At 45.6% G+C, this 144,179-nt stretch overlaps 2 protein-coding genes and 1 long non-coding RNA gene across 6 annotated transcripts; 1 reads left to right on the top strand and 2 right to left on the bottom strand.

Annotated features, from left to right (window-relative positions):
- The first annotated feature begins 53,891 nt into the window (after window positions 1-53,891).
- Window positions 53,892-84,395, top strand: B3GAT1 (beta-1,3-glucuronyltransferase 1). Of its 2 annotated transcripts, none has more exons than XM_043579874.1 (7): window positions 53,892-54,039; window positions 74,960-75,072; window positions 75,221-75,367; window positions 78,732-79,240; window positions 79,882-80,178; window positions 80,918-81,018; window positions 82,210-84,395. In XM_043579874.1, the coding sequence occupies exons 3-6, from the start codon at window positions 75,256-75,258 to the stop codon at window positions 81,002-81,004; spliced, it is 1,005 nt and encodes a 334-aa protein (XP_043435809.1). In that variant the 5' UTR covers window positions 53,892-54,039; window positions 74,960-75,072; window positions 75,221-75,255; the 3' UTR covers window positions 81,005-81,018; window positions 82,210-84,395. The 2 variants fall into 2 exon arrangements, with proteins under 2 accessions (XP_043435809.1, XP_043435808.1); XM_043579873.1 differs by having other exon boundaries at window positions 54,025-54,039; window positions 74,960-75,055.
- LOC122483173 lies at window positions 72,631-73,322 on the bottom strand. Its single transcript, XR_006297321.1, has 2 exons — window positions 72,763-73,322; window positions 72,631-72,729 (listed from the first exon to the last, which is right to left on the bottom strand). It is a non-coding gene; the product is annotated as an uncharacterized LOC122483173 (long non-coding RNA).
- Window positions 84,396-86,433: 2,038 nt separating the features above from the next.
- LOC122483171 (beta-galactosidase-1-like protein 2) lies at window positions 86,434-143,673 on the bottom strand. 3 transcript variants are annotated; one of them, XM_043579872.1, is made up of 21 exons: window positions 143,521-143,625; window positions 136,914-137,100; window positions 124,226-124,273; window positions 123,615-123,812; window positions 121,614-121,682; window positions 120,932-121,027; window positions 119,038-119,146; window positions 108,063-108,155; window positions 105,138-105,219; window positions 98,733-98,803; window positions 95,557-95,641; window positions 93,588-93,725; window positions 92,946-93,026; window positions 92,443-92,549; window positions 91,650-91,790; window positions 91,283-91,354; window positions 90,940-91,018; window positions 88,682-88,769; window positions 88,290-88,401; window positions 87,735-87,851; window positions 86,434-87,459 (listed from the first exon to the last, which is right to left on the bottom strand). In XM_043579872.1, exons 4-21 carry the CDS (start codon window positions 123,734-123,736, stop codon window positions 87,373-87,375), a joined length of 1,749 nt encoding a protein of 582 aa, XP_043435807.1. In that variant the 5' UTR covers window positions 123,737-123,812; window positions 124,226-124,273; window positions 136,914-137,100; window positions 143,521-143,625; the 3' UTR covers window positions 86,434-87,372. The 3 variants fall into 3 exon arrangements, with proteins under 3 accessions (XP_043435807.1, XP_043435804.1, XP_043435805.1); XM_043579869.1 differs by lacking the exon at window positions 136,914-137,100 and having other exon boundaries at window positions 143,521-143,673; XM_043579870.1 differs by lacking the exons at window positions 124,226-124,273; window positions 136,914-137,100 and having other exon boundaries at window positions 143,521-143,672.
- Between the last annotated feature and the right edge of the window lie 506 nt (window positions 143,674-144,179).

Raw genomic sequence — 144,179 nt, 5'->3', positions numbered from 1 at the left:
TTAGGGCCCCAGCTGTAGGGAGATGGCTCTCCTGCAAGATTTTGGCATCTACAGCCTCCGCTCCCATCCCATCACCCATGCCTCAATCCACACTAGCAATAGTTATTGAATGTGTAAATTTCCATCAATGGAGTGACAAAGACTAAATTAAAGAAGGAGATCTGAAGTCAAAGCTGTCACCTCTGAGAATTCAGATTTGACAGAGATGACAAAAGAAGCTCCCTGCAGGGCAACTGCTCCACAGCTAAGCACCTACTGAGAACCCCTCACTCCACAGACTACTATCTGCTTTCTCCCTGCTCAAGGGACCTGGGCTGACCCTGTTGGACTTTGGGTGCTTAGTGCCCTGGACCAGGCTGTGAGGAGGAGCCAGGAGAAGAAGAAAAGTCCTTTGCTTTAGCTGCCATGCTCCAGACTCTCCATGAAAGTGTGTTCTAAGGGGGAGAGGGGGAGAACACTTGGCTGAACTGTCACATCCCTAGCAAAGCAGCCTCCTGAGGAAGGAGGCCCCAGGGACGACCCCTGCTCCTCTCTTCTGCATATTTTGCTGCTTGTCAGCACTGGGCTGGGCACTCAGAACAAAATAGTGAACAAGTCGTGGGCCCAACAGCAGGCTGGCCACCCCTCACTGGTGTTGACCCCAAGATGACTGGCATGGAGTCCCCTGCTTCTCCATGCTTCCATTCTCCACTCATAATATGGGGCATTTCCAAGAAGAAGGCAGCTCATTGTCAGTGAAGAACCAAGGATTTGGGGGTTCAATGCGGACCACATCACCTGCTGACCCCTGAGGGGAGTCACACAATACTCACCTCACACATGGGCCCTACTATCAATTCCCTGTTTCTCCCATTCCAGCCAGAGAGGGTCATGACTCAAATGTCTTCAAACGATCCCCATTGCTATCAAAGTATAATTTCCCTAGCCTGGCATTTCAAAACCTTTTCCCTCTCTCCATTCCCAAAAGAACATTTAGCCTCATTGCCCCATCCATCCCTCTATGCCTCCTGTGTGCCAACCACAGCCAACCACTTGCTGTTCCTGGTAAATAATACTTGCAGTTCCTGTCAGATTGTATTGCCACTCTCACATGTGATCCCACAGCAATTTTACCTCTATGCTTCTTATGTTATTTTTACATTTCACAGTTTCATATTTTATATTTTTATATCACTGTATTATACTTTACCCATTGCATTAGGTACTCTCAGAGGTCATTGCTTATACAATGTAGCTCAGAGATATCTCTGAGCATACGTATCTCTGAGCTTCTTGAATACCTCTGACTGCTTCTTGAATGGATGAATAAATACATAAATAGATGAATGAATGAATTTACCTACTTTGCCCATGTCTGTGAAAAGGGGATTACAGTGAATGCCAGAGTGTTAATGTGAGCATCAATTGTGATCTGACTAACAATGGAAATAATTATTCAAAGTGGATGATCACTGAAGTCATTATACTTTACCTCCCTCTCTGTGTTTTCTGGCAGTGAGGATGGTATGAAGGCACAGTTACAGAGGTCTTAAGGGGAAAACAGCCATAGAAAACCCAGGTTTTCAGTCTTACCGAAGCAGCAGTTTGGGTTTTGGTTTCTCAGGCCTGAAAAATTGTTGATTGTTATTCCCTGAAGTCACAGTCTTTTCCTGGATCTTACCGTTCACTGAGGCCACCTCCATGTCCAGGGACACCTGGAAAATCGGCTAGAAACCTAAAGAAGAGAAACAAGAGGAGGAATTACTAAAACCACCCATGATCCTGCTGGGGGGATAAAAGGTTTATAGGAGATGATTCAGGAACTTCACAGTCTCAAGGAAGACTACCCTTCCCCAAACATACTGCCATAAGGGTCCTGGATCCCCCACCCTTCCTTTCTGCTAGTGTTATCTTCTAAAGCCCCTCTAGCCTGTATACATGGCTACTGAAAAAATGAGGGGACATATAAATAAATGGGATAGACAGGATGAGTAGAGCTTTAACTCATCAAAGACATAAAGAAAATTCCTGGTATGAGGCAAAAGGATTAAGCTGAAGGCTTGGAGCTATTTCTTCACCTGTGGAAACTGATGCAGCATCAGGCTAGGAAACCCAGACCCTGCAGTGCCTATCTTCATAATAAAGACAGCAGAAGCCTTTCCTTAGGTGTTCATCCTCTGAGTCTGGGGTAAGGATACCTGCTCTTCTCAGAAACCTCTGTGAACACAGCTAAGATCTAGAGTGTAGGGGGAAGTCACCACCCCAACCCTGGGGAGTCTCCTGTTTATTCGGGGATGTGGACATAAGAGGAAGCACAACACTCCTAGAAACAATTAAATAACCATGTGTCTTGTAGACACTGCCAAACTTTAGTAAAAAGAGGCAGGGTCATTTCAGCTTCATTTACCATGACCCTCCCCTCTCAGGTTATATCAGATTGAGTTTCAGTAATAAATTTATGAAATCAAATGTGTCTTCCAATAATCAAGATCCAGAGAAACTTGCCAGAGGATAAGCAGAGAAGTAAGTCTGAACAAAGGAGGTTTTGCCTGTGTGTGGGAAGTGTAAGAAGAATACAAAGTATCCATCCATCCAATAGAAGTTGCAATTGGTTATTTCCTTTGGTAGTATCACATAAGTAGAGTTTTCTCTTTTATGCGAATCATTAATTTTCACCAAAAATGTCTTCAGAAAGACAACCTCCATGACAGAACATTGGAGGGAAAAATAATTGTGCATCCTGGAGATATCCATTCATTTACCTGCAATGCAATGATAGGCACCTGAAGTGCCTAGCATCCAGGCATAGACTGCAGCATTCTCAAATCTGGGAGGGGATGGGACCACAGAACATGTCTTGAGGGACTATCACTCAGGAGCAGAACAGCATCTATCAAAAGTGTTAGACTCATTTTTGAGACAGACTGTCTCACTTCCAGCAATACATAAGTCAATATAGAAGAAAAAGAAAAGAAAAGAAAAACTGAGTTCAATCAAATAGCAAATGCAGAAGAAATCATGGTATTTTTCAATATTCTTGACATTACATTGGCAATCTTAAAGTGCTCCAGAGGTCTGCATCAAGCACACCCAGAGTAACACAGTGGCCATCATTAGGCTCTGAAGAACTGTCAATGCAGTTCTTGTGGTGAAGAATATTCCCATTTCGAATGTAATGAAAGCAGACACAAACATAAATCCCAGTCCTTCCTGAAGAAGAAATGTGGCTTTGATAAATGCATACTATTTCATTAGTCAAAAATAATTGGGCATATGTTTAATGTGGTACCTCCATGTCCTCCTACCATGCAATCAGATGGCATGTCTTACACTAAAGAATTTCCTTAGATTCAAGAAAATACAGTATAGTATTTGAGGATCGACTCTGGGCCAGGCTCTGTGTAGGACACCAGGACCAACCATGTTTCTGACCTCAAGAGGCTCCCAGGCCTCTGAAGAGATAGGTGCATTAGCAGGCCATCTGAGAACTGTGTAGCAGGGGCTTGAATGCAGATATTTAGACGGTCTTTGGGAGCACCCAGCTGGGACACTGGTGGAGGTATCTGTGGAAGCTCATGTCTAAGCCAAGCTTGGAGGCAAGGAGTTGGCCCAAGGTAGGAGATAAAAGGATTACAGAGGGACAGGAGATGCAAATGTCTAAGGAAGAGAGAGTGCAGTGCTTTAGAGGAAGTACCAGGAGTTTCATTTGTCTGGAGGCCTGGGCAGCAGGAGACAAGGGAATGACAGAGCAGTAAGTGGAGTTCAGATCATGAAGGCCTAGAAGGTTGTGTGGGACTTTATCCTGCAGGCAGTGAGTGGGAGGCCACTGAAGGATTACAGCAGAGGGATGATGGGCATAGATTCACAAATTTAACAAGGGCTCAAGGTGTCAGTGAGGAGGCTACTGCAACAGACAAATGGGAAATGATGGTGGAACCAGTGTGGTGATACCACGGCTGGAGAAAACAGTGTGGGCTCACAGGAACATTGAGGAGGTAAAATCCATCAGCACTGGAGCTTGACAGGATATGGGTGGCACAGTGGTATAATGAGCCCTTGAGGAATGGGGATCAAGAAGGGCCTTGCAACCAAGATAAAGAGGAACATGTCTGGGGGGACTGTTTGGGTTTCAACTTGTCTGACCTGTGGCTTGATCTCTATGCACTCAGCCGGCTTGTACTGAGCAACACCTGGCGGGGGTGGGGGGTGCTATGTGCTTGTCACATGAAGGGAAGATATAGCTCCTCACAGAGTCCTCAGGCTTGCAAAAAGCACAGTCCAGGGACTCAACTTTCTCCTGCCAAGCTGACCTCAACTGGTCATCTCTGCTGTGTATCCATCTCTCTGAGGTCATTCCCTCGCACTTCTTCATTCTGGCTTGCTCTTGCTATGAGCTTCCATGTCTTGTTAGTGAGTCCTGAGAGTAGGCAGTTTGAAAGAAAGGAAGATTCTGCTGCTTCATAATTAATATGCTCAGTATTTTTCCCAAGACCTTCCCTTCAGTCCTGGACTGTAGGTACCAATTCTAGAATGAGGACCTCCAGATTTCCTAGTCCTGGCAACCAGACTCTCCCCTGCTCTGTTCATCCCAACAATTAGAAAGCTTACACCATCTGTGTGTGTGCACCCACGTGCATACACACACACACACACATACACACACACACCACAGCGAGGATACAGCTTTTCCTCTGAAATTGATGACAACTTCGACTGATGTAGTTCCTGTTTACTCAGCACCCTCTTTCCTTGCTCCCTATTTTGGAATCTCCAAGGATCACAGATTTGTAAGGACCTTATATAACCTAAAGCAAACTCTTTCATCTGAAAGCGAACAACAGAAACTGATAAGAAGCCCACCCCTATCTCTGTCCCAACCCCCTTTGTCTCCCAGGCCAATGTATTTTCCCCAACCTATAGATCATCTCCATGTTTCTTTCTCCTCCCAGGGCCAAAATGATGGAGAGGTGTTCCTGGGTGTTCTCCACTGATTATGTTGGCTCAGCCTTATATACCTGGTAATAGGGCCCCTTCCCAATTCCATTGCAGGCACAGTGCTGGCCAGAGAGCCACCCTGCAGATGGGCTTTCAAGCCTTTGGACAAACTGCTACAGGGAAAGCAGATGACTCATGCTGCTTGGCTGCCACAGCAGCTACAGCAAGCTCACAGGGGCCAGCCCCATGAATTTGGCTGGACTAGATCCCTGGTTCCCCCTTGGTCTCTCTTTTGTCCTCTTCGCATGCCTTGCCTTCTTTGTCTCTCCCACATCATGCCCCACAACACTGCTGCTAACACAAGGCTTCCTGCCTTTCTCCCTCTGGCCTAGGTAAGGTCTGTGGTGCTGAGGGGAGCTCTGCAGACAGGACAGCTGCCCCTCCAGTGAAAGCCATCTTCATAAGAGCAGCCATCAAGGGCAAAGCACATTGCCCCTCACAGGTGTGTGGAACTTTTCTGAAATAGTTCTTTTCCAAGCATTAATTAAGGGGATCTGGCAAGGGGCTCCTCCTCTCTAAGATGCAATCTGAGCTTCTTCATCAGTAGATGGGATGATTGAAGAAGGTTCCGAAGTGTAGAACAAGAACTGTCTCTGCAGAGAGAGGCAAAGACGAGGAGGCAGGGGTGTCAATGCACACAGGCACCCTACATGGCCAAATCTGAGCTCGTTCTCCAGCAGAAGCCTGAGTTTTCAGAACAGAGTCCCTCACAATGGGATCTGGGCTTCAGGGAGTATTTCCTGTATCAAGATGTCTTTACACAACACAATTTGGAAATGGCCTAGAATGAAATTAAATGGTAGTTTGGTTACATTTTAATTACCAGAGGAAGATCAAGATGTTGCTATGATTATAACAAAGGAATCTATATTTATCATCTTGTGGGGTTTTGCATCAGAGATACAGTGATCTTTCTGCAAGGCACCCAATTTATTCATAAAGCCATAGCAAGGCATGGTAACTGTGAGTCATTCATGTGTGTCTCCCTCCTGCCTCTGAGTCAGGAGACAGGCCTAGTGGACAGAATTCTCTGGGTCAAGCCTTCGTCTAGAAGATTTGGAAGGAGCCCTGAATCTACCTCCTAGCAGTGGAGGATGAGGTGGGGCAGAATCACTTTATACCCAGCTTTCCATGAGGACAGAGGGACTGGGTTGTCCATCACTGCTAAATAAGGAAGAGGAACAAGCAAGCCCCTGAGAGAGAGCCCACAATGCTGACAGGAAAGACAAAGGCCCATACAGGCTTTTCCAGGGCTGGGCAAAGGGAAGCTTCAAAGTTCTTTAATTTTCCTTGCCTGTGCCCACGTGTGACTCGTGATTGAAAACGCCTGTCATTGAATAGGCATTCATAAAACGCCTACAGCCTGCCTGGCTATAGACCAGAAAAGGGTGGGAGGGTGGGGAATGCACTTACAAAGGTGGTAAATGCCACCCAGCAGGGCATACCAGGAAAGCTAAGCTGAGCAAAATCTCAGAGATCCTGGGGCTGTGCCATCGGCCCAGTGAACCAACCAGTGCTACTGCCGGTTCCAGCCCTGGAGCAAGGTACTTAGGAAATAGCTGAGAGAACATGTATCCTCACTTTCAGCATAGCTGCACAGCTTGCAGTGGGATGACAGTTGGCTAATAAGAGGGGACTCAGCCACCAAGGAGCCTAACCCCCACTTATAATGTATGTTATATTCCCTAGCAGTGCTGGAGCCCACCCAGACCAATTGTGCTCATCTCTTCCAATGCCAAGACAAGTGACCTCACTGCAAGCTCAAAATCAGTCATGGCAGGAGTATTTACTCCACTGAAACCAGCACACACTAGGCTCCAAGGCTTTTTTTTTTCTTGAGGTGATAAACACTTACCAGCACACTATCATACCCCCAAGTCTGAATGGCTAGAATAAAGTGAATTCTGGTTGTCTCTAACCTATTCTTAAACTGATTCTAACACTTCATGCCTTTAGGCCAGCAAAGTACTCTGTTAAGTCAGAAGTGATCTAAAAATATGTCCACCTGCGCCCCAAGACATGAAGGAAACATGCCACCTCTCCTAAGGATGTGGCTTCCTGCCCATGTTGGGGGGACCAAGAATAAATGTGAGTGATCACAAAAGTGAACTGTCTCTCTCTCTCTCTCTCTCTCTCTCTCTCACACACACACACACACACACACATACCACATATTTATTGAGTACTTTACCTTATTACATTGTTGAGCTTTTTTAGAATTTAAGAAATAAATACTTGGTTTTTGCTCATTGTATAGATGAGGAAGCTGAATCTCAGAGAGCTCTAAGTGTACAGTCCTAGTTCCATACCTAGAGCCAGAATCATCCAACACTGTGGGGTTCTAACCTCAGGAGCTCCCTGGGAATCACTGTGGGGACCTCAGGATACCCCCAAAAAAGATTATGGCAGAACACTTCTTTTAGAGGCCACTGACACCATGTTATTGAATGACAATGACTCTCCCAGGGCTGGGCCTTCAGGGCTGCTGCCCCACAAGCAGACTCCTCTTGGTCTCTGGGGTGGGAGGAGTCACCCATAAGGTGACAACAGAACAAAGGTCAAATGTCATCAGGCTGAGCTAAGTACACTTCTCAAGGGGTAGCTGCCTCTTTGTGGGGCCAGAGACTGTGGGGGCAACTGGACTGGAAGACTCAATTTGCCAAACAGCTGGCTGCACTAATGAGGATACAAGCATCCCCCCTTAGCCAGCCAAGAAATTGATGAGAGCTGACTGAGTCCCCAAAGCAGCAACCTCTTTGATCTGGGTCAGAGAGCAAAAGAAAGCATAGCAGGTTGGAGTTAGGAGGCCATATCTGCATCCCTTGGAAGCCTCTGAATAAGGAAAGGATTGAACTGTATGTCCCTGAGTCCCCTTCTAACTCACACTTTGTTGCTCAGATTCCTCCTACTTCCTGTACCCCTATCATCAGGCTTAGGAGACAAGGCCCAAGAGAATGAATCCTTTGCTGCCTTAGGCACTGGCAGCTTTCCTTCTCTCCCTCCTTGGACTCCTGCCCATGGACAGGTACAGGTCCCACCCCCTAGATGTGATTAAGCCATCTGAAACCATTCACCAGAATTATTGGCTAAAGCATGCCAAGCAGGCATAGGAAACTGAACACTTAAGACATCCAGGGTGACAGGAGACAACAGGCTGTCTGATCTGTTGTTTAGCAATAGATTGTAATTCTAAACACGATGTTCGTTATTCCACTGTGTGGATTCTAATTAACTGTCAGGAATGCATTGTTGAGGGGATGATGGATTATGCTAGGGAAAGTATTAATACAGCTCATTCACTTCTGCCCATGTGCATCCTGAGCCCAGAGCAACTGACTTTGGAGACACTGAGCTGAAGTGAGATGGCCACTCCATGCCTAATGGTGAGAAGGTCATCAGCACCACCACAGCTGCACTGACAGAAGTCACAGCCTCCAGTCCTTTTAGGTCCTACAATCACAGCAGATGTAAGGGTAGCATCACATGATGGCCCACTGAGTCATAAAGGATGCCTATGGCCTGAAGCAATGGGCCAGGCAGTGAAATGGAAATTATGTGGGATAGATATAAGGGTCTGTACATGGTGGTGAGAAGGTGTGGGGTTTACAATGAGAGTCACTAAGTAGAGTCAATCTGCCACCCAGTAAGCAGATGCAAAAATAGTCTGCATTAAGAAAGTTTCTCTCTATGTATAACTCCAAAAGGCTGCCTGCCTCCTCTGTTTCACATTGGTCATACTGTTCAACTCTACCTAAAATACGTTCAAAGATTATATTAGTCTGGATTCTCCATAGAAAGAGAACCAATAGGGGAGAGTAAGGTTTTCTTTTAAGGAATTGGCTCATATGAATTTAGGGCACAGCAAGTCCAAAATCAATAGGGCAGGCCAGCAGGTTGGAAATTCAGGTGAGATTGATATGACAGTCTGGAAGCAAAATTACTTCTTCCTCAGGAAAACTCAGTTTTTGGTCTTCAGGCCTTCAACTGATTTCATCAGGCCTCCCCAACTCCCACATTATGGAAGATAATCTATTTTACTTTTTTATGGTAAACTATTGTCTACAAAATACTTCCACAGCAACATCTATACTAACATTTAAACAACTGAACACCACATCCTAACCAAGTAGACACAAAAAATTAACCATTACAAAGAATCATTGTCAAATCAAACCAACTCATCCAAAGGAAAGGAAACACAATTACATCACCATGCCATATGAGAATTACTTAAAGGAACCACAAATATTTGTGATTTACATACTGCTATATTTCACTAAATGTAACACATTAACAATTGTATTTTTATGTACTATTTATTTTTCTAATTTTAATGTTTATTTATTTTTGAGAGGCAGAGAGAGACAGAGCGTGGGCAGGGGAGGGGCAGAGAGAGAAAGGGAGACACACAATCTGAAGCAGGCTCCAGGCTCTGAGCTGTCAGCACAGAGCCCAACACAGGGCTCAAACTCACAAGCCATGAGGTCATGACCCAAACTGAAGTCGGATGCTTAACTGAGCCATGTAGGTGCGCTTTATTAAGAAAGAAGGGACTACCAATTAAATCTGGACACAATGCATTCTTACAACATAATTTTTACTTTATATTTGTTCAAAAAGTTGTTTGGGCTTATTTTGGCTATGTCTTTTATTATGTATTGCTCTTTTACATTTGTAGAAAGAAAAACAGCAAATATATTGAGTAAAATATTCTTAAAACTGTTTCCCATTCAGAATCTAACTCTTCTGAATCAGTTTTGATTCAAAGCTGGTAATGTTCAGGTTTTTCCACATGATACCATCTGTGCCATCACAAGCTTAGCTGATGCAACATTTTTAAAGGAAACTATATAAGAACTAAAAAAGCTTTGGGAGCTCTTAAGCAGGTTTTGAAATTATGTAGACTAACCAACTTTGACTCTTATTTTAGGAAGATTGCTAAACATTCCTGATTCACTATGCCCTACAACAATTTTGTCCCTGTGCATTAGAAAAGTCCACCTATATTGTCCCCTGGGTGGTTTTCTAGGCCAGTGACAGTAGTCTGCAGGTTTGGAGGCTGGAGCTTCAGACTTTTGTACATATGCAGGCAACAAACACAGTGTCATAATTCACCTAGCTGAAGCCACCATGAGAAGTTGTGATGTATTCCTATGGCAGAGGTGTTGAAAACTGGGGGCAAATGTGCCTTTAAAATCAATGAACACATTCGCATCAAGTAATTACAGTGCTCTTGCAATGTGGCAGAGTCACTGGCCCATAAGCCCACACCTTGCTCTATCTAGTCCGCACAACAACTGTATCAAGTTGGCATTGCCACCATCCCTGTCTTATGACATAACCAAGGATTAGGGAAATTAAGCAATTTGCCCCAGTTTACAGTGCATTGGTGAAGAAAGCAAGCAATAGCTCAGGTCTGTCTAACAAAAGGAACAGCACTTGCTCTCACAAAGCCTCTTGGAAGAGATGGTAGTGTTCTGCCAGCACTTTGAGGGCCCTCCTTGTAGAGACTTCTGATGATCCCACTGAATTGATGGAGGAAACAGAACTCAAGAAGAGTGGGATCTTACAAGAGAAGGGCCGAGTCTGAGGATAAAAACACCCCCAACACTACACTGGTATTTCCACTTGTGTGATTTGGGCCAGGCCTGCACATTATTGCTCCCCCAGAGTTATTACAGGGTGAAATGAGGCACATGGGAAAGAATACCATCTGCCACACCTGGCCTGAAAACAAGCGAAGTTAATATCACATTCATAAAGCTCTGGGGACTGCTTCTCTGATTTTCCCTCTCTGAGCTAGGAGTTTTTGATGAGGAGATCAGCCCCCACCTCCAATAAGAGAGTACTTCAGGTCAGTAGTAGAGAAAGGAAATCAATGTTCAAAGAACAAAAGGATCATTAATGTTTTATTCCCCTGGATAAACAGTATGAAATCCTTATTGATCTTAAATATGTTACTGGACAAATGTACCTTTCAAAAAATGGCCTCTTAGAACTTTGTTCACTGATGATACAGTTTATCTTCCTCTCACCTGCTGGATATCACAAGGTCATCGCTCTCCAATCTGAATGACCCCAGGGGAATTCTTAGAGAGGTTTCAGATTAAACTTTTATCTGAACAAAAGCCTGTAATGGCCATGTGTGTGTGATGGTCCCCAGCATCAGGTTGCTGAGCATACTCCTTTCCCCTTCTTCAAATGCAGTTCTGACAAAGACAAAGCCTTACTTTAATCCTGATTATGTTTTTCCCCTGGCCATAACACATTATCCGATAAAGTCTATCTATGTAAAAATAATTTCTAGAGGGCTTATTTACTCAGGACCTAAGGAAGACAGCAAAAACACCTGTTGAGAATGCTCAAGCCCATCACCCCATAATAATAAATACATGAGTTGATTCTACAAGGTCACATGCAGCAGCTAGCAAGACACACTGTGGGTTTGGTGTTGGCCATCAGCCTTCCCTCTAAGTAAAATACTTATTATATTTATCAGAAGCTCCCATATGGCCCTGTGTTGGGCAGGATACTCTGCACAGTCTGCACTGTGCTGGCACGGCCTCTCCTTTCCTCTGTTTCTACCAACGCACATACCCAAAGCTTACCTGTTAGTGCCACAGTTTGACCAGCTGGTTATCAAAGGCTTCTTCTCTGTAAATGTCACAGCTTCTGTCTTTCCATAATGAGCACCCTAAATTTGTGCCCGTGGTCTCATCCCACTTGGGTTTTCTACTGGCCCTTAGTGAGAACGACCTCCCCCTCCCACCTTTCCTCCTCCTGCTTACTCCTAGATGATCCAGAGTAAGAGAGAGAAGAAGTCAAATCTAGATATGGATTTACTACTGGAAATAAGACCTGGGGCAGGTCGCTTTAGTTTCTCAGAGCTTCAACTTCTTCATCTTTAAAATCAGGATAATTACATGTACCCTCTGCCTTATCCCCATGATGATTTGGAGAACTAAAGAACATTGTCTATATTAACAACTATTGTAAAGACATTAATTACCATCACCATGGGTATTGTCATTGAAAGATGTGAATTACCATAATTTTTTTCCTGTGGAAGTCATATCTGATGACTGAGATAAGGCCTTCGAGGACCTTAACCTATGGATCAGGGCTTGGGAAATTTTACTATCATTGTCAGCCTCATTCAACAGCATGTATTAGGTTCCCAGGTATTTTGGACAAAGCTAGGCAGAGATCGAGTGAAGAACTTCCATCCTCGAGGAGATTATTATTTGGCCCTGTGGTTGTACAGGAGCTACTCTTTCTGATGAGATTAATCATCATATAATTCAGGTGTGCTGGAAAAATCTGAACCTCAGAATAACAGAACTCCAGTCTCCACTTTCCATCAAGAGATCTAGAACAACCCAGCATGACAATGATGCTGGTCCAGCTGCTGGCACAGAAGTGATGGCCAGCTCAGCAATGAGTCCTTGGAAAAGCTCTCCTCCTTGCCTGTTTCACCTACCGCAGCCTCTAACTCTGGTATCTTACTATCGCTGTCTCAACAAACGGTCTGCATTTAGACCCTTTTCTCAGGCCTTGATTTGGGGGAAAACTTAGACAAGACAATGACTAGAGTGTTATCAATTTGGACTCCAGCTGCAGAAAAGAGAAGGCTCAAGCCATTAGAATAGGTGAGTTGTCAGATACAAAAGAGAGATCAGGAGACAGACTCTGAATAGACTTTTGGGAGAAATCTTCATATATAGGGCAGGAGAGGAAAGGATTGTGCTGGTCCTGACAATGTAGTAAATAGACCTTACAAGAGAGATGCTGGGGCCTTTGGGTGCCTGACAGATTGGTGTGGCTTCTCTGTCTAGGAGGCTGGAGGGACAGCCCAGGCAGTCTGGCTCCTCTGGAATTTTGCATTTCATTCAAATAACTGATCTGGAAAACAGGGTCTGGTCACTAACTAGTTCCCTAGTGTTTCTTTAAAAAATACAAAGCACTTTCTTCTACTAAGGATGTTCCTTACCCATAATATCAAGAGATAATAACCAAAAGGGAAAATCCAAAGATTTAACAGTAATGAAATAGAAGTCTTTGAATCTAAATACATAGAAGACTTGGTTCTCTGGCGTTTCTACTCATGCCTCAATCCCATACTCCTACCACTTTTCATTCTCCAGACAGGTCTCTCCAGTAGTGGTGAAAAGGAACCCCTGGGAAGTGGAAGGTGGCAGAAAGATGTGATATCACAGAGACAGGGAGAAGGGCTGCCAGAATAAAAGGCAACCATCATCGTCTGATCATGCAGAGAGGCTGAAGGAGGAGAAGGTGGAGGAAATGCCACTGATCCAGCGTTTCAGTCCTTGGTGACCTTTAAAAAAACAGACACCAGAGGGTGCAAAGTTGAATACTGGAGAGATGGGAGGGCCAGAGAGAGCACCAAAATCAGATAAACTGGGAAGTGAGTGAGAGGGAATAGCAACCAGGTGTAAGGGTGTGTAGCAGAGATTTTGTAGAGAAGAGGGGCATGGGAGTGTGGACGCTAACTCTTGTTTAAACTGAATATATCATATTTTGTTAGGACAGAAAAGTAATTTCTTGTTAATTTAAGTGTTTTAAATATAGTTATATATTTTTCTTCTTCTTAGAAAAAAAGATTAGAGTAGAAATCAATGCTATCAAAAGCAAAAAAAAAAAAAAAAGTAGAATGATCAATGAAACCAGAAGCTGGTTCTTTGAAATAATTAACAAAATTGATAAATCACTAGCCAGTTTGATCAAAAACAAAAAGGAAAGGACCCAAATAAATAAAATCAAGAATGAAAGAGGAGAGATCACAACCAACACAGAAGAAATAAAAACAATAATAAGAGAATATCACAAGCCAATACACCAATAAAATGGGAAATCTGGAAGAAATGGACAAATTCTTAGAAACATAAACTACCAAAACTGAAACAGGAAGAAATAGAAAATGTGAACAGATCATAACCAGTAAAAAAAATTGAATTAGCAATCAAAAATCTGCCAAAAAAACAAAAGTCCAGGGCCAGATGGCATTCCAGGGGAATTCAACCAAACATTTAAGGAAGAGTTAACACCTATTCTGCTGAAGCTGTTCCAAAAAAAAAAAAAAAAAAAAGAAATGGAAGGAAAAACTTCCACACTGCTTCTATGAAGCCAGCATTACCTTGATTCCAAAACCAGACAGAAACTCCACTAAAAAGGAGGACTATAGAACAATATCCCTGATGAACATGGATGCAAAAATCCTCAAGATATTAGCCAACTGGATCCAACAATACATGAAAAAAAATTACTCATCACAACGAAGTGGAATTTATACCTGGGATGCAGGACTTGTTCAATATCCACAAAACAATCAGTGTGATTCATCACTTCAATAAAAGAAAGGAAAAGAACCACATGATCCTCTCAATAGATGCAGAGAAAGCATTTCACAAAATATATCATCCTTTCTTGATAAAAACCCTCAAGAAAGTATGGATAGAAGGATCATACCTCGAAATCATAAAATCCATGTGTGAAAGACCCAATGCTAATCTCATCCTCAACGGGAAAAACAGAGAGCTTTCCCCCCAAGGTGCAGAACGAGACAAGGATGTCCACTCTAGTCATCGTTATTCAACATAGTATTGGAAGTCTTAGCCTCAGCAATCAGAAAACACAAAGAAATAAAAGGCATCCAAATCAGCCAAGAGGAGGTCAAACTTTCACTCTTTGCAGATGACATGATACTCTATATGGAAAACCCAAATGATTCCACCAAAAAACTTCTAGAACTCATCCATGAATTCAGCAAAGTTGAAGGATATAAAATCAATGCACAGAAATTGGTTGTATTCCTATACACCAACAATGAAGCGGCAGAAAGAGAAATCAAGGAATAGATCCCATTTTCAATTTCACCAAAAACCATAAAATACCTAGGGATAAATCTAACCAAAGAGATGAAAAATCTATACACTGAAAACTATAGAAAGCTTATGAAAGAAATTGAAAAAGACACACAAAAAAAGGAAACATATTCCATGTTTCTGCATAGGAAGAACAATTATTGTTAAAATGTCAATGCTACCCAAAGCAATCTATGTATTCAATGCAATCCCTATCAAAATAACACCAGAATTCTTCACAGAGCTAGAACAAACGATCCTAAAATTTGTATGGAACTATAAAAGACCCCAAATAGCCAAAGCAATATTGAAAAAGAAAACCAAAGCAGGAGGCATCACAATCCCAGACTTCAAGCTGTATTACAAAGCTGTAATCATCAAGACAGTATGGTACTGGCACAAGAACATACACTCAGATCAATGGAACAGAATAGAGAACCCAGAAATGGACCCACAAACATATGGCCAACTAATCTTTGACAGAGCAAGAAAGAATATCCAATGGAATAAAGACAATCTCTTCAGCAAGCGATGCTGGGAAAACTGGACAGTGACATGCAGAAAATGAACCCAGACCACTTTCCTACACCATACACAAAAATAAACTCAAAATGGATGAAAGACCTAAATGTAATACAGGAAGTCATCAAAATCCTTGAGGAGAAAGCAGGCAAAAACCTCTTTGACCTTGGCCACAGAAACTTCTTACTCTGCATGTCTCCAGAGGCAAGGGAAACAAAAGCAAAAAATGAACTATTGGGACCTTATCAAAATAAAAAGCTTCTGCACAGTGAAGGAATCAATCAGCAAAACCAAAAGGCACTGATGGGACGGGAGAAGATATTTGCAAACTGCATATCAAATGGTGAGTATCCAAAATCTATAAAGAACTTACCAAACTCAACACCCAAAAAAACAAATAATCCACTGAAGAAATGGGCAAAAGACACAAACAGACACTTCTCCAAAGAAGACATCCAGATGGCCACCCAACACATGAAAAAATGCTCAGTATCACTCATCATCAGGGAAATACAAATCGAAACCACAATGAGATACCACCTTACACCGGTCAGAATGGCTAACATTAACAACTCAGGCAACAGCAGTTGTTGGTGGGGATGTGGAGAAACGGGATCTCTTTTGCACTGTTGGTGGGAATGCAAACCGGTGCAGCCACTCTGGAAAACAGCATCAAGGTTCCCCAAAAAATTAAAAATAGAACTACCCTATGACCCAGCAATTGAACTATTAGGTATTTATCCAAGGGACACAGGTATGCTGTTTCGAAGGGGCACATCCACCCCCAATGTTTATAGCAGCAATATCACAATAACCAAAGTATGGAAAGAGTCCGAATGTCTATCGATGAATGGATAAAGAAGATGTGGTATATATATATATATATATACACACATATATACAATGGAGTATTACTCAGCAATCAAAAAGAATGAAATCTTGCCATTTGCAACTATGTGGATGGAACTAGAGGGTATTATGCTAAGCGAAATTAGTCAGAGAAAGAGAAATATCATATGATTTCACTCATATGAGGACTTTATGACACCGAACAGATGAACCCAAGGGAAGGGAGGCAAAAATAATATAAAAATAGGGAGGGGAACAAAACATAAGAGACTCTTACATATGGAGAACAAAAAGAGGGTTACTGGAGGGGTTATGTGATGGGGGATGGGCTAAACAGGTAAGGGGCATTAAGGAATCTACTCCTGAAATCATTGTTGCACTATATGCTAACTAACTTGGATGTAAATTTAAAAAAAATAATAATGATGATGAGAAGAAGAAGAAGAAGAAGAAGAAGAAATTTTTAAAAAGCCATTCAGCAAGGAGGAGAAAGATGTGGAAGATGCAGGAGAGAGAGGGTCTATCTGGGGAAGGTCAGCCAAGTCCTTGCTCACCTCCTGCCAGACCCAGCAGTCTCCAAGTGGAAGAGATGTGTCTTGTTCTTCATCCACACTATGCATCCCCATCACCTAACAGTGTGTCCAGCATAAAGTGGGTAGTGTGCAAATATTTGCAAATTAAAATAGGAGGCAAGAAAGAGAAATGAGGAATGGAGAATTTGAAATACAAAAGAAGGGAAATGGGAGTTTCCATGGAGTAAACTCCATGGGAGTTTCCTTTTCAACTTTCTCAGTAGAAAAGGAAAATGTCATCTGCTCAAAATGAGACAGATGGAGGGGCGCCTGGGTGGCTCAGTTGGTTGAGAGACCGACTTCAGCTCAGGTCATGATCTCATGGTTTGTGAGTTCGAGCCCCGCGTCAGGGTCTGTGCTGACAGCTCAGAGCCTGGAGCCTGCTTCTGGCTCTGTGTCTCCCTCTCTCTCTGCCCCTCCCTCACTCATGCTCTGTCTCTCTCTGTCTCAGAAATAAATAAACATTAAAAAAATTTAAAAAATGAGACAGATGGAGAAAGCACTAGAAGGTTAAGTAATGCGGAGAGGATGTAGAAATGCCTCTGAAAGCAATATGCTGAACAGAGCTTCCCAACCAGGGGGACCAAGGCAGATCTATGTGCCATGAGTCTGTGAGCACCAGCCATGAGGGCAGAGTGCCGGATTGGCCCTTGCAGTCCCAGGAAGCCCAGAGGAGATTCTCAAAAGCGGTTCCAGAACTCACAGGACATGGGGCACATGCCATTCAGTGTGATGCTCTGAGTGTGGCTGAGGAGGTTCTAGGTCACACGCACATCTACTCCAGCAGCCCCTGCTTCTGGTTGACAAAAGGGCCCACAGGAGAATCTGTGCTCTTGTCACCCAAGGACACCATCCACAGCCAAGGTATAGCCAATTGTGGTGATGGTTTCTGGCCAGTGCATCTGTAGGCAAAGGGCCCATATGTATATGTCCACCTAACATTTGTGGCCGATATGTCCTTCAGTGGTGTCCAAACTGGCTGCTCTAAAAGTGTATGCACATTCATTATTTTGAAATACTTGATATGAAAAAGGCCAATAAGAAATCCATTTAAATTATTATAATAAATTCCAACATTACTTTTTCAGTGAAAGAAAAGAAGAACTGTTTGAGCCTTTAAATATAATTTTAGATGTTGTAAATTTTTGAGTGGTTGTAAAAAAATGGTTTTAAAACTTTTATTGCCTACTTGTGTGAACAAAGTTTCCAGTAAATGGTGCCTATCAAGAATCTGAACAAATTATCACTAAGTCTGAGACACAAATTGCCTTGTAGCTATTTTAAGCATCAAAACTGATATATAAAAAAAGTTATGTTCATGGAAACCAGTTCAAGTTTTCATTTAAATTTTGTTATGAATTTCTAGAACTCTTATAAAAATTATTAAATATCTTCCTTAGAATTGTATATTTTATCATTTCTCATCAGCTTTAACATAAAAAAAGAATGTAATGGATATTTTCACCATGTGCCATATAGATACCACCAAATGCCCTCCAGGTTGCTCCAGTACACCATTCAAATATTATTTCCTGTGTATACCATGACATGAAAAAGAAGAAAGGTCAGGAAGCATTGTGGAAACAAATCAAGAAGAAATGAATAGAAGATGGCATATAGATATAGATATAGATGATGATACAGATATAGATATAGATATAGATGATATAGATATAGATATAGATATAGATAGATATAGATATATATGCAGTGGTCCAGGCCAGCATGAGCAAAGGTCGTGTCTGAGGAAGAGACCCCCAGGAGGGAACAGCATGGAGGACCCAGAAGGAGGCTGTAAGGGACAAGGTGCAATTCCAGCAGTATGAGTCCCCCCTGGCAAGGTGAAATGCAAGGAGTAGGGGGTTGTTCACCTGACCTGGGAGCCTAAATTTGGGGTCCAAATCCAATCCAGGTGAGCATCTGCAGGGCCAAGTCTTTCTAGGGATGTCCTAGAAGCATCCCTCCCTGAGACATTACCATGCATCACACAGACATGAAGCCTTTCCATTTTTAAAGTGCTCCTTCTTATTTCAATCACCTGAAATGTCACTGTATTCCCTATTCCAACTGTGACTACAATGTGCCACGTCGGCCTTATAAATCATCCACTCACAGACAACAAGTCTAAGCCTGGAAAATCGTAGGGTGGGTTGTACTGCACCATGTAATGGGAAATACTGGCCAGAGACTTGGGTTCAGGTATGTTTGGGCCACTGACCAGCTTAGGGACTTCTGGCCACCTACATTCTCTTTCTGGCCTCAGATTCCTCATTTGTAAAATGATAGGGTTTTACTAGATGCTAGCTATTTATTTATTTATTTATTTATTTATTTATTTTTATATTTTAAAAAGAGAGAGCAAGTAGAGAGAGCAAAGAGAGAAAGAGAGAATTTTAATCAGGCTCCATACTCAGCATGAAGCCCAATTCAGGGCTCGATCCGACAACCTTGGGATCATGACCTGAGCCGAAATCAAGAGTTGGAACACTCAACTGAGCCATCCCAACTAGATGATCTTTAAGGTCCCTTCCAGCCTTGACATTTTCCATTTTTGAAGTAATCTATATCCAAAAGATTTAATTAAATGTTGATTCATAACACTAGGTCAGAATCACTGGGATGCAACCCCTCTGACAGGAGCTATACTTGCATTGTTCATGGATGTATTCCTGGTGCTGAGAACAGATCTAGGCATATGTAGGGACTCAGTAAGTATTGGCTGGCTGGCTGGCTGGCTGGATAACTGGATGGCTGGATGGCTGGATGGACAAATGGATGGATGGGTATGATTTCTAAGAATATGTTCATGACACACTCTCTGTTTAAGACACCTATAAATTTAACTTATTTGAAAAAAATTTAGAAGGGCATAGGGAGTCAGCCCACCATGAACCAAAGTAACTTTATAGTGGCACATTTCATATTAAAACCACATTAGAAAAATGTACTGAAAGGGGAGAGCTATGAATACATACCCATCAGAATTCCCAGACCATGGGGCCGGGGAAGCTATTGATTCTCACTTTACCATTTTTGGAAAGTTTTTATAAGGAGGGAAGATTTAAAACCCTTTTAGGAGGATGAAACTCTGCTGGATGGTGGGAAAGAATATACCGCCTGCATTAAAGAAGTCATTGGAGATAGAGTTGAAGTCCAGGCCTTGTGCATGGGTGGAGGAGGTGATGAGGAGAACCAGTTCTTCAAGTTGATCAATCCAGTCTTTGAATTTGAACAGTGGCCACTACTTTCCAGCTGTTGGCCCTCCTCTGAGCCCTGATAAGAATGGTAATGCCCAAAGGCTAGAGAAAGCCTGGGGAACTGCCTCCCTCCTTCCACTTTCCCCAGGGGAAAAGCCCTCCATCCTCTAAAGTCAGCACAGAATGAATGCCCCATTAGAGGTTTGTCCATCCTGTGTCTTGCCTCCAGCAGTTAATACCTGCCCAGCTCTTGGATTGCCTTCTGTATTGTGACCAGGGCTGGTCCAGGAAGTGCAAAGACCTCAAATGATTGGTCTGGGCAAAATCCTTATGAAGGTGCTGTTCCTGGTGTGGGATTATCCACTATTCCACAGATACTTCTGCTTTCACAGAGGTGAGAGGTGATTCCCACCAGATATTCCAGTCAGGTCTATTTTGTTTACCTGTCCTCTCCCAGGAGACTCCTGGCCCTGGTTTGCTCACCTGAACTCAATGTCTTTTATCATTTGCAGTTCACATGGTGACCTCACTCTCTCCATCATTCACCTCTAAGTGGTGAGGAGGCCAGACTTCCCAACCTCTAGCTCTGTTATTTCCAATGGTATCACACACATAAATCATTCAAAGGATTGCCCACAAGTTATGGAACACCATTCCCGACCTCTGTATTTTCTTCCTGCTGCTGCCATACCAAATCATCCCAAATTTAGTGGCTTAAAGCCACATACATTTATTACTTTATAATAAACATTCAGGAGGTCAGTGGAGCTGTGTTCCCTTCCGGAGGTACTATCAGAGAATATGTTTCCTTGCCTTTTCCAGCTTCTGGAGCCACCTTCATTTCTTGATGTGTGACCCATTCTCCATCTTCAAAGCCAGCAGTATAGCATCTTCAAATCTCTCTGTGACTCTCTGACCCTGCTTTGGTCATCATCTTTCCTCTCTCTCTGACTTGCTTACAAGAATCCCTATGATTATACTAGCACATTCAGGTAATCTGAGATTATCTCCCTATCTCAGGATCCTTAGTTTGGTCATCTGCACACATTCTCAGAGCCCAGGAACCAGAATATGGACATCTTTGGGACACGTGGATGGCTTAGTCAGTTAAGCAGCCGACTCTTGATTTCGGTTCAGGTGATGATCTCACAATTCGTGAGTTCAAGCCTTGCATCAGGCTCTGAGCTGACAGTGGGGAGCCTGCTTAGGATTCTCTCTCTCTCTCTCTCTCTTTCTGCCCCCCCCCATGGATGCTTTCTCTCTCTCTCTCTCTCAAATAAATAAACAAAAAAAAATGTGGGCAACTTTGGGGGTCATTATTGCCTCCCATTACATGGCTCAGGAAGCTCAAAACTATCCAGTGCCCTCCTATTAAAGAAAAGATGTGGCACCCAGTTGGCTCAATAGGTTGAGCATCCTGTTCCTGATTTCAGCTCAAGTCATTATCCTCGGGTGGTCGGACCAAGCTCCATATCTGGCTCCACACTGAACATGGAGTTTGCTTAAGATTCTCTCTCTCTTTCTCTCTCTCTTCCTCTGTCTCTCTCCCCTCTCCCATGCTCTCTCTCTAAAATAAAATTAAAACAAGAGAAAAGTTTTTAAAAAAAGAAAAAAAAAAAAGAAAAGCTAATGCCCTGACAAGGACTGCACACTCAGGTCCCCAGTTACCTCTTTTTTTTTTTAATGTTTAGTTATTTATTTTGAGACAGAGAGGGAATCCCAAGCAAGCTCTGTGCTGACAACCACAAGATCATGACCTGAGCCATAATCAAGGGTGAGACCTTAACTGATTGAACCAGCAGGTGCTGCCCCCCCCCCACCCCAGTTACCTCTTTGATGTCAACATTTATTACTCTCGTTTGAACACTTGGTTCCAGCCACATGAGCCTCCTTGGGATTCCTCAAGAATGCCAGGTCTATGTTCATCTCAGGGCTTCTGCCTGAAACATGCTTCTCTCACACATGCATACCATAGTTCCTTCTCTTTCAAGTCTTCGCCTCAATATCACCTTCTCAGTGAAAATTTTCCTGACCACTCTAACATTGCCACTCCCTCCCCCTCCTTACTAATGCTCTGGCATTTGCTATCTTCCTGTTTATTGCTCTTCTTTACCCTTATCATCTTCCAGGATATTTTTCCCTTTTTTACTTGTGTATAGTCCACCTGCCCTCATTAATAAACTCCATGAGGGAGGTTTTGTCTTTTTTGGTCTAACCATAACCCCAGTGCATTCGATTGTCCCCCAAATTCAATGGACACTCAGTAAACATCTGTGGAATTCTGTTATTCATTCAAAATAATCTGTTAAGCACCTACTATTAGTGCCACTACATCACACAGCTCCAATAGGTATTGTCCACATCATAATCTACCGACCAACCCATCTGGTGGAAGGGGCCCTGGGCTCTGTGCTCCAGGCAGGAAACAGAGATGAAGGAAGGTCTCTGCCCTTATAGAACAGACATCTAGTGGGAGAAGTTGATACAAAACCAAATAATAAAACATGGTGAGACAGGCACTAATTCAGGCAAGTATGAAATATCATGAGATCATTCCTCACCTTATCATCTCATACATGTGGTGACATCACAAGACACCATGCATGTCCTTGGCCTTGGCAGCCACCTGCAGTAAATAGCAGGCCTCATCCACAAGGCCCAGGAGGCAGGTGTGTGATGACTCAGAATTTTTTTCCAATAGAAGTACCATAAATCAACCCATTTAGGGTGCCTGGATGGCTTACTTGGTTGAGGATCTGATTCTTGACTTTGGTTCAGGTCATGATCCCAGGTTCGTGGCATCAAGCTCTGAGTGTGGAGCCTGCTTAAGATTCTCCCTCTCTCTTTATCTTTGTCTCTCAATCCCTCTGCCCCTCTCCCCCATTGCATGTTCTCTCTCTGTAAAATTAAAAAAATAAGGCAATCCAATATTGCTACACCTTGTCACAGAACTGGGTCAGACCATCAGAGGCCATCAGTCACGTGTCACCCATCAGCAAGAAGCTGGATCCCCACATCTGCTGCCCTAGCTCACCAGGAGCTATGGTAGACAGCCAGAGTCTGGGACTAGTGGTGGCTGCCACCCCCTGTACTTGTGTAATTGAGTAGACCCAACTGGATGAGAATGGCATTTGTCACTTTTTATGAGGGCATCTCTCCTCTTGGCTTCAAAACCCACATTACCTCTTTCTTATTTCCTCTTGGATATGTAGTACACAGCTAAAATGAAAGCGATTAATTGAGGCCTTTTACTAATACGAAAGTTTTTCTGTAGTACCAACTTAATTACGTAATGGCATAGAAAGCAAGCTGCATGCATGGGCTGAGAGCACACAGCAGAACTGGCCACCTCTCAATAACCCACACTTCAGATCAGGCTGTCATTGCCTTTGGAAGCCCAGGGACTAAATCCAAACCGGGTTACACATATGCTTCTGCAGTGCCTCACCCCTGTACAGCCAAGGATGGCTGTCAGCCCTGCCTGAATTAACTGTTCATATTTCCCTCATAACATGGACTAGTCATGGAGCTTCTTCCTTGATTCAGGAAGGTGAGGATCAGACAAGCCTGCTGGACTCTGCTCGTTCTGATCCTACCATAAATAGATTGCTTCTGGGGGGCTAGTGAGAGAAAAAGGCAGAGCCAATATCAAGCTTGTGGTCAGTGTCCCACATAGACCAGTGCATTCCTAGTCCATAATCCCCACTGACCACCAGGCAGCAAGCACAAGGCCGTGGGAGTGAATCAGTCCTAGTTAGACAGAATTCCTGGAGTACTTAGCATCACTCACACTGCAGTACTCATGAGTACACAGACAAGTAGTTGGGAAAACAAGTCTCACTCACATGGATACATATCCAACTCTGGGAGCCACACACAAAGTGCCAAGTAGACAGTTCAAAGAGTAGGTCCTTGGGGACCAGAAGACGCAGAGGCCACAGTGAGCTGAAGCAGACAGAGAAAGGCTTCTGGAGGGGAATGAAGATTAAGTTGGACTTGCTGGATAATCAGGACTCATAAAGGCACTCCAGTGTGTGGAAGGAGAGGTATGCCATGAGCACAAGCAAGGCACAGATGTGGTATGGACGTGTCAGGAAGACACCCACAGATCCCTCTGCCTAGGTCACAGACCCATGCCAGCATAGTGCAGGAGGCAAGTTTACAAGGCAAACCAGAGGGTCACTTGGTCATTATTCCAACCCAAACCACCCATTCCAACATCAGTGTGCACACAACACCACCACACCTCTAAACACTAACCACTCTGGAACAGTCACTGTATCCAAATACTATCCAAGCAGTTTTCAGGTCCGAAGTCACTTATTCAAATCAACCATATGTACTAGAAACCATTTTATATCCATTAACAAATGAGAAAACTGAGGCCCAGAGAGGGTAAGTTGCTGGGCCAAACTCACACAGTCAGTGTGGGAGCTAGAGTTTGAACTCAGGGAGTCTGGCTCCAGAACCCATAAAGTTGTTTTTATTCCCAGTGCCTTTATTTCTTCAGAAGTGGTGTCTTTATTTATTATTAATGTACATGGTAGCAATATCAACTTTAATGGAAAACAATCACCCATAGCCCAACCCCACAGGTTAAAACTATGGGTTTTGTTTCCTGTTTTATTCTATTCCCTGTCACCGAGTGGCCGATTTGCTCCCACACCATTTGGTTCATAGCTGCTGCTGAAGACTTTCCACTCTGCCCATGCTAACATGTCCCTAGGACCCCCAGGCCTCCCCCATCCAGCAAATGAAAGATTAATACCTGACACATTTTTAACTGCTGTGATATATTGTCTCTTGCAGACAAGTGCTGATGGTGTCCAAAGGGAGTGATTACTTATCCCTCTTGAGTAAAATAAGCAGGAGGCAACCTCTGGCTCCAGGTGGTACCCAGGAGAAAATGAGTCTAGATGTAAATCAAAGCCAGCAGCAGCCATGTGAGATCAGACCCAAGAGAGAACATCTTCCACAGTGCCAGCTCAGCGCCCTACATCTCCAGGTGCCTGCTATCTCCTGCCATAGGAGGTACTATCATGGACACTGTAAATGTGGGACCTTCAGGACTGGTGACAATTTTGATGGGTTGCACTAAAAAACTCTGTAAAGATGGTTAAGATTTAACATGACTGACTGCCTAAATGTTTCTTTTTATGTGTCTATAAAAGTGATATCATCAAAGCAGAGCCTTGGGACGATTAATCTGCCTGCAGTCTGCAGGGAGCCCAGACAGGGACTATTGCCCAAGGCCTGGAGGTGTGGCCAGAGGGCTTGAGTCAGGGCTGTGGATCTGGCAGAAGGGATGCAGGCAGGAAGCAAGAAGGAAGAGTCAACAGGACACAGAGACTGGATGGACATGGATGAAGGGCACTGGGGGGCACTCGTGACTCTAGGGTTTGACCAGGAGAATGGAGATGCCAAAAACCAATAGGAATGATAGAAGATAATTGGCTTTATTTTTAATATGAGTTGGAGCCTGGAACTTGGGAGAGAAGGAAGAGCTTATGTCTGTCCTCAGTTTGAGGGGACAGTTCACACCTTGTTCACCTTGACATTCTCAATTCCCAAGGCTTCCTGCTAGGAAAGGAGTCTTTGAAATTTCTGGGAAGGAGATGAGCTCTCTGTGGGAATATGCATGGAAAAGACATGGGCAGGAAGGAGAAGTCCTCCAGACTCCGCACCTCAGAAGATAGGAAGAAAAAGGGAGTCAAAGGGAGATCAGTTGGGGGAGTAACAAGTGAACCAAAAATGGGCTTTATTTTTGAATAAAGTGCCTGCTACACTTTCCAGCTGGCACAGGCTCCCTACAAAGGACAAAACCAGCCACTCCACCACTGCTGGGAGATTGCCTACCCATCAACTCTGCACCTGTGATCCATCCAGGTGATTCACTCACACAGAAATGATCATTTTAAGGATTGATTCATTCTCTGTACAGCAGTAGGAAGATCAGCAATGGGCCCATAGGCTGCCCAGAAACTAGAGCAAGCCAGGTACCCGTCCTCCCTCTGGGCAACTTTATCACCTGCCCTCATACCCTGGGTCTTTTTTCTTTTGTAGATTATGACAGAGTCGGCCTGCAGTCTATTTATTTCTGTTTCTTTCTTATTCCTCCCTTAAATTCATCTTTAGGGCAGATGAATCCACCATCACCCCCTCTACTTACCATTTAGAAAGAGAAACAAGAGTAATCCTTGTGGCAAACGACAGAGCTAGGAGGGATGCTGGCAGGCATTAGGGTGGGGGGAGGGGGGCACTCTACCTGAAACTGGCCAGAGTTGAAGCTGGTGGGTAGCCACTCATTTCTGGATCATGAAGGCCAAATATTTCCTAACTGTGGCCAACAAGTTGGATCCAAAGTCCTCCCAGGTTTATGAAGACTTTGGGGATAGAAAGGTCATCACTGTTAGGACCCATCCACAAAACCGTATCATTCAGTTCTCAGGTCATGAATATGAGCTGTCTAATCTGACAATTGGAGAATAGAGACTGGAAGCATATACAGTCACATTAGGAATTTTTCCTAAAACTTCCACTATGTCCCTTCCACTCACAATCCCCCAAATAGATGGCTCCAGCAGAGAGCAGACTCTGAAGCCGCTAACCATTGTAAAGGAGCTTTGATGCTCACTAATGCAGCTTTGGTGCTTCAGCAAAGAGCAGCAAAAGCCTCAGGGAAAATGCAGAGATTAGATGGAAGCTTTCTTATCTCTGGGTGATTTAAGAAGTCACTGTTACCCACAGGTCTAAATCTCACGTGGTCAAAACTTTAAATTCCTGGGACTGCAGAGTATGGACCTCCCAACTCAAATACAACCAGCAAGTCCCCTGACCCTGGCTGGGTTATGACTGTGGAGATACTGCTCCTTATCCAGGCTCACAGCCCAGAACCCACCTGGTCTAAATCACCAAAGGTAGGGTTCTGTGTTCCGTGCTCTCCTAGAATCACAGAGATTGTTCAGAATGTATGAGATGGACATATCATGCCACTCCAAATGCCACACCGGCTTCCCTAGCTGAGCAGCAGGGGAAAGGGCACCCACCCAGTGACCTCAGTGCTCTGGGAGGACACTCTGCACCTCTCTGGGCAGGATGACCATCAGGCACAGAGACTGCAAGGGGATTCACCCAAGTTATCTGACTAAACTCTCAAACCACTCTCATTTTGTGGGTAAGGAAACAGAAGTTCAGTGAGGTTTAAATGAGTGGCCCAGGAATAAGGGGTAAGCCCATGCTCTCACTCAGATCTGTATGACTCTGAAAGTCTGTGGGCAGGGGAGGGGCTTAGGAATAAAGAGAGGGGGGCCCCAGACAAAGGGATCCAAAAGAGTTAGCACTGCCTCAGAAACATGATAAAGCCTGCAAACTTCTAACCCCCTGGGGTGGCCTTTCTAGCCATTTCCCTAGAAAGAGTGATGGAGCATCAATCCCCTTATCATAAACCTGGCTCATGAATCAGCCAAGACACTCAAAAAGGAATGGGGAGATCCATGGACTTCCCAGAATTTTAGCTGACCCCAAATGGACATTTCTTTCTCCACATCCACTTATTTCTCCACAGTGGTATATTTGGAATTGTGTGGGTTGAGAAACAGAATTTCTATTCCCACTCCACCCGGCTTTGCTTCCTCAAGGAGTCTGAAGCATTTACTATCTCTCTTCTGTTTGTTCTCATCAATGGGTGACTGCTGTTGCCTGCTCTCTCCTTATCCCTCCATCCTATCTCTTTCTCTGAGTGGCCCTGGATCTACCCCTGGGTCCTTCTACAACTCAGTCACCTAACAAAGATTTCTGCCAGAACAGCATGACCCAAACCCATGGCATGAGGGCTTTCCCAAGAGCCAGGGCTGGCTGGGGTCTGAACAGTGGCCTGGTTGCTGGGACCACTCCAGGAGCACCTGTACCTGTGACCTGGCACCAGCCAAGGCCCCTCCCACCAAGGATGGAGGGGAAAGCCTGGGAGACTCTCTCCTAGCAGGATCTGATTTTTCAGAGAGGCGGGGCTCTTCATGGCTATGATGCCTCAGCAACTTTAAAAAATAATTATCTCTGTGCCACGCTTTTTCTGAGAGCTGCTGGGACCAAAAGAACAGCTCTACTCAGGGGGGAAAAAACAAGGGACAGAAACTGTCAGGATAAATACAGCCAGCCGGACAGCATGACTCTGCTGAGCTGGAGTTTTGGGGGTTTTGTTTTATTTTTATTTTTATTTTCTCTTTGTTAAGATTCTTCATGGAACTGCTATGAGGCACATCTCACTAAGATGCTCTGCAGGAGAAGAGAGGGAAGAGCTGATGGCTCTGAAAAGTATCCAAATAAACCACCCGGGTTGATAGCATGCCCAGAGCTCAGATCTCTGTCTTCATGGGCAAGTCAGAGTAGTAAATAGGGGTTTCCAGCTGGTGAGCAGTTCTATGGCCCCTAACATTGTTCAGGCATTTTGATCACTGTCAAACCCCTGTCCCTACCACCCAGTTGAATTGTCATATAGGCAAACAAGCAGACAGGAAGCAGACCCTTACATCTGCTCCTGCCACCTGAGGCCCTCCCAGGGTGTGATGGACCTGCGTAGAAGTCTTATTTCCTGTGGGGGAGCTTTGTAAAAACACCTTGCCTGGGGACAGAAGCTGCACCCTCATCAGAGAACCCTCCTCCAGATGCAAACAAGTGTTGGATTTAAATCTGGCTGCCTTATTTGTGGACAAGAAGGATCTTCCTCTAGGAACAGGAAATCTCCAGGAGTAAGTCTTCCTACTCAAGAATGAGAGGGAAAGGGACCAAGCACCTACCTCATTCTGACAGACTTATCTCAGGGATGGCAGGATTGATGTTAATACTGAAGCTACCTATATATATATATCACAGTTAATAAAAATTTCATATTCATTAAATACCTATTATGTACATAGCACTTTCTATGCAGTATAAACAAAAGCATACCACAGCCAACCCATAACCTTTAACACACTGAAACAGTCCTCAAAAAGCCCTCATTCATTTTCCATTCATTCACTCACTGACTCAGTATTTAATTTTATCACCCGTTAGGCCCCAGCACTCAGAATGACACCTCAGGAAATGCTAGGATAAGATACACTTTCTTTTTTTTATGTTTATTTATTTTTGAGAGAGAGATAGAGAGCAAGCAGGGGAGAGGGAGAGAGAGAGGGAGACATAGAATCTGAAGCAGGCTCCAGGCTCTGAGCTGTCAGCACAGAGCCCAATGCAGGGCTCAAACCCACAAACCTTGAGATCATGACCTGAGCCGAAGTTGGAGGCTTAATGGCTTAACCAAATGAGCTACCCAGGCACCCGTGTCATATACACTTCGTAGCCTTACAAGGAATACACTCTTGTGGATAAAAATGAATTCTGGTTCAAATAAAAAAGTGCAGAAGCCCAGGGTGGGGGTGATTTTTGAGCTGGGCCTGGGAGCTGTTCAGTAGGAGTTCAGCAGATGGGAAAGAGAATGGTCACCTTCTAAGTAGAGAATAGCATTACACATTGGAGAGGGGAGTTGCAAACACAGTAACAAATAACTGGCAATAAAAGGCAGAATGTGATAAATGTCAAATGAGTGTTTCTGACAGTAAATGCTAGACAAGTTAAAGAAAAATACCCATTTGAATTGGGCTGGTCAGGAAAGACTACACAGAGTGTGAAGTTTTTAACAGGATCTTACAAAAGGAGCAGCCTTTACTTAAGCAGCTAGAGAGAGAAGAGCACATTCCTGATAGAGGACAAAGTCAACTAGGGCCAGATTTCAGGACATCTGGAACCCATGGCCACCAAGTCAGGAGTTTGTTCATGGAAGTAGCAGGAGTGAAATGTGAAATCCAATGGAGTGGCTTGAGGAGAGGAGGGTTTTCCCCATTCAGAAGCAGAAGATGGTATAGCCATGGTGCTGATGTCTGGCAAGCTTGGACACGCACAAGGAAGGCAGGCCAACCACCGTCTCCAAGGCCTCTTTGAACCGCCCGTGGAGGTGTGCCTCTTGTCCCTCAGCTGCTCAGAAAGCAAGCACCCTTCCTCCAACATCACTCACACCATGTGGGTAGTGTTTGTTGCTCTTTATCAAGAAAGAGCCTTTTCTATCAAAAGCAAAATGAAACATCGAGGTATCCTAAACACAGCTTATATTGAAAATACAACTTTCCACTTTGTCTCTGTGGGTGGCAAGGGCTCTCTTCTTCTTCCCTTATTGCTCTGGACACTTTGTTCACAAGATACACCATTTCTCTTGAAGCCTTGGGAGCCCAGATGGCCACCTCTTGTCCTTTGTGCTACAGTAGCCAACTGCCCAGTGGTCAAACCTGAGGACTCACCAGCAGTAACTGGGGGAAACTTGGAGGAGAAAAACTCTGAAGCCTGACTTCCACAGAAATGAATAAGGCAGGAAATAAAGACCATCTATAATCTCACCAGCTACTTCTAACAGTTTAGTAAATTTTCTCCTAGAATATTTTTACAGATTTTATACTGCTGATGTCATGTTATATGTCCAGTTGTGTATCCATTTTGTTAAGCACTTCCCAACATCTTTTTGTAACACTATTGTGTTCAGATAGTTTGACCTCACTCATTCTTGGAATCCCAGCTTAGATGGCATTTCTTCCAGGAAGACTTCTCTGACCATTCTCACCTCAGGTAAGAGGTCTCTCTTGTGGGCTACCTTAGTCCTGACTTCTACCAGACTCTTTGTCAACAGTATTAGAATTTCCTTGTTATGTGAGGGTCATGAGGGTAGAAACTGTGTTTGTTTTGATAATTATATCCTCCATGCCTAGCATAGTTCCTGATGCATATTAGGAATTCAATATTTATTTGCTGGATGGATGGATGTCATTCTTCATCTTTAATGGTCACATAATATTTTCTTCAAGGATATTCCATAATTATACATTAATTGCTAAGCATTTTTCCTTTTTTGCAGTTTTATTGAGATATAATTGACATATAAATTGTACCAGTTTTAAGTGTACCACCTAGAAATTCGGTGCATGGGTATATTAAGATACGATCGCCCCACAGTAAGTTTAGCCAACATCCATCACCTCACATGTTACAATTTTTTTCTTGTGATGATGAACATTCTTAACTGTCTCATTTCTTTCTTGCCTCCCCCACTAAATGGTAAGTTCCATGAAGTGCAGAAACCATGCCCTTTCTATTCACCAACATGTCCCCAACATCAAATACAGTACTTAGAACATTATCGATCTTGAAATTTATTGAATAAATGACCTAAAGAAGAAATAGACAGTTGGATTGCAATTGTAATAAACAATACTTAGATGAATATCCTTGTACAAGAATCTCAAACACAAAGGAGAATTATTTACTCAGATTGTTTGGATATATATATAGACTTCTAATGCATGTGTCCACACTATGCTAGGTGAGGCAGTACCTCTATGCTTCTATCAGAAGTCAGCGTAAAAGAATGATGTTAGCATGTCCTCAACTCATTGAAGCAATGAGTTTAAAAGTTAACCTTTTAGGGGTGCCTGGGTGGCTCAGTCAGTTAAGCATCCAACTTCAGCTCAGGCCATGATCTCCCAGTCCGTGAATTTGAGCCCTGTGTCAGGATCTGTGCTGACAGCTCAGAGCCTGGAGCCTGCTTCAGATTCTGTGTCTCCCTCTCTCTCTGCCCCTCCCCTGCCCATGCTCTGTCTCTCTCTGTCTCAAAAATAAATAAAAAACATTAAAAAATTTTTTCAAAAAGTCAACCTTTTAAATCTCTGTAAATGTAGTAGGTGAAAACGTTATCTCTTGTATGTCAGTTTGCATTTATTTGATTCCTAAGAAGAGTTAACATTTTTAATATGTTTATTAGGCATTGCTATCTTGACCTGCCCATGTATGATTTTCATCTATCTTCCTACAGGGGTCTTAGTATTTGTCTTACCAATGTAAGCATGAACTCTTCAGATCAGTTATTCTTTGTTTTTGATAGCTTTAACTTTTCCCATTACATTTGCCTTTTCATTGCCAAATACTTTTGATGCATAGAGTTTTTAAAATGTAATCAAATTTATTGTTATCTGTTTCTTCACTTTTATGCCTAAAATACCCTTTTTCATTTAGAGGCAAGTAGAGACTTAAATTTTCTTCTAATTTCAATATGGTTTGATTTTTCCCTATTAACATAGATCTCTTTTTATATACAGTACAAGGTGAGATCCTTAACTACCTATTTTCTCCAAAGAACAAGCCATTTTTCCTAACAATTTGATCACTCACTCTTTTTCACACTGAGATGCCATGCCTCCTATATCATATGAAGGGCCCTTATGTAGGTTATCCTGTGCCGTAAATCTCTCTCCTCTTCCTTAACTACTAAACAGTCTTATTTAGTGATGATTTATGATATGTTCAAATATATGATAAAACAAACCTTCTCATTCAACTTCTCTGTCATAATTCTTAGCTATTTTCACCTGTATATTTTTTAATGAATTTAAAAATTATTTTGTCAAGTCTTCCCCTCCTCATGAAAAAAATCAGAGCTTGAGAAAAAATGAAACTTATGAGTTAACATGGGAAGAATTGATATATTTATGATATTCAGGCTTCCCATTTTCCTTTCTTATTGAGGCTCCTCCTGCATGTGCTACACTCTGTTTGGATAGGGCATGAGGGCAAGCAGTGGGGTGTGCCAGGACTCTGGGGAGCACTTGACCTTTCTGACAGGGTTCTCTCCCCTGGAGGTAGAGGGCACAGGACAGAGCTGGCGTGGAAGGCTATCTGAAGAGCTGTTGGTATGAGATCCATACAGCGATTATTCAGCTAATTTACAGCCCAAATGAACATTTTGATCTGAAATAATTTGGTAATTTGGGCCAAAATGAGGATGAAAAATAGACTGCAGAAAGTAGCAACATCATGGCATATTTACAAATTTTTTTTTAAAAAAGCACTCATAAACATGAATCCTATTCTTAGCTCTGCTGCTTACCAGCTGCATAACCAGACACATCATTTCCCCTCTCTGGGCCTCGGTTTTTGCATCTGTGAAGTGAATAGGTTGGATTAGATAGTGTCAAATTTTTTTCTTCTCTGAGTTTCTACCAGCCAACTTGCAAACTATTGTGGCTACATTTGCTTATTGATTGATTAGCAAAATTTGGAAGATCCCATTCATTGATCTCTAACTCCAATTATACAAAACACAGTTTAACCTCGGCATTATTATCCATGGCCTTTACAGTCAAACCTAAGACACCTACAAGACATTGGACTAGATTCTTAGGGTATGCAGGACATGGGGACAGGAGTCAAAGGATCCTCCCATTACTCACTGCTGTTTAGAATCAAGACTGGAAAACAGTGATCTTATCTGTCAGTTTCCTTTCTTCCATGACCGATGTAATAGGACCAGCATGGAGGCCACAACCAAAGTGGCAGGGTTTGGGAGGTTCTGTCACATGGGACAGCTTACTGCTGTAAAACAGCAATAGGCAGACACTCCTGAGTGCTGTGGACACTGTCAGTGGGCTTGAGGTCCTCAGGGGGTAAGCCTCCATACCCCAACAAAGGCTACAGTCAGATCTCCAGTCACTTCTAGTGGCTTCTAAGGGAAGGACCCATTCTCCAGGTCTTCACTGCTGCAGAAGTGAGTTCTAATTCTGAAACACCCTTTAATCCAAACAGACAAGGCTTTGCAAGCCCTGACTAAAATAAATAAAAGATAAAAGACCTGACTCCCCTGCAAGGCTCTATTGTACAGACCTAAGTGAGCTAACAATGCCTGAACCCACAGTATTCATAGTGCCCAAATCACACACAGGTGCAATGGATAAGGAAGGGCCAGAAGAATCTGGGAACATCATAGGAAGAGGAAAGACACAGTGAAGTTGGATCTGAAGCAACAGTGCAGCACTGGGTACATTGTTTAGTTTCTTTGAGCCTCTGTCTCTTCACCTATAAAATGGGTATTGTTCATTAAATGAGTTAGCATTGGTAAAGTGCCTCACACATGAAAGGTAATCAATAAATGTTACTCTCTTCCTTTCCTCATCCCCAACCCAGAAGCACAGATTAATTAGAAAGAAATATGGTGAAAACTATGTCAATTCACATCTCCCGCTTATTAACAATGTAAATTGGACCCTCCCTTCAACCTTCCCTTCCTCACCAGTTACATGAGAATGACGGTGCACACAGCAGACAGGAAATCAGTAGACAGGTGTGAAAGTTCATTATCCACCAATAAGTGCCACGAAAAGGTAAGGTAAGATTCTGTTTTTTAAAGAATGGAGAAGGGCACCTCTCTGACGACCCCATGGAGTGTGCAGTCACTGTGTGACTGCATGCAGGGTGGCTTCATGGTAATTAGTGCCCAATTCCCATCATTAGATCCAGCAGGCAGCCGGCATCTCAGAAAGGAGCCTTCTAACTGCTGAAGCTAATGATGATGTTGCCGTGTTAACCTTCCCCGGGGGTGTTCTCCATTGCTGGGAAGCCAGAAGATGAGATATTTTCTGGCTTGGCTTTGCTCTCACAGCTGGACAGCTGCCTCTGGGCTGGAACCACAGGACTCTCCTACAGTGGTTTTCCTTCACTGCAATGTTATTTTCCAAGAAAACAGGATAAGAGTATTCAGATACACTCCCTGACTTTCTGAGAAAAATTAATGTAGATGACATGTCCCTCAGGTCTCTGGGCAACAGCAGCTCTCCATGTGTGAGATACCTACTCCTGGTCCCTCTCCCATATGGCCCATTGTCCCCCTTCAAGGCTCAGTGTGAACCTCCCACACCATACTGTTTACCTGTTCTCATTCCCAAGAGTGTAAGCTTCTCCAGGGCAGACTGTATCTCATTCATGTTTGTGTCTCCAGTGCCTGGCTCATAATAGGCACTCAACAAAAGACAAATTTAAATAGTCTTGAACTCCACCAAAGACCCATGTACTGAGGACCTAGAGCTTCAGGGGTACAGGGAGCTGTGGGCAGGAGTGGAGCTCATGGATGCTAAGACGGAGACGGACAGGCAGGAAAGTGGGTGCTTTGGAAGTGAGACATCCCCCTGACCTGGGAATACCATCCTGCAGTGGAAGCAGAGGGCCTGCTTTTTCCAGGAGACTCCTAAACTTTGAGTTCTACCCATAGTGACCATATTTTCTAAACCAAAACCTAGAAAATTAAGATAAAAATTAAATATTATATGGTGACCCATTTAAGTTGTCCATTTAATGAAATGAATACAATCATTAGAAGTCAACAGTTATAAAGCCCAGTACCCAGAACTACCAGGGGAAAACTTCCTAGGGGAGGGGTGAATTAACTTCATTATACTTTAGGTTGTATTGTGAAGAACCAATCCTAAGTAAAGCTGATAAAGTACTTGGCAGGTTAATGCACTGACAGCTGGTTCTGGTTCCCAGGCAACCCTGCCACATGTAACACATGGAGAGTTACAGACTCACCTTCCAAACACCCAAGAAGCAATTTCCCTGCAGAAAGAAGAAATTTCCTCAGATCCCATCTCAGTTGGCCAGACATATTAGTTTGACCCCACTGAAGGACAGATAAACCTGGGTTCTATTCAGAGCTCTCAAGATATTCTGTGATCTTGAACAAATCACCTGGAGCCTCAGTTTCCAAATCTGCAAAAGGGTGCATTGGGCCAATCGATGGTTTCCAACATCTTCTCGAGCTCCCCTGAGGTACTTGGATCACCATGTGGAGGTTGTCCAAGCCCTGCACCCACCCCACCCCACCTCACTGCCCCAGCTCCCATGGCAGCACTCCCAAGAACAGAAACAGCAACTCTTTTACCTGTTTTAAATACTGGATCATATTATACAGTTTTGTTTGGAAAAATCAAGTATGCAAACCACTGGACTGGATGATCTCTAACAATCTTTCTGGCTCTTGTTCCAGGTATGGTCTTCTCAGTGGAACTGCAGAACAGAGCAAAGCCTGACTAAAGTCAATATCCTGGGCACCCCCATGAGGGGACATCTTTGTAGCAGGAGGTGGAATGAAAGGACCAGGATGTGAGGTAATGTTTTCCCCATCAAGCCAGATAGCTTGGGCCAGAAAGACATGGACCCCATCACCCTCCTAATATATCTGTGTGCCCTAGAGCAAATGCTTTAGCTTCTCTGATATTTAGTTTCCTCATCTGTTAAATCATAAGAAAATGTCTCCCTGAACGGTCAACCTGACACATGGAAACACAGGAGAGAGCCTTTCTGGGTGCAGATCTCTTTCCTTTCCTGCTAGAAGGAAAGAACACTGACTTGCTGCTTCTAAAAAATAGCATTCCTTTTTTCAGAATTGTTTTTGGTGTCTTTCTTTATAGAGGCTTAATTGGGAAGAAAAAATATATAATCTTCTCACATTATTATTAAAAGCATCAGTTAATCCTGCTGTGAAGAGCTGCAATTTACTTGGGAGGGGCTGAGGAACAGTGAGTCCTCCAGAACAGAGCCATCACTGGTTTACAAGCCCTCCAGGCAACTGGCTTCTTGCTGGACACTCCACTGTCCCTACTGATATGTGAGATATAGGGGACGGCAGGGAGTAATATGACCCCATCCTGCTTCACCCAGCAGGACTGACAGACATCCAGGGAAGGGAAGGTGAGCTTGGTCTGACCCTCACTTGGAGTGTGTGAGGTCCTCCATCTAAAGACACTTATACCCCATGAGCCAGCTTAGGTGGGGGTATGTTAGTACCTGTGGGCCCTGTGCCTTGTATGCTCAGTTCAAGCCTCAGTCTCCTAAGTGTGTCCCTATCTGTTCCCTGATCAGCACTTGCTTTTCTCTAGAGCTGATACCCCAACCCTTGCACCAACTAGAAACTTCAGTATATCCAGAAAGTCCCCTTCTATAGCCACTAGACTTTTCTGCATCAGCACTTATTAGTCTGACCTTCTCCTGGGCTCCTCCTTGCCAAGCTCCCCTACCTGCCAGACTTTTAGCCTACCTCAACTTTGCATGACCTCTGTGATCCATCTGGCTGGCTTCCCTGCTGCTGAAACCTGTTATATGGGCTGCCCTAGACTGCCTTGTGCTGCACCGTCTCTTGACCTCACCATCCCCAGATGTACTTGCTGCCAAGTAAAAGCCTCAGGTCCAGGACACCTCAGTTCCAGAATCTGTCCCGTTCCTTTTGAACATTGCCAAGCCCATCACCATGCCTAATTTACCTGAGAATCAAGTTTTTTATTACTGTGATGCTAAACTGACTATGCTAGACTAATTTTCTCCAGCATTACTAAGAAGTAACTAAGTTTAGATATAGCCATACATGCAAATCAAAGACATTTAGAATTAACAAGAATCTTACACCCAACTCATCTGGCCCAATCACCTCATTTCAGGGTTAAAAAGACTCAAGCTCCAAAAGGGGAAGTGACTGCAGAAGTCACACAGCAAGCCAATCACTTATAAAGGTAATTCCTCTGGACACAGCAGCCTGATGGAGACAGGTTGGGTGTCTCCTGCTTGGAGACAGGAGCAAGACTAAATGGCAGGGGTGGAAGCCAGGGCTCAACAGCAGGTAAACAGAAGTGACATTTGCCTAATGGTAAGCTTCTCTGACCCCTTCAAGGTCAGTGTTGATAGAACGTGGGTCCCAATTGATAAAAGGAAGGTTTTGAAAAACATTTGGTCCAATGACACTGCCTCCAGCCATCTCTGTGTACTCACAGGCTCTCTTGCAAGCAAATTTGTTTCCATTCTCTTTCCCTTGCACTCAACTCAGCTAACATGGGCCAACTAATTGTACCCAATGGACCCATAAACAAAGGTAAATCAGATCTGGGTTCCTGCATTCCTGAATAGTCACAGAATGTGGGCACCAGGACAAATGTGGGAGAGAGAATATACTCTGGGTGACCTCAGCTTTCTACCTGGTCCTTTCATCTACAGCTGCACTCCCAAGGAGGTAAGATGAGGGAGAACATCTGGCTTGACCAAAGGAACTGCTTGTCCTTCTGTGTGTGTGTGTGCGTGTGTGTGTGTGTGTGTGTGTGTGTGTGAGGGGCCTCAGAGCCTGAGTTCCTGATGGCTGTGTTAGTCTAATTGGGTTGTAGGGCAGACTAGGAATTTGAAGCCCCACACGCAGAAGGATCCAGCTCACTTTGCAGCTTGCACTCAAGAGCTAAATGACACGTAATTCAGTTAAAGGAGAAGGAAGCAAACCTCATCACAACAGTTGAAAACATGAAAACAACAAATAAACAGCTGCTTTGAGCCTGCTACAAGGAGGCCAATTTGATCTTTGCAGAAAGAAAAGTGCCATCTTGCGTGTGCGTGCCTGTGTGTGCTTGTGTGTGTAGGGAGGGGCAGCTCTCTTCAAGAAGCTGCAGCTGTGAGCAGTTCAGAGCACAGCAATAACCAAGTTCCTGGAACAATTTGCTAGATTAGAACTACAGCATTCACAGCACACAGAGTAGGGTCCCAGGTGGCAGTACTAGTGGGGTACACTCACATATGTGCCCCCACCACACATGCACACACATAATCCCCTGCTATAGTTGGGCTAAAAGGGGCAATATCTGGAGTCTGAGAACTGGTAGTCCTGGTCCTGAAAATGCATTCCAACACTCCTATCCCCAGCCACTGGTGAATTCAGACAAATAGCATCACTTTACCCAGTGTGTATGAGACAAACAGCCTGTCACAGAAACACAAGAACCCAACTTAAAAGGCAGATTCCTGGGCCCCCTCCTAAATTAGTAAATCAGAATTTCCTAGTAAATCAGAATCCCCTAGGAGAACCTCAGTGGGGGCACAGGAACCTCAGTGATTCTTTTGTGCACAAAAGTTGAAGCCGTACTAAGTGACATATTGTCTCTAAGAGTATCAGTTAGCTATTGCTATAATAATTCTGCATAGTGAAAACAGGGGCACCTGGGTGGCTCAGTCGGTTAAGCCTCTGACTTCAGCTCAGGTCGTGATCTCATGGTTTGTGGATTCAAGCACTGCATCAGGCCCTGTGCTGACAGCTCAGAGCCTGGAGCCTACTTCAGATTCTGTGTCTCTCTCACTCTGTCCCTCCCCCCCCACTCAAAGCCTGTCTCTCTCTCTCTCTCAAAAATGAATAAACATTAAATAATAATAATAATAATAATAATTCTGCCTAGTCTAAACAAAACCACAAAACCTCAGTGGCTTAAAACAAGAGTCATTTGTCCTCACAGATTAGCAGGCCAACAGAAGCAATTTAGCTTCAAGCTATAGGTTTGCAAGTGCTGGGGTTTAGACATGCAGTCATTCTGGAGTGAGGCTGAGGGGGAAGCAATTCCTCTCATAGCTATGGCAAAGGTGGAAAAAAGGCAAAGATCTGTAAGACCTCTTGAGGCCTGGTCTCAGAATGGCTTGCTGCCACTTCCACCCTGTTCCAATGTCTGGATTTAGTTATATGGACATACCCAGAGTCAAATAGGAAACTACACACTGCCAACAATAAGTCTATAACAATGGTATAGATTCAGGGATGGGTGAAGAATTGGGGCCAACTGATTCTCACAGTTTCTTATTTTCTTCATCTACAAAAGAACTTTAATTCTCAATGATCTTGTCTGTAAAATGTGTACATGATAATCCCTGCTCCTACCCTGTCCCATGGAAGCATCACAAGGATATAACACAATCATGGTAAGGAGGTAACATGTCTGACAATGATTTGTACTGCGTGAGATGATATGTACATTAGCTAACATGACTGTTATGGCTAACCGTGAGTCCAGGAAGGGGGAGGAGAGTGGCACACGAGACAACCTCCATGTCCTCCAGATTCTCCAAATCCATATGCCATGAGACTGGTTGTACAGCACTACCTGTGCTCATTCATCTATTCCCCCCTGCCTGCTGTCATGCTCTCTGCATAGTAAGGAACACAACAAGAAATCATTGTTTGGGAAACTCAGGCCACAAAGCATAGGCTTGAACCCAGACACTAGTTCCTAGCCCACCTTCTTCATTGTGCATCTAGGATTTGGCTCCTTATATGTTTTTCCATGGGTTCATGACTATCACAGCAGGAATGTGACCGAAAGCCACTCCCTTTCCCCTCATCCCTTCAATGGAATGTTGTAATGTGGGACCTGTTGAATCTCTCCCAAAGCTCCTCTCAGGGTAATCGTTAAGGGCATCAACATCCTTAGAGATACTCATCTCCCTAGAACTGAGGGAGATATAGTGAAGATGAAGACACACATTTTACACTTTTCCCAGTAGGTACCCAGGCGGGAGATTTTTGTCAGTCACACCTAGAACTCAGTAAGTTTTCAATCTCCAGACTCAAGTGTTTTGACAAACCAAGAAAAATTTTTTGTATTATTTCTTTATTTATTGCTTCTCCATCTGTTCCTTTTTCTCCTTATGGAACTCCTGCTATTTACATGTGAAGTCTCCAGAATCTGTCCTCCAAATATCTTCTTTATTGTCTCCTCATATTTTCCAACTCTTTATTTTTTGCTTCATATGTGAAATATTTCCTCCACTTGATCTTCTAAACCACTAATTTACCTCTCAGGAGTTTCCATCTTCTTCTTTAATTTAGCTACTGAATTTTTCAACTTGGAAAACCTGAGTTTTAGTTTTGGAAAGTGTCCATTATGCTACGGTTTAATATCACTCATTACTCTGGTTTTATAGTGTTGCTAGATTTCCTCTGTGTTCTCTAGTAGAGCCACTTACTCTGGACATTTCTGATTGTTCTGTCCCAAGCTGAAGGGTCCCAGTCAGTGTGCTTCAATTTTCCATTGCTACCACATATTTATTTACTTTGTGGGCCCTTCCCAGCCAACTGAGCTTCCCTGAGCTGCTGCAAACCAGGATTCCTGTGAGTCCCCATGGCAAGCTGTCAGTCTTCCATCGATGATCCAGAAGGAAAGCTCTCTGCTTCTACCCCCATGGCAGCTGGAGTAGCACTCTCACAGCTTCATGGCTGGGGAGGGACTCAGACCACCCCTAGACCTTCGGCAGTTTCTCTGAATCCAGGGATAACAGCAGTATCTAAAGGACTATTCAGAATCCTCCTTAAAGTATCTAATATTCATCTCATGGGGCACCTGGGTGGCTCAGTTGGTTGAGCATCTGATTTCGGCTCAGGTCATGATTTCGCAGTTCACAAGTTCAAGCCCCGGGTCGGGCTTTGTGCTGACAGCTCAGAGCCTGGAGCCTGCTTCAGATTTGGTGTCTCCCTCTCTCTCTGCCCCTTCCCTGCCCATGCTCTTTCTCTCTCTGTCTCAAAAATAAGTAAACATTAAAAAAAATCTTAAAGTATCTAATATTCATCTCAAACTTAATGGCCAAAACAGAGTTCTTGGTTTTTCCTAAGAAATCTGATTCCTGCTTTTTGATTCACAAACCTAGGAGTTATCTTTAATTTTTCCATTTCCTTCATCGTGCATTTCCAAAACCTATCAAGTCTTATTGGTTATCCTATGTCTAATTACCACACTGACCTATCAAGATATTTTTCATGTGTCTACAGTAATCAGATTTTCTTATTAGGACATACAGTCCTAGATTTTGACCTCCTGCTTCCAGTTTGTTATTCTAGCACTATGCATTCAAAACAAAAATATATTAGGCTCACATGTGCTATCTTGCTATCTCTCAAAATAAATAAATAAACTTTTTAAAAATATATACATATTTAATACATACTGTATGCCAGGCCCTGGGTTAGGTGCTGAAAAGTGATGGTGAACCAATCATGGTTCTCACCTCCAAGATGCTTATTGTATATAGGTAGGGAAATGTATCTGTGAACAGGAAATACTGCACAAAGGGCTAAGTTCCATATAGGGGTAAGGGAGAAGTACTATAGGATGAGAAGAATGAGTACCCATTTTCTGATATATGTTAAGGAATCCAAGCCTTTAATTCTTCCTTTGCCTTCAGTATTTCTTCCTATTCAATAGGAGTCCCTAAGAGCCATGCGTTCTTTCTGTCTCTACTCTCCATGGTGTTTTCCCCCACCTCTCTTGACCATTGCCTTCTTCCTCCCCCATATCTCTCCTGCTACATACTCTTTCCCCTGGAAGGAGCACCTAAGTCCAACTATTCTTACCCCAATAGAACATCACTGAGAAGACCACCTCTTCTGTGCTTTTGCCTCCCACATCAGCTCAGGGAACAAAGTTTATCAACCTCTTTTATCTGTTATTCTTATTTGTACTATCTGAAGGCAGTGCAAATTAAGAGAAAAAGATGTTGGCTCAGAAAAATTTAACTCTAGTACTCTTGGCTCTGCCAAGCCTTATGATTTTAGGCAAATCACTGAACCTTATGGGCCTCAGTTTCCTCATTTATAAAATGCAAAAATTAGATAAGATATTTTATGGAGGACAAGGCCTCTTCTAGACTTGGCATTCTATGAGTTTGTAAAACTTGTTTGCTGTGATTATAATGGAATGTAGGACTTTTATCTTGGTGAAAAGAAATCAAAATATGAACATTATCACTGCCTTCACACTTTTATCCTGTCTTGTATCCATGAGCCTTCAATACTCAAAGTGAGCTTAGTGGAACCATGGTAACAGTATCAGTATCTGAATCAGAATCCATATTCCAATCAGATTCCAATCAGAATCAGGAGATTCCTATGTATTTTAAAGTCTGAGAGACAGTGCCCTAAGGACATGGCCCAAAGAGTAAAAAAAAAAAAAAAAAAGGGAGATTTCAGTTTGAGTAGGAATAATTTTCTAATTTAGGAAGCAGACGAAAGATGGACTGAGATGTCTTAAAAGGCAGTGGGGCCTCTGGCATTGGGTTAAAGCAGAAATAAGAAAGGCACCTATCTGGAGTGTTGTACAGAGGAATGGAGTATCCTATAGAGGTTTGGATGGATGGCCTGTGATTTCTTCTGAGGTATAAGGTTTTTAAATTCGACCTTTGCCCATTGCCTTGATTCTATCCAGAAGGCCAGTTGAGCCTGAATTCAAGCTCACTATTCTACTTAACTGGTTTTGAAATACAATTACTAAATACAGATGTAATGGTAGAAGACAGCAGAATGTGGCATAGGAAAGTGACAAGGGCCCATCATGATTGTACATCATTTCCTTCCCTCCAAGAAACCCTTTCTTGGGATGCTGCTGGGTCTATTGCAGGCCTAAAAACATTATTAGTGCCTGAACTGTGTAAGACCCTTTTCTCCCTTCCTGGTCAAGGGCTTAGATTCCCAATTTAGAAGCTAATTCTTGTTCAAATTCGTCCATCTCATAGATAGAATTAGAAGCTGGGTGATGATTTGGAAAATACAATCAGTTTAGCCCAATTGTTCTTGTATGTCAGCTTCATCCAATAATGAAGAATTTGTTCCTCAGGCTCTAAGGCTGATAGTGAGCCATTATCCATAGAAGTGAAGTTAGTCTGATAGAACACAGGAGACAAATGGGTTAATGGCTGCCTTCTTTCCCCAACATAGGCTCTCAGCCAGGGCCAGAAGGGAAGCTGGCATAGGGAGGCTAGTGATCATATTCTACCCAAGGAAGAAAACTTGAGCAAAGCAGGACAATTACCTCTAAGAGGTCAGATCTCAAGATAGGGCCAGGTCAAGGCAAGGCACCCATCTGTGCCTCAGTTTCCTTATATCTAATTCGAGGGTAATGAGACCTACCCTATCTACCTCATGGTATTATATTTAGGAACAAACAACATAATTTATATGAAACCTCATTTATTCATTCATTTATTTTTAATAAACATTTATAACATCTGATATTTCTTAGGCCTCTAGCATGTACCAAACACTTTTAGGTGAAAGAGATGATTTAATGAATAAGTCACAGTTCCAACTTCTGTGGAACTCATGTGAAATTATACACTTACCTAATAAATAGTAGGGATGGTGGTGATGATAATGGTGGTGGTGATGATGGTGGTGATGATGATGATGATGACAATGATGATTAGGAATTCACTCCAGAAGATACTGCTAACCAGTGCCTGATTTTAATACACAGTGAAAGATTATTCCTTCCATTGCTCATCTTGGCTATGAGCTAAGAGAGATTAAAATGCTTTTATACAAAGCAAACAATATACATATTTTATGAAATACATTTCTCGCCTGTTTAATTGTGGGATCTTCAAGAGAGGCAGAAAGATTCACCATTCACTACTGAGATGAATGGATTGGGTTTTAGCTTTCAGTCTTAGGAGGGCCCCTGGTCCATTGTAATGTCTTAGTTCTGCAGGCCTGCTGGGACTCTGAGAACACAGAAGGATTGGTGGCCATGCAATGTGGCCTGGGCAGCTTTCTTTCATTCCTAGGCCTCAGTGTGCCCAGTTGTAAAGCCACAATGTCCACTTTCCCTTTGCTTATGTTTTCTTAACCCTGATTGATCACAAATAAATATGCTGAAACTCACAAAGACGATAATAGTTTACCAGAGGACAAGGAGAAAGTTCATTACAAATGGCCTGTCTTAACATCTCTGGTAGTCTTCCCAATTCCTTTCAATGACAAGACACTACTATCCTTCCCCTTAATCCTTAATAAATACATTCCAGTATCTCCCTCCTCCCTAAAATTTAGGAGCTTTAAATGTGGTTTCAAATTGGGGATATGCTGAACCTTCTTGTATAGCAACTGTGGAGTTCTACTAGGTAGTCTGTGGCTGAACGTAGCTAGGTTAGGCCTATGAGAGGACTCTCTGATTGCCCTAGCTACATCAATAGGCAAATGTCACTTAACAAGGGTGGGTCTACAGACAAACTGATGACCCAGAGTTTGGGACCTCTTTTCTCAACCTCAGAGCAAAGTAACAGGAAGCCTGCTTTCAAGTTCTGCCAGTTGGGCCACCAATGTGCTGAGAGTTGTAATTTGAATTTGGGGACTCATTGTGCTGGGACTTCATTCTACCTTCACTACACCAAAATCATGTCATCAATTCCATGGAACACTGTCTTTTCCCACTGTGCTGCATCTCCTTGGTTGTCTTTTTTCTCCGTTAGACTACAAGCTCACTGAGGGTAAGTAAAATGTTACAAGCACCTAGCAGGCCCTCAACCAAAGTTAAATGGGTGAATAAATGGGTGGGGTTTTTTTAAGGAAGAACTAAAAGAAGAGAACATATAGAAACTGATTTTTTAAAACATATAATACTATAAGTTAAAAGGATTTTAGACATCACCTAATTAGCAGAAATGGCCATCCCTATCCTACCACCCACTGAATGCAAAATTACTAATAGGTCATGGCACTCTGTCCTGCTTACCACAGATATAGCTTCAGACAACACTTCACACAACACTTCACACATCTACAATGAATTACTGAAATTGGCATGCAAAATAAAATTGATTTGCCATCATGATCTAGGTCAGCCCCCTCATTTGGAAAATGGGCCCTCTTGACCTCTTCCAATCCTTTCCTGAATACGTTGTTTCTATTCTATGTCTTATCTAGTTGTCATTTTAAAGAATAATCTATCTTGGGGTGCCCGGGTGGCTCAGTAGGTCAAATGGCCAACTTCAGCTCAAGTCATGATCTCACAGTTCATGATTTCAAGCCCCACGTTAGGCTCTGTGCTGACGGCTCAGATCCTGGAGCCTGCTTTGGATTCTGTGTCTCCCTCTCTCTCTGACCCTCCCCACTCACACTCTGTCTCTCTCTCTCAAAAATAAATAAACATAAAAAAAATTTTTTTTAAAGATTCTGTCTTTTTCAAAGAAACACAGCTACAGGGCCTATAAACAGGGCTCTATGTGGATGTCAGCCTGGCTTCCACAATGTGATGCCCTCCTGCCAAGCCCAAGTTGGGCTTCCAGAGTCCTAATATTGCTTATGTCCAGATGCAAGAACATATGCTGTTCATGAGTGGTGCTGGCCTTGGTGCTGAAACATAGATATGTATATGAGACAGTAAAACCTACATTATTGAGGATTTAGGGTGTTTGCTTTGCTGAATGAGGGATTAGAGACCAGAAAGCCCAAGATGACCATCTATTTGCAGAAAATGGAGCTGGAGAATTAGAACTATCAGATGTGTGCTCTAACCCAGAGGGCTATTAGAGCTCTCCCTAACTCCTTAGACCCTTTATCCATCAGTAGTCTATCTGAGAACAGATCACCAGCTCCCCTACACAGACCCTGAATGCATGCAGTGAGGAAGTAGCAATCAGGTGAAGGGGAGTTTTCCCAGTTATAGGCCTGGCTGCAGTCATTTGTGTGTGGGCTACCTGGTGAGCAGCCACAGTGGCCTGAGGGCTAATTGTCTGAGCTGGAAGTTCAAGACTTCAATCTTTGGGATCTCACTGAACAGTCGACTGCTGAATAGTTTCCAGGCTTTCATCTGGCCTTGCCTCCATCATTTCTTCCCAGTCTGAGGAAAAGTTTGATTCTCGATATTCAGCACCCTTTCCATTCATATGTCCTCACTGCCCAGAAATCCTGACAGACTCTTGCTTGTTTCACAAAACCAGAAAGAACATGTTCCTCAGTCCCCTCAGCTTCCCATTATCAATGAGGCTGTCAGAGAGCATTTCATGTGAGTTCTCTCTTTTTCTGTCTTCCATAAGACATAGATCAGGCCACATGCAGGTTTGGCAAAGAGCATCAAGGCTCACTGATTCTGAGTATCCCCTCCTCACTTCTGCCATTCTCATGTCTCCAGGAGAAAAAAAAAGGAGAAAAATAGGAAGGAAGGAAGGAAGGAAGGAAGGAAGGAAGGAAGGAAGGAAGGAAGGAAATTCACAGATCTAAGGAATCTTGAGAGGGAGGAGAGAGGTCTGCTTCCGATACACTGAGCACAAAAAAAAAAAAATTCTCAAATTTTTTAATATCAAATTTTCTTCCAGAATATGCTTGATCAAAAATTAATACTTTAAGGGGCATCTAGGTGGCTCAGTAAGTTAAGGATCCAACTTGGGCTCAGGTCATGATCTTGCAGTTCATGAGCTCAAGCCCTGCATCTGACTCTGTGCTGATAGTTTGGAGCCTGATTCAGATTCTCTCTCTCTCTCTCTCTCTCTCTCTCTCTCTCTCTCAAAATGAATAAACATTAAAAATTTTTAAATAAATAAAATTTTTAAAAATCACTAATTTAAGTCTAAAATTTGCCTGCAACTGTTATAGACTCCTTTTCTTCCTTTCCTATCCAAAAGAAGTCATGACACCCAGCATCTTGGGCAATAAGGAAAAGGTTAGAGGTCATTGCCCAGTGCTTCCTCTCTCCTCCCCTCCTACATTTTGCCCTCTACAGAAGCCTCACCCCAGTCTCTACCTGCCTCCCAGATGACTCATCCCTCTTCTTGCCTTCAGAAGAATCCAGTGGTAGGGCACATGGGGAAAAGCAGATGGCAAGTGGAAACACAGAAACCTCAGGCTTGAGAGGACTGCCAGACTGAAAGCAGGAGCCATATCTTTCATTTCTCTATTTTCAGCACCTAGTATAAGTCCTGGCACAGAGCAGGCTCCCAGAAATTGGGTGGAATAAATGAATGCATGAATGAATGAATGAGAGAAATCAAAGCACCCATAAGGAAAGACTCTTAGTCCTTCTTTATGTCTTCCAAATTCAAAAAGGAAGGTGAGAGAGGCTCAGGAGAAAGGAGTCACTTCTGCAGAAGCTCTGCTCACACTGGAGGTCTAAGATGTCTGCCCATCACCCTGGAGTCTAGGCAGGAAATTAAGCAACTACATCCATCATATTTATTGAACAGCTCTTCTCTAGAAGACACTTGTGCAGGAGGTCGGTCATGCACATGAATCCTCAAACTCTGAAAGAGAATGTTCTTCTCACTTCACAGCACTTTGTCCTTGCTCTCCACACTCCAGCCTCACTTGCCTTGTTTTTGTTTCTCAAACACACTGAGCCTTTTCTTGTCTCCCAACTTTGTCTATTGCTGTTCTCTAGGGCTGGGACTCTTTTCTCCAGCTCTTCATGCAACTGGCCCTACCATTCTGCAGGATGAAGCTCAACTGTGAACTCTTGATGGAGACTTTCCCTGATCTTCTCATGTAAAAAGCCCCTCTCAGGATTCTCCCTAGTTCTTGATCCTGTGATTTCCTTCTTATATCTCATTCAATATTTGTATTTATTCAGTGTGTTTGCTTGTCTATTATACCCCTAGCATATATGCTCCTGAGGTATACTGGGATGATGAACAGCATGAGTTCTAGAATTAGACTGCCTGCATGAAATGCCAACTTTCTCACTTACTAAACATGTGACCTTGATTATATTACCTAAATACTATGCCCTGGATTCCTGACCTATAAAATGGAATTTATAATAGAACCTTGTCATAAACAGTGCCTCATAAACAAACATCATGAAATTTGTTAATGCATGTGAAGACTTAGAACATTACCTGGTACATATAAAGGGACTCATGAAAATTAACTTTGCTCATTGTTGTTATTTACTGCTACATCTGTTATTACTGCTCTATCCTGATGCTTAGCACAGAGTCTGGCATAAGAGTATCTTATAATAGGCACAGAATATCAGCTAAACAAATGAAAGCATGCATGCATCAATAAGAGCTTTCAGAAAAGCCCAGAGAAGATGTGATGGCACTAAGAGGAAGGCAGTTTACTTCCTGAGGTGCCTCAGTCAGGAGAGGTTGCAGGGGGAGAGCAGCAGGGCCAGAGAAGGCTCTTGAAGGAACTGAGGGAGTCTCTAGAGCTCACACTGTGACTGACCCAGACCTGGGCCATAAGGAGTTCCAGAGGGACTTGGGAGGAATGGGTTCTGGGGAATAGTTAGGGAGTAGTTGAAGAGGTCAAGGGGCAACCTCGGGTTGTTTTCACCACCCCAAGAGGACAGAGACTGGTCCCAAGTTTGCCTCAGAGGGATGCACCTCCAACTCACAGGGCTCTCCTCCCATAGCCTCTCACGCCTCCCTCAGCCACAGGAAAAAGAAAGCAAAACAAAAATGAGATCATTTTATGTTGGCGAGGATGTAGAGAAAAAGGAACCCTTGTGCACTGTTGTGGGAATGCAAGCTGGTGCAGCCACTCTGGAAAACAGTATGGAGGTTCCTCAAAAAGTTAAAATTTGAAGTACCCTACAATCCAGTAACTGTACTACTGGGTATTTACCCAAAGAACACGAAAACACCAATTCAAAAAGACATATGCACCTCTGTGTTTATTGCAACATTATTTACAATAGTCAAACTCCATAGTTTGGCACACTGAGCAGCCCAAGTGTTCATCTATTGAGGAATGGATAAAGAAGATGTGGTATACATATAGTGGAATATTACTTGCCAATAAAAAGAATGAAATCTTGCCATTTGCAGCAACATGGATGGATCTACAGTCTCTAATGGTAAGTGAAATAAGTCAATCAGAGAGAGATGAATTCCATGATTTAATTCATGTGTGAAAATTAAGAAAACAAACAAAGAAAAAAAGAGACAAACCAAGTAACAGACTCTTAAGTACAGAGAACAAACTGATGCTTACCAGAGGGGAGGTGAGTGGGCAGGTGGCTGAAATAGGTGAAGGGGATTAAGAGTACATTTATCACGATAAACACTGAGTAATGTATAGAATTGTTGAATCACTGTATTGTACACCTGAAACTAATATAACACTGTATGTTAACTATACTGGAATTTTAGAAACTGAGATAATTTGGGGGGTCTAAAGCCATGCAACTGCACCCTCCCATGCAACTGCAGGGATTTGAGAAGGGCAAGTTCAGCCTCCTTGCTGTAGTTCAGGAAGGATCCTGGACCTGCTAAAGAGAGAAAGAGGGAGACAGTGGGAGGTCTGAGAGTCCTGAGAACCCAAGGACCATTTCTAATTTGTTATGGGGAAGCAATAATGTTCAAAATCCAAAGCTCTGACCAGAGAACTGCTGATGAAAGAGAACAGCTAAAAGGTTTCCTCTCCATTCTCTCTCTGGGCCATGAGCTCAACCACCCAAAACAACACATGCACACATATCCAGCGAGAGCCACTGAGGAGCAGGTCATGCATGCCTGCCAGATGCTGTGAGGTGTGTCAGGGTCCTGGGGAACTCACCCTGACTGCCCTGCCCAGCCTGAGTGCAGCTGTCCTTCCTCTCAACTCCCACCACTCTGGTGAGGTAGGGGCTACAATAATGGGTGAGCACATGCAGCATGTGGGGGCCCGGGGGAGTCTTCGTGGACCAGTACATTCACATCAGCAAAATCACTGCTGTAGATTCCAGGGTGGGGGGTGGCTCCCTAGAAATGGGGGCCCCAACAGAGAGCAAAGACTAGCACTGGATCCCAGATAGGCAGAGAGCAGCTCAGCTGTTTTCTGTTATCTCTCTGGTTAGCTGAGGAAGAAGGGTGGTCAGAAAAGGAAGTTTCATTACAAATCAGGAGAAGGCCAAAGCTCCTGCTGAAAGAGAGGCCAGCAGAGTCAGAGGGAACTTACAAGGGGAAAAATTAACTGATAAGAGTAAACTGTTATTCATATTAAATTAGGGGACAGGTGATTTGGAGAAAACATACAGACCCTCCCAGATGGTTTTTGGGGTTTTGCACTGCAGATGATGGTTTTATGGAACCCTTCTGGGAGTCAGATTGTAGGAGCTGTGCCAGGACCTGAGCAGGGACAGGACTCCCTTCCTATTTAACTACACAATAAACACATAATAGCTTGTCCCAGAGGACAGACCCAGGCTTTGCATACTAAACATTTTGGTGGTAGGCTTTGGGGGCCTCTGAGAAGAGGGGCTCACTCTTGGCAGGGAAGAGGGGGAATGAGAAGATCAATCATTCAAGGAGATTCAGGAACTGCTCCAGGTGTTTGGAGCAAGGGCTAAATTATAGGGGAAGTACTAAATCCAGATGTGGAAGAGAAGGGTTTCCAGAGACCTGAAGAGGCAAGCAGGAAAACAGAAAAAGGAGTAGAAGGCAATCATTATGGCCCAACCACCTTGTGGGGACTGGTGTGTATATGTGTGTGCACATATACATCTACATGTGTGGGCGGGTTCAGGTATGCATAGGTGTATGCATGCATGCATGAGCGCACTGGAGGAATACAAGAATTGTGTGTGTTTGTATGTGTATCTGCCTCTGTGTGCACATTTTGTGTCTATATAGCATTTGTGTATTTATATGTGTTCACGCACTTGGGGTGTTGCCAAAACTTCCCACCGAAACTAATGGCAGGCTGTTCTCTCTTCACTGAGGCTTATCATGCTAATTTTAATCCCACATTATTGTTTTAAGTTGGCTCTAAAAATTAATATTAAAAAATTCTATAAACAGAGCCTGGGGCTAAACTGCAAGAAAGGTCCCTAGAAAGGAGTTTTATTATCACTATTGTTCTCATAAGAATGTTGAGGGTAAAGCTTGTCACCCTTCCTGTTCCATCTGGCTAGCCTCCCATTAGTTCAAGGCAGAGCACCAGAGAACACCTGCAGAAGGTATCCAACTGGCCACAGCCTGTCAGGACCAGAGAGGACTGGTGACTGTTTAGTCAGACCCCTGGTTTTCTTACTGAAAACATTGCCTGTGAAAAGACTAACTACCTAGTCACTCAGGTAGTATCTTCAGAATCAGCCTGAAGCTCTCCATTGCCTGAGCTTACCATATGAAGGTTATGTCCTGTCCTGGGAGAATGGATGGAAAATCTCTGGCACACCCTCATGCACATAGTTCACACATTGCTGATGATGACATCCTTTGTGGCTCCAGTTCCCTTGTTCATAAAATCAGGGGTTAGAACTAACAACTCTTGTAAGCCATTTCTATTCTACCATTTGGTGAGTGTGTGAACAGGACCAGCTGGTTTAGTTGGGGAGAGAGGCAGTTTGTATTCCATGCAAACTCATGGCCTGGCCCCTCCACTGTGCTCTCCTGATCTGCCCTCTCTTGTTCCAGCATCTGCCCTTCCCCTGCTCCAGTTGGTGTGGAGCAGGGAGCAGAATGTAGAGACAAGGAAAACATAGTCTCCGGAAAGATTCTCTTAGCAGAGTAAAAGGAACAAGGGTTACCCAATAGGGAAGGAAAAAGCAGAGTATAGGGATTGCTGTAATTCATGCTTCATTAAGAGAATGAGGAAATGATCCTGTGCTGCAGCAGAAGGTACTCAGGTTAGATTTGGAAGAACTTCCTTGCTGGCGAAGAGGGCTGTTAAATACAGGAAAGGAAGAGGGAATGAGAGGGAGGGACAGCTGTCACCAGAAGCAGTGATTAATTATATTTTCAAATATCTGTGAGATGGTATGGACGATGAGGCCCCTTCCACATCTCAAGATCTTGATCAAAGTAGCTGATTCTGAAGCCCCTGCCCCTGCCCCTACCCCATCCTCCACCCACCACACATATTCAGGGAAGGAGCAGGGCAGAGCCTGGCTGGGTACTGACCAGGAGAGGGAAGGTGGTGGGGAAAGAGGTCCCCTGCTTCTCACCATCAGTCCATGGTACATAGAAACACATTGACTGGTGGTACAACTTTAATTCAGCAATGCCTGACAGTGGGTCTAGAGTTGGTGGAGGTAAGAAGGCATCAGACCTTGAGCAAGAATTTGAGCTTCTAAAAAACACTGACATTCTCTGGCCCTGCTATGGCCAGAACCCCAGCAATAGGAGCTGGCCTCTCCTGGGGCTGTGAAGAGGATACAGGGTGGCCTTGACTACAGGTGTCCAGGAGGAAGACCAGCCTGTGGGTACAAACCCTTAAAACAGGTATAAGGATAGCTTCTAAGTCTCTGGCAACCTGACACAAGAGCATTTGGAAGTATCTCCATAGATAGCTACATGCCATGGCTATATCTACACCCCATATATACATGTACACACATGCATACACAAGGACTCCCTGGTCATACACTCCCCTGGCCCTCCTGGCACACACAGGCAGGAAATATACTGGGGCTTCTTTGCCCAAGGAACCCTGGGAAATTACTAGATAGCCTGCTGGCCCCCTTCTCTCCATCTCTGCTCCTCCTTGTTCCTTCCCAGTCCATCTCTAGCCCACGCATTGCCCCCCTGCTTTCTCTTTGGAATGTCCAGGGCACTGTGGGAGAGGGAGCTGAAGATGACACTCGGCAGCTGGACATGCCCTTCGACAAGGCAGCAGTGCCCACAGGTGGGGCCGCTCTGTTGGCCGGCGCCCAGGGACCCCCGTCTTCACCCTACATAGGTAGCTCCTTATCCCAGCAGGTACCCCTGCCCCCACCAGCTATCTCCCACTCCGGGGTGCCTGAAACGGAGGAGGGAGCCGCACCCTCCCCGCTCCCCAGCTCTGCCTCCCAGTCCCAGAGAACCGCCCCCCAACTGCCCAGCCCGGAAACAATCACCCTTTGAGAAAGGCTGCCAAGCTGGGCGCCAGGAACAGCCAGGATGGAGGCGGGGTGGGATGGGGGTGCAGGCAGCGGGTCTGGCGAGCTTTAACTCTAGAGAGCCGAGGTCGGGCTTGTCTCGGCCCCCGCCCGCAGCCCCTGCTCCAGCTCCTCAAGCTGGTGCTGTTCGGGCTGGGAAGGGCGAGTGTGTAGGGGGGCGAGGGGTGATACCAATCCCGGGAGGGGGGGGGGTCGCCTCCTCCTCCTCGCGCCCCCCGCCTCAGCTGGCGAGGTTGGTACCGCCCATTAGCGGCGCGGGTCCCGCCAGCAGCTTGCGCGCTCTCGGGGGCGGGGGCAGGGGGAGTGGGGGTGGGGAACGAAGGGGTGGGGGCGGGGCGGCAGGCGCTGTCAGAGCCGCGGCTGCACCGGCGCATCCGCTGCCGCCGAGGGGACTCCGCGCTGGCCCTATCGGTTCGGCTCCGGCCGCTCCGCGCCTCCCCCTCGCTGTCCCCAGGGCCTGGCTCCCTCGCCTCACCCCCTCTCCGGTACCCCGTGCCTCCCCCTCCCCGGCTCCCCCGCCCCTGTCTCCCTGCCTGCGCCCTCCCGCGCGCTCCCAGGCTTCGGCCGCCGCCTCGTTGAGCCCAGAAGGAGCCGGGCCGGGGCGGCGGGTGGGTGCGCGGACCCCGCGGCTATGAAGTGGCCCCCGGGGGCCCGGAGCCCGAGAGCCCCCGGGGAGGGAGGTGAGCGCGGCCCAGGGCAGCAGCCAAGGGGCGCCGGAGTCGGCGCGTAGGGGCCGCCGCCCGCCATGGACCGCGCCGGGGACGATCCGGACTCGCCGCCGCAGGTCAGTGCCCCCGCGCCCGCGAGAGCCACTGCCGCGCACAGAGGCCCTTTATGCGTCCCCATCAGTACCCATGCCATGTCCTCCTTGGGTGCGAGTGTGTCTGTGGGGTGTGTGTGTGTGTGTGTGTGTGTGTGTGTGTGTGTGTGCGTGCGCGAGCGCGCGCAGCGGGGGCAGCTGGAAAGCGGCCGGGAACGGGCCGGGGCTGGGAGGCACTGCTACCGAGGGGGCTGCGAAACAAAACCCGAGCGATGCCTGCCCTCCTCCGGTCGGCCTTAAGGGGAGAGTTGGTTCTCGGCAGCTTCTCACAACTGGCGCAGGCTTCTAGCTCTTGGGTCCCTTTCCACCTCAGCAGGTGGTTCCTGGTGGCCCGGAGGAGTCAGGGGCCCTCACACCTGCCGCACCCCTGCTCCCCAAAGCCATCCCCAGTCGCTCTGAGGCTGCAGGCGCTGGCAAGTTAACTCTCTTCAGGGGACCCAGGCTCTGCAACTCTGCTGGGGAGACTGAAAGGTTGTGAGGTGGCAAGGATGACAAAGGGTCCTTGGGACCCTCAGCGTAGCCAGGAGGAAGGAGGCATGACCAGCTTCACCACCCAGCCTCCTGCATCTGGGCTTAGGCCTGAGGTCCTGATCCCTCCAAAGGGAGGGATACAACTTCTGAAAAGGAGGCTGAGAGGTGAGGCAGGAAAGAATAGAGGAAGCCACAGGATCTAACAGTGCCAGGGAAAGGAGGTGACAGCCTGGTACCAAGCAACTAAGGTCAAGAGAGACACCCCCTCCCCCCTCACACATATAATACATCAATCAACAAACAGTCCTGACTACCTCCCCTTGCCCTGCCTCCACCCAGCCAGGCCTAGTGTCACCCATGCACTATTTTTAAAAAATTTTTTTAATGTTTATATTTATTTTTGAAACAGAGAGACAGAGCATCAGTCGGGGAGGGGCAGAGAGAGAGGGAAACACAGAATCCCAAGCAGGCTCCAGGCTCTGAGCTGTCAGCACAGAGCCTGATGCTGGGATCTAACTCATCAACCTCAAGATCATGATCTGAGTCGAAGTCGGAAGCTCAACCAGCTGAGCCACCCAGACTCCCCAGCCATGTACTATTTAGATGAATTCTAGTAGAAGCTGGAGCTAAGGGATTCCAGGTATTTCCAATTCACAGGACTCCAAAGGGGACCTCTGCTGACAGTTGCTAGCCCTATGCTGGTGGGGCAGCTCTGCCTGCATAGTTACCAGTCTGGATGGAGGACCCGTTGGGACCTGGTTGGGTTCTGTGGCATGCTCTGTAAAAGGATCAGGTGTGAGTGTCCTGTGCATAGCACTGTGAAGCTATTATGTGTTTGTGTGGAAACAGGGGGCACATAGCTTCTTAAGTTACTGGGGTTATGGGGGCAAGTGGCTTCACAAGACTGATGCTGTAGGGTTTTCTAAGATTTGTCTTTCTGTGCCTCATGTCTCCCTACCTCTGCCAATAGCCACCACAGAGATTGAGACATTTGCTCCCAGAACCTGCTTAACTGGTGACCATTATTGCCCTTACTGGACCAAATGACAAGACCCCCCTTCCTTCATATGGAATGAAGACCCTTCCCATGAGACCCTCAAGGAGACTGTCTACTCTGCCAAGTCCATCCCCAGCACCCCAAAGGTTCTAGAGTTGCACGCCATTTACCGCTTCCCCTTTTGGTGCGAGCAAGATGGCTTGCCAGCATTAATGGAAGAAGGAGGGTTAATGAATGTGTGCCCATTCAGCACAGGAGCCAAGTGGCTTGCTGTGCCCATTTCTCTACCTGTTCCTACATACTTGGAAATTACTCTATTTTTAGGCATGTTGGAAGCTTACATGTGCTGGATTGAATATGTGCATATAGGTTTCTGGACGAGCAGGCACTAACTGGTCCACCTGAAGGATGGGGCAGGTAAATCACTGAGGTGGGACAGCTCCAGTGACAGGATTGGAGCCTGCAGTAGAGACCAGGGGTTGTAGAGGAAGATGCCAGTGGGGCTAGCCTCAGGCCTCTGGATAGACCTGGATTTTCCCATAGTAGTTTTTGAGCGGTGAGGGAAACAAGTCGGCTTTACTTCTTGTTGTGAAGCATAGGGTGAGGAGACAAGGCAGGAGCTTTGCAAGTGTGAGAAATGCAGTAGGGTGAGCTGCCTGGGAGTCAGGCTTAAGGGTAGGGGAACATGCTGGTTAAGTCTGGCTAGAAAAGAGAAATAGAAATGCCTGAGAGCTCCCATCTGCTGACACTGAAGGAGAAGCAAAGGCAGGGCTCAGGAAGAGAAGGAATCTGAGAGTCTGAGGCAGGCAGAGGAGTTAGCCTGAGACAACAGACAAAGACACAGAAGCACGCTCACAGAACAACAGGGCAGGGGGCCCAGAGGCAGAGGTCTGGCTTGCCTGGCAGTGCAGTTGGGTTTTGTCCAGTGCTCTCCCAAGCTCCAAGGTATCAGCACTCATTTGCCTGGGCAGGGGACTCCTCAGGGAATCAGGAGGACAGTCTCCTGAGGAATGCTCTTTCCATGGCTCTGATGAATGCAGGGGTGGTTCAGAGGGAGGCCCAAAAGGCATAAAGGGGACTGGCTATTGGATCAAGAGTCTTCTGGAAGACCTTCTTGCTCAGGCCCATCCCCCAGTGCTGAGGGTTTCTCCCATCTTCTGGACCCTGCCCCTCCACCCCTCCTGGTCCAGGGATGAAGTGGGGTAGGGAAGGGTGTAGACTCTGGGGAGACTGGCTCTGGGGAGAAGGAAAAAGAAAAACCTCTTTCATGACCCCCCAGGCTGCCAGACAAGAACTTTGGAGACCCTGCTGAAGAGCATTATGGGGAAAGGAATTAGTACAATGCAGAGCACAGGCTCTCAGCCAGGCCTGGGGGGCCCAGCTCTGTTCCCTCTATGACTAGTTGAGTGGAGTTTGGGAAAAACTGAGCCCTCTAAGCCCTGGTTTCCTAAAAACCTGTAAATTGAGGAAGCCTCATCTCACCAGGCTGTCTTTAAGTGAAGTGCTAGATGGATATTAATTTATGTACTTATTTTATATAACCTCCTCCCCTATTCTTCCAGGATCTGGATGGCTCTAGGATTTGGAGTAGCAATTCTCTGGCCAGTTCTGAAACCAGTCACATTGGGATGGTTGTAGTCTCTCCACCCCCCATGCTGTTCCACCCCATCTGCTCTGCCACACCTCCAGACTCTGGGCCTTCCCCTGGCCCACCTGGGGCATGCCTGTGTTGCAAGGACACTCTAGGTGTCTCCTTGAAACAGCATCAACAATGTTTCGATGTCTCATTAGTAGTCAGTGTAATTGTTCCAGTTTATCAGCCAATGCTCCCCTAAAACAATTTGTGTAACTTAGAAGAACTCTGGCTCTGTGACCTCCTATTATCCATGATGAAAGATGACAAGGTGGACAGAGATCACTCAAAATTCCGTTCACTTCCACACACATTGACTGAGCACCTACTGTGTTCCAGGCTCTGGGCCAGTGCTGAGAACATAAGGCATCAAATAATCCAAAATCAGGGGTTTTTATTTAGCTTTTGGAAGGGTTATGTGGGTTGCTTTTTTTTTTTTTTTTTTTTTTTTTTGCAGCTACAGCAAATTTACTTTTCTAATGAGGTTCAGCCCCAGCCAATATTAAAATGAGTCTGTGCTCCCTGTGCGTACCAGCTGACAGCAGGGCAGGCAGCCTCCCAGCAAAGTGCCTGGCAGGGATTAGGGCTTTGCCACCGATAAGCCCAAAAGTGGAGAGTCTCAGTCTGGATCACCAAGAGTTGACTGGATTTAGGGATAAGCCTTGCCCACAGGGCTGCGGGTCTCACAGCTAAGTATTAGAGCCATGGGCAGGGCTTCTTTCTTCTTGTATGTGGGAAATGTGAGCTCTTATTATCTCTTTATGAAGGGAAGAAGCATGGAGGGAGCAGAGACAAGAAAGCAATATTGGGTATTAGGAGTGGAACTATAGTACCAGACCTGAGGTTGGGTACCTGGTTCTGCCAGTCCTCTCTGGCTGGGCTCATGCCTTCTCCTCTCTCCTTCACTTCTGTCTTGCTTCCTTCCTTATGAGGCAGGTGGGCAATCTGGCCTCTGAGGCCACACATCTCTTTAGGCTCAAGACTCTGTACTATTCATTTGGCCGTTATTCAGAAACCTGCATATCCCAACACTAGATGTAGGATGGGCTGCTTTCCCTCCCATAGTGGGCAATTCCTCATTCATAGCAGCCACATTTCAAGAGTTCAGTAGCCACATGTGGCTAGTGGCTACCATACTGGACAGCACAGATACAGAACATTCCCAGCATCACAGAAAGTTCTACTGCAAGTGCCATTCTAGACTTGACATAGATGGTTTAGTGAGATGGCTAAGAGCATGGACTCTGGAGCCTGACTGGCTAAATTCAAATATTGCTCTGCTACTTAATAACTGTGTTTCCTTGGGATGTTACTTAACCTCTCTGTGCCTCAGATTTATCATCTCAAAAATGGGAATAATACTAGGAGATTTATGAGGACAGAGCAAGTCATTACAGTTAATCATGGTGATCACCCAGAACATGCAATAGTAAGTGCTTTGCCTAGCAATTTCTCTTCATTTATTTAACAATTCACTTAATAAACACTGAACAGCTTACTTTATGCCTGGCATGATGCCAGGTGCTGGGTCTGTCAGTCGTCAGCATGTGACCTTGCTTCCTAAGCCTCAGGCTCCTCACCTGTGATGGGAGTGTAGCCCAATAATAGCCCCTGCACCACACCCCTGATGAGATACAATGAGATGAGGAATATGTCTTCCTTTGTCCGTGACACTTCCAGATAAACAGGAGCTAACATTTTTGGAAGTGGATGCACCTGAAATTCTCTTTTTATTGGAACCACTCTCACCAAAAAGCATTTCCTAAGCCCCCAGAGGTTCAAAATGAGCAAATGAGGCCCCAGCTTCCTCCAGCATCATGCTGAGTGAGGATGGAGCAGGAGACTTAAGGGGCTCTTACCTGGGCTCAACCCCACCCTCGTCCTGAGGGAAAGAAAGCTAGGAGGCCACTGTCCTGAGCTCAACAGAGGGAAGCAGCAAGGAGGGAGAAGGGCCCTTGGCCTGACAGGATGAGGTGATCAGCTGGATAACCCAGGGACACAGCTATGTCAGCAGCTCACTATGTAATAGAATCTCATGGAACCTCATCTTCCTCATCTAAAATATGAGGAGTGGGAGCCATATGAACATTGCCCTACCTGAATTACACCATTTACCTTGGTAGAGGAAATGGGTCTGAGAATCAAGAATTTGTCATCCATAGCCACAAAGTATCAGATAAACACTGAAAACTATCTAGCCTGCAAGGCTTGGCCCAGAATTTGGATTCTGTGATTCTTGGTTGCTTCCTTCTTTTTATAGATAAGGAAACTAATGCCCAGAGAGGTTCCTGGCTTATCTCAGGTCACACAGCATGGTAGTGCCTTATCCTAGACCATGACCTAAGTCTCCCAGCTCCCTGCTTCTCCCTCTCTGTCAGCCGCCTGCCCTCTTATCAAGACAGAGATGCACATCAGGGCAGCAGGAACAGCCTCACTCAGGCTGGGGCTAAGAGGCCAGCACTTGAGACACCAAGGCCCCTTTCACACAGGCTGGGATGAGTCTTCTCTCTCCTCCTCTGACACATGGCCTGGGAAGGACTAACCAAACTATCTCTGACAGACCCCAGGGAAGGTCAGATCTTTCAGACCACAGGCAACACATTAAAAATACATACAAAACTTTAATTAAATCACTGAACCATTATCCCGGTATTGTGTCCATGCACACTCTAACCGAAGGAATAAGGTCAGCCTGGAAATCATCAGGCTGAGTGAGCCACCAGGGGCCTTGATATCTTGAGACTGAGGTTGTCTCAGCCCAGACCTAAAGCACTCAGGGTCCCCAGTGGTTGATTGAGGGTTTCCTCAGGGATGTCTTCTGAAGCCTGAGGAGATCTGGGCATGCTCCTTAGCCCACCTCCCCCATCACCAGCATCCTGATGCCCTTGGAAATAGGTACGTGCAGACTCCCAGAGATGTTAGTGACCTGTCCCCTGGGAGGCAAAGTTAATGGAATAATGCATCCAGGCCAAATAGGCCACATGATGGACTTCAAGGAGGTGCCTCTTCCCTTTGGCCATCCTAGGCATATATTTCTTTCCCCCACTCAGTACCCTGTGCTCTCTTCTCTACCCTCTTAGTGCATGGAGCACAGACCAAGGACAACCCCTTGTTCCAAAAGAGTGACTGGCCAGAACCCACACCAGGATCCGGGAGCCTCATTTCTGGGCAGCAGGTTGTCCATGCCACCAGCCTGTTTAGGTTGATGTACAGCCTCTGGACATGTTATTTTCTTTTTCTGCCAGCGTTTCTGAACTTAAGCTGAAGTATTACTAGCCTAACTCATCACTTGTTGATACTAACTTCTTCTCCCACTCATAAATCTCTCTCTGGAAACAAATGCCCCAACTGCTCCATCTCTGTCCCTTCCCAAGCCCCATGACTGGGTGACACAGCAAGCTGCCATGAGTGTGCATGTATGAGGATGTGTGTGTGTGTGTGCATGCATGTGTGAGCATGTGTGTGCATTCATGTGTGTCCGTGTATGTGTGCACACACTCTTCCACTACATCTTGCTCACTCCTAGCAGCACATCTGGAACCTCTGGGGGGTGCCCTGTGTATGTGTACACACAGCAGTGCTCCCCAGTGACAGCCAGCAGGAAGGTGTACCCAGCAGCCCCACTTGGTACTACACACAGGTGCCCACTCCAGCCCTGATGCCATGAAAGCCCCCAGCCCCGCCATCCCCTCACCCTGCCTAGTGTGCAGGCCCTAAGGGACGTGTCATTGTTGACAGATCTAACCAGACCTCTGGATAACCAGTTCATTTTTGTGTGTGTACTACACACACACACACACACACACACACACACACACCATCTACCATTTTAACCATTTCTCAGAGTTCAGTGGTATTAAGTACATTCACATTGTCATGCAACCATCTATCTCCAGAACTTTTTCATCTTGAAAATTGGAAACTATACTCATTAAACAACATCTTTCCACTTCTCCTTCCCTTGGCCCAGGTAACCACTGTTCTGCCTTCTGTTTCTGAGTCCGACTACTCTAGATACCTAATGTAAGTGGTGTCATCCAGTATTTGTCCTTCTGTGCCTGGCATCTTTCACTTAGCATAATGTCCTCAAGGTTCATCCATATTGCAGCATGGGTCAGGATTTCCTTCCTTTCTTAGGCTGAATAATATTCCATTGTATATGTCAACTGCATTTTATTCAGTCATCCAGTTGACAGGTTCTTTGATGCCAGGCCATGGAGCAAAAAGTTCTCGGTAATGGTGGTTCTCCCCACTTGACCTTCTCATTTAGGGGGTGTCTCAGTATAAGGGTCCAGCAGAGACCTCTATGCTCTGAGTTAACCTACATGCCAGGTAGCATAGGAGCACAGAAAAGAAGCCCCATTTTATTTGAAGATAATGGTATCTTTTTGGGATCTCCGGTTGCTCCCTTCACTGCCCAGTGACAACTGAGCATCCTTGATGCCTACCCCTGTGTGGCATTCCCCAGGAGAAGTGCACCTGGCCCAGTCCTTGAAGGTTAAACAGGAGCTCAGTGCACTGAGGAATAATGAGGAGAAAAACATTCTAGGCAGAGGCACCTGCCAGTGAAGGGATGCCAAAATCCTGTCCCAAACCCCTCCCTACATGCCACCTTCTCAGGACCCTGAGAGAGAAATCTTCCCTGTACTCCCAGAGCTCTTCCCTGGGGGCAGGAGCCCTTGGTGACCTCAGAGAGCTCCTGTGTATGTGGCAAGCCTACCTTAGCACATGGCTTTGCGCTGTTAAGGCTCCATCTTTATGATCCATAGCCACCCTGCTGCTAGCTATATAATACACAGTCGGTAAAACATATAGATAATGTCAGCATAATCTACCATCTGGGGGACTGAGATTTAGGGATCCTCCATTCATCACATTCACGCCTGCCTGCTCACGGGGGGAACACACACTGTCCACTCTGGACTCCCAGGCCTTCTGAGGCTGGGCTCCCCATACCCAACCACCTTCAACACCTTTCCTTAACTATTCCTCATCCAGTCAACAGGGTTAGCTGATACCAGGAGGGATCTAAAGGATGAGGTACAAGTAAGAGAGAAAGTTGGGCAGCCTCCGAGGTGGAAGATGAAGCTTTCCAGGCACCCGGCCTGCTTCCAGGGGAGAAAAGCCAGGGAATGAGGGGGCCCATAGGTGCATGGCCCTAGACCCCTGCTGATGGCCAACTGTCAGCCCCAATGCTGTGAGAGTCTCCATTCTCTGAGAGCTCTGGAAGCAGGAAAAGAGAAGAGGGGGCACCTGACCTTCCAACATCCCCAGTCCTTGCCTAAGTGTGTGTCTCAGGGGATTGGGCAGAAACATGGAACTGATGTTGGGAGGCAGCACCAGGAGGTGTCCCAACACCAGGACAGGCCCTGGCCATCTACCCATAGCACAGCCTCTCAGTTCTGAGCTTAGCTTCCAAATCTGTGAAAGAGGAACAAGGAAAGAAGTGCCTTCCCAAAGGAGCTGTGCAGAAAGGCAGCCATGGGCAACTGTATGTTAAAGAGCTTATAAACTCTGTAGTGGGCTGGAGGTGACCTGGAGGTCAGCACAGGGCTAGAGGGGCCAGGGCCAGGGCGCCAGGTTTCCAGGACATGGCCTCCCTGTGTGTGTGGCAAGTCTGCCTTCTCCAGGCCACTGCACACTTGCACCTTTGTTTATCACACTGCTGCATGCCAATGTGCCTGCTTATTGTGGAGTCCAGTCTCAGCACAGCCTTGTCCATGGAGGGAGGAATCTGCTAGAAAAGCTGCCCCAGATGCTGGTCAGTGCTCACCTCTCTCTTCCCCTTCTTTTTCAGGCTCTTGAATTCAGCTGAATCTTAAAACAAGGTGGTGGTGGTGGTTATAATTACTCTTTTACTTTACATTATCTGACATTTTTAGTGTTAATTGTATGCAGGCCCCATGCTAGATTTTTCCATGGATTCCTTCATCTGATCCCCAAAATAGCCCAGTACGAGTTACAGATAAGAAAACTGAGTCACAGGGGTATTGGTGCAGCTTCTGCTTTGTGTCAGGGCCTGGATTCTGTGGTGGGATCCAGAGGTACTTAAGTAAGACCTGGTGCCCCCAGGGGAACCCATGCCTAGAAGCTGGAGACAAACATGAAAAACAACAAGTGCACAGAAGGTTACAAGGGTGAACCTTCACTGCATGGACACTGACTGCTCAGGCCTGGAGAAGAGCATGGCTGGGGAAGGCTTCAAAGAAGGAAGGGCAGCCTGAGGGCATAGAGCTCAGGATGGTCTCACCTAGTCAGCACCCTCACCCAGAACTATGTAGACATCAGCTCCAAGAGAAACTGAGACAGACAGCAGCCTGAATGACATGAGGGTGGGAAAGAAGGTGCTATGGGGACAGACTAGCATTGGCTGCTTACACACTCCCTGGAAGGTGTCTGAATGCCAGCATCACCCACAGTCTGAGAGGCTCTGCATGGCTATCCCAGTCCACCCTCACCATCGACCCTCAGGTTACATGGCCTGCTTGGTTCCAGTCCCCAGGCCCTGGTCACATGCCCTGCCTGCTGGTCTGCAGGGATCTAATGGATGCCAAGTCAATCACCATGTCCTGTCCCAGGCTCCATAATGTGGACCCTCATTGCAACAAGTGCTTCATATCCACTGAGGCCAGCACTGGGCTTGTTTCATCCTCCCTGGGCCACCTCTGTAATTGAGGGCCAATGAGATGAGAGCTGTGCCCTCCCAGCTCCCAAAGCCCAGGATGCTAGGGTACCATGGTCTTTCTGGGTTCCAGACTGTTCTCTAACCTCAGCCTCAGCAGGGAGCAGACCATCCCCACTGCTGCTGCTAGGCTGGCAGAAAAGGAGGGTCATACCTGTGTGGTTCTTGACTGCTGTTCCACTAGCAACTGATGATTTGCTTGTCTTGTCCCACTAGCCCCTACTGTTCATCTTGTATTGGAATCTGCTGAGCCCTCCACTCCTATTGCCCTCATCCCCACTCAAGCAGGTACCTGTGGTGGCCTGACCCCATGAGTGTGTGCCACTTGGAGGCAAGGCCCCACCACACGTCCTGAGCTTCTCTGCATCTCTCACAGAGCTCACTAAGTATTGCGGCAAGCTGGGCAGGAAAGGCTCACAAGCATTTTTCTGTAACCATACGTGGAATCCAAGGCCGGACAGTATCCTGGCGCAACCTCGACCTGTGCCAGGGTGATATGCATTGCCAGTTCTGCACCCCTGTCTCCAAGAGGGTGAGGTGAGGCCAGGGCAGGCAGAGGATATGGGGAGGTGTCCTAGCAACCGTGAGTGAGAACTCCAGTGCTCCCACAGCTCATGATGCAGAGGACAGAGGAGCTGTTCTGGATTTGCTCACAGAACAAACCAAGTATGTTGATTTGTGCTTCATGCAGGAGCAAAGATCCAATTCTGGGAGTTGGCAGAATCGGGAGAAGCACTGGGTCCAAACTTGGCACTCATATGCATAGCTGGGCACCACATACTGAGTGTTAGCAGGCTCCAGTTAAGGGGACACTGCCCACTGTACCCAGAACAGTTCCTGAGCATGTCTATTCCTGATGCATTGACTCCTGTTGTTTTATCACTTCAGCATGGTCTGGAGGGCCCTGTTTTTGGTAATAAAATACATGGTCACACCCACTCTGATGGACAGGGTCAAGGGAGGTGACTTAAGCACAGATGCCCAGTATAGTCATGCAGGCCAGGAGGAGGAGCCCTAGTTTCCACTGAGCCCAGTGAAGAGGTGGGAGCATGTCCCTGGAAGGCAGCCAGCAGTGAGCTTGGACCAGGAGAGGTGTCACAGCTGCGCTGCCTGGCCCCTGTGAGGGTCACTTCCACCTAGGGAGCAGGTCTCAGACAGACATGAGGCTGAGCCGCTGTCTCACTGGACCCAGGATGCCTGGACACTCAATGCCCTGTGCCTCAGTTTTCTTCATCTGTAAAACATCAATAAAACTTTGGAATTACAAGGATTTATTGATTAAATGAGATCACCAGTATGAAATCATTTGGGAAGTTACAGATCCCTATCGGGATGAGTCACTTTATCAGTAGTTTTTAGGGGAGGCTGCCCCCTACCCACAGCACCACAGAGAAGGTAAACTGGCCTGTCCACCTCTATGTTCTAGGATCTGGGGCCATTGGATGCCAAGGGCACACAAGGTAATCCTTCCTTTGAACAGAGACCCAATCATGGGATTCTCCAGAAAGACTCAGAAGCAATAACCAAACCCAGCCAAGAGTGTGTGTACATGTGCCCATGAACACATGTGCATTCATTCAGATGGTGTGCTGGCCATGAGCACAGATCTGCATTCAGGTGTGTGTGTGAAATAACTTGCTGCCCTGTTAAATCACTCTGAAGGGGTGCTGTGTAGTTAGCTGACACAGCCTTGGTGACTTGTCAGAATGGAAGACTCAGTCCGGCCATTCTCCTGAGTGAAATTACAAATTCAGGAGGATGGGGAGCAGGGTATCTCAGTCACCTTTACCAGGCTGACATCTTCCCCAGTCAGTTTACAGAGGGTGGCAAGAGGTGAGAGGCCACAAACACCAAATTGATACTCAGACTATCACAGGATAAGGAGCTGTGACAGCCAGCAGGGTCAGGTACACACGTACCATGCTGGGTGATGGCAGAGGTCTGGCAAAGAGGGACAGCAGGGGTCAGAGGCCAAGGTGAAGAAGCAAGGTTGCAGGTGGAAGGAAATAAGGGAGATGCTAGCTTGTGAGAGCCAGGCCTTGCTTGCTCTTTGGGCATCTTGACTCTAAATTGAGACCTCTTCTCTTGGGGCTGGCTTAGACACTGGCCCTAGATGGGAATGGGCAATTACCATCTGAATGAACCAAGTAGGTCTTCTAGCTACCAGAACTTCCCCAAGTAGTGCAGGGAGAGGAGAAGGCTCTGGATGATAGAGGCCAGAGACTGCTGTGGACAGAAAGTGGATAGGAAATAGAAGAGGGTGCAGCTAGAGCAGTGGACTGGGCCACATGGCAAAGAGCCTTGAATGCCAAGCTAAGTAAGTTACAGTGAGCAGGAGATGCAAAAGGTTTTGAGTGTGAGCAAGTCAGTATGGGGGTGAGGGTCAGGCAGTGGGCTGGAATCTGAAGAAAGATCACAATGGGTGGCTGTGGGAGCAAAGATATGACCCAGACCTGTATTGGAGGGATGCAGCTCAAGGCCTAGGGGCAGGCCAGGCCAAAGGAGCTGAGGCCCACCTTACATGAAGAGGGGGAGGGATCCAGGGCATTTCTGGGATTTTTTATATTGGCAGAAGATGGATGACAGAAAGAAGGAAGGGATGGGGAGCTGCTCTAGGAAGAAAGATGATACTTGAATCTTAGTCATGTTGTATTTAAGGTCACAGTGGAATATGCCGCACAATAAAAGAGGCATAACAACTCCACACTGGAGATGGGGAAACTGAGGCTAAGAGAAATCATAGGTAGTTATCAATGTCCTCACACTGTGTAAGGCCAATGTTAGCACTTGAGGAAGGGAGGTGTCCGTTCTGACTATCCCAGCCACCCTTCCTCACTGCCTCCTCCTTCGGGGGTGATATGGGGCTTTCAGGATCTGTGGCTCCCACCCTGCCTTCCAGCAGCCAGTTCAGCTGGAGGGAATTGGAGAGAAGCAAGACCAAGCAGATCCATCTCATGCCCCCTTCTGGGCTGTAAGTAAGTTTGGCAGTTGCAAATAGCTGCTTTTATTGGCACCAATCATGGGTCAGATAGTTTAAACTTATTTTGCCTAATTACCCTAACAACCCTAGTGAGGGATGCACTATTTTTATTCCCATTTTACAGATGGAAAACCAAGGCCCAGAGAGATTACCTTGCCCAAGTCACACAGCAGAGGATGAAAGCCTCTAGTATTGTGCCCAGGGCTGTTGGCTCCAGGGCACAGGCTCTTCACTATTTGTCCAATTGTGTGCCACTCTTCTGGGCAGAAAAGAGCAAAGAAAGATGGGAGGGAGGCAACAGAAGGCTGTGACTATGGTTAGAACCTGCTGTTACCCTCAGGAGCTACAGGGGCCAAACAGGAGCTGAGGGTCCAGAGTGGAGACCAGGCCTCCTTGTTTTGGTGGACAGACTCTAAGGTGTCCTCCCTCCACCACATCTCCTGACTGCTGCTGTTTGTCCTTTGTGTAACTTCTTCCCCTTTGGTGTGGATGGCACCTGTGACCACCCTCTAACCAGTAGGATGTAGCAGAATTGATGGGATGTCACTCCCATATTTTGTTATGTTGGACTCTGTCCCATTGGCAGACTTGCTCTAGATCCCACCCTCCTCCCTTGCTGGCCTGATGGAGTAAGTATTTATATTGGAGAAACCTATATGGCAAGGAACTTCGGGCAGCCTCTAGGCATTGAGGGCAGTCCCAGACAACAGCCAGCAGGGAGAGTGGCCCTGAGTCCTATGCCTGAAAGGCAGAGGACTCTGCCAATAGCTTGAGCCTAGAAGCAGGTTCCTCCCCAGTGAGCCCCCCAAGGAGAGTGCAGCCCAGACAGTACACTGCAACCTTGTGAGCCCCTGAGCCATGTCTGCGCTCCTGAGCCACAGAAACTGAAGAGAGTAGACGTGTGTCATTTTAAGCAGCTAAGTGTATGAAGACTTGCTAGGCAGCAGTTGACCTTCCCTTCAAAATGCTGGCATGGCTGCCAGAACAGGCCTGGGGCGAGGATGGAAAGATGACATGGAAGGGAAGGTAAAGGAGGTGAGGGTGGTGGCACTTTGCAGGCCCAGAGCCCTCCCTGGGCCCCAAGGCCCCAGCCAAATGCAGAATGCTATGCTGGAAGCTGGGCCACAGGACTCTTCAGACTGCTCCCCAAAGTCCCACACTCCAAAGTGTGACCCTTACTGCAGGGCTCTGTGGCCATGTGCAGCAGTTTGCCTGACTTGTACTCTCCATTGTCCTGCCAGTGATTAGCACACACCTGCGGAATGCCTTGCCCACCAGCCCCCTACAGTCAGCCCTCACAACTTGCCACATGCTAGCTCTTCAGGGGGGTGCCCATGGGCCTTGCCGGCCACTACCCAACTCTCCACAACCCTCTGTCAGGCATATGTCCTCCAACTAGCTGTCTCCCTGGCCACTGCGCCCTCCCTGCTGTCCCCACTCTTGAAGGACCAAGCTGGGGTCATCTGTGTGCTTGGGCCCCAGCCTAGGCCAGCACCAACTGACAGTAGCAACTAATGTCCCCACAAAATGAAGCATTTGATTTTTTTCTCTAAAAGCCTCCTGCCTGGAGGTTCTGGGATGAGTGGATGCCTCTCTAACTGAAGCCCACAAGCTACATGATTCAGGGAACTTCAATGAAACTAGCTGGGGCCAATCTCTTGTTCTGTTTAAATTCCTGCAGTGAACCAGAATGGACTTTACCTTGCAGAATACCACACAAAACCAAACCCCAATTTTCATTTCTTACTGATTCGTAATCCAAATTGAGTTGAAAGGCTGTTTCAGAAAAAACAAAAAAAGAAACAAAGGAGCTACCTAAAACAAACAAACCATGAGTTGCATTTTCTGACACTGTTGGGCTGGAAGAAAACCAAAGCATAAAAGTGTGCTTTACGCCAAGCCTGAACTGAACTAATACTTCCTCTGCCCAAGCCCTTGGCTTGGTTTTCCCAGCTAGAAAGGAACAAGATGGTGCAAGATCTGGAATCTATGCCACTCTTCCTATCGGAAGTATCCAGGAGTGAGAGCCAGCAGTGGCCAGGCCCTGAGGCAGGACACAGACCTCCCCAGAGCCTGGGTCTTCCTCTCCTCAGCACCACACCATGAAAGCAGGGTGAGGGAGCCCCTTCCTGGGACACTCAACCTGACCACAAGGAGGGCAGGCCAGGACTGGGCCCCCACAAGCTCAGGAAGCTCTGTCCCTGGGGCAGAAGTGCCAGATGGGTAAGCCAGGAGGCAGCACCAGGCCTGCAGGAAGGGAGGCAGCATGGGCATGCGGGGCACACTGATTGAGAGTCCAAAGGCTTGAGCATGAACTCTGCCAGAGACTGACTTTGGCGGTGACCTTTGGCCAATCACACAGCCTTGGTTTCCTCATATGTAAAGTGAGTTTTCCTGCCTGCTTCATAGGGCTGTTGTGAAGATCAAAGGAAAATGAATCCTGTTGGCCCAGCGTAGGGCTGTTACTGGGAAGGCTTGCAGTTCCAACCAGGTGTCCCACAGTACCTTCACTTCTTCTGAGTGGAATGAGTGGTGGAACTCCCATCCCTCCCTCCAAGTCATGGGGGAAAGGGAGGAGGAAAAGGATCAGGAGGCCTGGGCAAAGACGCTACTTGGATACCTCCACCATGAGTGTTCTTGGGGATGGTGGGTGGAGAGAGGCCAGTGCCTGTGTCCTGTTCCCCAGCAGGAGCTGGTGGCTGGAAGCCAGGGCCAGGTTTGGGGATGGAACTGGGGGTGGCCAGGGGTGTCAGAAGACTGAGGCTGGGTTAATGAAGTATGGACTGGCCCAGGCAATGATTAGCTCTGGCATTGGGCTTTTCCTGAGCAACGGCAGCAGAATCAATACTAATCCCTTGATCCCATTAGGGGCTCTTGCAGGTCTCTGGGACAAAGTCTGTGCCCCTCTGAGAGAGGCACTGTCTGGAGCTAGAGGGTAAAGCTGGAGCCTTGACCAGCATCCTTCCCACTATCTTCTTTTAAAACTTCCCCACTTTCTGCCTCCTATTACCACATCCCTGCTCCCATGCTCAAAGGTCTGGTGCCTTCCCTAACCATCCTAGCTTCCCCATCCCCCTCTGACTACCCCAACCTCCTTCTGGGCCCCCAACCAGTGGAGCTGGTTATGCTTCTGCATGGGGAGGCTTCAGCATCTGTCTCGTCAGCCCCAGGGGGACTCAGGCTTCCAGATAACAGAGGATGGCTTCACACATACAGCAGAAGCTCTCCTAACCAAGCCTTTCCTCAATTGGCTTAGCATACTACTGATGCTCTCCATTCCATTTGTAAAGCACACTAACAGATGCGTGTGCAAGCATAATGCTGGACCTCCCCTCTGGTGTCCCCCCTCCCTGTGCTTATACTAGCCAAGCTGCATACTTGCTGAGAGTCCATAGTGTTTGTTCCCGAACAGTTTACAATGGTCATGCTTGCTGTCACCATCGTGGGATATTATACAAACCATGAAACATGAACTGGAAAGAAATAAATATGCTGTTTCTATGAAAACTTAAGTTGAATGCTCTCAAAGGACTCCATAAGATGCATCTAGGGAAAAATTCTCAAAATTAGGTGAGGATTGGTTGGAAAAGTCATAAAAACTTTAAAGCATACTGCACTTGAATTGTTCACCAAGTGTCCTTCAGGTCTCAGACTACTTCAAAGAAACCCACACTGGAGGTCACAGGCAGGGCACTATGGTGTAGATGATGTCAGAAAGGCAACATGGGACTCACCTCAACTGTCCCTTGGCCCAAGAAAGAGCCTCGGCCCTGTGTCAAAAAAGCAGAAGTGCTGCAAGCTACCCAGTGCTGGGTGGTTTGGGTTTGTGAAAAATGACCACATTATTGTGTAGTAATGGGAAAACATCATTTATTGAGCTCTTAGCTATTTAAAAGTTGCTTAAGTTGAAATGTGTATTCTATGTGTGCATTTTGAAGGACTCTTCACTTTAATGGATTCCTTTGACCAACTGACAAATGATGTCAGTCTTGGATGGTTTCTGAGTTTGTTTGTGACTAGTCTCCATCACACACACACACACACACACACACACACACACACTCTGCAACATTAGAACTCATCACACATCACCCTGAGTGATGTTGTGGGAGCCTCACAGACACCTGTGTAAAGTTCCTCCTTCCCTCTGGGCTGTGAGATGCTGGAAGGAAACCCTTGCCTCCCTCCCCCATGCTGCTGCATTGCCCATAGAACCTAACACAGTACTTACCTACTACAGATGCTGAGTTAATATTTGTTGAATCTGATTAAATAAGCCTCCTCTTCAGCAACTAGGGGCATTGATGAAGTTTTCATCTGAACACCTGTAGGCTCAGAAGGAAACTTTCCTTGCATTTAGAATCATCCAGCCTTGAAGCCAACATGGATCTAGCTCTGCCACCCCAGGCCCAGCATCTCCTGTCCAGCCTGACTGGCTCTGCCCCCAGTCTTGGGAAGTTCCATCTGAGTTCCCATACCCAGGGAACCTAGTTCTCACACACAGCCTATGACACCCTAAAACCCATAGACAAATTCCTATGTCTTTCCAGACATGGCCAATCATCATAGCTAATTGGTCCTTAAATCATGACTACGTTCCATGAAAAGTTGCTCGGTTGACTTCCAGCCTTGAATGCCTACATGACCCCCACTGTTCTCATATAGAACACTTCTTCATCTTCATGGAGGCCTGTTTCAACCTCACATTGCTAAAATGGCAAAACTAAAAATTCATTAGAACTCTCCCAATCCAGCCTCTGTATTTTAAGATGAAGGTGGAGGCCAAGGAGGGCAAGCAATGGAACCCAGTCCCCCAGTGAAGGGGGACACTGTCCACTACCCAGAGCACTGTCCAGGCCATTGCTGCCCCATCTCCCTACCACTGCCTCCAAGTGCTCTGCTTTTGTCGCCAAATGACCATCCCCCACTCGACCTTATATCCTCCACCCACATCACAGCCTTTGTGTCCAGTGAAGGCTTCTGAGGGTGGAAGGGCTTCCACATATCTGCACTTACTGGGGGACAAATGACAATTGAGGTTGCTCACAGATATGAGTGACAAGTATCAGGTAGGGAATCATAGCCCCACCAGGTCCCTGCAGTTTCCTGTCAGCCACCCCTCGCAGCCTCCACCCAACACTTCCTCAAGCATCCCATTCTCCCTGCTCTTGCCACCTCCTCTCTGCTGGCCTCTGGGGTGTGGCCAAGCCCCTGCTCCATCTTCATGTTGATTCTTCTGCCCTAGCCAGCAAGGGCCCAGAGCAATTCTGGGGTCTGAACCTGTGACCACAGTCTAGCTACTGCCTTTCCACCAAGGCACAGGCAGAAGCAGCAGGCTGTGGTGAGGAGGCCACCCTTGCAGTCCCATCTATAGATCTGCCATAGGGGTAAGTGCAGCCCCCAGCTGCCTCCCCTGCCCCCAGCCCCATTTCCCATAAACCTGCCCCCTGCTGGCTAGCTGGCTTTCTCTAAGGCTGGGGGCTCTCTCTGTGCTGCTTAACAACTGCCTGGTAATTAGCTCCACGATTTTGCTACTATGCTTATAATAGCCTCCATTAAAGTTATGGGGTTTTCAAGCCATAATGGCTTCCAGAGTAATTAATGCACAACTGGGTTTATTGGTAAGTTTATTTTTAGAGCTTTTCTCCCTCATCCCATCCTTCCTTTCCTTTCATAGATGTTTTGACCAAAAAGACTGGATGGGATCAGAACGGTCTCTCCAGAGCCCTCATGTACACTTGACTGCATCCTTCCTCACCCCAAACCTGCTGCCTGCTCCCACCTCCAGGGAGCTGCTGGGACCCCACAGAGCAGACAACTTTCATGGAGGAGTGTGGCTGTGAAGCAGTTCTTGGCCAGGGCCTGTGTGTGGACCTGTGGTTACCCTGCACCTGAGCTGGATTCTAGGCTCTTGAGCCTGGAACCTCTCTTCCCACACTCCTGCCAACAGCATAGAGCCAAAGGGCCTGGACTTATGTCTGGGTCAACCATGACCTTATTGATTGCAACTTCAGACAAGTCACTGATCCTCACTGGGCATCAATGATTTCCTTGTGAAATGGGGTTACAACAGCACCTATGGCCAGCGGACCATGAGGATCGAACATGAAGTATTGAGTGTCATTTCTGGACACCACCAAGTGCTACATAACAGCTTGTTATTACTAATGACAGCCCAAGCAGACAAGCAGGAGGTTGAGCAGGTACAAGAGGAAAGAGACTTGAGATAAAGAGGCTGCCCATTAAAAAAAAAGGTACAGATGCAGGCACCTGCACCATGAGCAGGCTGGATATGCACACAACAAATTGGCATGGAGGTTGCCTCTCTGTTACTTTCTCCATCCTGGAATTAGGACCCTCCCAAAGATGAAGGACATTTGGAAAAGCTCCTTTTTGAGTCACTAAGAACCCAAAGTAAATCTCCCAGTTAGACCTCTTAGAAGCTACCTTGTCTTCCATCAAATGTGGCCTAAGATGGCCCAGCCAAACCAAGCCCCTGACTCAGCCCTTTGCAGCCTAGTCAGTGACCTTGGAGTGGGGAAATTGGGCTGGGGCTGAGGGTGGCATGAGGTCACTCCATTTCATCATACTTAGTACATGAGATCCAGACAGGCCTCCTGGGGTGGACACTGGGCTCTGTCACCTGGAGGGGCCATGGAAGCGGAGTTTGTAGGAGACACAGCACATACCCCAGAATTATTCTCCCTGGTCTGTGTCCACATCATTTGTCCCTGCCAGTAACATTTAACCTCAGTGGATCTTCCATTTCCCTGAGAAGTTGGGGTAGCCTGTTTACCTCCTGCCTACGAGGAGACAGTGGAGGCAGAGCAGGCCCCTGGTGGTAAGTGGTTGGCGCAACATGCTGACTGACCCTGGAAACCACAGTGCTCTTTACTGGAAGACATAACTGGTTCCTCCACAAGGTGGCAAAACTATTTGGAGAGAGAACTAGACAAGGACAGAGAAACACACTGTTTCCAAATCTGGGATTGGGAGGTGGGGGGCAAAATTCTCCTTAGCCATGGCTCCTGATGCTGCCAGAGATGGAAAGCATGTGCTACCTGGGGCTGGATTGGGCAGCTGGCCTCTCTAAGGGATGTCATTGCACAGTGCTGGACACTAGAAGTGGTGAGCATGCCAGGACCAGCCTTGGACTTCCCAGGACTGACATTTCCCCACCCCCTTTGCAGATCCCATCTGCATCTTACACAGGGTTCAGCAGAGAAGGGACAAGGAAGGCAGAGAATAGGATCTGACAGTTTCCATGGTGGTTGTGAGGGCTCTGTGTGTGCTCTCTTTGTCACACAAGACAACAAGCCCCAGAGAAGGATACTGCTGACGGACCCTCTGCAGAACTGAGAAGAAATTCAAGCAGGCTCACCCTACTCACCGAAGGGGTGTCCCTCCCAGGGCTCCTGTTGCTGCTATTTTGAGTTCTGTCTCCTCAGGGTATGGCAGCCCCCACAGGGACCATCTCTTCACCTTGCTGATACCCAAGCTATGCAGAATTCATGAGAATTTCCTATTGACATCGACAAAGAGAAGGCAGTTGCTGCATGTACTCCCAGGGCCTGTCCCCAAAATATCTCCTGTTGGCCCTCACCCCAACACCTACCCCTTTATCTAGGCTATGAAGAAACCATCTGGACACAAACGTGGACACCAGAGTAGCCAATGCATCTTGAGCACTCAGTACATATATATACACCAGGCACCATTCTGTGGCTTTTGTGAGGTTAACATTTAATTCTGAGCCTTGTGACATAGGTAGTGATAGTACCCTATTTCATAGATGAGAAAATAGAGTCAGAAACAGTTGCCATAACTTGGTAAAGGGCATATGGCTTGTTGGTGGCAGAGTTGGGGTTTAAACCAAGACTTGTGTGTCTGAAAGCCGTGCCCTTAACCTCTGTGCCCTGCTGACTCATGTAACTGGGCAACACCTTGTCCCCATGCCTGTGGGGGACAGAGGCTGGCTGAAGTAGGCCTCAGGGAGAAGGCAGTGCAGGCTCCACTATGAAAACACCAATGCTGTGAGCCCTGCAGCCAGGCCCTGCCCTTCTGGGCATCTCTCCCCCAACCCCCAGGTCTCTGGCCATCCTGTTCTGCTCTCTCTTGCAGGTGTCCACTTCACAGGGTTCCTGATTGTGCCCCTGGACAGCCACCCCTTTGCAGTCTCTGGTCTGGCTGGACTCTGCAAACCTGCTTCCACAATGGGTGGGTTGTGAGCGCTGGTAAGACCTGCTAGCCAACATTCGGCTTCTCTGCTCTCCCTGTGCCTGGCCTGAGCAGCCCATTCCTGTTCTTTTCTCCCCTGTGCTTGCCACTGTCTGCTGCCGTCACCCCTGGGGCCACCCTTCTCCTGACCTTGCCGCCACTCAGGTAACGAGGAGCTGTGGGCCCAGCCAGCCTTGGAGATGCCGAAAAGACGGGACATCCTTGCGATCGTCCTCATCGTACTGCCCTGGACACTGCTTGTCACCGTGTGGCACCAGAGCACCATCGCGCCTCTGCTCACCGCACACAAGGGTGAGCCCCTCAACCTCTTGCCCTGGCCCCAGCCAGGCTTCTATAATAAGAATGACCACAGCTGACGCTGATGGAGTTCATATTTTCATTTACTAGGCAGTTGGGAAGAGCCATAGGATGATCAAGGCCAATGACCTTACCTTTTGGGGGGTCTTGGTCCGTTTCAGAATCTGATGAGTGCCAACACACGCATGCATGCACAGATGCACATACACGTGCACAGAGACACACATGCAGAGAAACACACAAAGGCACACATGCACAACGCTGCATTCAGTCTCAGGACATGTAAGGACTGGTTGCTTTCAGCTGTGAATGGGGAGGGATGGATGGACAGGGTTTCTGGCCTGTGTTTTAAAACCATTCAGGGAGAGCATATTATTTGCTTCTCTTTTCCTGCTTGGGCAACCCTGATCCTACCTAGTGAAAATAGACCTGGAAAGAGAAAAAGTCCCACAAAGCACTCGTGGATGAACAGACTAGAACCAGTTTCTCCTGGCTCTGAGTCCAAGGCTTTCCCTCCCACCAGGTTGCCTTTCCTTCTCACACTGGGCTCCCTTTACTCTTCTCCCTTCTATCTGCCCCATATCTGGCCTGCCTCCTCATTCCTCAGTCTTTCATCTCATGCTCTTCTTTCCCACCCACTCCATGCATGTACAGACTCAATACTGTAGGGCAGCAATATTGAAATGCACATCATATTACATGGGGGACATGATAACATACACAAGTACCCAGGCCCATCCCAGAGAAAAAGAGTATGGCTCTGTGTTAGGGCCTATAAATCCATGTATGGCTCATAACCCTGAGTGATTTGGATGCAGGCAGTAGCCAAGAATCATAATCTGAAGCCAGGCGGTTTCACAGTTACACAGTGGGGCCTGCTCAGCCCCAGCAGTTCTTGAAGCTTCCATGAGGAATATTTTCCAGGCTGGAGATTGCAGAATTCCCACTGCCCCATGCTGGGCACTTAGAGCCTCTCCGGACATTTATCCTCCAACATCTCTCTTTAATGCTCATCATTTGGAATTGTTATCCTACAACTACATCATTCCAGAAGGTTTAAAGCTACAATACACCAAGTGACATAATATCATGTAAATTCCATTCTTGGCAAAGCTCTAGAGTCAGAGGTGTCAGAATGTTTTGCTAAGCACTGATGCTGCTGCCTGAGGATAGGGAGCTGGCTTTCTGTGTCCTCAGAATATGTCAAGATGGGCTTAAAGAAAGCTGCAATGAAATAATGGCAGGGGCACCAGGAGGCCTTTGTGACTCAAAGGTTGCAGAAGCCCTGAAGCCAGCACTGTGGCCCAGTCAGAATGCATGGAGAACTTTCCCAGGGCCCAGACCAGTCTGTTTGGGATGATTTGAATGGAAGAAAGATGGGGAAAATGGCTCTAAATCTTCCTTCCCAGTATTCAATTTCCAAAACCTCACTGACTGCAGGATGAATTAACCCTTATATCAATTTTGGTCAGAATCCCCATCACCTTGGTCTGTTTTCCAAGTTTGACCTAAAACGCCTCCAAAAAGTCACCTTTGATCAACAGAGGCTGAGCTAGTCTTCTACACCTGCATTCACACACCAGGGGGCATGGTATTCCCCACTGCATGTCTTGTGCCCTTGGCCTGTGTGAACTCCCTAAGAGCCTGGAGCTGGTCATCTTCTGGGTGCATCTGTACCTCCTCCCGGAGCCCAGTGTCAGATCTAATACATGAACTGCACACACTCCATGTGCTAATGTCAGTGATGGGAAGTAGGGGAGGTGACAGAATGGCTGATTCCCAGCATCCTCCCTGGAACCATACTTCAACCCAATCACGAAAATGCTTATTGCATCCTTTCTCTAGGTATAGGAAGCTATGCAGAAGTAGGGCTGGCAACTGTCCTCCTTTTAAACACGAGGAAATGATAACAACTGCCTGGCAGTGTTCTGAGTCCTTTACATATATTGACTCATTAATCCACATAGTAACTCAATAAAATAGATGCTATTATTAGCTCCATATTGCAGTTGCTAAAATTGAGGCACGAGAAGTAACCTGCTCAAGGGCATAGTTAGTGCCAGAACTGGACAGGGTATGAGCCCAGTGTTTGGATTCTTAGGTATGTCCTCTGACCATTCCCATCTCCTAGGTATGTCCTCTGACCATTGCCACCTCCTGCTGAGATCGTGTAAAAGCAGTGAGGGCCACACAGTTTTTCACACAGAAAGACTTGGAGAGCAGGGGCTCAGTAAAATCAATACCAATGACCCTGATTTGTCCTCTTGACAGGACTGCTAGCCTTAGTAATGAGAAAAATGTCCAGGATGTAAGAAAAAGCTTGTAATAAGAGCTGCCCCAACCAAAACAGGTTGCCTTCAGGAAGGAATGGGTTCCCCATGCCTGTGAGTGTTTTACCAGAGGCCAGACCTCTTCAAAATTTCACTGCCCCTGATGGTGTCCTTGGGGAGATATGTATAAACACTAGCTGGATGCTAGCACAGTTAGGGTCAGTGGTACGGTTAGTCTCCCAGATGTTTGAATGAGTGTCTAGAAAGTGCAGGTCAGGAGTTTGACATCAAGCAGCAGAAAAGCTAAAGCAAGTGTCCACTCTGTCTTTTTGTGTAGGTCAAAATTTAAGAACATCTAAAAGCACAAATAACAGGTTCAGGATTCAAAATTATCTTGGCAAATATAGGCATAACCCTGGAAGAAAACGTGGTAGTTAAGCATGAAATTCTGCACCAAGATTCATAAACAGGAAAGGAGAGAGAGGCTCCACTTGAGTAGAGGGTTTGTGAAAAATTGGGCTGAGCTAACCTCACACTTTGTGAGATCCACAGTGGGCTGCAGCTAGGAAAGCACTAACACTGGGGCATTGTGGCATTTACACCACTGCGGGTGGCAGTGCTGCCCTGCTATGCAATCCCAAGGAGGTGGGGGCGGGGGGGGGGGGGGGGGGGGACGGGGGCGGCAAGTGCAGTAAGCTCTGGCCAGATGGGGAGAGCACTAGGGTGGGAAGCGTCAGGACACTTTGTCATATAAAACCCAACACATTTAGGAAATGAGAAAGCAGTCTTGGAATTTGGCCAGCCACACTCAAATAGCCACAGAGCTGTCAAATATGAGAAGGAGGAAGAGGTTATTTCTGTGTCATTTCGGGAGTCAGAACTGGGAAAATGCCTGAGAGAATTCCAGGGATGCAGCTTTCTCGGTTACCTGTAAAAGCTAGAGCCCAGGCAGGTTTCCGATGGCATTCCTGCAGAAGGAGCAGTGGGGAGGTGTGTCTTAGCAGGGTGGGTGACATCCTGCCCGTACCTGAGGCCAGAGCCAGGCCTGCACAGCCCAGCCACACACCGTGTGTCTCCCAACCCTACAGATGACGGTAGTGACCCCCGGCGCGACGTGCCTCAGGGCGCCGACCCCAGGGAATACTGCATGTCCGACCGCGACATCGTGGAGGTGGTGCGCACCGAGTATGTGTACACGCGGCCCCCGCCGTGGTCCGACACGCTGCCCACCATCCACGTGGTGACGCCCACCTACAGCCGCCCGGTGCAGAAGGCCGAGCTGACACGCTTGGCCAACACGCTGCTGCACGTGCCCAACCTGCACTGGCTGGTGGTGGAGGACGCGCCGCGCCGGACACCGCTGACCGCGCGCCTGCTGCGCGACACCGGCCTCAACTACACCCATCTGCACGTGGAGACGCCCCGTAACTACAAGCTGCGCGGCGACGCCCGTGACCCGCGCATCCCGCGGGGCACAATGCAGCGCAACCTGGCCCTGCGCTGGCTGCGGGAGACCTTCCCGCGCAACACCAGCCAACCGGGTGTGGTGTACTTTGCTGACGACGACAACACCTACAGTCTGGAGCTCTTTGAGGAGGTGTGGGACGGGGCAGAAGGCTGGGAAGGGGTGGGAGGATGCCGGTGAGGGGCCTCTGGTGTGGGGGCCCTTTGGTATGGGCACGAAGGGAAACAGTGGGGTGGGGCGAGCAATGCCTGCTGGGGTGTCAGTGTAGACTGCAGGCAACCCGAGAAGGGATGGAAAAAACTCATTGCAGACTTCTGCAGTCACCCCTGCCTCAAGGGAAGAAAGCAGAGGATGTAGCTCATAGAACAAAGTCTTGGCCTTAGAGGCATGCCCTCAAGTGGTATAATTTTATGTGCAATAATTTATCCTTGGGACTTGGGAGTCATGGGAGTCTGGGCAGGGGAAGGAGTCATTTCAGACTCTACACTGGGAAGACAGAGGTTTTTGCAGGAGGAGAGAAAGCTAGACTCCAAGTCTTGTGGAGAAGAAGCATTTTAGCTGGGGTGAGCGTCAGGCCTTGCTTATGGCAAGGCAGGTTCCTCTGTAGATGCCTACCATGGAGGATGCATCTGGAGATGGGGCTGGGCCGGATCCCCTGGTATGGCTTCAGATGGCCTATGTGTGTAGAGTTAATTGATTTCTCCTTCTCTGGGGACGGGCACCACTCCCTATCAGCAGTCCCATGTGTCCTGACTCTGGATTCCCTCTTGTAGATGCGCAGCACCAGGAGGGTGTCTGTGTGGCCCGTTGCCTTCGTTGGTGGCCTTCGGTACGAGGCCCCACGGGTCAACGGGGCTGGGAAGGTGGTCGGCTGGAAGACAGTGTTCGACCCGCACCGACCATTTGCAATAGACATGGCTGGATTTGCAGTCAACCTGAGGCTCATTCTACAGCGTAGCCAGGCCTACTTCAAGCTGCGTGGTGTGAAGGGAGGCTACCAGGAAAGCAGCCTCCTCCGAGAACTTGTTACCCTCAATGACCTGGAGCCCAAGGCAGCCAACTGCACCAAGGTAAACCCTCAGCAGAACTGGCAGGTATAACGCAAGCTTTTCCCAGCCCATCCAAACACTCCCGACAGGTCAGAGGGAAGGAAATAAAGACCTCAAAACTGCACTGCAAGGGACCAGCCTAGAGCCATGCCTTCCTAGAACACCCTCCCAAAAGGTAGCTTATACCCAGTCAGGCCATCATGCTAAAATCAAGCACAGAAATGGAGAGGGTGGCAGTCAGTAAGGAAGACAAAGGGTTGCATCCCCTCCCAAACCTCAAAACAGCTAGGCTCCAGACATGTGTGAACACATATGCATGAACGTGTTCATGCCAAGGTGCATGCACACACATGCCTGCATGCACGTGTGTGCACACGCACACACATACACACTGCTTCTAGTTTGGACTGCTCCAGCGAGGGCCAGGACTATACACTTGGCTGAGCCGAAGTCTCTTGAAGAAATGTCTCCCTCTCTAGAGAGACCCATCCAAAAACACAGGGGAAGATGAGAAGTAAGAGGAAATCTTGGGACTTATTTGTCTATTTTCTGTAGCTGCACACTTTGTATTTCCAACAGATATTTTGAATGCCTTATATGTACAAACAGCAGGAATCAGGAGGCAGGTAGAAATAAAGAACAAGGACAGAATGGAGGGGCAGCAGAAGTACTTGTAGAGTGTGGGAGGGACCTCGGAGGGGGTAAGGTGAGGCTAGGGGGGGGACCTGCTCCATGTTGTTTTGTGTCTCTGGACACACAGATCCTGGTCTGGCACACACGGACAGAGAAGCCGGTGCTGGTGAATGAGGGGAAAAAAGGCTTCACTGACCCCACTGTGGAGATCTGAGCCCCAGGCTACAGGTATGGCAGTGACAAGGGTAGACAACACACTGGGCAGGGGCACCCCAAGTGTGGATGTGGAACAAATCTGCCAAGGCTTTTCCTCTTGGTTTTTAATTGTGGGAGGGCAGGGCAAATACTTCAAGAGTGGAAGAGACATAGCTGAAGTCCCCTTCTCATTGTGCCGCCTAGAAGTTCATGGGAGCCAATTTCCCCTGCACACCTGGGTCCTTTTGCCACCAACTCCTTTGAAGGTCTCACCTTCTAGACACAGCCTCATGACAACCTCCTGTCATTACTGCTGTTATTGTGGCCATGACACCAGTCCCATTGCAAGGCATTACTATGTGGACTCTTTCTCCAGGCTTTGTCTTCCCCTGTGGGTTCCTCTTCAGCCATGCTGCTGTGGCAGGGACCCCTCACTCTCCTGCTTCCACCTCATCAAGCACCTCCATGTGTCTCTTAATAGCAACAGTGTAGCACATTGATGAAAGCATGGACCCCAGAGCCTAGTTCAGGCTCCAGGCCTACCACTTTTCATCCTTTGACCTTACTTTCTTTCTCTAGGCCCCAGTTTATTGACCTGTAAAATGGGTTGTTAGGGGCACCAAGAACAATCTTTGGTACATAATGAGTCTTATGTAAGTGTTGCTACTTTTATTTAATTCTTTAAAACTTTCTATTGAAGTAGGCCACAGGATCTATCTACATTTTAGAGGTAAAGAAACGGTGTTCAGAAAAGCTAAATGAAGTGAATTGTGCCAGCTGTTTATACAAGTCAGGAAATTTATGGGCTTTTCTATAATATCATCCCAGAGGTGGGAGCTCAGACGGTGGGATACACATCTGTCCTCTGGCCTCAGAGTTAAGTTTCAACTTCTATATCATGTTGGCAGCTACCCTGCCCACAGGAGACCATGGGGTGTCAGTCTGCCTGTTTTGTGCCTTGAACCAAAATATCAGCTTGAACAGTGCCACTGAAAATGCATCTGTACAGAGCCCCATCCCCTACCTCCTCACCTGGTCACTGGAAGGACCTGCCCCCACCTGCCTCTCAATAAGGGATTCACAGAGGACCCTAGGGGTTGGGCTCTGTGGAGCTCCTGGGTGAACCCTGATGGGGGCTCATGATTGAGCAGTTTGGCCAGACTGGCTGCCCCTCACCTGCCTCCCTGCTTAAACACCTCACCCATATTCTTCTCCCCTTCACAGGAGCCTCCTTCTCGAACCCTGTTCCTGGCCTTCCATCCTCTCCCCATGGCTGATGGTCCCTCCAAGGCAAACTCCTAAGGAATCACCATCACCCTCCTTTCTATACTGGGGGCTTCAGAGAGAGCCCAGCCTGATGCCGGGACAAAGGACAGAGAATCAAAGCACAGAAATCCCAGACCTGTTGTTACCTTCCATCCAGTATGACCAGGGGCCCAGCTTCTAGCCAAGTCATGCCAACCAGCGAGCCGGTGCCCCAGCACGCCTCCCCAGAGCTTCCTGCACTGACAGGGCCTGATGGAGCAGATGCGGTGGGCACCTAAGCCCTGGAGTGATGCCAGGCTGGGAGAGAGGTGAAAAGACCCCAGCTGTCAAGTGCAGTGTGGCCTTGCCTGGCTCCCTGCTCCTGGGGCCCAGCACGACTGCACAGGCCACCTGGCCAGGGAATTCTGAAGACCAGAGAACAGCCCCCTGCCCAGGCATCAGGAACACTGCCCTGCCCTGTCCTCGGAGAGCTGCTCTCAAGTAGACATACCTCTGTGGCTTTCCTCTGGTTCCTATTTCCAGAGCATAAGGCTGTCTTTGATCCCAACAGGCAACCACCCTGCATGAGGGGAGCCTGGGCCTGCCATCAGGCTCCCCCATACCTCAGGCTTGTGGTGGGAGTGGAGTCCCCTACTCCGGGCCCACATCCCTCAAGCCTGCTCCTTCCAGCACAGGGAAGGAGGTGGGCCCTTGAGCCAGCACAGGTCATGGACTGACCTGGACTAAGATCATGCGGGCCCCTGTCTAGACACTGTCTCCCCACGGCCCACTGGGGTCCATGGCCTCTTGCTTGGGCTGGGACTGGGGAGGGCAGGAGCCCTCTTTCTGGAGCTCTTGAGAACCACAGACCTCAGGGGCTGAAGTGAGCCAGGGGTGGGCAAGGCAGAAAGAGGAGGGAGGCAGGGGCCATCCAGTACTCCTTCCTGCCCCTGTTTAAGGGAGGAAGGGGCTTTGGGTTAGCAGAGGGACTTGTGGAAAAGGGGCAGAGATCATTTGGATCCTAAGTGGAAAGGAGACCTGAGCACACATTACTTTGGAAATCATTCTATTGTAAACACAAAATGGGAACAAAACTCTCCCTTCTCTCTGAGTTGGGAGCATGAGAACAAGCCTGCTGCTTGTTCCCTTTCCCCCCACCCCCACCCCTGAGGAAGAACAGTGTGCATGTGTTACTTCCCTGTACCTGGAGGCTACTGACAGGGACAGCCCTCTGCTGGCTATCACTCATGCTCCTGAAAGTTGGAAGCACAATTTTCCTCCCAACTGGAGGAAAAGGAAAGGCCTGAGCCTACTGAAGAGGTGTTTATTTTTTAACCCTAACAGCCCCCACTCCATTTAAACTCACAGGACCGGTCTGAGGACCACTAAGAACCCACTCCTGGGTGGGTGGGTAGGATTCAGTCCAGCAACCTAACATTCAAAAAATAGCATTGGCTGCCTATTTTGAAATGGATTTAACTTCCCACAGCATTCGTGAAACCATCCGATGGGATCATATCCCTGAGAACCCTGAGCCACCTTGCAGGATATTCCCAGCCTCTTACACTTTCTATGGTGGCTCTGGAAATCAACCCCTCAGAATCAAGTGGGGTGTCATGGGAGGGGAGGGAGGAGGTGTGCACAGGGCACCCACCAAATGAGTGAATTCATGCCCAGGCACAGCACTGCCTCACTCACTGAAACCAGCCCTGAATGCTCAGGTCAGCCTGGCTGGTCTTAGGCCACCTTCTTAGCCAAAAACCCAGGGCTTATTTTTCAGGAAATTGATAATGAACAACAAAATGGGATATTCTGTTTTTATTTTTGTTTTTTTTGGCGGATGCTATTTCTGTTGATTTCACCTAATAGCCTCTCTTAGCCGCATGTGTATTTATTTATAATTATAACCCTGGTGGACTGCAGCTTTCATCTTTGTTGGGAATGAGTTTGTTATCAGAGTTGGGTCCGTGACTACAATTTGTTTCTCAAACCCAGTGTGTTCCTGTTCCCCACCACAAGAGTGAGGCCGGGGTCTAGGAGCCACCAGAACAGAGCCTGGGGTGAGGGTGGAGCCTGTGCAGCTGCACCATCTGGTCTGTTTTAATTTAACTGTATTTAATTTGTTTCCAAAATTAAAAGTCAAACATGGTTTTTAATAGCCCTAATCCTCTGCAGCCCTGCCTTACTTTATTCTCATTTACTGCTTTAACCATCCAACAAGTATTTAATTGGCAGGTGCCTACTATGAGCAGGCATTATTCTAGGAACTAGCACAGAGCACTTGTCTTCATGGAGCTTCCTTCCTTAGGGAGAAGACAGATGAACACCAGGCATATACGGTATTTTAGATGTGATCTGGTCTAACGAGAAGTATGAGGCCAGATAGGAGTGTCAGAGTGTAGCTGAGGAGTTGATCCCCTCTCTAGGGTGGTCAGGAAGGCCTCCCTGATGAGAGGACCCAGCAGAGCAGTAGAGTACAGACACACAGTTACCTGGATCAGACCATTCCAGAAACGGGAACTCACTTCCAGGCAGAGAGTACTTAGCATTTTTAAAGATCAGCAAAAAGGCCAGTGTGCCTACAACTGACTGGCAAGACAGGAGGGGTTGGGTGGGAGGTAAGATGGATGCAGTTGGTGGGGTGCACAGAATATACTGGCCCTGGGAACCGGGCAAAGCTTTTGGCTTCTGCAAGTAAAAAGGGAAGTGGAGCCGTTGGAGGGTTTGGAGCAAAGGGCCAAACTGGCCTATAAAGAAATCACTCCCCTTTCTGTGCTGACCATAAACAGAGGGCAGAGCAGGCTAGAGGAGGTGGCTCCTGCCATGATCCAGGCAGGAGATGATGGTGAGTCAGAAGAGCAAGCCTTGGGACAGAGAGAAGTGGTCAGGTTCTGGATATGCCTGAGATACAGCCAGGAGAATGGAGTGGTGGAGTGGTTGTGCAATATAAAATGGAGAAGCTAAAACCAATCTGAGACACAGAATAACCATTTCCTGCTACGGGACAGAGTGCAGCAGGGATCATGGGGGAGTAATCGGACTTTGTCATCACATGCAGGAGCAAAGGTGAGTGTACAGCCAGTAGATCTGGAGCTCAGATGGAGATAAACATTGGAGAGCATGAATTTCCAGGCTGTTTACAAACCCTGGTTAGTGATGCACCCACAGTGAGTGTGGACAGAGGGAAGAAGAGGCCCAAGGAGCAGGTCTAGAGATGTGGGGGTGATGAAGAGTCTTCTAAAGATTCTGTGATGAAGCCATCCAGTAGGGAAGTTCTGGACAAACATGAATAAACTCTGTAGGATGAGCTCTGCCAAGGGGCTTTGACAGAAGCTGCAGGGTTAGCTGGCAGATAAGAAGGTCAAGAACAGTAAGATGGGGCAAGAGGACCAATGCATCCCTGAGCAGATTTTGATAAAAGCAATTCAAGGGGATTCTTCACTTTATAAAAGAATTTGCTGTAAGATTCATTTAAATACCAGTTCCCTATCACATCTTCCAACAACGCCAACCTTTATATACACCTTTGTAAGAACACGGTCGGGTATAAAGTAAGGTACAGTGACACCGCTCCCAGTGCTGGCCATCCCCAGATAGTAGGACCCTTGGGCCCAGCCCCTTGTTACTGTATGTCCTTGACCCAGGCTCAGCTCTTGGGCCCAGTGGCTACACACCACAAATGCCCTACTGCAGAGTCCTTTCCTTAGCCAAGCCCAAGATGTAAGCCATGGGGTGGCTGGGAGCCCCATGGCCTCCTATTCCCCACAGGCCTTTATGGATTCCTGGCATAGGCATTGTCCTGGAGAAGTATTGGCTATTTACATTTGATTATTACTGGCAGTAATTAGTTTCTGGCAGTACAATCCAGATGTTATTCATGAGGAAAACTCACCCTCTGTAGCTAACTCACATGTCGAGCTCTTGGCTATCTAGCAGATTCTTGCAACTGCCCACCAGCACCAGAGTGAATATGTACTTGACTTCTCCTCTCCAAGGGCACTACCAATCCACAATGACATGTCAGGCAGAATGAAGGTCAGGAGGGAGGTGGTAAGGAGCCAGGGGCTAGATCATCCACTAACTAGGTAAAGTCAGGGTCTAGATTCTCAGTGCCAGATAGACTAAATGGGTGCCTGACACCACAATGCCTTTGCCTGTGGTAAACAGGGGCACAGATGGGATCAGAAATATCACTAAAAAGGGTTTGATTCAACTCTTGCTTTATTGCAATTCAGGACAGTGAACCTAAGCCAAACCAGTGGACTTGATCCCTAGAACAAGCACCTCAAATTTGGACAGACAGTTGCAAAGGAAGACGGGCTCTCCTCCCTCCTGCTTAGTTACAAGGATTGAAGGAGAGACTGAGCCAGAAGCAAGGTCTGGTCTAGGCTTGCAGGCCCCGTGGTTACACCAACATAGCAGGGAGGCTCCCTGCCCAAGCCACTGGAGCTGGGCCCTCATATTGGGGTGTGGTTTCTTCTAGGGCCTGCATTTCCTCCTCAGCTGATGTTGCTTCTCATCAAGTAAAACCAGAAATATTCTCTAATTCAGGCTGAGTATTTCTGTTTCTCCTAAGCTTGGCTTGTCATCCTGTCAGATGCAGTTAAAGTGGAAAGGAAAAGAAGATGTGTGTGTCTCTCAAATGGAGCTTCTTCCAGAATCCCAGAGAGAGGTGAGACATCCACCCCCTTCCCCATTCTATACAAATGGTGACAAACCTTCTATTTCAGAAATGAAAAGGAGCCATGAGGGCCATGCTGAGTGCAGGTGAGAACATCATAGAAGCAAACCTCATCACGTGGAGATATGATGAGACATTCCCACCCCCCAGAGAGACATCCCTCTGTCCTCTCCCAAAGAGCAGGAAAGTAGAAAGGTGCCATCAACAAAGCCCAGTCAAGAAGCCACTTAGGTAAGAAGAGGGTCCCTCCCTCCTATTCCACTTCTCTTCTTCAGTTCTTCCAAGTTTAGGGCCTTGAATTAAAGTAGGGGGCAGAGCTGTAGCCCCCGTGGCTGCCTGAGAATGTTACTTAAGGAAACTCTCCCACATGGGAGAGTGTCAGGGAGCAGAGCACCAGGCCTTGCTCAGCTGGGAGGACAGTGGTGCTCTCCTGTTTCCAGGGGGCGCAGGAGCGGTGCTGCTCAATCAAGGTACTGGTTCCTGCCTAGGTGGGGTGTTTCAGTGAACTGTATCACAGGGCCTGCCATCTTCTCCTCGAAAACAATGACCTGGGAGAGAGAAGGGCTGGTGTATGACAGTAGCCGAGGTTTGTCTTGGAGCCAGATGAGGGTGCCTTAGGGGAAGGGATTGAGAAGCAGGCTGGAAGGAATGGGGACCCACAACTCATCAGCACCAAGGAGGAATACAGAAGGAGCTGGCTAAACCTTCTGCCCCCCCTCTCCTTCCCTAACCAACCTTAATAGACTGTCACCCGAAGCCCCCAGGGAAACACTGTGATACTGGGGAGGGCTGGGACAAGGGAAGGACTTGCAAGTGTTCCCACCTGGTTGATGCCTTGATCCAACCAGGCACCTGGGAGGTAGAGGGTCTCCTGGGGTCCGATGTTCCAGTAGCGTCCAAGGTTTTGGCCATTGATGAATACAACCCCCTTCTCCCAGCCCTTTAAGCAGAGTGGGAAAGGGGTTAGTTTACCATGAAAGGCACTGAATATAAAGTCACATGAGAAGACAGAGATGGACACATGCCTTGCATTCTTCTCTCAGCTTCCAAGATATCAGTATGAATCGATATTTTAACAGTCATGAGGTTAACACATGGGGTATTCTATCTCCTGTGTCCACTAGCTCTAAGCCTCCCCAGCAAGGCACCCAAGCTCAGACCTGGACCCTAAGAAGTATCACCAGGTGGTTCTTCTGCTTTGAGTCCACTCCCCCTCTCCAGGGAGGCCCCAGAGACCCTTCAGAGAGGGCAACACAAAGACAGAGACTCTCTGGGTGCAGGTGATATAGAAGGCTCCAGCAAGGGCAAGTACAGGGGCTTGGGCTCAGAGCCCTCAGAGGGAAGACTGGAGAACCCAGGCAGTAAGAGGACTACAAACCTCCAGCTTCATGAAGGTGTCAAAAGGAGAAAGGGAAATTGACAAGACACCCAAAAAGAAAGCAGGGAACGTAGGTACTGCAGGGATAGGGCTCCATTTGTCGACGCTGAACCTATGAACAGAAGACAAGAAAGAAGAAGGGCACATTCTCAGATCTGGACCCTGTCCCGCACTCAATCACAAAGGCATCCCAAATTTTCACCACCTGTTAACCAGCATATCATGGAAATTCCCCAGTCTTTAGCGTTGGTACTGCCCCTACCCTGAGCAAGCTGCTCTGGGCTCTGGGTCTGTTTACACGTGATTGGGAGGAGCTAGGCCAGAGCAGGGCCTTCCTGGCTCTTATTACATGTTATCCATGGGTACACACACTTCATGGGGTCAGGACTCACCTCTGAAAGAAGCTCTTTTTCATATCCAAGCTGTAGATTCTGAATTTTTTCAAGGGAGAATCATTCAGATAGATATTTCCAATTAAACCTGTTGGAAGAAGCCAAGGAAACATGAATAAGGCCAAAGGAAGGGGCACAACTGACCCAGCTAAGGCCCAGCACATACATGGAGAGTTTCTGGAAAGTTCAAGTGAAAATTCCTCCAGAAGTATATACTCCCTACAGTATATACTACAGAGCTCTTCACGTGGTATAAAACCTCCTCTAGAAATCCCAAAGGAGAGAAGAGTTAGTAATAGCAATATTTGCCAGGTCTTCTCTGGGACTTGCATGGAAGAGTACATCTAAGGGCAATGACAGAGCTGAGAATGTCATAGGGTGAGAACAGTCTCTGGTCTCTCTCTGAAGGGGAAACTCCCTTTTGGGTATGAGAATTCCAACACAATAAAATGAAGCCCAGTGGGCAAATGATCAAGAGGTCACAACAGTTCTAACTTAGCTTCAAGGTCAGATTCAGTGGTGTCCCAAACTAAACAGACCTACTAACTCAGCCAGAAATCTTCTATATGGCCTAGGATTAAGGATATATTGTTTAAGTATTTGAATTGTGAACAGATGGCAATATGATTTGGGCATCTGAGTCTGAGGACCCATGCACACTTTTGCATAGTGATTAACTAGTGCCTGGGGGGAGGAGCCATTGATGTTGGTCCTGGAGTAGCTTCCAAGGTCCTCATAATCATTGAGCTGCTGAGTTTCTGAAGAGGGATTGTGAATAGGCTAGGGACTGTAAACAGGTTCCATGGAGCCTGTGGACTCTTAAATTGCAGGTACAGGTGTATGTGGGGGTAGGTCTATGACTTAAAAACACTGAACTGCTCCAGGGGTAAGAACTCCACAGTGAGAGTCCAAGGCACATCTTAATCAGGGACCTGGGAGGCAAAGACTGGGAACAGGGTCATGCTGGCAATCCCTTCCTGTCCCCAGGAGAGCAAAGGAAGTGAAGATGGGCCTGGAGATGGAGCTCCTTGGAGGAAGAAGCTGAGATCCAGAGAGTAACACCAGGGGGATTGCTTAGGGGAAAAGGAAGGTAAGCCTGGACAATGCTAGAAGCAACTGTGAGGCCTATCCAGAGAGGGCCAATCCCCAGGACCCAAGAAGCCCCCAATGGCTGGGCCACAGTGCTTCCCTGGCAGGCAGGGAAGGGATGCACAAACTTCCTCATTACAAAGGCAAACACCCATGAGAGTTGGGAGGTCACCAGTGTCCCTTACAGTAGTAGGATTTATTTGTCTGAATTCTTATGTCACAACTTACATGAAACCACCCACATTTTGACAGATGAAAAGGAAGAGGCACATTTAAGCATAGAAGGTTTAGAAGACCAGGAAAAATAGAGGCATCTGGGTGGCTCAGTTTGCTGAGAATCCGACTCTTGATTTCGGCTCAGTTCATGATCTGACAGTCATGAGATCAAGCCCACGTCAGGTTCCATGCCAGGCATGGAGCCTGCTTAGGATTCTCTCTCGCCTTCTGCCCCTCCCCCACCTCTCTCAGCCTCTTTCAAAAAACAAACAAACAAACAACCCAGGAAAAATAACATTAATTGGTAAAATATTCCTAGGGGAGCATACCATCAAGAGCATTTGTTTACTGTATGTACTAACTCCTCCTCCCCACCACAAATGAGATCATCAATGGATTTCCAAGGTGGATCAAGAAAAGAAATTGAGTGTGAAGATCCAAGAAGGCAAGGGTCCTATGCCATTTTTCGATTTCTGGGGATCCCCTTCCTTAAGTCTCACCACCCCCACCCCACCCCAAGCAGATTATCCCCTGATAAAGCAGACTGCAGCCCAGAGAGATGTGGAAAGGCTGGCTCAGTGTTTCCTGTGTGTTCACCATGGACATGTGGACAACATGCATAGGAAAGAGGTCAGAACCCAGGTGGGACTTTGAGGCCCACATCCACCTCCCTCCAGTGGGCCTCCATGACTCAGCTCCCTCCAATGGCCCTCTGCAACCCACCTGTATCCAACAGGACTCTACAAACCTCTTCCTTCCAATGGGCCTCCATGACCCACCTGCCTTCAATGGGTTTCCACAATGGGCTCCCTCCAAAGGGCTACAATGGGCTACAATGACTCTACCTCATGAGAGTCAGCCTCCCTGAACTGCTGGCATGCTGGTATGAAGAAAATATAGCCAGGCACTGCTAAGCACTAGAAGCTCTTCTCTTAGCACATGCTATGACCCACCTTTGCGCTGGTCATCAATATTATCCCCGTAGTTGACTCGCCCACGATTCTCCACCAAGATCCTCAGCCTGGTGTAACCCTGCCAGGAACATAGTGGTTGATGATGACTGCCTGATTACCCAGCCATAAGATTTCTTTGTGGAACCCCAATTATTCCCTGAACTCTGAGGATGGGGGTGAAAAAGTACCCACTGATCAGATACCAATGCTCTTCCTTTCTTGCCATCAGCAGCTCTGTGATTAAGAAGGCTCCCGTCTTCTAGGTCTTCCTCTTTGACTCCCACCAAACCTATTCAGGAAGCAGCTGGTGCTAGCCATTACCCAGCTCCCCAGAATAACAAACCTGAATCAAGGGAATAACGATCTTCTTCTTTTCATAGTCTAAGAATCCTATAGACACTGTGTTCACAAATACCTGCCAAAGGAACAGACAGAAAGCATCCATGGGTCCACAGGAGAGTGGCATAAGAGGAATTTCTGCTAAGCAAAGAAAGGGGTAATATTATGTGTGTGTGGTGAATATGGGTGTTAGCCAGGCATAGGAGGAAAAATGGGCATTAGCCCATGATTGTAGTTGAAAAAGACAATGATGGGCCATTTCTACACACTGGTACCAGGCAGATACATGAGGACTCAGGAGAGAGAGTCATATGTATATGGTAGGGCTGGATGACTACAAGGTCACAGGAATTAAGAGAAGACATTCCTACCTGTCCCCGGTCACGCACAAGACCACTAAGGACACCTGATGACGCAATGGTAGTCTCATACAGAGTGTACCCAAATGACTGTCCATTTCCATTGTTTATTGGCAGGTTCTCCATATTGACTGGTTTTTCAGAATTGACTGGCTGTAGAGAGAAGAGTCGGGAAAGATGCAGACTAGGCAGAGGAGAAAAGAGGCACAAATTTCATCCTGAGTCTTCTCGGGGAGTGTGGAGTAGCAGACAGATCCTACGCGGGGCTGGCTGTGGGGCAAGGGGCCCTCTAGCCTTTTCTACTAGTTTGACTTCTCATTACACAAACATGGGGAGCCAGTCCTGCCAACTGGTTCTCCAACCTCCAAAGTTCTGATTTTGACTTATCATATTAACCCATGGCTATCCAGGGTCACGCGTGTGTGTGAAGGCAATGGAATGAAGCCCAGCAATGTATCAGACCTGTGGCCTTTCAAACCGCCACCATTTCTGCATCACAGCACCCCCCTGAGTCAGCTCCAGGGTGCACCCTATTCTCAGAGAGGGATAGAGCCCACTCACAGGCCTCCTCACCTCCTCTCTGTCCACCCAGGCTGGAGAAAAAGAGTTCCTACTGTGTTACCCAGTTTTTCTTCAAGTTCTTTTTGTTCCTTCCCACTTCATACCCTAGCAAAAGTCTGTTCTCTTAACTCTGAGCTCTAATGTCATAAAACAGACCTCAAAGCTATCAAGCATTTTTTACCCCTCCACAGCCTTGCTTGCCCACCTAGCAACTGCCCTGGCTTCTCTACCCTGCTGCACTCACCTCCTCCATGTACTGCAGGGCGTCCCACAGTGACAGGTAAAAATTCAGGCTCAAGGGCTCATATGCAATCTTGGGAAGAAGGTCAGGCTGGGGAGGGAGAGGAATACCTGCAACACAGACAAGAGGGCCATCCCAAAAAGTCATTGCCTCCTCCAGCCTCCCTAGCCACTGGCTCTTGTCCACAGCCCAGTGTGATCCTTTATTCTGGAGCCAAGATGTAAACAGTCTTAGACTGCCTGATTCCCACTGGGAAGGTAATGTGGGGGCGGGGGTGCAGGGGACTTTCTCATACCCTCAGGAGTCTTACCGCCCAGAGAAAAGATGAAGCTGCAAGCACACAAACTATGATGAAAACAGTTTCTCAAACTTCCCTGTCCTTGTCTAGGGACATTCTTGCATATAGGTCAACTGGGGTTTAGGTGGGATAGTGAAGAAGTAACTCTTTAGGGGTCTCAGAGCACAAGGGCCCAAATTGGTACTCAAGTCTGCTGACTGCCAGGTACCTGAGATGGAGCCAAAGAAACTTCGGAGCTTGAAGTATTTAGCTGTGTAATCCCCCGCCTCTGTCAGCACAGCATCGTAGTCTGCAAGACACCAGGACACTGTCACTTGTCACCTGTATCACAGGACAGTGTCCGCAGCAGAAAAAAAGAGAAAGGAGAAGCTGGAGTATAGAGGCAGGGTCTTTTTCTCAGTAATCTGGGAGGCAAAACACTTTTCGTGTGAGCCATCAGTCAGAATACAATAAATACTAAATACTATAAAGTGACACCAAAAGTGCCATGGCCATAGCATGACCCTCAATTTCCTGCATCTTGCCTACCTTCTGTGGACTCTCAACCTAAAGGGAATCAGAGGTCACACATCTCAAGGGCCTAAAGAGGCTGCCTTCATTGAAGAATCTGCCTTCACCCTGCCTGTGCCTCTCATTTCCAAAGGCTCACAGGCATGTCCATGGGCTTCCATCTCCTACTGCTCTAGAAATTTAAAAGTGACAATCCAGACAAAACTATCCCTTCCCCAGGCACTCTAGAGCCAAATGTATTAAAGGTGCCAGATGCTGCCCCTAAATGATTCTCCATAAAAAGCCCCAGACATGCAAATGTGGCATGTTCCAGGGAAGGCCAGTGTTGGGGACTACTTACCATAGCTGGTGACATCAGACTTATAGTCATGAAAATGCATGGCTCCATTTATGAAGCCAAAGTTGGTGCCTCCATGGAACATGTAGAGGTTGATGGAGAAGCCAGCATCAAGAATGGCAGACACTGTTTTTAAAACCTCTGCAGCAGGAGGGGAGAGAGGGGATGTGCAGAGCGAATCAGAGATTGGGACAAGCCTCTCAGCTTTTCTGATCCCCCAACCCCATCAAATTCAACTCCATAGCTCTGCCCTTCAGCTTCCACTAGAACCGCAATCACAGAACATGAAGGGCATGAACAGAAATGGGCCAGCACCACAGCCCCCGAGCTGCAGCCTTCCAGCTGTCGGTTCCACCATGCCCCTGATGACTACGATCAGAACAGTGTGCTGCTTGGGCTACCTCCACCCTTCTCAACCATTACTCACACTTGGAAAGATGCAAAAGAGTGGACTCATAATTGGAGATGTTTAATTCTGATCACCTCCCCAATCCCACCTCTATGAGAAAATAAGCCAAAGATGTGAAAACATAACATCAAAGGAGAAATATCAAGTACTTTTATATACACACACACACACACACACACACACACACACGTATTGGCAATCATATTGGAAAATATTAATTTTTTTTTAAAACTCAGTACTGATGAATCTGTGGGAAATAAGTATTCTTGTTTAATAATAGCAAGAATTGCTAACATCTTGCCAGAGTACATGTATACCGAAATGTATACTGAAACTTCATTCATGTAGCAATTCTATTGCTAGGAACTTAAGCTAGGAAAAATAATATGCCAGGTATGCAAAACTGGATGTTCAAGAATGTTCACTGCAATGGTGTTCAATTAACAAAAACCACTGGGGGGTGCCTGGGTGACTTAGGCGTTGAGCTCAGGAGTTGAGCATCCAACTCTTGAATTTGGCTCAGGTCATGCTCCTGGGGTCATGAGATCAAGTCCTTCATCAGGGGCCCTGCACGGAGCATTGGAACCTGCTTAAGATTCTCTCGCTCTCCCTCTCTCTCTCTCTCCCTGATCTCTAAAAAAAAAATTAATTAAAAATAAATTTAAAAAAACAAAAACCACTGGAAGCAACCTAAGTGTTCATCAATAAGAGAATGGCTAAATAAATCGTGTTTTAATCACCAACACCACAGGGTTCTTTGCATCCTTTAAAACAGTAATGGACTCTCTAATAGTGTGGAAGGCTCTCCATTTGTGTCAGTCACTGGCACAAGCAGGTAACACAGAGCAGATGTTGACTGTATGTGTCCATATCTCTATCTGTGTGTGCGTACAGGGCTGCAGACAGAGATAGCAAACTGCTATCACACTCTACAGCTGACCCTTGAACAACATGGGTTTGAGCTGTGCAGCTCCACTTATGTACACTTTTTTATAGTGCAGTGCTGTATTTTCTCTTCCATATGATTTTCTTAATAGCATTGTCTTCCCTCTAGCTTGCTTTGTTGTAATAATACAGTATATGATACATACCATGTGCAAAATATGTGTTAATCAATTGTTCATGGTATCAGTAGGTTTTTGGTCAATAGCAGGCTATTAGTTATATTTGGGGTGAGTCAAAAGTTATACCCAGATTTCAACTGTGCAGGGGGTCAGCACCCTTAACCTGCACATTGTTCAACAGTCAACTGCATGTGTTTTCTCTGGGCTCTGGGATTTTTATTTCTTCTTTCTACATTTTCTGTATTTGCAGGATGTTTGCAATAGGCACACGTTATTTATCTAATACAGAAACATGATAAAGTACTGTTAAAAGTCCTACCATTCTCTTTAAATGTCAAGACAAATGACTCTGGCTATTAAGATCTGACTATTACATGCAGATAATCCCAGGAGCCTTGCACCCTACAGCTTATTTACATCAATTAGCAGGTTATTTGGAACTGATTTTTACTTTGTAGGTCAATACACATGGTGGATATAGGTACCGTAAAGCACTCACCAGAAGAATCCAGGATGTTGTGTGGGCCTCCCCACGAGTCAAACCACCCGGTCCAGTACTCCATCACCATCTTGGGCTGAACCCTCTGGACACCACAAAATGAGAAGTTAGCTGGCCAAAAGAGGCAGAGGAGAGCTCTTCCTTAAGGGAAATCCTAGCCCCTCGACCCTCCCAACTCATCCCTGGCCACACACTCCTTGACTTAAGGTCTATCAAAAGCAGAGCACAGGTGAGGACCAAATGCACGAGCACCAGCTGAATCTCCACATGTGGCCTCCACACTTCAGGTGGAAAGTGGAACGAACTAACACAGTTGATGCAGGAGACCCTGCTGCCTTAATGTGGTTTTAATGTTGCATATGGTGCTAGTGAGAAAACACAGAAATGTGTGTTCAATGTTAGTCTGCATTAGAATTCAGCATGTGCTCCGAGAGTCTTGTCCTACATTGGTTTGCTTTCCAGGCCAAGCCAACCTTTGCCTATCCTCTCTCAGGGAAGGAGAATGTTATATCAGGATAATTCCATTTCTGAAGGGCACGCCGAGGATGCAGACCCCTCAGGTGCTGGAAGAGTCAGAGGGCTATAGAGTGGGCCCTTTATTGAGATCTAACTTAAACAAAAGTGTAAAACTGGACAAGAAAATCAGAGCACTATATAGCACACTTATTCACAGTTCAGGCGCTGCAGCCACAATAATTGGCTTCACACCTTGGCTAGGATGTTCAATAACAATTAAGTCTTTAATATTACCTCAGAGTACTGACTTTCTCATGGGATTGTCCCCAGGAAGCAGGAATCATTCCCAGAGCCATGCTTTATTCTGCCATGTTTTCAGAAGAACCAGAGCATCTGAGGGAGGTGTAAGGACTAATTTGCTGCTGTTTCAGGCTTCCTACTAGAGATCCTTCCTCATTCATCCTCATTTATCAAGTACTTTCTCTGTTAGTAATGGCCTTACATTTAGAGGACAACACATACAGAGCAACAAAATCTGGTCCAGAGTGATGGGGTAGATTTATTATCTTATGAGTAGAAGATATCAACCCCACCAGAGTAAAGGTCAAAATAGTCACAACAATTTTTTTAGCAAGACTGGTGGTTTGGTTGTCTTTACAGCTGTCTCCCTCCCAAGAAGGGGATACACTATACCATGTTTAAGTCACTAAGGGAGAAGTAGATTCCAAGTGTCATATGTCAGTAGTCTCCAGTGCCAGGAAGGGATTTCCCAACTTGAGGGTGCCAGGGCCAAGGTATGGGGGTATCTACCAGTGGCCCAGGTCACTGCCCCACACAATGTGGTGTAGAGCTAGAACTCTGCCTCAGTCAACTGTGCTATACTCCCTCACCAGTCACTTACTGGGTGCTCTATTTGTTCTATAAATCTGTGCCCTTAACTGTAAAATGAGGAGACAGCTCACCTGGTTACTGGGAGAATTAAATGAGATATTACATGTACAGCCTTCAGCACATGATGCCTAGCACTTGGGAAGAGCTCAAGAAACCATCACTGGACATGGACATGAGGACCCAGCAAGGTTTTGACATCCCAAAGTAAGCAGAGCTGGAACTATCCTGTTTGAGTATTCAAAGCAGACTTTGATCTAAGTCCTCTTCCTTGAGGAAAACAGACATCCCTGAACTGTGGACAGAAAGGCCATTGGCAGTACTAGTCTGTCTGCAGGATGACCTGGCCTGGGTGCACAGGTGTGGGGCCCCTCTCTAAGGATGACTAGAAAGGAGACAACATGAAGCCTTGCTATCCCAGGTGCTTTCCAAATATTACCTCATTTGATCCTCAACCCTATGAGAAGATACTACCATCATTCACACTTCACAGAAGAGGAAAGAGAAGCACAGAGAGATCACACTACAGAGTGGGCAGAGGGGAAGCTCACAAAATGCTACACCTGCCTTGGACAGCACTCAAGCACAATCCTACTCAGTTGCTGGGGAACTGTTTATTGGACACATATTTCCACAGGTAGGTCACAAACCCCATGAGGACACAGACCCTACTATCTTAGTTACTTCAGGGTAAGAGGGCCTAGCCACACTCTACATGCAGAGCAGACACTTAGTGAACACTGGAGGAAGGAAGGAAAGGAAAAAGGGTCTGGACCCAGGCCCACCCAGACCTACTGTCTCTCCCCTGATCAGCCTAACAAAATCTCCCTGGGGTCAGTTCCCATCCTGCCCCATCTCTTCTCATTCCATTTGTCCCTCTAAACTCAGGTAGTAGCCACATCATACACATGGGCAGCCCTCATCTTCCACGGCTTCACACTTCCATGGTGACTTCAGATGGATGTGCCTTCAGATGCTACTTCTGCTCTACCAAACAAACAGGTGGGATGGAGAACAGCCCTACCATCTCTGTGGGCATCTATTCACAAGTGATATGAACACTCCAACAGCTCCACACTAGGCCTGGGATCAATGTCTACATCTAATAGGTGGTGACAATTTGGAGCATTCACACCCCTCAGTAAGACATGGTGAGAGATGGGGCCTCAGCTCTATGAATGGGCCATGGCCAGATTCCATCTGCCTCCTTAGGAAAGACAGACACATGAATTCTAGAGAAGAGAAATCAATCAGAATAGGATTTAACTGTAAATTCCCATCAACTTGAGAGATGTGGACTTATAGTTAGAAACTCTTTTCTCCTCTGACCTGGAATGGCTCAGGCCTCCCATCCTGCTGATGAAATAATCTTTCTAGGCCTAGAAACCTACAGGTTAAGGTCAGACACACAGTACAGGACAGGAAAGCATTTTTGTGGAGTCCACAAAATTCTAGTCCAGAGCTTCTATGAGCAAACTGAGCCTAGAGCTCCAAAAAGGGCCCCTTTCTCAAGAATGTGGTTTCCTAACCACATTCATGCATCAGTCTATATAGCAACAACTCAGAGAAACTTCTCCACTTCTACACTGCTATTCTGACTGAGGGTGTGGCAACATGGGGACAACAGGGGTTAGGAGCCACAGTGCAACAGGATGTCTGTGAGATGAAAGGCTGAGCGAGTCCTGAGTCCTTCTTCCCCTGTCCCAGAGCCCTGGGCATAGCTGCAGGTACCCCAAAATACAGCACACTTCCTGACAGAGGTTCTACTTGACTCTAAGACTTCCTACACTCATGCCAAGCAGAGCAGGCAGCTGCTCCTGGGCCAGACTTACCTGGACACTTAAGAGAAAGTTGGTTAATAACTGCAACTCATGCTGTGACTGCAAGTTGATGGTGGCCAGCACTGTGAACGGCAAGCAGAAAAGAGAAAGGATTGTCTTAAAGCCAGGGAGACATTCTGAATTAACCATGACCTTTCCCAATTCATCAGCAAAATAAATTAACTAATCTTGACATTGTTTCCCACCTCCAATTAGAGTTAAGTTCCTGTGATGTCAGGAGATTTATCTTATTCATCTTGGAAACTCTACCACTCAGCACAGAGCTTACAGGGCAGTCACTCACGAGGCATCTGTTCTTGATTAATGTAATTTTTACAATGAGAGTGTGCATTTCTGTTAGTTATTCTTTTGGAGGAGCCGAGAGTCTGATGTTTATTTTGCACCTCAAGTATCTAGTGCAAGGTGATGATCTAAATGAAAACTCCTCTTTTATTCCTTAGATGAGGACTAATTTTGTATTCCATTCCATAATGTGTCCATTCTATAATTTAAAATTATATTTTAAATGGCACCAGTGAGGGGTGCTTGGGTGACTTCGTTGGTTGAGCATCCAACTCTTGATTTTGGCTCAGGTCATGATCTCATGGTTCACGTGTTCGAGCCCTGCATCAGGCTCTGCACTGACAGCTCAGAGCCTGCTTGGTATCCTCTCTACAAACAAATAAACATTTAAAAATAATAATAAATGGCACCAGTGAATGGTATGCTGGAGAAAGATGTGCTACATTTGGCTTGTGGCCATGGACCCTTTGGCCTACCCCAGCTGCAGAACTTGGCTCTGAGGCTCCTTGCCTGCCTGTTGTCCACCTGGACAGTAGGACTCAGAGGCACTGGGCTTGGTCTTAGCTCCAGTGGGTCTGGGAATACATGACAGAGACTGGGCCAGCCTGCCAACCTGGCCACCCTGACACTGTCCTGTTGGACATAAGCCACTGATTACCAGTGATTAAAAATAAACAATAGCTGAGGCTCTAAGAGATTAAAACATTTGCTTCAAGGTCACACAACTGGTGAGCAGCAGACTAGGGCTACAATCCCAGGCCCATCTGACACTGACCCATTGTCCTTGGATGTCACCATTCTCCAGCAATCTACTGGATAAGACTCTATATCGAGACCCCTCGTCACGTAAAGGAGAAACATTGAAGACAAGAAGCCCGTCTGAAACTGAGCAGGCAAAAATCTCAGAAGTGAACAGGATTAGCATGGCTAATTGAACATAACAACTATTGCTAGCCTTCCTCACACTCCACTAAAATAAAAAGGAAGGAATGCAAAAGTAGAAGTTTGTAAAAAAACAAGACCTGAAGAGAAGACAAAGCAGAGAGGAAGTTTCAAGAAAATCTCAGAAGACTGCAAAGGGCAGCGGGTCAGTAAATGGCCTAGGAGAGTGGAAGAAGTTTCGACCACTCCCCACTTCCAGCCTAAGGACTTACCTGATGTCCCAGACACCATGCAGCCGGAGGACATCTCTGTCCCCTGCCTTACACACTCCTCAAGCCTCTTCCCCAGCTGCTTCCCCACTGGTGCCCAACCCCAGGGGACCACACTCTCTGGAAAAGCTGAGCCCGAGTGTCTCCAGGCTTGGAGGGATCTGTGCAGCAGAGTGTGGAGAGGTTTGCAGTGGGGCATAAGGGCCATCTCAGTCAGGGGATTCCTGCCCATTCCTCCTGCCTGACTCCAGCAACAGATCAAAGGATTCTTCTCTGGAAACACTTAAAAGCGCTAAAGAGATTATCTCCAAACACTGACATTTAAAGGCTTCCATCCTTTAAATAGCACACCCTGGCCCAACCCCTGCCCCAGCCTCTCCTGGCACTCATTGCCATGTGGCTGTTCAGTGCCTCCTCCTTCAACTGCTCAGACAAGAGCCAAACAATTGAGAAAAATCCCCTCGTGAAAGATTGAGCAGAACTGTTAAGTATTAAAAAAAAAAAAAAAAAAAAGTAGCACATCCTCAAAGCAAGGTAAGAAAGATACTGTCCATTTAAAAAGTATGTCCTTGGGGCATCTGGGTGGCTTGGTTGAGCAACCCACTTTGGCTCAGGTCATGATCTCACAGTTTGTGAGTTCGAGCCCCGCGTCGGGCTCTGTGCTGACAGCTCAGAGCCTGGAGCCTACCTCAGATTCTGTGTCTCCCCCTCTCTCTACCCCTCCCCTGCTCATGCTCTGTGTCTCTCTGTCTCTCAATAATAAATAAACGTTAAAGAAAAAAAAAAGTATGCCCTGAGAAAAGAAATATATTCAAGAAAATAAAATCCAGGAAATAAAGAGAAAGATTACAGGACAGAAATTGAGGAAGTCATCCAGAATATGGAACTAAAGGACAGAGATCAATCAAAAAGACAAGCAACTTAGATAATCGATAAAAAAGCCCAATCTACAAATAACAGGAGTGACCAAAAGATCAGAAAAAAGAGGGAAAACATATCAAGAAAAAAAAGAAAGAAAGAAAGAAAGAAAGAAAGAAAGCAAGAAAGCAAGCAAGCACTGACTAGATGTCCCACTGACAACAACCACAACTGTTTCAATTCAAATGACTCACAAAAGTGCCACAAAAGGAAAAGAATCTCACACCAAAGAACATCATTGTGAAATACCAAATACCAAGGATAAAGGAAAATCCTGTAATTTTGTAGAAATGGGAAGAAAAAAATATACACAGAGAACATATAAAAGAAGGATCAGGAAACAGAATGTGCCTGTACCTCATCAGTGACAGCAGGCGCTAGAAAATCAGGGAACAGTGCCTTCACAGTTCCAGAGAGAACCAGAGGTTAGCCTCAGGTAGAGCTCCATCAGGTCAGGGGCAGTGGGGTCTCAGATGCATCGGACTTGACACAGAATCTGATATATACAGATGTTTGAAACACAGTGTGACAGAAATTTGGAAGATCTTTGGTAAAGGTTTGTTTAAAAGAGAAAGGGGGGGGACACCTAAAACTAATGTAATATTGTGTGTCAACTATGTGTGCGTCAACTTAAATTAAAAAATAAATAAATAAAAGAGAAAGGGGGAAGGGGGGAGATTTAAAAAATTGAAAGGAAAAGAGAATAAACAGGATAATTGCACCGAAAGTGAAAACCAAGAAACCGAAATTCAGCCAGTTCACAAATACTGCCCAGAATATGGCTCGCACCGTAGCGGGTGGGAAGGGCATTTCCACGTGGTAATGCAGGCACCAAGAAACCAACCAGAATTATGACATAGCCACACCGCCAGGAACGCTGCGGGCCCAGGTCTCTACGGGGAGTGGAGGAGGAAGCCGCACTTCTGTGGCTTTATTTTTACACCTTGTGAATGTCTTACTTTAATTACATTTCTAACTAACTGAAAAAAGTCTTTCTGGGCAGCAAGCACGGCTCTGGAGGTCAGGGAGTTAGAAGGCACCAGGAGGGGCTTGGCGGGGGTGGAGCCGGGGTTGAGGCGGAAAGGGCACGCCGAGGGTGGGGCCGGGGGGTGGGGCCCGGGCACGGCGGGGGCGGAGCCAGGGTGAGGCAGAGAAGGGCACCGCGGGGGCGGAGCCCGAGTTGGCAGGGAGAGGCAAGGAGGGGCCGAAGCAGGGCGTGGGGAGGAGCATGGAGGGGGCATAGCCTGGAGAAGGGGCCTGGCGGGCGGGCGAGGGGAGGAGCGCGCCGTAGGGAGGGTATGGTGTCCAGCAACCTGCCTGGGAGACTCCCTGATGCACCGGAGGCCTAGCTCAGCACACTGCCGACACGCTAAAAATGTACACCAGCCTTCAAAGGGCCTTGCCTTCCCAGCACTGGCCACAGCTCCTCCTAGGTCCCACCGAGTGGCACGGGCCAGCGGAGGCCTTGGAAGTAGTCACAGGAGATAGTGCCACCGCATGGAAATGGCGGGAATCGCTGCTGGTCCTTGAGGAACCCAACAGTCTAGGGAAAGGGCCTTCTGTTCATTCATCCAGCAGTCACGCCCTGGGGACCCCCTGCTGGCCGGCGCTGGCCTAGGGCTGCAAAGATGAAAGTTACTATCTGTTCAGTCTAGTGGAGGGGAGGGCGACGAAGAAGGAACTGGAAAGGGACATGCACTGCAGCAGGGGCAAGCCGATTGTGGGAGGAAGCACCAGGCAGCTCATAAGAGGCCCTTCAACCACCATCATCTATGCAGAGCATGAACTGAACCGTGTCCAGGCACAGGAGTACAGCCTAACAAGACGGAACTTAGCACTGCAGTGAGACAGGTAAATAAAACAAACTACCCAGAATGTTAGAAGGCCAAATAAAGCAGGCCCAAAGAGCCGGGGGAGCTCCAGGAGGAGCTTGGGTGTTTAGAGGAAACCTCACTTGGAGGTGATCTCAGAGAAAAACGGGAGGAAATGGAATAGCTATGCAGGTATCTGCATGAAGGCTGGAGGTGTCCGGTATGTTCCAAGAACAGGTAGGAGGCCAGGAGGGTGGAGCAGGAGACATCTGGCCAGATCACAGAGGTCACAGGTTAAAGGATGCCCCTGGAGGTTTTTCTCATAGCTTGTGCTTCACTGTCAGCAAGGCAGAATGTACCTGAAGTTCAGGTGAGGCATGAGGTGATCCAAATGACATTTTCAAATACTATGTTCAGAAAAAGTTGTGCAGCAGTCAACAGTAAAAAGGAACATTAGTTCAGTGCTGTGGCAATAATGCATATGAGAACAATGGTAACAGTTCAGATGCTAAAACTTGAATCTGGATAAATTTGAAGATAAAGATAAAGATAAAAAGAATTTGCTGATGGCTGTATGTCAGGCACACAGAAGGAGAGGTCTGAGAGTGCCTACAAAGTTTAGGGCCAGGGTAACTAGGGGAAATGGAGATGCAATTTACTGATAATAAGAAGATTAAAAAGTGGGGCAGACTCTGGGAGAAAAACAGACAAGTTCAGTTCTCTGCTGGTTCCACTGAGACCTGCAGCCTTCCTGGGCACTGTGCCCAGTATGCAGATGCACACGTGAGGCAGGAGTTCAGGGAAGGTTGCTGACAGAAACAAGCATCTCACAGTTATCAACACACAGATCAGATTTAAAGTCACCTGGATGACACCACCAGGGCACTGAGTGTATGGAGGAGAGAATTCATTCCAAAGGGTGAGAAGTAAAGAATTTAAACATCAGAATATGGAGACAGACATGTGACCAGCAGGAGATACCAAGAAGGAGCAGCCTGTGAGTTCAGAGAAAAAAGTAGGAAATTGGGTCTCAGACACCAAGGGTGGAAAACATTTCAAAGGGAAGAGATTGATGGCTGCTGATAAGTAAAATCAGAGAAGTCAGAGGCAATGAGGATGAACGCTTAAATTTATAACATGAGGTCACTGGCGATCTCAAAAAGAGCAGCGGCAGTGGAATGGTGAGGGTGGTAATGTGGTTCCCATGGTTTAAGAGAGAGAAGGGGAAAGGGCCTGGGGGGCCAGTGAGCATGGACATGGGGAGAGCTCTTGAAAGGGGAGCAGAGAAACACAACAGGCTTTGGATAGGGAAATGAGTCAAGAGATTTCTTTTAGAAGAGAGAAATAGGGGTGCCTAGGTGACTCTGTTGGTTAAGCATCTGACTCTTGCTTTTGGCTCAGGTCATGATCTGGGGTTCATGAGTTTGAGCCCCGCATCAGGCTCCCTGCTGAGAGCATGGAGCCTGCTTGGGATTCTCCCTCTCCTTTCTCTCTGCCTGTCCCATGGGCACAGGTGCGCTCTCTCTCTCTCTCTCTCACTCTCTCTCTCTTCAAAATAAATACATAAATTTTAAAAAATAAAGAAGAGAGAAAGAACATGTTGATATGCAGATGGGAATAATCAAACAGAAAGAGAAAATCTGATCACTGAGGGCAGAAGCAGGGAGCTCCTGGAGCAATGCCCTTGAGTAGCTGAGGGAGAAAGGGCTTGGTGCACAAGGGTGGAGCTGGGCCGGCACATCTACAGTAACAGGAAGAGAGGTTAGAGTCAGGGAGATGGATGCTGCTGGATGGAGAGCCACCATGGTCATCTACACTTGTTGCTCAGCCAGTTGCTGTCACAGCAGGGGCTACATACCCCCTGGGCAGTGGTCAGCCATCTCCACGATTTTGGCAGGGTTTGAGTAAGCCATCCTCGCAGGACACCCTCTCTGCAGACATGCAGACGCTTTCCAGTATGACCAACTCACCATTTCCAGCTTGTAGTCTGCAGAACACTGTTAGTGTCCTGAGTAAGTGCTCAGCAGAAGTGGGAGACCAGAGAGATCCATGTGACATGGATCCTCCAACCCTCTGAGGCCCAGAGCTTCGGGCCCAGTGCCATGCAAACAGGAGAAGCACAGATAGCAGAGAAACTCCACTTGTGGCTCAGGCCATTTGGGGAGGGGGGCGTGCACAGTGAGGCCAGGGTGCTGATCCCCCACCCTATCCCTGCACAACCTCCAGGTAGGCACCTCCATCCATGACTCCCTTTTGCAGGCCATCCTTGTTGTCTGAAGTCAAGAGCAATTCCACAATACCCCGGTCTTCCAAGGCCTATGGGGGGGGGGGGGAAGAAGGCAAGTCAATATTCACTCCTCAGAGCTCCTGCCACGTCACACAGCTGGGAAGGTGGCAGCCAGAAAAGAAAGAGGGAAAGATTCAAAATAAAGCATTTACCTCTCCACAGAAAATGGACAGAAACCCTCCTGTCTGTGCCCACCATGTTCAACAAAGCTCCTATCAGCTGAAGTCCAGCTGAGGCAGGGGTAGGGCTATCAGACTCTGACATCTCTTGGCTGCACCAGATCTGGCAAGGTTTCAGGTCTGGCTGGTGCCCTGTTCCCATCTAGGAACAGAGGGCAGCTCGGCAGGGCCAGATGCTATGCTGTCACCTAGCAGCTGACTACAGGGCTCTACAAGTGGGTCAGGCCTTCCTGATACCAGAAGCAAGCAGTCCATCACTTCCTCACACTGGGCCAGGGTGGGCTCTGTCCAACCACCATGCCCCAGCCACATGCCTATGACATGCTGCACATGCCCAGTAGAACAGGAGGCACTCCTTGCAGGTTGTAAATCAAATGAAGAACTGGAAGGAACACACACTGTGTTGAGATGCAATAACCATTTTACCACTCCAAATAACTGCTAACATTTATGGACCACTTACAGTCACGCCAGGCCTTCTGCTAACTACTTTACATAGACTAGCCTATTCAATCCTCACATTTAATAACTGTACAGATGAAGAGTCTCAGAGAGGTTGGATAAAGTGTTAAGGGATACAGAGCAAGTGAGCCAGTATGGACTTGAATCTAGAGTCTGCCCACCTTGAAAGGCTCTGCTTTGGGCCTATGGGCTCTTTTGGATTAGAAACCCCAGCAAGGGGGACTTTTCTATAATTTAACATGCAGATATTTTTATAAGATTGCTTATTTCAACCAAATTCTTTGGGAAACAGGTGAGGCAGAGAGATAATCCATGGGGTGCATAATGTTCATATCTAAACCTGATGCAAGTAAGGAAAGAACAGAGTGGGCCCTAATTCTCAGGGACAACAGAAGCCACAGAAGTTCAATCCATTAGGTAAGATAAGATGTTTATTAAAAGCCCTGGACCTACCACCTCACAACTGTCTAGCCAGTCATTTGCTGATATGTAACAGGCTTTGCCTTTGTTTGTACCTTATACATATAGCATCATGTGGGTTGAGAGGGTGTAACCATCTTTTACAGCTGTACTAGTTGCACTTGACTTTTCATGGCCATTAATCTATTGACTGCACACTGTAAGGGGTAATTACTATTACTGTTTCCTGACGACCAGTGATCTGCCAAGCAGAGTTCAGGGTCTTGTGTCTATAATCTCACTTCATTCCCAGAACAGCCTTAGAGAAAGCATTCTTGTCTCCATTGAACACATGATGAGGCTAAGGCTCAGAAAGGTGAGGTGACTTACCCAAGGTCATCCTATGCTGATGGTGTCCACATGTCCATTACACCCAGAAGAAGCTGCATGGCAGCTCAGGAGGGGAGCTGGGAGCTCTTGCTTGAGAGCAAGAGCTCAGGATGACAGGGGTGTGTGATGCAGCTTCTTTTTGTCCATCTGTCTCACATATGGTACCTTCCCCAGACACCAGGGAGGTGTTGACTGAGCAGGAGAAGCCCCTTAACAACTGCATTCTCCTCTCCACACCATCAGCAGAGCTCTTCTCTGCAGCTCAGGACTCAGTAAACAGCTGCTGGAGAAGCTCCAGCATTCAAGAGATAGTCCAAGGGAAAGAGTTACAGTGCAAGAAGCTCTCCTGTCCTGCACCCTCGTTGGGATCTTTCTAGCTAATTCAAAGGCAAAGAGGAAGCTGGAGGTGTGGTCTAATCAAGTCTGCAGTTGGGTTTGACTATCAGGGTGGAACTCTCCCCTTCCTGATTTTGGGAATGCCTCTTTCTGGAGACAGCCTTGCTCCCTACATGGGGCTTTCTGCAAGAGACAAAAAGGGAGCAAGAGTAGATGAAATCCTATACGCAGGAGTGCTTGAGCTCATTCTACCTACATGCAGGGACTGAAGTAATTTCCAGACAGAAAATGAATCTGCCTATGACAGTAGAAGAGATGCTGACATCATGGGCCAAAGCTAAAGCAGCTTTAATTAGGTGGATTCCCTGAGGCCACTTAACATTTCCTCAATGTTTCCTCTATAACCACTGCCAATGATCTATCAAAGTCTTATTTCTTGACTACTTACTGAGAACAGTCCTAGAACAATCCTGAGCCAAGTGATCTCACACACGCGCACAATTCAGAGAGGCAAATTCTCTCATTATCCCCACTTCAAAGAAGAGAAAATGGAGGTTTAGAAAAATAAAGGCCTTTTCTCAAGGTCTCAGCTACTAAGTAACAGAAACCAGATAGGCCTGTTCTTTAAAGTGTCATCTAGCCCAGCCCTTCTCTGATCTCCCATGCATTAAATCAATGGTTCTCAAACTCACACACACATTGGAATCAGATGTCTGAGGACCATCCCAGAGATTCTTATTTAATTGATATGCTATATGGTTTGGGCATAGGGATTTTTAAAGTGAATGTACAGACAAAGCTGGGAACCCTTGCTTTAGATGCTGGAATGGGGGCAGCCTTTATAGGGAGACTTCACTAATCCTCACACTCAATTAAGTCCATCCCTTTATTCTCAGCCACTGCAACCCCATATGTGTACTGCAACCCCCAATTAGACTCAATAAAAAGTAAATAAGTGATGACCTCACTGAAATAAAAGTATGGTGAAAGGATTCACTAATAAATGTGGTATTAATATGAGAAAAGTACTAGACCAACATGTCACATCACAGCCCATACTACATTCCAGAGGAAGGAATATGAAGAAATAAAGAGCTGATATTTACCTTCTTGATGTAAGGCATATAGGCGGGGTCTCTGTTATAGGAACCATATTCATTCTCCACCTGCACAGCAATGATGGGGCCTCCATGCTTGTACTGGAGAAAGAGATAAACAATCAGAAGCTGAATTTGTAGTGGAAGCTGTACTATCTAATTTCATCATACTTCTCACCCATTAGCAGCAAAATATTCCATTTGGAAGCAAAAGTCTCAAAAGATTTGATTATATAATTGAGAGTGATGTCAGTAAGACACAGAGAAAGTAGGGAGTTCCAGGCCCTGGTTCCCTATGGAAACATCAAACAATTAAAGACTAAATAAAATAACTTTATTTTATTAACTGGTCTGGAAACTAGTTAAATGTTTAAGCAAATGAAGAAAAACACATGTTTAAAATGATAGGAAATATCTTGGTGTTTTTGCTCATCCTTGCCCAACCTCCTCCCTGGCACAGTGTGGCATAATCCCAAAAGATCAATCTAATTCCCAGTTCCTTCCCTCAGGACAAAAGGAGCAAAATGGAACTTGTTTGTAGCCCACTTGTCTGTGGGATGCCCAGTAGACTAGTTTCTGTCTCATCTGATTTGGAGCTCAGACAGCAAATGTTGGCATAGTTTGGACCTCAGGCTAAAAGTAACACAAGGCAGTGGAGGTCACAGCATGTGAAAATTTCAGAGGTTCTACAGACTCATGTATGCCTGTGCAAGGGATTATAGGCAGAGGAATATGATAGAACATCTAAGGCCACAAAGGAAGGTGGGGTGAGACTCTTTGGAAAATTAAGACATGTAAAAGCAGCCAGGGAAAATTGGAGGCAGGGGTTTGGGGAAAGGCACACACACACAGGCCAGACTAGACACATACCCAGGAAACATCTGAGAAGATCTGGAGCCATAACCCCATGCTTATCTTAATGTGTAGGAGCCCACCAAATAGTGAACATGTTCCCCACAAGTCTGCAAAGACTATGAGAGGTGACTGTTGTTTCAAATGTCCAATTTTCAACAACAACAAAAACACAAGGCAAAGAAACAGGATAATACAGCTCATTCAAAGGAATAAAGTAAATCTCTAAAGAAATGCACACACTTAATAGACAAAGATTTTAAAACAATCGCCATAAATATGCTCAATGAGCTAAAGAAAAACATGGACAAAGAAATCAGGAAAATGCTATATCAGCAAAGTGAGAATATCAATACAGATAGAGAAACTATAAAATATAATAAATAAGATTTCTGGAGCTGAAAAATATATCTGACTAGAAAAAATTCACCATAGAAGTTCAACAGCAGAAGAAAGAATGGGCTAACTTGAAAACAAGTCATTTGAAATTATTCAGTCTACAGAACAAAAAGAGAGAATGAAGAAAAGGGAACAAAACCTGAGGGACTTATGCAACATCAGTAAGCAGACAAAAATACTCATTGTGGAAATTCCAAAAAGAAGAAAGAAAAGGGGCAGAGAGATTATTTGAAAAATTAATGGCTGGAAACCTCTCAAATTTGAGAGGACATGGGTATACAAATCCAAGAAGCTTCAGTGAACTCCAAGTAGCATTAACCAAGAGACGACACTAAGGCATATTACAATCAAACCGTCAAAGCCAAAGACAAAAAGAGATTCTTGAAAGGAGCAAGAGAAAAGCAACTTGACACATACAAAGGATCCCCAATAAGACTATCAGTGGATATCTCACCAGAAATCTGGCAGGGCAGTGACAGAAGGATGATATATTCAAAGTGCTGAAGGGGAAAAAAAAAAACTATCAACTGAGAATTCTGTATCCAGCAAAACTGTCCTTAAACAATGAGGAAGAAGTTAAGATATACTCATACAAATAAAAGTTGAGGGAATCTGATACCACTAGACTTGAGTTATGAGAAATGCTACACAGAGTCCCTCAAATTGAAATGAAAAGATGCCACACAGTGACTTGAAGCCCCTTGAAAATATAAGGTTCTCCTGTAAAGGTAAATATATTTTAAAAATGTAAAAACCGGAGTTGCGGCAAGATGGCGGCTTAGGAGGACGCTGGGCTCACCGCACGTCCTGCTGATCACTTAGATTCCATCTACACCTGCCTAAATAACCCAGAAAACCGCCAGAGGATTAGCAGAACAGAGTCGCCGGAGCCAAACGCAGACGAGAGGCCCACGGAAGAGGGTAGGAAGGGCGGCGAGGCGGTGCGCGCTCCACGGACTGGCGGGAGGGAGCCGGGGCGGAGGGGCGGCTCGCCGGCCAAGCAGAGCCCCCGAGTCGGGCTTGCAAAAGCGGAGGGGCCGGGCGGACTGTGTTCCGACAGCAAGCGCGACTTAGCGTCTGGGAGGTCAGAAATTAACAGCTCTGCTCGGAAAGCGGGAAGGCTGGAGGACAAAGGGAGGGAGAGCTGCTGAGCCCCCTGACAACAGAGCTCAGTTTGGTGGGGAACAAAGGCGCTCGCCAGCGCCATTTCCCCCACCCATCCCCCAGCCGAAATCCCAAAGGGAACCGGTTCCTGCCAGGGAACTTGCTCGCTCTGCGCAAACACCCAACTCTGCGCTTCTGCGGAGCCAAACCTCCGGCAGCGGCAGCGGATCTGACTCCCTCCCGCTGCCACAGGGCCCCTCCTGAAGTGGATCACCTAAGGAGAAGCGATCTAAGCCTGCCCCTCCTGCCCCCGAGCACCTTGCCTACCCACCCCAGCTAATACGCCAGATCCCCAGCATCACAAGCCTGGCAGGGTGCAAGTAGCCCAGACGAGCCACACCACCCCACAGTGAATCCCGCCCCTAGGAGAGGGGAAGAGAAGGCACACACCAGTCTGACTGTGGCCCCAGCGGTGGGCTGGGGGCAGACATCAGGTCTGACTGCGGCCCCGCCCAACAACTCCAGGTATACACCACACCACAGGGGAAGTGCCCTGCAGGTCCTCACCACGCCAGGGACTATCCAAAATGACCAAGCGGAAGAACTCCCCTCAGAAGAATCTCCAGGAAATAACAACAGCTAATGAGCTGATCAAAAAATATTTAAATAATATAACAGAAAGTGAATTTAGAATAATAGTCATAAAATTAATCGCTGGGCTTGAAAACAGTATACAGGACAGCAGAGAATCTCTTGCTACAGAGATCAAGGGACTAAGGAACAGTCACGAGGAGCTGAAAAACGCTTTAAACGAAATGCATAACAAAATGGAAACCACCACAGCTCGGCTTGAAGAGGCAGAGGAGAGAATAGGTGAACTAGAAGATAAAGTTATGGAAAAAGAGGAAGCTGAGAAAAAGAGAGATAAAAAAATCCAGGAGTATGAGGGGAAAATTAGAGAATTAAGTGATACACTAAAAAGAAATAATATACGCATAATTGGTATCCCAGAGGAGGAAGAGAGAGGGAAAGGTGCTGAAGGGGTACTTGAAGAAATCATAGCCGAGAACTTCCCTGAACTGGGGAAGGAAAAAGGCATTGAAATCCAAGAGGCACAGAGAACTCCCTTCAGACGTAACTTGAATCGATCTTCTGCACGACATATCATAGTGAAACTGGCAAAATACAAGGATAAAGAGAAAATTCTGAAAGCAGCAAGGGGTAAACGTGCCCTCACATATAAAGGGAGACCTATAAGACTCGTGACTGATCTCTCTTTTGAAACTTGGCAGGCCAGAAAGAATTGGCAAGAGATTTTCAGGGTGCTAGACAGAAAAAATATGCAGCCAAGAATCCTTTATCCAGCAAGTCTGTCATTTAGAATAGAAGGAGAGATAAAGGTCTTCCCAAACAAACAAAAACTGAAGGAATTTGTCACCACTAAACCAGCCCTACAAGAGATCCTAAGGGGGACCCTGTGAGACAAAGTCCCAGAGACATCACTATAAGCATAAAACATACAGACATCACAATGACTCTAAACCCGTATCTTTCTATAATAACACTGAATGTAAATGGATTAAATGCGCCAACCAAAAGACATAGGGTATCAGAATGGATAAAAAAACAAGACCCATCTATTTGCTGTCTACAAGAGACTCATTTTAGACCTGAGGACACCTTTAGATTGAGAGTGAGGGGATGGAGAACTATTTATCATGCGACTGGAAGCCAAAAGAAAGCTGGAGTAGCCATACTTATATCAGACAAACTAGACTTTAAATTAAAGGCTGTAACAAGAGATGAAGAAGGACATTATATAATAGTTACAGGGTCTATCCATCAGGAAGAGCTAACAATTATCAATGTCTATGCACCGAATACCGGAGCCCCCAAATATATAAAACAATTACTCATAAACATAAGCAACCTTATTGATAAGAATGTGGTAATTGCAGGGGACTTTAATACACCACTTACAGAAATGGATAGATCATCTAGACACATGGTCAATAAAGAAACAAGGGCCCTGAATGAGACATTGGATGAGATGGACTTGACAGATATATTTAGAACTCTGCATCCCAAAGCAACAGAATATACTTTCTTCTCGAGTGCACATGGAACATTCTCCAAGATAGATCATATACTGGGTCACAAAACAGCCCTTCATAAGTTTACAAGAATTGAAATTATACCATGCTTACTTTCAGACCACAATGCCATGAAGCTTGAAATCAACCACAGGAAAAAGTCTGGAAAACCTCCAAAAGCATGGAGGTTAAAGAACACCCTACTAACGAATGAGTGGGTCAACCAGGCAATTAGAGAAGAAATTAAAAAATATATGGAAACAAACGAAAATGAAAATACAACAATCCAAACGCTTTGGGACACAGCAAAGGCAGTCCTGAGAGGAAAATACATTGCAATCCAGGCCTATCTCAAGAAACAAGAAAAATCCCAAATACAAAATCTAACAGCACACCTAAAGGAACTAGAAGCAGAACAGCAAAGGCAGCCTAAGCCCAGCAGAAGAAGAGAAATAATAAAGATCAGAGCAGAAATAAACAATATAGAAACTAAAAAAACTGTAGAGCAGATCAACGAAACCAAGAGTTGGTTTTTTGAAAAAATCAACAAAATTGACAAACCTCTAGCCAGGCTTCTCAAAAAGAAAAGGGAGATGACCCAAATAGATAAAATCATGAATGAAAATGGAATGATTACAACCAATCCCTCAGAGATACAAACAATTATCAGGGAATACTATGAAAACTTATATGCCAACAAATTGGACAACCTGGAAGAAATGGACGAATTCCTGAACACCCACACGCTTCCAAAACTCAATCAGGAGGAAATAGAAAGCTTGAACAGACCCATAACCAGCGAAGAAATTGAATCGGTTATCAAAAATCTCCCAACAAATAAGAGTCCAGGACCAGATGGCTTCCCAGGGGAGTTCTACCAGACGTTTAAAGCAGAGATAATACCTATCCTTCTCAAGCTATTCCAAGAAATAGAAAGGGAAGGAAAACTTCCAGACTCATTCTATGAAGCCAGTATTACTTTGATTCCTAAACCAGACAGAGACCCAGTAAAAAAAGAGAACTACAGGCCAATATCCCTTATGAATGTGGATGCAAAAATTCTCAATAAGATACTAGCAAATCGAATTCAACGGCATATAAAAAGAATTATTCACCATGATCAAGTGGGATTCATTCCTGGGATGCAGGGCTGGTTCAACATTCGCAAATCAATCAACGTGATACATCACATTAACAAAAAAAGAGAGAAGAACCATATGATCCTGTCAATCGATGCAGAAAAGGCCTTTGACAAAATCCAGCACCCTTTCTTAATAAAAACCCTTGAGAAAGTCGGGATAGAAGGAACATACTTAAAGATCATAAAAGCCATTTATGAAAAGCCCACAGCTAACATCATCCTCAACGGGGAAAAACTGAAAGCTTTTTCCCTGAGATCAGGAACACGACAAGGATGCCCACTCTCACCGCTGCTGTTTAACATAGTGCTGGAAGTTCTAGCATCAGCAATCAGACAACAAAAGGAAATCAAAGGCATCAAAATTGGCAAAGATGAAGTCAAGCTTTCGCTTTTTGCAGATGACATGATATTATACCTGGAAAATCCGATAGACTCCACCAAAAGTCTGCTAGAACTGATACAGGAATTCAGCAAAGTTGCAGGATACAAAATCAATGTACAGAAATCAGTTGCATTCTTATACACTAACAATGAAGCAACAGAAAGACAAATAAAGAAACTGATCCCATTCACAATTGCACCAAGAAGCATAAAATACCTAGGAATAAATCGAACCAAAGATGTAAAGGATCTGTATGCTGAAAACTATAGAAAGCTTCTGAAGGAAATTGAAGAAGATTTAAAGAAATGGAAAGACATTCCCTGCTCATGGATTGGAAAAATAAATATTGTCAAAATGTCAATACTACCCAAAGCTATCTACACATTCAATGCAATCCCAATCAAAATTGCACCAGCATTCTTCTCGAAACTAGAACAAGCAATCCTAAAATTCATATGGAACCACAAAAGGCCCCGAATAGCCAAAGGAATTTTGAAGAAGAAGACCAAAGCAGGAGGCATCACAATCCCAGACTTTAGCCTCTACTACAAAGCTGTCATCATCAAGACAGCATGGTATTGGCACCAAAACAGACACATAGACCAATGGAATAGAATAGAAACCTCAGAACTAGACCCACAGACGTATGGCCAACTCATCTTTGACAAAGCAGGAAAGAACATCCAATGGAAAAAAGACAGCCTCTTTAACAAATGGTGCTGGGAGAACTGGACAGCAACATGCAGAAGGTTGAAACTAGACCACTTTCTCACACCATTCACAAAAATAAACTCAAAATGGATAAAGGACCTAAATGTGAGACAGGAAACCATCAAAACCTTAGAGGAGAAAGCAGGAAAAGACCTCTCTGACCTCAGCCGTAGCAATCTCTTACTCGACACAACCCCAAAGGCAAGGGAATTAAAAGCAAAAGTGAATTACTGGGACCTTATGAAGATAAAAAGCTTCTGCACAGCAAAGGAAACAACCAACAAAACTAAAAGGCAACCAACGGAATGGGAAAAGATATTCGCAAATGACATATCGGACAAAGGGCTAGTATCCAAAATCTATAAAGAGCTCACCAAACTCCACACCCGAAAAACAAATAACCCAGTGAAGAAATGGGCAGAAAACATGAATAGACACTTCTCTAAAGAAGACATCCGGATGGCCAACAGGCACATGAAAAGATGTTCAGCGTCGCTCCTTATCAGGGAAATACAAATCAAAACCACACTCAGGTATCACCTCACGCCAGTCAGAGTGGCCAAAATGAACAAATCAGGAGACTATAGATGCTGGAGAGGATGTGGAGAAACGGGAACCCTCTTGCACTGTTGGTGGGAATGCAAATTGGTGCAGCCGCTCTGGAAAGCAGTGTGGAGGTTCCTCAGAAAATTAAAAATAGACCTACCCTATGACCCAGCAATAGCACTGCTAGGAATTTATCCAAGGGATACAGGAGCACTGATGCATAGGGCCACTTGTACCCCAATGTTCATAGCAGCACTCTCAACAATAGCCAAATTATGGAAAGAGCCTAAATGTCCATCAACTGATGAATGGATAAAGAAATTGTGGTTTATATACACAATGGAATATTACATGGCAATGAGAAAAAATGAAATATGGCCTTTTGTAGCAACGTGGATGGAACTGGAGAGTGTGATGCTAAGTGAAATAAGCCATACAGAGAAAGACAGATACCATATGGTCTCACTCTTATGTGGATCCTGAGAAACTTAACAGGAACCCATGGGGGAGGGGAAGGAAAAAAAAAAAAAAAGAGGTTAGAATGGGAGAGAGCCAAAGCATAAGAGACTGTTAAAAACTGAGAACAAACTGAGGGTTGATGGGGGGTGGGAGGGAGGAGAGGGTGGGTGATGGGTATTGAGGAGGGCACCTTTTGGGATGAGCACTGGGTGTTGTATGGAAACCAATTTGTCAATAAATTTCAGAAAAAAAAAATAAATAAAAATAAAAATAAAAAAAAATAAAAATAAAAATAAAAATGTAAAAACCAGTATTATTCTAATTTTAGTTTATAAATCTACTTCTTATTTTTAACAGGATTTAAAAGACAAATGCATGAAAATAATTATTAATCTATATTAATGAGTACACAATATATAAATATGTGACTTGTGACATCAATAACATACAGCAAGGTTGAGCTGTAAAGGAGTAGTTGTGATTGTATGTGTGATTAAAGTTTAGTTGATATCAATATAAAATATAGAACATCATATCTTTAGGACAGTATTTGTAATCTTCATGGTAACCACAATGAAAATATCTATAGAATATACACAAAAATGAATGAAAAAGGAATCAAAACTTGTCACTATGAAAAATCAACTAAATACAAAGGAAGGTAGTAATAGAGGAAATAAAGGAGAAAAAAAGCTACAAAACATACAGAAAACAAATAACAAAATGGCCAAAATAAATGCTTCCCTAATAGTAACTTCCTTAAATGTAAATGTTTAAACTCCCCAATAAAAAGACATAGATTTGGACTTGAACAACACTATAGACCAAATGTACCATATCCACATATATAAACACTCCATCCAGTGACACAGTACACATTTTTCTCAGGTACACATGGAACATTCTTCTCCAGGAGAGATCATATTTTAGGCCACAACAGAAGCTTTAATACTTTTAAAAGATTGAAACCATTCAAAGCATATTTTCCAATCACAGTAGAATGAAACTAGAAACCAACAGCAGAAAGAACACTGAAAAATTCAAATTTCAAATTCCACGAATATGTGGAAATTAAACAACACACTCTTAAAAAACAACCAGTAACCCAAAGAAGAAATAATGGGAAAATCAGGATATATCTTGAGTCAAATGAAAATAAAAATTCAACATAAAGTTATGGGATGAAGCAAAAGCAGTGATAAGAGGAAAATTTATATCTATAAACACATTAAAAAGGAAGAAAGGTCTTAAGTCAACACCTAACTTTTCACCTTAATGAACTAGGAAAGAGAAATAAGCTAAACTTAAAGGTTTAATGAGGAAGGAAATAACAAAGGTTAGAACAGAGATAAAAAGAGATTTAAAAATAGAGAAAAATAAAAAAAACCCAAGAGTTAGTTCTTTGAAAAGATTAACAAAATTGACAAAGTTTTAGTGAGATTAACTAGCATAGCCACATTATTCACAATAGACAAAAGTAACCTAGGTGTCCACTGATGAATGAATGGATGAGCAAAATGTGGTCCAGAGATACAATAGATTATTATTAGGTCTTAAAAAGTAAGGAAATTCTGACACCCACTACAACACAAATGAATGTTGAAGACACTATGACAAATGAAAGAAGCCAGACAGGACAAGTATTACAGGATTCTACTTATATGAGGTACCTAGAGTGGTCAATTTCATAGAAACAGAAAGTAGAATGGTGGTTGGAAGGGGTTATGGAGAGGGGAAATAGGAAGTTAATATTTAATGGATGCAGAGTTTCAGTTTGGGAAGCTGAAGAAGTTCAGGAAATGGATGGTGGTAATGTTTGCACAACAATGTAAATGTACTTAATACCAGTGAACTTAAAACCACTTAAAAATGGTTAGAATGGTAATTTTTATGTTACGTAAAATTTATTTATTTTTTCTTTTTTTTTTTCAATGTTTTTTATTTTATTATTGGGACAGAGAGAGACAGAGTATGAACGGGGGAGGGGCAGAGAGAGAGGGAGACACAGAATCGGAAACAGGCTCCAGGCTCTGAGCCACCAGCCCAGAGCCTGACGCGGGGCTCGAACTCCCAGACCGTGAGATCGTGACCTGGCTGAAGTCGGACGCTTAACCGACTGTGCCACCCAGGCGCCCCAACGTAAAATTTATATTATGACAAAATTACCATAATAAAAATAAAATAATTATGTTATACTCAGAAAATGCTTTTTTAAAGAAAGGTCTAGTACATCATTTCCATATTTAAGAATGCTTCTAAGCCATACTCCTGGCATGACCTTCCCTAAAAACCACCTTCCCTAAAACCTCTACCTCCACCAATCTACTACAACTGCTGAATCATCTCAGTAATTCCATCTTCCTTATAAAAATGTAGGCCAAAAACTTCCTGGCTTGTTGCTTCTTTCATTATTAGGGCTTCCAGATTTAAGAAATAAAAATACAAGATAGCCAGTTATATGTGAATTTATAATGAATAAGTTTTTATATAAATTATGAATATTTTTAATGTAAGTATGTCCCATGTAACATTTAGGATATATTTATACTAAAACATATTCCTTGTTTATCTGAAGTTCAAATTTAACTTAGTACCCAGTGTTTTATTTGTCTACCCTACAGATGATCAAGTAGTTCCTTTGATCTATGTGTGCTGTGAACATTACAAACCATTGACTGAAGAGCAATTTTTATTGATGTACTAATTTTTTATTAATGTACTAATTTCTCAGCATGACTCTTATTTTTACATAAACTATTAATTATTCCCATTCCTGCTTTTTTATTGCTTCCAAATATTACATGCAATGATAAGATAATTTCTTCCCAAAATTGATTTTTATCACTTATTGAATGAAATAGGCACCAGACAGCACCTTTTTGATAGTAGAAAGATGTACCTTGAAAAGTCATCAATTGTAATTTTATAACTACAAAAAGTCCCGTGTATTACAGGTAAGGGCCTATCCATTTATGCTCTTTTTCACAAAGAACTGAGCCACTATTGGGATGCCAATCAGTGGGTTTTTCAGAATAAGACATCACATCGGACATTGTGTGGAATAATGTAAGCCCTTGTGCCTATCTCTTCAGCACTGAACCACCTAAAACAATATTGAAATACATCTTTTAAAAGACAACTATTGCAAACCCCTCCAATTATAGATCTCAGGCAGTGGGGAAGAATGTGTTCTGTATTGAAAGGAACTGGGAGCCCTTTGTCTGAGAGTTAACCTAGGACTGTCTACTTCCAGTAGGAAAATAGCTGAACTTCCAAGAAGAGTCTCCTTGCTTTTACCTGGAGTGGCACCACCCTGGACATCAGGTGATCAAAATAAAGGTCCACTGCTTCGGTGAAGCCCTTGTAAGTTGTTCTCAGCCTCATGCCAGAGTCTTGGAGTAACCAGCTTGAATAAAAGGGGGGTGGGAATTAGTTGCACTGTTTGTGGGTTTCTCTTGGCAGGAGATGGTGGGGAGAAAAGCAGTGGCTTCAGAGTGCTGGGGGTAAGCAAGACAATTCCCACCCCACCACCTCCACTCAGCCAGGAAGGCAGGAGATTGTGCAAACAGATTCAGGGGCAAACACTGCCAGAACTCAAGACCTGCACTCTGCACTTGTTTCCCTACCAAAAGACACCAGCACTGCTAGGGATTTTATTTCCAGCTTTATGGCTATGGTCTGGCTGCCAGTCATAGTGAGAAAAGCTTCTCACTGAATTCAAGGCCCAGCATGGAAGCATTTACTCTAAAATCTCATTACAAAGGGGTAAAGCCAAAAGGGTTAAAGAATCACTGGGACCAGATGCAACTTTCTGGTGTCTCCCAGAAAACTAAGCCTGACATGGAGGTCATGAGAGGCTAATCCACTTCTCATTCCTGTCCATCCATCCATCTGCTGCTCTCCACGCTGACCCTGTGACTCATTAACATCAGCCTCCACAGCTCTTCAGAGCTTAGTTCAGAGGAGGAGCTGCAGAGCAAGATTAGTTCTTCCCACAGCCTGTCCCTTGTGATCACATTTCCCAGGTGAACCCAGATCATTTGTTCCAGAGTTAGGAACTCTTCCTTCTCACTTGAAATTCTAAGTAAAACACTTATATTTTCTTAAAAGGGGTCTAATGCTTCACATCCTAAGTTGGAAGTCCTGAACAAGGTCAGAAAATTATCAATTTATGTTAGGTAAAAATGCAGGAGGAGAGAGCAGCTTCCTTTAGACTGACACCTCCACCCTCCATCTCACCTAAACCAGGTCTAGCTTCTCATCACCACTGGGTCTTTGCCTGTTTGGGCCTCCCTGGGGTGTGCCCACATGCCCATCCTCGATGCCAGGACCTGAGTGGACAATGCTGCCCAGGAGAAGGGCTGAGTGCTGGAGCTCCTGCTGTTCTGAGCTAACACTTAAATCCTGTCCTCCTGGCAGCTCTGGCTGGGCCTGAGGACATCACTGACACACAGATTTCTAATCCCTAGGTGCAGGGGGAGGGCACTCTGGCTGTGTGCATGGCCTTGTCAAGGGCACTCTTGCCAAGCTGAACAGCACAGAGACAGAGAAGTCATCCTGGAGAGCAAAGGAGATGGAGACAGAGCCTGCCTGGGATCCCTAGGGAAGGGCTGGGTGGAACTGGAGAAAAGAGAGAAAACAAAGCCTGGGCTAGTAGCTGTGTTACAGGGAGAGGCCATTCCCAAAGGAGACCACGAGGCAAACAGGACCAGCCTTCTTCCCTCTTGGGGTGGCATGGTATAGGAGAGAGTTGATCTAACCATCTGGAACACTGTGAGGATGGGAGAGATTACCCCTATTAACAAGGAAGTCTTTTTGCTGAAAATTAATCACAATGATGAGGACAAGGAATGAATGTGGTACCAGGTGATTACTGCCCAGATTTCTACTCCAGCCACAGAGCATTCTACTGACCTCAGTGGAGACTACACATTCTAACATAACTCATTAAAGCCTTAAATTTTAAGATAAAACATAAAACAAAAACAATAATTTGTTTCTCTAATACTTTATTAAGATAAAGTAACATCATTTAAAATGGCTCCCTTTAGGTCCCACTTATTCTGGAATGGTGTTTCAGTACAGAATGAAAAATATACTTCAATAGCAAAATTAAACCTACCTTTGTGATTAGCATTTTGCACAAGCACACAGGACAGCTCAAGCCACAGCCCCTCACAGCCCCGCTCACCTGGGCAAGCCCCCGAGGTCGATCTCACTGCAGATGTAGGGGCCTGGACGCAGAATCACCCACAACCCGATCTCTGCAGCCATCAGCACAAAGGCCCTAGGGAGGTCAGTGTCAGCAGCTCTCAAGACATCAGGGGGGGAGGGTGGGGATGAGCCTGGCACACATCACAAGGTGGTGGATCTACCTGGCTCCTCCCCTCCCTGCTTTCAGACGCCCTGCGAGCTGGGTTCTCCCCTGCCCCCAGCCCAGTACCTTCTGCATAGTTCTACTGGGGGCATGAGGACCAAGGACATCAGACAAGATACGGTGTGTGTGGGGGGGTGGGGGGTGGGGGGTGTTCCTAACAGTGAACGTGACCCCAACAGTCTTGCTACCCTACATGGGTAAGCCCTGTCCCAGCCCAGGTGCTGGACCACACTACAGAACAGGGCAGACACTGAAGATTGATACCTCTGAGCTGCAATGAAAAGGTCTGAGCTCAGAGGAGGCAAACTCAGACCCTGAGAGTAACAGGTTCATGTCTGGAGAGCATTTGGGTCCTGAGAACAAGGCTCCAGACCCCAGGCTGTCTCTGGTTCTCAATGCAGAATGGAGATGGCCCTTTGATTCCTGACCAACCCAAGGGGCCACCTCTTTGCCTCCCAGCCTTAGGCCATGCCACAGAAGCAGTGACAGCACTTACTCCAGGTCCAGGTTCCCAGAGAAGTCAAATTTGCCTCTTTCTGGCTCGTGGAGATTCCATGGAACATAGCTATAATAGAAGATAATTACAGGAATGAGCTTTTCATTTATTCCACTTCATCTTCCAGATTACCTTCTTTATCCCTAAAACCCATTATGATGGTCGAAGATGTATTTCTTAGGCACATTGTTTTTTGTTTTTGTTTTTTTGTTTTTGTTTTTTAATTTTTTTTTTCAACGTTTATTTATTTTTGGGACAGAGAGAGACAGAGCATGAACGGGCGAGGGGCAGAGAGAGAGGGAGACACAGAATCGGAAACAGGCTCCAGGCTCTGAGCCATCAGCCCAGAGCCCGACGCGGGGCTCGAACTCACGGACCGCGAGATCGTGACCTGGCTGAAGTCGGACGCTTAACCGACTGCGCCACCCAGGCGCCCCGGCACATTGTTTTAATGGTATCAGGACTGGAACCAAGAACTAACTGAGGAGATCTAGGGACCTTAGAGTATCCAGGGCCAGTCCCTGGGTGGCTAACAACTCATCTCCTTAGGAGAAGGGAGAGAAGGCCAGTAAGATTTGGGTGAAGCATAAGATGTGATCACAGGTCAGCTTGAGCATGCACTCCCCCATGTTCCTTCTTCCCTCCCCATGTCTCCTGTTCTCTCTTTATCAGCTAGTGGAGAAAAGGTAACTTTCTAAGAGAGTAAGTTAAAAGTAAGGTAAGAGGAAACCTCTGATCAGTCCTGTTTTTACTGAAGCAACCAGAATTTCAAATAACTTTTTCCTTATCTTCTAAAGAGAAGATAAGGAAATAAAGTAAGTTCTTCAAGGGGCCCAACTCAAGGGATGTATGATAGTAACACAGCTGCTCCTCTCCTGGGCTCCCACCCACCCCTGACTTCCAGTGAAGCCCCTTCCAATTGAGACTCAGGAGCTCCACATTTAAGGAAATACACATTACTCAGATTTTATAATGTAAGATGCTTAGCCTACAATGTTCCCACCAGCTTCAGGAGTCCTGTGATGTGTGAATGTACCCTCAGGATCAGAACTTACATACACAAATAAATGGATCCTTTTAAGTAATCCTTCTGGAAAATTATATACATGTGTTTCAACTGTGCTGTTATAGCCCAGAACATTCCTGTAATTCTTTTTAGAATTTATCTTCAGAGCTGCTTCAACAAACCACCCAAGAAAATCCACATCCTTGATCTGTAATCACATATTTTTTTCCTGAAAATAGAATAGCCCAGCCTGATATAACCCACTTTATTTCATAGACTTGGATCCAACTATCTTGGCAGTTTTGAAAAATAAATCCACAGAATGATAAGATTCTTCACAACTGAGCATATTTTTAACTGATTCACATATTCAACATTGTACTGAGTGCCTATCATGTGCCTGTCATTGTGGTCAGTGCTAGACTGGAAGCCATAGTGCTCTGAAGATAATTCTAAACAGGAATGCTGAAAGGTGATGAGAACTTCCTTAGGAAGCTATTTTTAAAAAGATCACACTCATTTGCTAAATAAGTTGGGGGGTGGAGTGCTTGTTTAAAATATACATACATATATATATATACATACATATATGTATATATATATATGATAATTTAATCACCTCCACCCCTACACTCCCCTCCTTCACTATATTCCTTCGTGTATACACCATTGTTCTTTCTATGCCTCTAAACCTTACATCCATCCTGTCTCCTCATCTGCACTAGTGGGGAGTGCTGTGCAGATGAAGAAAAGGAAGGTGTCATAGCTGGCAAACCTAAGCAGGAGTGTGGGTGACCTGATCCTCCTATATTTTTCCTCACAAAGCTTAGCACAAAGATTCTCTTCAGGGACTGCTCAGGTCCAGGATCTGGCAGTGCTCCCCCATCCTGACACGATGGAGACCTACAGGCTAGGCTGCCTAGAAGCAGCCCAGGACACAGATGCCACAGATGCCAAAGCTCCGGCGGGGGGGGGGGGGGGGTGGCAGCACTCACGTGGTGAGGGTATTCAAGCCACAGGCTTTCATCTTCAGCAAGCGGTCCCTCCAGTATTCCTTGGGCACCCGGAAATAGTGCACAGAGCCCCCAAAGATCCAGAAGGTGGAGTCCTCCAGCATGAAGTGTTGGCCGTTGGCCTGCAGCCCTGATTGCCGGTGTCTCAGCCATGCAGGGACCAGATTATACCAGTCCAACCTGCAAAGAGAAAAGGCAGCTGGCAAGGCTGGCTTATCTTCAGCAATGAGCAGCACAGAGTGTTAGGAGACAGGGTTCTTCTCCACAGGCCTGCTTCTGAGGCCTTCAGAAAAGGCTCCCCACCCTCCGACTTAGCCAAACCTTGAAAGGCATCTTTCTTCAGCACACTCATATGCACCCCACTGTAGGGGAAAAGCAAGCTGAGACTATAGTCAGGAACAAGACAAACACAATGGTCAATATGGAGACTCTGCTATGGGGACAGAGGGCGAGGTGGGGGCACACGGCACGGAATGGATATTCTCAGGGGGCGCGGGGTGCCCAGGGCAGGTGTGGCACGCAGGTTCCTACAATGGCCAGCTCTTGTAGGCCATTTGACTAAACATCAAAGGAGCAGCTACTTCAAATAGTACCTCTGAGCCACATTGTGGTCACAGCTGCCTGGCTTGAGGTGCAAATACCTGGAAGGAGGTATCTGGGTTAGAAACAGCATTTATTCATTGACCAAATTTCCAAGTCTTAATTATTATCTAAAGATCAAGTTGAAGTGATGATCTAGCACAACAGAGAGCCCCACCTGGGAGGGCTGTTGGAAAGTGTTAGTCCCTGGAAAAGCAACTCGACCAAGCGGAGCCCACTCAAATTGATCCCCATGACTAGAATTCCCTCCCTCTCTTTTCTCCCCAGTCTCCAAAGGCCATGAGAGAAACCCAGAAAGAGACGCTGGAGGAGCCAGGACATTCAAGAGAGTTGGAGAGAAAGAACCTCAGCTAGGCCAACATGGCAGAGAAGTAGGGGGACCCATACTTCCTGCCACTCTCAAACAAAGAAGTGCAGAAGCCAAAGGACTTTGAACACCAGAGCCTGGGAGGAAAAGAGACTGAATCTACTAGGAAGAAAATGGGGAAGCTGGAAAGAAGATAGGTGGGTAACTGCAAACTGGGGGAGATAAAAAACAGCCACATGGGCACGGAGCGGAGGCACTCCCTTCAACGGAGAGACAAAGGGAAAAGAAAGAGGGGCTAGGGAAGTGCAGGACCGTATCTGGACAGGAGAAAGACCAGGGACTGAGACTGAGAGGGATCCGATCTCTAACTGCAGGGCTTTCTTTGGACTGGAGCTGGCTCCCTGTTGGTGCACCTGGAGAGGAGGGGAGCCTGGGTGTGGTGGTAGATCAGGGGCTCAGTCCTCAGTTGGAGGAAGTGGTTCCCTCCCTGGAGGGCTATGTGATAGTACAGAATCTGTCTGTGTCCGCCACTCCTGGGCACAGTGGCTGGGCCAAGGGTGCAGTCTGCAGGAGGAAAAGGCTGCCATCTCTCTGGAGTGCTGTGGGAAAAGACAAAGCCTGCCTGTGTCTGCCACCCCGGGGGCTCGTGGCGAAGGTGGTGGCTCTTGGTCCCCAGTAGGAGAAGGCTGTCCTCCCTGAAGTGCAGGGGCACAGACAAAGCCAGCCAGGACCACATATCCGTCACACTGAGAGGCGCTTCCCCAGTGCCAGAGTGCACAGAGTGGGACTTTGAATCCTAGTCAAGCACAGGGTCACAGGAGTTAGTGGAGCGAGAAGGACCTCCCCACCTGTGCCCTCAGCACAATAAGGACGACTCAAACAGAGTCCATCGGGTCCAGCTCCATGGAGAAGAGACTGGGGGATCACCATTCCACACACCACCACCACCAAGGTGGGGCCTCAGGGATCAGTACTGGGGCCCAGAGTGGAGGTGGGTCCAGATTATGCCAAACCATGCCCCTCTGTGCTGGGTAACTGCGTATCACCACAGCAGCACAGACCCTGCAGACAGCTACTCCCGACAAGCGACGCAGCATTGCCTGGATTAACTCTAGGTCAATTCTGGATATATAGATATATTCTCCATCCCCCCCCCCATTTCTCCTCCTTATCTCTTCCATGCCCTAGGCTGGTTACTCTGGTTATTGTCTGTCTAAACAGACATATTTAATCCATTGTCTTGATACATGTTCTACACCTCCTTATTTACACTCCTTTCTCTCTCTCTGGAATAATCAAGCAATATAGTTTCTCTGTCTGGGTAACTTTATCTGTTTCCTTTTCCCTGCCTCCTTCTTTATTTTCCATTCTCTTCATCTGGATTAAGCCTTTTACCTCTCTGTCTAATCAATGTTTATCTTTTCTCCCCCCCCCTCCGCCCCCACGCTCCCCACCGCCACTCCTCCTGTCATTTCTCTCCTTGTATGTTCTCTTCCATTAGCACTGCCTCTACCCTCTTCTTTACTTTAGTCAGTGTTTGGGGGTTTTTTGTTTTTAGTCTTTAGGTTTTTGTTTTTGTTTGTTTGTGTTATTTGTTTGTGTGTTTGTGTGTTTTTGTCTCCTGTTTGTCTATTTGTTTTCCTTTACAGGGCTACTCCAAGGAACAAATCAAAGCACACCTGGAGGAGGGTCCAAAATATCACTAAGAGTAGGGTAATAAAAAAAACAAACACAACAGAGAGCAAGTAACCATCTCTGAAAAAACACCACCTGAAGGGCCAGGCCCTGGACACTGTATAACCCTCCTTTCATATAGCAGTGCTTGCAGGTACAGAGCACACAACAAGCATTTAAAATGCATAAGGGACAAAAAACTAGCCAAAATTACAAAACATAATAATTCTCCTCAAATGAAATTCCAAGAGGTGGCAACAGCTAACAAATTGATCAAAACCGATTTAAGCAGTATAACTGAACAAGAATTTAGAATAATAGTCATAAAATTAATTCCTGGTCTTGAAAAAAACAGAGGACAGCAGAGAATCTATTGCTGCAGAGATCAAGGGACTAAAAAATAGTGATGATGAATTAAAAAATGCTAGAAATGAGGAACAAAATAAAATGGAGGCAGCCACAGTGTGGATTGAAGAGGCAGAGGGGAGAATAGGTGAATTAGAAGATGAAATTTTGGAAAAACAGCAACCTGAGAAAAAGAGAGACAAAAAAATCCAGGAGTATGAGGGGAGAATTAGAGAACTAAGTGATGCAATCAAATAGAACAATATCCATATCATAGGAATTCCAGAAGAAGAAGAAGAGAGAAAAATGGGCTGAAGGTGTACTTGAACAAACCATACCTGAGAACTTCCCCAATCTGGGGAAGGAAACAGGCATTGAAATCCAAGTGGCACAGATAACTCCCTTCAGACATAACTTGAATCGATCTTCTGCATGATATATCATAGTAAAACCGGCAAAATACAAGGATAAAGAGAGAATTCTGAAAGCAGCTATGGATAAATGGGCCTCAATATACAATGGTACACACATAAGAGTAGTAGCAGACCAATCTACTGAAACTTGGCAGGCCAGAAAGGAATGGCAGGAAAACTTCAATGTGATAAACGGAAAAAATATGCAGCCAATAATCCTTTACCCAGAAAGTCTGTGATTCAGAATACAAGGAGAGATAAAGGTTTTTGCAAACAAACAAAAACTGAAAGAATTCATCACCACTAAACCAGCCCTACAAGAGATCCTAAGGGGGATTCTGAGTGAAATGTTGCAAGGACCGCAAAGATCCAGAGACATCGCTACAAGCATGAAACCTACAGACATCACAATGACTCTAAACCCGTATCTTTCAGTAATAAAACTGAATGTAAATGGACTAAATGCTCCAACCAAAAGACATAGGGTATGAGAATGGATTAAAAAAAAAAAAAAAACAAGACCCCTCTATTTGCTGTCTACAGGACACTCATTTTAGACCTGAGGACACCTTCAGACTGAAAGTGAGGGGACAGAGAATTATCATGTTACTGGAAATCAAAAAAAAAGCTGCAGTAGCCATACTTATATCAGACAAACTGGACTTTAAATTAAAGGCTGTAACAACATATGAAGAAGGGCATTATTTAATAATTACAGGGTCTATCCATCAGGAAGAACTATTATAAATGTCTATGCACAGAATACGGGAGCCCCCAAATATATAAAACAATTAATCACAAACATAAGCAACCTTATTGATAAGAATGTGGTAATTGCAAGACACTTTAATACTCCACTTGTATCAATGGATAGATCATCTAGACAGAGAATCAATAAACAAACAAGGACCCTGAATGATACATTGGATCAGATGGACTTGACAGATATATTTAGAACTCTGCATCCCAAAGCAACAGAATATACTTTCTTCTCGAGTGCACATGGAACATATCAAAGATAGATCACATACTGGGTCACAAAACAGCCCTTAATAAGTATAAACAAATCGAGACCATGCCATGCACACTTTGAGACCACAATGCTATGAAACTTGAAATCAACCACAGAAAAAAGTCTGGAAAACCTCCAAATGCATGGAGGTTAAAAAACATCCTACTGAAGAATGAATGTGTCAATCAGGTAATTAGAGAAATTAGAAAATATATGGAAACAAACGAAAATGAAAATGAAAATACAACAATCCAAATACTTTGGGATGCAGCGAAGGCAGTCCTGAGAGGAAAATACATTGTAATCCAGGTCTATCTCAAGAAATAAGAAAAATCCCCAATACAAAATCTAACAGCACACCTAAAGGAACTAGAAACAGAACAGCAAATACACCCCAAACCCAGCAGAAGAAGAGAAATAATAAAGATCAGAGCAGAAATAAACAATATAGAATCTAAAAAATCTGTAGAGCAGATCAACGAAACCAAGAGTTGTTTTTTTGAAAAAATAAACAAAATTGACAAACCTCTAGCCAGGCTTCTCAAAAAGAAAAGGGAGATGACCCAAATAGATAAAATCATGAATGAAAATGGAATTATTACAACCAGTCCCTCAGAGATACAAACAATTATCAGGGAATACTATGAAAAATTATATGCCAACAAATTGGACAACCTGGAAGAAATGGACAAATTCCTAAACACCCACACTCTTCCAAAACTCAAAGAGGAAGAAATAGAAAACTTGAACAGACCCATAACCAGCGAAGAAATTAAATCAGTTATCCAAAATCTCCCAACAAATAAGAGTCCAGGACCAGATGGCATCATGGGGAATTCTACCAGACATTTAAAGCAGAGATAATACCTATCCTTCTCAAGATGTTCCAAAAAACAGAAAGGGAAGGAAAACTTCCAGACTCATTCTCTGAAGCCAGCATTACTCTGATTCCCAAACCAGACAAAAAAAGACAACTACAGGCCAATATACCTGATGAATATGGATGCAAAATTTCTCAATAAGATACTAGCAAATCAAATTCAATGGCATATAAAAAGAATGATTCACCATGACCAAGTGGGATTCATTCCTGGGCTGCAGGGCTGGTTCAATATTTGCAAATCAATCAATGTGATATATCACATTAATAAAAGAAGAGATAAGAACCATATCATCCTGTCAATCGATGCAGAAAAAGCATTTGACAAAATTCATCATCCTTTCTTAATAAAGACCCTCGAGAGAGTCGGGATGGAAGGAACATACTTAAACATCATAAAAGCCATTTATGAAAAGCCCACAGCTAGTATCATCCTCAACGGGGATACACTGAGAGCTTTCGCCCTGAGATCAAGAACACGACAGGGATGTCCACTCTCACCGCTGTTATTTAACATAGTGTTGGAAGTTCTAGCATTAGCAATCAGACAACAAAAGGAAATCAAAGGCATCAAAATTGGCAAAGATGAAGTCAAGCTTTCACTTTTTTCAGATGACATGATACTCTACATGGAAAACCTGACAGACTCCACCAAAAGTCTGCTAGAACTGATACATGACTTCAACAAAGTCGCAGGATACAAAATTAATGTACAGAAATCAGTTGCATTCTTATACAATAATAATGAAGCAACAGAAAGACAAATAAAGAAACTGATCCCATTCACAATCGCACCAAAAGCATAAAATACCTAGGAATAAATCTAACCAAAGATGTAAAGGATCTGCATGCTGAAAACTATAGAAAGCTTATGAAGGAAATTGAAGAAGATACAAAGAAATGGAAAAGCATTCCATGCTCATGGATTGGAAGAATATTGTTAAAATGTCAATACTACCCAAAGCTATCTACACATTCAATGCAATCCCAATCAAAATTGCACCAGCATTCTTTTCAAAGCTAGAAAAAGCAATCCTAAAATTGTATGGAACCACAAAAGACCCCAAATAGCCAAAGTAATATTGAAGAAGAAAACCAAAGCGGGAGGCATCCCAATCCCAGACTTTAGCCTCTACTACAAAGCTGTAATCATCAAGACAGCATGGTATTGGCACAAAAACAGACACACAGACCAACAGAATTGAATAGAGACTCCACAATTGGACTCACAAATGTATGGACAACTAATCTTTGACAAAGCAGGAAAGAATATCCAATGGAAAAAAGACAGTCTCTTTAAAAAATGGTGCTGGGAGAGCTGGACAGCAACATGCAGAAGAATGAAACTAGACCACTTTCTTACACATTCACAAATGTAAACTCAAAATGGATGAAGGACCTGAATGTGAAACAGGAAACAATCAAAAACGTAGAAAAGAAAGCAGGTCAGAAACCTCTCTGACCTCAGCCGCAGGAATTTCTTACTTGACACATCTCCAAAGGCAAGGGAATTAAAAGCAACAATGAACTTTTGGGACCTCATGAAGATAAAAAGCTTCTGCACTGCAAAGGAAACAATCAACAAAACTAAAAGGCAACCAACGGAATGGGAAAAGATATTTGCAAATGACATATCGGATAAAAGGCTGGTATCCAAAATCTATAAAGAACTCACCAAACTCCACACCCAAAAAACAAATAATCCAGTGAAGAAATGGGCAGAAGACATGAATAGACACTTTTCTAAAGACATCCAGATGGCCAACAGGCACATGAAGAGATGTTCAACGTCACTCCTCATCAGGGAAAGACAAATCAAAAACCACACTGAGATACCACCTCATGCCAGTCAGAGTGGCTAAAATGAACAAATCAGGGGACTATAGATGCTGGAGAGGATGTGGAGAAATGGGAACCCTCTTGCACTGTTGGTGGGAAAGCAAACTGGTGCCGCCGCTCTGGAAAACAGTGTGGAGGTTCCTCAAAAAATTAAAAATAGATCTACCTTATGACACAGCAATAGCATTTCTAGGAATTTTCCCAACAGATACAGGAGTGCTGATGCATAGGGGCATTTGCACCGAAATGTTTATAGCAGCACTTTCAACACTAGCCAAATTATGGAAAGAGCCTAAATGTCCATCAACTGACAAATGGATAAAGAAATTGTGGTTTATATACAGAATGGAATACTACTTGGCAATGAGAAAGAATGAAATCTGGCCATTTGTAGCAACGTGGATGGAACTGGAGAGTATTGTGCTAAGTGAAATAAGTCATACAGAGAAAGATACCATATGTTTTCACTCTTATGTGGATCCTGAGAAACTTAATAGAGGACTATGGGGGAGGGGAAGGGGTAAAAAATACATTACAGAGAGGGAAGGAGGCAAACCATAAGAGACTCTTGAATAATGAGAACAAACTGAGAGTCGATGGGGGGGTGGAGGAGAAGGGAAATTGGAGATATATATATATATATATATATATATATATATATATACATATACATATATATACACACACACAAGTTTATATATATATACATATATATACATATACATATATATACACAAATTTATATATATACATATATACACACATATACATATATACACATATATATATATGTATGAGAGTTGGAGACAGAAAACAACAGCGTGAGTGAGTGAGTCTGGGGCAAAAGCAAATTTCCATTGGTGCCTCTTCTATGCCCACTTTTCATTACAGTTCCTGCCACTAGAAGGCATATTGCCCTGCAGGGCTCTTCTGCATAAAAGAGCTCCCTAAACTGCTGCTGGTCTTTCCATTCCTTTTGTAACAGTGGCTAAAACTGTGCCACTGCTTAAGGCCCAAATTGCTTCATTCAATCGATACTGATACACACTGGGGACTGTCATCGCTTAGAAGAAACAGAGATGCATGAACCAAAATGGGCTGAGATCTTCAGTCTTGATTCTGGATTCAGCCATTCTCTGTGCACTTCAAATAGACAGCTCTTTCACAGAGCTCTGGCCAGCCACAGGGACCAATGGTGCAGGTCATGGGGGCAGAGAACACATGCATGTCGCACACACCATCATTGACTCTCCCAACGTGCTTATTGGATGAGCCATCCCTCCTGCTCTCTCTCCATTTCTTCCACAGCCCTGTATTCCTGCTGAGTCCTTTTCCTACATGCCAGCCAGCTTCTCCTCCACCTACAATGCCAAATGCTTCAGCTCTGAATATAAAGTTACATACCCTAAACTGTAAAGCAGCTGGAGCCCTGCTATTAATGGGAAAAATTCAATTGCACGCACTCCTCAGGAAGTTAGCTCCCGTCCTACCAAAGTTCCTCCAAACCAGATGCTTCTGACATGTACAATGCTCTCCACATCACTGAACACTCAGATAATTACAAATTATTGGCTGCTAGAAGCCAAGCGCAAAGATAAGGCCAGAGCTGGCCCTCCAGGGCATATAAGGCGTGCAGTCCACACAGGGTCCCAAGCTGAGAAGACTCCCTTGCAACAAGTAGTTAAATAAGCCACAGAGACCTAATCCACAGTGCAATGAATATAGATAATATTGTACTATAATTATGTCATGTGATAAATACTGCTACAGTGGCAATCATATTACAACATATAAATGTATCAAAGCACACACTGTACACATAGTTTCAGACACACTACCTTCATCCTGAAATTCTTAGTATTTTTTAAACAAGGGCCCCATATTTTCATTATGCACTGGGCCCCACACGTTAGGGTAACCTGGCCTAGCAGTGGCAGAGGGCAGTAGCTGAAATATATATATATAGCTAATTGTTGAATGAAGAAATTATCTAAATCATCCAGGAGGAGTCAGAAGGCTTTGTTTAGACGATAACTATTTCACAGGTCTTGAAGGCAGAGAATATAAGAAAACAGAGGAAACTAGGGGCAAAAGTATTAAAAAGTGAATGCAGATGTACTCCAAGAATAGCAAGCAGACTGGTGAGAAGACTGTATGAGCAGTATCCCAGCCTGGAGCCCCTCAACAGTGTATGCCTGGCACTGGCACTCACTGCTCACAACTGCTTGCTACAGTCTGGGATTGGTACAGAAATTGAGGTACCTTTACCGTAATGAAGGTAATTTTATGTCTGTTGAAGCTCATCATAAAAGCTGGGGCAGGGACTTTGTATATCTTTTCATTTCCTTTTTCTAGTAATAATTTTTGAATGTGTTTTATCAAGTAACAGACTAGAAAAAAAAATTTTTACAGAAGGAAAAATGATTCTTCACCACAGACAGATTGAGAAGTATTGCTCTAGACCAGAAACAACAGTCTGTCCTTGGGCAGTTGTGATCAGAGCTGGGAGGACAAATATATTGACCAGTTCAGTTTACCAGGCTTAGCAACCAAATGGATGTAGGACGTATGAGACCAAAACAGTGTGAAACCACTTCAGCAGAAGCCTTCCTAGCACTTTGCTGAAGTCAGCTACAGCACAAAAAGAGAGGTTTGGGTTTATCCACAGTGGCTCTCAAAGCTGGTCCCATATCTAAATCATCTGGGAAACTTAAAACAATGAATGCGCAGGCCCCACTCCTGACCAGTTAATGACCTTGGAGGTGGGGCACAGGTATTGGTAGTTTTTAAAAGCTCCTCCACAGATCGGAGCAAGGCTGAGCCACTGGTCTAGGGCAAATTTTACAGGAGGGTCTGGGGCAAATCAGGGACCCTGATGGCCAGAGTAGGGAGAACAGGAGGCCAAGAAGACAGAGGTGACACAGACATCACTGACCACTTGGGAATATTGTAAATGGCCACTATGGGCAAAGTAAATTATTTTGATCTCCTCCTTCCTACTTCTCACAGCCACCAGGACCCAGAATTCATGATGCCACTGCAGGAGTGAAGTTATGCTATATTATAGTTGAAACAGTCATTTGTAGATAACCTGGGAACCTAATCACTTTTTCCTTTCTCTAAACAGAAAAGTCCCATGTTCCAAGTGACTTGTAAGCGATATTTCTTCCAGAGGACCGCCTGTATGGGAAAGTGAAAACAAGAACAATATTTGCACAAGGAGGATCTGGACATGATCCTGGCCCTACCCTTGTAGGACCATCACTTTGGGTCAGTGACACTAGCTCTGTGGCCATGAGTTTCTTCCTCTGTAAAATGGGTGAATGCCTAACTGTTCACAAAGACCCTTTGAAGGTCAGATATAAATGAAATACTCTGAAACGTGCTATAAAGGAGTTTTGTGGATATTTGAAATGTTTATTTTTGTATGCTTTGTATATTAGAATAGCCTCAGTGTGGGTTTTTTTTTTATGTCCTTAATAGGGAATAATCCCAATCTTTCCATTCTTAAGCATTTAATTTTCTGTATAACCATGTTTTATGCCCAAGATTTTGTGTCAAGTCATCTTATTACAGTTTCTAAAATTTTACAACAAAAGGTCTGTCCAGTGGGATCCTGTCAAACCAACCCAGCCCCTTGACCAGCAGTCAGCAAACCCCAGGTGTGGGCCAAAGCCACTATGCCTCCTGTCTTTGTGTAGTCAGCAAGATACGAATGTCTTTCACATTATTAAGTGGTTAGAAAAATAAAATCAAAAGAGCAAGATGTGGGAACACAAAAAAATTATATTAACTTCACATTTCAATGTTAATAAATAGTTTTATTGGCACCCTGCCATGCCCATTCATTGACATACTGTCTGCGGCTGCTTTGGGGCATAGTGATGTTGACGTGAAAAACACCATGTAGTCTGCAAAGCTGAACACATTTGCTACCTGGCCCTTTACAGGAAACTGCCAACCCTGCCCTGAAGGATGAGGCCTTATATACTAAAAGGAGGCCTCGGGCCCTCTGTGGCCACTGTCTGGGCCTCCTAGCCATCTCCTTGCTTTGGCTCTTCCCCTTAGCTCTTCCCTTTGACCATAAGCTCCTGAGTGTTCTGACTGCATCTGAAGTTTCTCATACTGCATGCACAGGACAAGTTGTTTTCCTCATATCTGCTCCAAAGAACACACTCTGCCCTCATGCCTCATCTACTCACTAGGCTTTATGTACTCTCCCCACTGGACACCTCTAGGCATCCCTTAGGTCCTCCACCCTTCAGGCTCACCCCAGGCTAGAGTGAGGAAGAACTGATGGACAGAGTCTCTTCTTAAACACAGAGATACATTGACCAGTGGTAATAATACATATTTTTGCCAGTGGTAAAAATACACACATGCACGCACAAAATCTCATTACTTTTAAAGACAGTGAAAATACAATTCAGCAGTCATGCCACCAGGCAGCAATCCTTATCCACTGGCAAGAACTTCAAAAGAACAATCTCCAGCTCACCAAGCTCACATCACTGACCCCAACTTTTATTTAGGACTGTGTCTCCCAAATGATGCGAGAGCCTCCCTCTCTCCACCCACTCAGTGCAGAGGTGCTGATGGTGCTGGAAGCACTCTCTGTGACCCTCATTCCAAAATACTTCCTGCTAGTAAGAGAGTCTCCCTAATCTGTCCCCTCCTTCTGGATTTACATCTCCAGGTGTGCACTGCACCTGCAGGGTACCTTCATCTGGAGTTTGATAAAAATGCAGAAACTCAGGCTTTACCTGAGACCTGAATCAGAATGTGCATTTTGACCAGACCCCACAGTAAAGTTTGGGAAGCACTAATCTATATTTTGTCCTTTGATATACGTACATGCCATCTCTTCCTGGACAGAGCTTGTATTTGCCAGTGTCTTTATGTACTATCACTTTCTAGATTTTTTAAAATAAATATTACCTCTCAGTGCTTGTTTAGAGGCATGAAACTAACACTGCAAATAAAAAAAGCTAGCTTGTAACTCCAAATTCTAGAGAATTCAACTATTTCATTTCTGAAATCTTTCTGGTAGGTTACTAGGTGAATTTTTAATACATTAATAAAAGGGATGAATTCACTGAGAAAATGAGGATGATAAATTTGGTATTTCTCCAAGGAATCCACTGTGAAAAATGAGATGATATATATTAGAGCTTCATAAACGAGAAAACACCGTGAAAATGGTTATTAATATTGATAATGATCATTAGTACTTGTTACCATAAGTTAATAATAACCTCAGTGCTTCCTGAATAATTAACTCAGTAATAACAAAATAAGGACAATGGAAACTATATGGTTACATGAGGTCGGGAGACACTTTCCTTCTAAACTAGGCCTGTTACCACAGAGCAAACCAAACCTTTAGGAAACCCTGTTCCCTTGTTTGTGTTGTTTTTCCCAGTGAGCAACTTATTCATGTTGAAACTTTTTGTTTCAGATTGTGGAAAGCTTTTCTGTGTGTGTTTGTTTTTTAGATTGTGGAAAGCTTCTTTTTTTTTTTTTAAAGAAATCCCTGCACCCAACATGGGGCTCAAACTCAAAACCCCAAGATCAGGAGTTCCATGTGCTACCAACTGAGCCAACCAGGTGTCCCTTGTTGAAACTTTTTTTTTTTTTTTTGATACAGGGCATCTGCCTTCTTTTTAGCTGCGTATTTTACTTTCTCCTGGAATTTTTGTTTGCCTTTGTATCTTAGCTTCATAGTAGGATAAGTAAATTTTCAGCCCTTGAATAAACTGAAGAGCAGGCCTTGGTCACTGACCTGACCTGTCTTGCTCAGAGTCCTACTCTGTTCACAGTCTACAGTGAGGTTCCTGGAAAGTGGCACACATGTCAGATTTCTGACGGGGCCCCACACAATGTAACAATACCTCTACATTCTGGTTACTTCCATCCCTTTTGGCAGGTGATATATGCTGTGTGAGCCATAGATGCAACAGGTTATAGCAGAAACATTAGGCAGAGGACTTGGGGCCTGAGTTTCCCAGGTGAGGAGTTGCCGTCAGGCAGAGACTGGGAGTGTGGAGGGGTAGAGGGATGAATCCTTCTTATACTTTATCACAGTAGTGGATCATAAGGACAAGGGACACAGCACAGGCTCTACACAGGCCAGACTTCACCAGACATGGTCAAAAGTGCTGAGTTAATGTGCTTGAATTAGAAAAGGCAGATGAGCAGGTGGCAAACTTACAATTTCTTTCATGTGAAATGGGTCCCTGAATTGATTCTCAGATCTCAGAGAGAGTCTTCAGGGTGGGGTAGGAGAAGAGCCAGATCCGGTCACTTACTTGAATGATCTTGAATGAAGTATGCTCATTGAAGCAGGTCTGAAATGGTTCTTTCCATGCCAGAAGGCATCCCTATATCACCTGTAAATCCTGAAAATATATTGGTCAGTAACTGGGGCCATTGTAGAACTGGGAAGCTTCACCTGGGGTCACAGCCATCTCCTTCAGCTTTCTGTCATACCACACAGTCTGACCAGATTCAGACCAGTATCCATCGACCAGATGTGACAGAGACAGCATCATCAACTTCTGGAGCATGGTGGCCTCCAGCATAGACCAGGCATATGCCCATACAATTTGAGGCTCTCCAAGGGTATGGACAAGCTCAGGAGATGAAGTAGGAATCTGCAGAAATAGTCCTTCAAGTCACAGAACATAAGTCCTCGCTGGTCCTAAGGACTGGTTATTTTGGCACTATATGTAATGTATACTTGAGATATGACAACTTACAAATCCAATTTCCAGGTGCACTGTGAACCCATCAGGGCCACCTTGAGAAGAGGTTCAATCTGGGTCCAAAGCATCACATTAAAGATGATGACCAAGGAAACACTCATATCTTCATTAATCCAAGTGTTCATGCTAGAAACCATTATTTAGATGGCAGTTATGTTAAACTGCCCAAAAGACATCATCATGCATAGAAATCTCCTCACTTGGATTTAAAATACAAATTTCTAGTCGTCACTCTTAAGATCCTAATGTGGTTATAGGCTCCCATGAGGCCCTATTTCCTTGGGCATTCTGTTCCCCTCAACTGTGCACTTGGGGATATTTTGGCCTTACCAGCCTTAAGGCTATATACTCCTCCCTCAGTGGGGAATGGTGAAGGCCTAAGGAAGGAGCTGCCCACTCTTTGATCCAGGCCAGTGCCTTTAATGCCTCTAATCCAGAATAATGGCTCTCGGATCAATCCTGGAACCCCAAGAACTTCAATCCCAGGGAAATGGAACTCTATCCTTGTAACTGATCCAACTTCCTGGATGTGATCCTTGGCCTGTGCCCAAAGCTTTAGGCTCCTGCTTTGCTAGAACAGCATTAAATATTTCCAAAGGGGTTGAACCTTCCATTTCAAAAGCTAGTATAACCTCATTTTGCAGGTCATTTTGCAGCATTCTGCAGGTCGATGGCACTGCTACAATCTTAGTACCTCTGTCTTTCCCTCTGAAAAAGCTTCTTGGTGAGCCAGGAACTGGCCTAGCATGCAGACTCCAGCAAGTCAGGCCAAGTGTCTACCTACATGATCCAGGGACATGCTGTTGGTTTGGAGGGCAACATCTTCCAAATGCTGTAGGAAGTTTGTATTGAATAAACACCTACTAGACCAAAACCTCGAGACCCAAAGGTGAAGCAACAAAACAGTTCAGGAGTAATCAACCACATATTAACAATAAAAAGTGTCCTGATGTTATGTAACAGAAATTTTTCATTATGGGAAAATTTCCCACTGATAGCATCATAAATAGAAAAAAATATTATATCTCAACTTAGAGAGGGGTGAAAATTCTGTTAGATGACCCAGAGGACTCTACTGATAGCAAGACTCCCCTCTTAGAGTACTTGTGGAATCAGAATAAAATGATTTAATGACACAGGGGCAATATAAATATGCTCAACATTTTTTTTTAATCAGTCGCCACTGCATGAGACTTATCTACATAGATATACAAGAAATGTACTAGCTCTTAAAGACACAAAGAACCTGTGCACATACAAAGTAAACAGAATTTTCCCCTCGGACTTTAGAGCTCAGAATCTCCCTCACAATGATCCAACAGAAACAGAATGTGCTATTTTACTTACTTATTTTTACTTATTTTTACTTACTTACTTTAAATGTCTATCGATATTTAAAATGAATATCTTATATGGTCAGCAATCCTAGAGACAGAAATATACCAACAGATATTCATTGTAACTTTGTGGATTTTCTTATTTGTTTTTACTTTATATTATTTTATTTTAATTCCAGTGTAGTTAACCTACGTTGCAACTTTGCTTGCAGTAGCTAAAAGATTGGAGACAATCGATGTTCATCAATAGGAGATTGTTTGAATAAATTATGTCCCTAATGGACAAATGGGGTAATAATACATAGAGCTGTCTTGTTGTATATGTAATTCCCCTGAAGAAACCATTATTAGTAATCACCTCTGCTAGAGGTGAGAGGGGTACCTTAGGACCAGAAGTGGAGGCTTTATTTTCCTCTTTATATTATTTGAATATTTTATCCTTACAGATTACCTACTCACAAAGTAAACTTTGCAGGAAGAGCAGCATGCTCTTGAAAGGAACAATGCCACTGTCTTGCTGTGCATGGATGCATGAAATCAGTGAGGATCATCACCTAAGAAGGTCTACACAGTAGACCCAGTCAAGAGTTATTTGCTTCATTACCATTAGCCTCTAAAAATACCCCTGCCCTTCTATTGCAGGAGAATCTCACACAACATGTGTGGCCTTTAATATCCAGAGCAATAGATTTAAGCAAGAAATAAACCTGAATGGGGAAGAAGCAGAAAATATCCCTATACAAAAAGAATTCTGCTAGATTATAGGGGAGGAACCAGAGAAAGGGGGCTGGCCTCCAGAATCCTTCTCAGGTGCCAAATATTCTGAAAATACTGACCTAAACTCCAGCATATCCTGAATCTTCATTAGAAGAGCATTCAAGTCAGTATAATGGAACTCTGAGTCATTGCATTAAAGATTAAGCACTTTTATTTCACTTGCTACTTCCTTCACCTAACGCACAGAAAACTCTTTGGCTAACCTTCCAATACTTCTGCTGCTCAGGCTGTGCAGCTTTTGCCTCAAATTTAATCTCCATGTTCTTGCTCCAAGACACTCTGGTCCCTTCAATTGGCTAGTACAGCACTGTAAGAATCCCAGTGCCAACTCTATCTTCCCAGCACAGGATGGCTCAGACATCCTACCTCTCTCTGACTGAGCCACTGCCCAGGTAGCCATGTTCCCCCACTTGTGTCAGAGAAATGACTACCTACTGAAAGAGACACTTCCCACATGCTGAAAACTTCACTACTAGAAGATGAAAGGAACAGTGTTCAAAGAGTTCAAACATTCCAGGGAATATGACTCAGGCCTCAAGCAGGGTAAAGTCCTAAAACAGGCAAAGCTCATAAAATCGGTGACCTCACAGAAGGCCAGGAAGAGAGGCACAATTTGCCCACACACCCTTGGAAGACAGCACTTTCCGTAATATGTTTGAAAGAAGGTGACCAGGTCATGTTGCTAAGTTATCCACCTCCTTTAAGGAGAAGACTGATAAGGTTCTCCTCCTCTTTCCTTCAAGAACTTTGGATCTAGAATCCAGGTAATGTCAGTGAAGGATCACTAAATGAGGCAGAGCGGGGGAAAGAGATGAACTTACCTTTACAGAGGCATGATGCAGGGTGCCTACCTGGCCACTTTCCTCTCGCCTAACTTTTGCCAGCTAAAATATCAGGTATACGAGATGCAGAGTTAATTGGATTATTGCTCACTGATGCATTTATATTAAGGAAAAAAGTCATGAGTAAGAACTATGCCTTGATCATATCAAGCAGGAATTCTTGCATTCATGGAGTGGGAGTAGTAAAGAAGAGAGGGAGCTGGTTCAGACATGGTTCACATTGATAAGCACCAAAGATCTCCAAATGATATGCTGAGTAAAAGAAACCAGATAAAAACAGAGTACATACTTTAGGACTGCATTTCTATAAAACTCTAGAAAATGCAAACAAATATATGGTGCCAGAAAACAACAGATCAGTGTGCCTGGGGCTGCGGAAGCAGAGAGGGGCAGGAGAGAGAGATGCAAAGGGGCATAAGGAAATCTCTGGGGCTGATGGATATTTTCACTGTCTTAATTGTAGTGGTATTTTCATGTTTGAAATTCTGAATTTTCATATTTGAAAATTTTATATATATATGTTGATCTATATATACATAAATTATATATATATTTATATATGTAACTATATAGATATATAAAATTATATATATAATTATATATATTTATTTATATAGCTATAAAATTTTCAAACTGTGCAAGCTAAACATGCAAGCTTATTGCTAACAATTATACTGCAGTAAAGGTAATTTGAGACCACTGTTCAATCTAAGGGAAAAAAAAAGAGGTCATCCTCAAAAGTCATCTTTGTCCTCCTATTTCTTGGATGTGATATAATCAAACAGTTATGACTGACTATGAACCAGCATAAGGTAAAGTTCATGGGAAGAAACAAAAGCTGGATCCCAGCAGCCCCTTCCCTTCCCCCACCCACTCACTACCTGCCTTCTGAGGTACAAGAAAAGGGCTGATCCTAACAGCTCAGCTCCACAAAGCTGCCAGCTAAGTAGCCAATTCCCTTGTGACCTATATTCCACTGGCCACATCCACATTCCCAGCTACTGCTGGGAAAGGTCCCCACCTCCAACTCAGTTAATGATCCAGTCAAAGCTAGAGCAAGGCAAGAAGAGGAAGCAACAAAAAGTGTGTTCTCCTCTGGCCTCCAGAGATAATCCTTGGTGCCCAGCCCATGCAAGACAGGACGAATTGATCAGAAAGCCTATTACCATGATGGTGATACAATCAAAAAGATGCCCAAAAGACACATATTGTGAAGGACCCTAAGAGACGGCCCTGAATTTGGGTAAGAGCTTCTCTGTCTTACCTAGTATAAAAGAAGTAATAACAAGGATAACAATGACTTTACTAAGCATTTCAAACTATTTCCTCAGGCTTGAGTCACAGCTATTCCCAGGTACCTCCATAAGCCCCTGACTGATTCCTGCTGCAGCCACCCCAACCCAGGTATGGACATGGTTAACTCACCTGTGAGAAGCTCAGGCTTCTTCACAGCCAGTCGACTACCTGACACCTCATCTTCTTTCATGCCAGACATCAACAAATACCCAGCCTCCCTCCCACACCTTTTCCTGTGGACTATTAGGGTGCACTATCTGGCCCAACTCAAGCCCCTCAGAGCTGCTCCTCATAATGACCTGGCTGGGTCCCATGCATGGACTGCCATATCCTTGACCTGCAACAATAGACAAACAACATGCTACTTGCACACCTCTGGCCTTTCTCTCTGTGGTGTGGGCTCCTGATACCCTGCTGCATGCCAGAGGCTCCTGTTGCCTCTGCTTTGAGTAATCCTTCTGGGGTTTGCATCAGCCTTGCATCAGGAGGAAGGCTGAGCATCCTACAAGAGCCAGAGCCAGTCTTCAAAGAGGAATGGGTTAGAGATCACTGACGAGATGGAAAAAAAGTCTTGGGAACAACTGGGGAAACAGAATGCCTCTTTAATTTTCTGAGCCCCAGAGTAAGAAGAGTGCCATGTCTTTCTCTCAAACAATATCATGACATCCTTCCCAACACCAAAGTCAAGAACAGGTAAAACAAAGAAGACATGTAAGTCTTGAAAAAGTGGAAATAGAAAGTGTTTCTGAAGGTGTTCTTGTGGCAGCAAAATACATTCAGATATTCACTTCCATCAAAAACTTCCCTATCTCCTGGAGGAAACTCAGAGAAACTAACAAAGGGGATAGAGAAGAAGCAAAAGCTAAGTGGTGTTGTCTGCCCGGACTCAGCTTCAACATTAACTTTCAGTGCCAAAGCATTTGATACTGCTGGCCTGTGTTCCCAGCAACACTGGAGGTTTTGAATATGGAAAGTGCCAGCCATCTACCTGAAAGACATGGTCAGGGTTATAGAATACTATAAATAGATACAGTTAACAAAAAATCTGGGCTAGGGCACCCATGCAGGCTGTGGGTAAGTTATTCTATCATTAAACACAACCATTTGCCACAGACAACACTTTGCAAAAGGGGACTGGGAAGGAGTGAGCTGGTGACTGACAAATGGAGAGAGAAGCTGTATCAATCCTAGAGTGGGGCAAATAAATCCAGGGCTGAGGATCTTGGAGGACCCATGGGACAGCGTTCTGCTGACTGCTCTGGGAAGTCAAGATCTACCATAGCTGGGAGCCCCGGAGCTCCGGCCTCTGCGGAATAGACAAGCCTTCTAGCAGGATTGGTAGGAAACGTACGGACCCGGGAGAAAAACAGATGCAGGTTCCCCAAGGAGGACTAGGGGCGGAGCAGTAATAGGGGACATTTGAAAGAGACCTGAAAGCTAGTTCTGTTGTCCTTCCCAGAGAGCTGGGAGTATCCACGAGGAAAGCAGAGCCCGGGCATCAGAAGCACAGAGAAGAAAGAGTGGGGAAGCTCTAGGACACAGACGCCTGGAGACTGAGCGGGTAGCGCCTAGTGTGACCCAGGGGCCTGGATCTCGAGGCAAGGAGCAGAGTGCCTAGTGATGCAGGGGGACGCCAGACCCAAAGAAGAAGAGACTGGAGAGCCCTTCCCCGTGGGGGCTCGGAATTCGCGGGATGCAGACTCTTGGGGCCGCCTCCCTCAGGTGAGAGGGGAGGCGAGAACTACGGGTGTGGAAGGCTGAGATGTCTGGAGTCAGGCAGGTGCCGGGCGGGGCTCTCTCACCTGCGGAGCACCAGGTAACTCAAGATCACCAGCAGCAGGAGTCCGAGTGTGCGGCTGGGCTTTCGCCCGACGCTCCACTTGCTCATCGCGCGGCTTGGAGGGACCACAGCTAGCATTCCAGCCAGCACTCAGCCGCGCGCGCGGCAGGCTAGACGCGGGGGGCGGGGCCGCACTCCGGTCGCCCGGGCTACCTGACCGCGGCCCGCCCGGCCCGCAGGCGCTCATTCGCTGAAGCCCTCGGCCCCGCCCCTCGCGCCGTCGGGCTAGCGTGGGCGGGAACGGGGCCTAGAACAGGCTGCAGCCCTGCGCTACCCGGCGGTTCTCGGGGTCTGCCGCGCCCCAAGTCTCAAAGAGGCATTGGGTGTTTCTGCGGATATTTACCTGCACGTGATATGCAAACGGGTGCAAAATACCCGGCGCGTGTAGCCCAGTCCTTGCACACTCGTAGAGCACACCCCACCCCCACGCTACATTAGCAAGCAGCGATAAAAGGCACCTGCAAAGCCAAAGCACTATCTTAAAGCAATTCAGATTTTGAAGAAAGAAAAATCTGTAGTGACATATGTGAAAAGTCAAAACGTTGTAGAATTTTCTTTAGACATAATTTATGGCTTAGTGTGGTTCACGTTTGCATCGCATGGGGATTGTGGGGTGCCGAG

This window comes from Prionailurus bengalensis, chromosome D1 (genome assembly GCF_016509475.1).
Source record: "Prionailurus bengalensis isolate Pbe53 chromosome D1, Fcat_Pben_1.1_paternal_pri, whole genome shotgun sequence".
NCBI lineage: Eukaryota > Metazoa > Chordata > Mammalia > Carnivora > Felidae > Prionailurus > Prionailurus bengalensis.
This window is presented reverse-complemented; position numbering and strand designations above follow the sequence as displayed.

What these genes read in the sequence shown, in the direction of transcription:
- B3GAT1 (XM_043579873.1), top strand. An exon ending in TCTGCTCACCGCACACAAGG is followed by an intron (nt 75,368 to 78,731) that starts GTGAGCCCCTCA and finishes CCAACCCTACAG; the next exon opens with ATGACGGTAGTGACCCCCGG. An exon ending in GTCTGGAGCTCTTTGAGGAG is followed by an intron (nt 79,241 to 79,881) that starts GTGTGGGACGGG and finishes TCCCTCTTGTAG; the next exon opens with ATGCGCAGCACCAGGAGGGT.
- LOC122483171 (XM_043579869.1), bottom strand. Translation starts at nt 143,636, where the DNA reads ATGCTAGCTGTGGTCCCTCCAAGCCGCGCGATGAGCAAGTGGAGCGTC. An exon ending in CAACATCCTGGATTCTTCTG is followed by an intron (nt 93,726 to 95,556) that starts GTGAGTGCTTTA and finishes CTCCTGCTGCAG; the next exon opens with AGGTTTTAAAAACAGTGTCT. An exon ending in CCCTGCAGTACATGGAGGAG is followed by an intron (nt 91,791 to 92,442) that starts GTGAGTGCAGCA and finishes TTCTCTCTACAG; the next exon opens with CCAGTCAATTCTGAAAAACC.